Source organism: Pan paniscus, chromosome 21 (assembly GCF_029289425.2).
Source record: "Pan paniscus chromosome 21, NHGRI_mPanPan1-v2.0_pri, whole genome shotgun sequence".
Lineage (NCBI taxonomy): Eukaryota > Metazoa > Chordata > Mammalia > Primates > Hominidae > Pan > Pan paniscus.
This window is the reverse complement of record NC_073270.2, coordinates 29559119-29703297: the sequence shown is the minus strand read 5'-3', so window position 1 is coordinate 29703297 and position 144179 is coordinate 29559119.

The following is a 144179-nucleotide window of genomic DNA, read 5'->3' as shown; positions in this document are numbered from 1 at the left end:
AATGATTCTGTCTAGTTTTCAAACGAAGATATTTCCTTGGCTGCAATTTTCCTCAAATCGCTTGAAATTTCCAGTTGCAAATTCCACAAAAAGAGTGTTTCCAAACTGCTCTGTGTAAAGGAAAGTTTAACTCTGTGAGGTGAATACACACAACACAAAGAAGTTACTGGGAATTCATCTGTCTAGCAGTATACTGAGAAATCCCGTTTCCAACGAAGGCCTCAGAGTGGTCCAAATATCCTGCTGCAAACTTAACAAACAGAGTGTTTCCAAACTGCTCTATGAAAAGAAAGGTGAAACTCTGTGAGTTGAACGCACACATCACAAAGTAGTTTCTGAGAATGATTCTGTCTAGTTTTCAACGAAGATATTTCCTTTACTACAATTCGCCTGAAATCCTATGAAATCTCCACTTGTAAAATCTACAAAAAGAGTGTTTCATATCTGCTCTCTCTAAAGAAAGGTTCAACTCTGTGAGTTGAACAAACACAACACAAAGAAGTTATTGAGAATTCATCTGTCTAGCTGTATATGAAGAAATCCCGTTTCCAACGAAGGCCTCAAAGAGCTCTAAATATCCCCTTGCAGACTTAAGAAACAGAGTGTTTCCAAACTGCTCTATGAAAAGAAAGGTGAAACTCTGTGAGTTGAACGCACACATCATAAAGCAGTTTCTGAGAATGATTCTGTCTAGTTTTTATACAAAGATATTTCGATTTCTAAAATTGGCCTCAAATCGCTTGAAATCTCCACTTGCAAATTCCACAAAAAGAGTGTTTCCAAACTGCTCTGTCTAAAGGAAGGTTCAATTCAGTGAGTTGAATAAACTCAACACAAAGAAGTTACTGGGAATTCATCGGTCTAGCAGTATACTGAGAAATCCCGTTTCCAACGAAGGCCTCAAAGTGGTCCAAAGATCCTGCTGCAAACTTAACAAACAGAGTGTTTCCAAACTGCTCTACGAAAAGAAAGGTTAAACTCCGTGAGTTAAACGCACACATCACAAAGTAGTTTCTGAGAATGATTCTGTATAGTTTTTAAACGAAGATATTTCCTTTACTACAAATGGCCTCAAATGGCTTGAAATCTCCACTTGTAAAATCCACAAAAAGAGTGTTTCAAATCTGTTCTGTCTAAAGAATGGTTCAACTCTGTGAGTTGAATACACACAACACAAAGAAGTTACTGAGAATTCATCTGTCCAGCTTTATATGAAGAAATCCCGTTTCCAACGAAGGCCTCAAAGAGGTCTAAATATCCCCTTGCAGACTTAACAAACAGAGTGTTTCCAAACTGCTCTATGAAAAGAAAGGTTAAACACTGTGATTTGAACGCACAAATCACAAAGTAGTTTCTGAGAATGATTCTGTCTAGTTTTCAAACGAAGATATTTCCTTGACTGCAATTTTCCTCAAATCGCTTGAAATTTCCAGTTGCAAATTCCACAAAAAGAGTGTTTCCAAACTGCTCTGTGTAAAGGAAAGTTTAACTCTGTGAGGTGAATACACACAACACAAAGAAGTTACTGGGAATTCATCTGTCTAGCAGTATACTGAGAAATCCCGTTTCCAACGAAGGCCTCAGAGTGGTCCAAATATCCTGCTGCAAACTTAACAAACAGAGTGTTTCCAAACTGCTCTATGAAAAGAAAGGTGAAACTCTGTGAGTTGAACGCACACATCACAAAGTAGTTTCTGAGAATGATTCTGTCTAGTTTTTAAACGAAGATATTTCCTTTACTACAATTCGCCTGAAATCGTATGAAATCTCCACTTGTAAAATCTACAAAAAGAGTGTTTCATATCTGCTCCCTCTAAAGAATGGTTCAACTCTGTGAGTTGAGCAAACACAACACAAAGAAGTTATTGAGAATTCATCTGTCTAGCTGTATGTGAAGAAATCCCGTTTCCAACGAAGGCCTCAAAGAGCTCTAAATATCCCCTTGCAGACTTAAGAAACAGAGTGTTTCCAAACTGCTTTATGAAAAGAAAGGTGAAACTCTGTGAGTTGAACGCACACATCACAAAGTAGTTTCTGAGAATGATTCTGTCTAGTTTTTATACAAAGATATTTCGATTTCTAAAATTGGCCTCAAATCGCTTGAAATCTCCACTTGCAAATTCCACAAAAAGAGTGTTTCCAAACTGCTCTGTCTAAAGGAAGGTTCAATTCAGTGAGTTGAATAAACTCAACACAAAGAAGTTACTGGGAATTCATCGGTCTAGCAGTATACTGAGAAATCCCGTTTCCAACGAAGGCCTCAAAGTGGTCCAAATATCCTACTGCAAACTTAACAAACAGAGTGTTTCCAAACTGCTCTATGAAAAGAAAGGTTAAACTCTGTGCGTTAAACAAACACATCACAAAGTAGTTTCTGTGAATGATTCTGTATAGTTTTTAAACGAAGATATTTCCTTTACTACAAATGGCCTCAAATGGCTTGAAATCTCCACTTGTAAAATCCACAAAAAGAGTGTTTCAAATCTGCTCTGCCTAAAGAATGGTTCAACTCTGTGAGTTGAATACACACAACACAAAGAAGTTACTGAGAATTCATCTGTCCAGCTTTATATGAAGAAATCCCGTTTCCAACGAAGGCCTCAAAGAGGTCTAAATATCCCCTTGCAGACTTAACAAACAGAGTGTTTCCAAACTGCTCTATGAAAAGAAAGGTTAAACACTGTGATTTGAACGCACAAATCACAAAGTAGTTTCTGAGAATGATTCTGTCTAGTTTTCAAACGAAGATATTTCCTTGACTGCAATTTTCCTCAAATCGCTTGAAATTTCCAGTTGCTAATTCCACAAAAAGAGTGTTTCCAAACTGCTCTGTGTAAAGGAAAGTTTAACTCTGTGAGGTGAATACACACAACACAAAGAAGTTACTGGGAATTCATCTGTCTAGCAGTATACTGAGAAATCCCGTTTCCAACGAAGGCCTCAGAGTGGTCCAAATATCCTGCTGCAAACTTAACAAACAGAGTGTTTCCAAACTGCTCTATGAAAAGAAAGGTGAAACTCTGTGAGTTGAACGCACACATCACAAAGTAGTTTCTGAGAATGATTCTGTCTAGTTTTTAAACGAAGATATTTCCTTTACTACAATTCGCCTGAAATCGTATGAAATCTCCACTTGTAAAATCTACAAAAAGAGTGTTTCATATCTGCTCCCTCTAAAGAATGGTTCAACTCTGTGAGTTGAGCAAACACAACACAAAGAAGTTATTGAGAATTCATCTGTCTAGCTGTATGTGAAGAAATCCCGTTTCCAACGAAGGCCTCAAAGAGCTCTAAATATCCCCTTGCAGACTTAAGAAACAGAGTGTTTCCAAACTGCTTTATGAAAAGAAAGGTGAAACTCTGTGAGTTGAACGCACACATCACAAAGTAGTTTCTGAGAATGATTCTGTCTAGTTTTTATACAAAGATATTTCGATTTCTAAAATTGGCCTCAAATCGCTTGAAATCTCCACTTGCAAATTCCACAAAAAGAGTGTTTCCAAACTGCTCTGTCTAAAGGAAGGTTCAATTCAGTGAGTTGAATAAACTCAACACAAAGAAGTTACTGGGAATTCATCGGTCTAGCAGTATACTGAGAAATCCCGTTTCCAACGAAGGCCTCAAAGTGGTCCAAATATCCTACTGCAAACTTAACAAACAGAGTGTTTCCAAACTGCTCTATGAAAAGAAAGGTTAAACTCTGTGCGTTAAACAAACACATCACAAAGTAGTTTCTGTGAATGATTCTGTATAGTTTTTAAACGAAGATATTTCCTTTACTACAAATGGCCTCAAATGGCTTGAAATCTCCACTTGTAAAATCCACAAAAAGAGTGTTTCAAATCTGCTCTGCCTAAAGAATGGTTCAACTCTGTGAGTTGAATACACACAACACAAAGAAGTTACTGAGAATTCATCTGTCCAGCTTTATATGAAGAAATCCCGTTTCCAACGAAGGCCTCAAAGAGGTCTAAATATCCCCTTGCAGACTTAACAAACAGAGTGTTTCCAAACTGCTCTATGAAAAGAAAGGTTAAACACTGTGATTTGAACGCACAAATCACAAAGTAGTTTCTGAGAATGATTCTGTCTAGTTTTCAAACGAAGATATTTCCTTGACTGCAATTTTCCTCAAATCGCTTGAAATTTCCAGTTGCAAATTCCACAAAAAGAGTGTTTCCAAACTGCTCTGTGTAAAGGAAAGTTTAACTCTGTGAGGTGAATACACACAACACAAAGAAGTTACTGGGAATTCATCTGTCTAGCAGTATACTGAGAAATCCCGTTTCCAACGAAGGCCTCAGAGTGGTCCAAATATCCTGCTGCAAACTTAACAAACAGAGTGTTTCCAAACTGCTCTATGAAAAGAAAGGTGAAACTCTGTGAGTTGAACGCACACATCACAAAGTAGTTTCTGAGAATGATTCTGTCTAGTTTTTAAACGAAGATATTTCCTTTACTACAATTCGCCTGAAATCGTATGAAATCTCCACTTGTAAAATCTACAAAAAGAGTGTTTCATATCTGCTCTCTCTAAAGAAAGGTTCAACTCTGTGAGTTGAGCAAACACAACACAAAGAAGTTATTGAGAATTCATCTGTCTAGCTGTATGTGAAGAAATCCCGTTTCCAACGAAGGCCTCAAAGAGCTCTAAATATCCCCTTGCAGACTTAAGAAACAGAGTGTTTCCAAACTGCTTTATGAAAAGAAAGGTGAAACTCTGTGAGTTTAACGCACACATCACAAAGTAGTTTCTGAGAATGATTCTGTCTAGTTTTTATACAAAGATATTTCGATTTCTAAAATTGGCCTCAAATCGCTTGAAATCTCCACTTGCAAATTCCACAAAAAGAGTGTTTCCAAACTGCTCTGTCTAAAGGAAGGTTCAATTCAGTGAGTTGAATAAACTCAACACAAAGAAGTTACTGGGAATTCATCGGTCTAGCAGTATACTGAGAAATTCCGTTTCCAACGAAGGCCTCAAAGTGGTCCAAATATCCTGCTGCAAACTTAACAAACAGAGTGTTTCCAAACTGCTCTATGAAAAGAAAGGTTAAACTCTGTGCGTTAAACAAACACATCACAAAGTAGTTTCTGTGAATGATTCTGTATAGTTTTTAAACGAAGATATTTCCTTTACTACAAATGGCCTCAAATGGCTTGAAATCTCCACTTTTAAAATCCACAAAAAGAGTGTTTCAAATCTGCTCTGCCTATAGAATGGTTCAACTCTGTGAGTTGAATACACACGACACAAAGAAGTTACTGAGAATTCATCTGTCCAGCTTTATATTAAGAAAACCCGTTTCCAACGAAGGCCTCAAAGAGGTCTAAATATCCCCTTGCAGAGTTAACAAACAGAGTGTTTCCAAACTGCTCTATGAAAAGAAAGGTTAAACTCTGTGAGTTGAACGCACACATCACAAAGTAGTTTCTGAGAATGATTCTGTCTAGTTTTCAAACGAAGATATTTCCTTGGCTGCAATTTTCCTCAAATCGCATGAAATTTCCAGTTGCAAATTCCACAAAAAGAGTGTTTCCAAACTGCTCTGTGTAAAGGAAAGTTTAACTCTGTGAGGTGAATACACACAACACAAAGAAGTTACTGGGAATTCATCTGTCTAGCAGTATACTGAGAAATCCCGTTTCCAACGAAGGCCTCAGAGTGGTCCAAATATCCTGCTGCAAACTTAAAAAACAGAGTGTTTCCAAACTGCTCTATGAAAAGAAAGGTGAAACTCTGTGAGTTGAACGCACACATCACAAAGTAGTTTCTGAGAATGATTCTGTCTAGTTTTTAAACGAAGATATTTCCTTTACTACAAATCGCCTGAAATCGTATGAAATCTCCACTTGTAAAATCTACAAAAAGAGTGTTTCATATCTGCTCTCTCTAAAGAAAGGTTCAACTCTGTGAGTTGAGCAAACACAACACAAAGAAGTTATTGAGAATTCATCTGTCTAGCTGTATGTGAAGAAATCCCGTTTCCAACGAAGGCCTCAAAGAGCTCTAAATATCCCCTTGCAGACTTAAGAAACAGAGTGTTTCCAAACTGCTCTATGAAAAGAAAGGTGAAACTCTGTGAGTTGAACGCACACATCATAAAGTAGTTTCTGAGAATGATTCTGTCTAGTTTTTATACAAAGATATTTCGATTTCTAAAATTGGCCTCAAATCGCTTGAAATCTCCACTTGCAAATTCCACAAAAAGAGTGTTTCCAAACTGCTCTGTCTAAAGGAAGGTTCAATTCAGTGAGTTGAATAAACTCAACACAAAGAAGTTACTGGGAATTCATCGGTCTAGCAGTATACTGAGAAATCCCGTTTCCAACGAAGGCCTCAAAGTGGTCCAAAGATCCTGCTGCAAACTGAACAAACAGAGTGTTTCCAAACTGCTCTATGAAAAGAAAGGTTAAACTCTGTGAGTTAAACGCACACATCACAAAGTAGTTTCTGAGAATGATTCTGTATAGTTTTTAAACGAAGATATTTCCTTTACTACAAATGGCCTCAAATGGCTTGAAATCTCCACTTGTAAAATCCACAAAAAGAGTGTTTCAAATCTGTTCTGTCTAAAGAATGGTTCAACTCTGTGAGTTGAATACACACAACACAAAGAAGTTACTGAGAATTCATCTGTCTAGCTTTATATGAAGAAATCCCGTTTCCAACGCAGGCCTCAAAGAGGTCTAAATATCCCCTTGCAGACTTAACAAACAGAGTGTTTCCAAACTGCTCTATGAAAAGAAAGGTTAAACTCTGTGAGTTGAACGCACACATCACAAAGTAGTTTCTGAGAATGATTCTGTCTAGTTTTCACACGAAGATATTTCCTTGGCTGCAATTTTCCTCAAATCGCTTGAAATTTCCAGTTGCAAATTCCACAAAAAGAGTGTTTCCAAACTGCTCTGTGTAAAGGAAAGTTTAACTCTGTGAGGTGAATACACACAACACAAAGAAGTTACTGGGAATTCATCTGTCTAGCAGTATACTGAGAAATCCCGTTTCCAACGAAGGCCTCAGAGTGGTCCAAATATCCTGCTGCAAACTTAACAAACAGAGTGTTTCCAAACTGCTCTATGAAAAGAAAGGTGAAACTCTGTGAGTTGAACGCACACATCACAAAGTAGTTTCTGAGAATGATTCTGTCTAGTTTTCAACGAAGATATTTCCTTTACTACAATTCGCCTGAAATCGTATGAAATCTCCACTTGTAAAATCTACAAAAAGAGTGTTTCATATCTGCTCTCTCTAAAGAAAAGTTCAACTCTGTGAGTTGAACAAACACAACACAAAGAAGTTATTGAGAATTCATCTGTCTAGCTGTATGTGAAGAAATCCCGTTTCCAACGAAGGCCTCAAAGAGGTCTAAATATCCCCTTGCAGACTTAAGAAACAGAGTGTTTCCAAACTGCTCTATGAAAAGAAAGGTGAAACTCTGTGAGTTGAACGCACACATCATAAAGTAGTTTCTGAGAATGATTCTGTCTAGTTTTTATACAAAGATATTTCGATTTCTAAAATTGGCCTCAAATCGCTTGAAATCTCCACTTGCAAATTCCACAAAAAGAGTGTTTCCAAACTGCTCTGTCTAAAGGAAGGTTCAATTCAGTGAGTTGAATAAACTCAACACAAAGAAGTTACTGGGAATTCATCGGTCTAGCAGTATACTGAGAAATCCCGTTTCCAACGAAGGCCTCAAAGTGGTCCAAAGATCCTGCTGCAAACTTAACAAACAGAGTGTTTCCAAACTGCTCTATGAAGAGAAAGGTTAAACTCTGTGAGTTAAACGCACACATCACAAAGTACTTTCTGAGAATGATTCTGTATAGTTTTTAAACGAAGATATTTCCTTTACTACAAATGGCCTCAAATGGCTTGAAATCTCCACTTGTAAAATCCACAAAAAGAGTGTTTCAAATCTGTTCTGTCTAAAGAATGGTTCAACTCTGTGAGTTGAATACACAACACAAAGAAGTTACTAAGAATTCATCTGTCCAGCTTTATATGAAGAAATCCTGTTTCCAACGAAGGCCTCAAAGAGGTCTAAATATCCCCTTGCAGAGTTAACAAACAGAGTGTTTCCAAACTGCTCTATGAAAAGAAAGGTTAAACTCTGTGAGTTGAACGCACACATCACAAAGTAGTTTCTGAGAATGATTCTGTCTAGTTTTCAAACGAAGATATTTCCTTGGCTGCAATTTTCCTCAAATCGCTTGAAATTTCCAGTTGCAAATTCCACAAAAAGAGTGTTTCCAAACTGCTCTGTGTAAAGGAAAGTTTAACTCTGTGAGGTGAATACACACAACACAAAGAAGTTACTGGGAATTCATCTGTCTAGCAGTATACTGAGAAATCCCGTTTCCAACGAAGGCCTCAGAGTGGTCCAAATATCCTGCTGCAAACTTAACAAACAGAGTGTTTCCAAACTGCTCTATGAAAAGAAAGGTGAAACTCTGTGAGTTGAACGCACACATCACAAAGTAGTTTCTGAGAATGATTCTGTCTAGTTTTCAACGAAGATATTTCCTTTACTACAATTCGCCTGAAATCCTATGAAATCTCCACTTGTAAAATCTACAAAAAGAGTGTTTCATATCTGCTCTCTCTAAAGAAAGGTTCAACTCTGTGAGTTGAACAAACACAACACAAAGAAGTTATTGAGAATTCATCTGTCTAGCTGTATGTGAAGAAATCCCGTTTCCAACGAAGGCCTCAAAGAGCTCTAAATATCCCCTTGCAGACTTAAGAAACAGAGTGTTTCCAAACTGCTCTATGAAAAGAAAGGTGAAACTCTGTGAGTTGAACGCACACATCACAAAGTAGTTTCTGAGAATGATTCTGTCTAGTTTTTATACAAAGATATTTCGATTTCTAAAATTGGCCTCAAATCGCTTGAAATCTCCACTTGCAAATTCCACAAAAAGAGTGTTTCCAAACTGCTCTGTCTAAAGGAAGGTTCAATTCAGTGAGTTGAATAAACTCAACACAAAGAAGTTACTGGGAATTCATCGGTCTAGCAGTATACTGAGAAATCCCGTTTCCAACGAAGGCCTCAAAGTGGTCCAAATATCCTACTGCAAACTTAACAAACAGAGTGTTTCCAAACTGCTCTATGAAAAGAAAGGTTAAACTCTGTGCGTTAAACAAACACATCACAAAGTAGTTTCTGTGAATGATTCTGTATAGTTTTTAAACGAAGATATTTCCTTTACTACAAATGGCCTCAAATGGCTTGAAATCTCCAGTTGTAAAATCCACAAAAAGAGTGTTTCAAATCTGCTCTGCCTAAAGAATGGTTCAACTCTGTGAGTTGAATACACACAACACAAAGAAGTTACTGAGAATTCATCTGTCCAGCTTTATATGAAGAAATCCCGTTTCCAACGAAGGCCTCAAAGAGGTCTAAATATCCCCTTGCAGACTTAACAAACAGAGTGTTTCCAAACTGCTCTATGAAAAGAAAGGTTAAACACTGTGATTTGAACGCACAAATCACAAAGTAGTTTCTGAGAATGATTCTGTCTAGTTTTCAAACGAAGATATTTCCTTGACTGCAATTTTCCTCAAATCGCTTGAAATTTCCAGTTGCTAATTCCACAAAAAGAGTGTTTCCAAACTGCTCTGTGTAAAGGAAAGTTTAACTCTGTGAGGTGAATACACACAACACAAAGAAGTTACTGGGAATTCATCTGTCTAGCAGTATACTGAGAAATCCCGTTTCCAACGAAGGCCTCAGAGTGGTCCAAATATCCTGCTGCAAACTTAACAAACAGAGTGTTTCCAAACTGCTCTATGAAAAGAAAGGTGAAACTCTGTGAGTTGAACGCACACATCACAAAGTAGTTTCTGAGAATGATTCTGTCTAGTTTTTAAACGAAGATATTTCCTTTACTACAATTCGCCTGAAATCGTATGAAATCTCCACTTGTAAAATCTACAAAAAGAGTGTTTCATATCTGCTCCCTCTAAAGAATGGTTCAACTCTGTGAGTTGAGCAAACACAACACAAAGAAGTTATTGAGAATTCATCTGTCTAGCTGTATGTGAAGAAATCCCGTTTCCAACGAAGGCCTCAAAGAGCTCTAAATATCCCCTTGCAGACTTAAGAAACAGAGTGTTTCCAAACTGCTTTATGAAAAGAAAGGTGAAACTCTGTGAGTTGAACGCACACATCACAAAGTAGTTTCTGAGAATGATTCTGTCTAGTTTTTATACAAAGATATTTCGATTTCTAAAATTGGCCTCAAATCGCTTGAAATCTCCACTTGCAAATTCCACAAAAAGAGTGTTTCCAAACTGCTCTGTCTAAAGGAAGGTTCAATTCAGTGAGTTGAATAAACTCAACACAAAGAAGTTACTGGGAATTCATCGGTCTAGCAGTATACTGAGAAATCCCGTTTCCAACGAAGGCCTCAAAGTGGTCCAAATATCCTACTGCAAACTTAACAAACAGAGTGTTTCCAAACTGCTCTATGAAAAGAAAGGTTAAACTCTGTGCGTTAAACAAACACATCACAAAGTAGTTTCTGTGAATGATTCTGTATAGTTTTTAAACGAAGATATTTCCTTTACTACAAATGGCCTCAAATGGCTTGAAATCTCCACTTGTAAAATCCACAAAAAGAGTGTTTCAAATCTGCTCTGCCTAAAGAATGGTTCAACTCTGTGAGTTGAATACACACAACACAAAGAAGTTACTGAGAATTCATCTGTCCAGCTTTATATGAAGAAATCCCGTTTCCAACGAAGGCCTCAAAGAGGTCTAAATATCCCCTTGCAGACTTAACAAACAGAGTGTTTCCAAACTGCTCTATGAAAAGAAAGGTTAAACACTGTGATTTGAACGCACAAATCACAAAGTAGTTTCTGAGAATGATTCTGTCTAGTTTTCAAACGAAGATATTTCCTTGACTGCAATTTTCCTCAAATCGCTTGAAATTTCCAGTTGCAAATTCCACAAAAAGAGTGTTTCCAAACTGCTCTGTGTAAAGGAAAGTTTAACTCTGTGAGGTGAATACACACAACACAAAGAAGTTACTGGGAATTCATCTGTCTAGCAGTATACTGAGAAATCCCGTTTCCAACGAAGGCCTCAGAGTGGTCCAAATATCCTGCTGCAAACTTAACAAACAGAGTGTTTCCAAACTGCTCTATGAAAAGAAAGGTGAAACTCTGTGAGTTGAACGCACACATCACAAAGTAGTTTCTGAGAATGATTCTGTCTAGTTTTTAAACGAAGATATTTCCTTTACTACAATTCGCCTGAAATCGTATGAAATCTCCACTTGTAAAATCTACAAAAAGAGTGTTTCATATCTGCTCTCTCTAAAGAAAGGTTCAACTCTGTGAGTTGAGCAAACACAACACAAAGAAGTTATTGAGAATTCATCTGTCTAGCTGTATGTGAAGAAATCCCGTTTCCAACGAAGGCCTCAAAGAGCTCTAAATATCCCCTTGCAGACTTAAGAAACAGAGTGTTTCCAAACTGCTTTATGAAAAGAAAGGTGAAACTCTGTGAGTTTAACGCACACATCACAAAGTAGTTTCTGAGAATGATTCTGTCTAGTTTTTATACAAAGATATTTCGATTTCTAAAATTGGCCTCAAATCGCTTGAAATCTCCACTTGCAAATTCCACAAAAAGAGTGTTTCCAAACTGCTCTGTCTAAAGGAAGGTTCAATTCAGTGAGTTGAATAAACTCAACACAAAGAAGTTACTGGGAATTCATCGGTCTAGCAGTATACTGAGAAATTCCGTTTCCAACGAAGGCCTCAAAGTGGTCCAAATATCCTGCTGCAAACTTAACAAACAGAGTGTTTCCAAACTGCTCTATGAAAAGAAAGGTTAAACTCTGTGCGTTAAACAAACACATCACAAAGTAGTTTCTGTGAATGATTCTGTATAGTTTTTAAACGAAGATATTTCCTTTACTACAAATGGCCTCAAATGGCTTGAAATCTCCACTTTTAAAATCCACAAAAAGAGTGTTTCAAATCTGCTCTGCCTAAAGAATGGTTCAACTCTGTGAGTTGAATACACACGACACAAAGAAGTTACTGAGAATTCATCTGTCCAGCTTTATATTAAGAAAACCCGTTTCCAACGAAGGCCTCAAAGAGGTCTAAATATCCCCTTGCAGAGTTAACAAACAGAGTGTTTCCAAACTGCTCTATGAAAAGAAAGGTTAAACTCTGTGAGTTGAACGCACACATCACAAAGTAGTTTCTGAGAATGATTCTGTCTAGTTTTCAAACGAAGATATTTCCTTGGCTGCAATTTTCCTCAAATCGCATGAAATTTCCAGTTGCAAATTCCACAAAAAGAGTGTTTCCAAACTGCTCTGTGTAAAGGAAAGTTTAACTCTGTGAGGTGAATACACACAACACAAAGAAGTTACTGGGAATTCATCTGTCTAGCAGTATACTGAGAAATCCCGTTTCCAACGAAGGCCTCAGAGTGGTCCAAATATCCTGCTGCAAACTTAAAAAACAGAGTGTTTCCAAACTGCTCTATGAAAAGAAAGGTGAAACTCTGTGAGTTGAACGCACACATCACAAAGTAGTTTCTGAGAATGATTCTGTCTAGTTTTTAAACGAAGATATTTCCTTTACTACAAATCGCCTGAAATCGTATGAAATCTCCACTTGTAAAATCTACAAAAAGAGTGTTTCATATCTGCTCTCTCTAAAGAAAGGTTCAACTCTGTGAGTTGAGCAAACACAACACAAAGAAGTTATTGAGAATTCATCTGTCTAGCTGTATGTGAAGAAATCCCGTTTCCAACGAAGGCCTCAAAGAGCTCTAAATATCCCCTTGCAGACTTAAGAAACAGAGTGTTTCCAAACTGCTCTATGAAAAGAAAGGTGAAACTCTGTGAGTTGAACGCACACATCATAAAGTAGTTTCTGAGAATGATTCTGTCTAGTTTTTATACAAAGATATTTCGATTTCTAAAATTGGCCTCAAATCGCTTGAAATCTCCACTTGCAAATTCCACAAAAAGAGTGTTTCCAAACTGCTCTGTCTAAAGGAAGGTTCAATTCAGTGAGTTGAATAAACTCAACACAAAGAAGTTACTGGGAATTCATCGGTCTAGCAGTATACTGAGAAATCCCGTTTCCAACGAAGGCCTCAAAGTGGTCCAAAGATCCTGCTGCAAACTGAACAAACAGAGTGTTTCCAAACTGCTCTATGAAAAGAAAGGTTAAACTCTGTGAGTTAAACGCACACATCACAAAGTAGTTTCTGAGAATGATTCTGTATAGTTTTTAAACGAAGATATTTCCTTTACTACAAATGGCCTCAAATGGCTTGAAATCTCCACTTGTAAAATCCACAAAAAGAGTGTTTCAAATCTGTTCTGTCTAAAGAATGGTTCAACTCTGTGAGTTGAATACACACAACACAAAGAAGTTACTGAGAATTCATCTGTCTAGCTTTATATGAAGAAATCCCGTTTCCAACGCAGGCCTCAAAGAGGTCTAAATATCCCCTTGCAGACTTAACAAACAGAGTGTTTCCAAACTGCTCTATGAAAAGAAAGGTTAAACTCTTGAGTTGAACGCACACATCACAAAGTAGTTTCTGAGAATGATTCTGTCTAGTTTTCACACGAAGATATTTCCTTGGCTGCAATTTTCCTCAAATCGCTTGAAATTTCCAGTTGCAAATTCCACAAAAAGAGTGTTTCCAAACTGCTCTGTGTAAAGGAAAGTTTAACTCTGTGAGGTGAATACACACAACACAAAGAAGTTACTGGGAATTCATCTGTCTAGCAGTATACTGAGAAATCCCGTTTCCAACGAAGGCCTCAGAGTGGTCCAAATATCCTGCTGCAAACTTAACAAACAGAGTGTTTCCAAACTGCTCTATGAAAAGAAAGGTGAAACTCTGTGAGTTGAACGCACACATCACAAAGTAGTTTCTGAGAATGATTCTGTCTAGTTTTCAACGAAGATATTTCCTTTACTACAATTCGCCTGAAATCGTATGAAATCTCCACTTGTAAAATCTACAAAAAGAGTGTTTCATATCTGCTCTCTCTAAAGAAAGGTTCAACTCTGTGAGTTGAGCAAACACAACACAAAGAAGTTATTGAGAATTCATCTGTCTAGCTGTATGTGAAGAAATCCCGTTTCCAACGAAGGCCTCAAAGAGCTCTAAATATCCCCTTGCAGACTTAAGAAACAGAGTGTTTCCAAACTGCTCTATGAAAAGAAAGGTGAAACTCTGTGAGTTGAACGCACACATCATAAAGTAGTTTCTGAGAATGATTCTGTCTAGTTTTTATACAAAGATATTTCGATTTCTAAAATTGGCCTCAAATCGCTTGAAATCTCCACTTGCAAATTCCACAAAAAGAGTGTTTCCAAACTGCTCTGTCTAAAGGAAGGTTCAATTCAGTGAGTTGAATAAACTCAACACAAAGAAGTTACTGGGAATTCATCGGTCTAGCAGTATACTGAGAAATCCCGTTTCCAACGAAGGCCTCAAAGTGGTCCAAAGATCCTGCTGCAAACTGAACAAACAGAGTGTTTCCAAACTGCTCTATGAAAAGAAAGGTTAAACTCTGTGAGTTAAACGCACACATCACAAAGTAGTTTCTGAGAATGATTCTGTATAGTTTTTAAACGAAGATATTTCCTTTACTACAAATGGCCTCAAATGGCTTGAAATCTCCACTTGTAAAATCCACAAAAAGAGTGTTTCAAATCTGTTCTGTCTAAAGAATGGTTCAACTCTGTGAGTTGAATACACACAACACAAAGAAGTTACTGAGAATTCATCTGTCTAGCTTTATATGAAGAAATCCCGTTTCCAACGCAGGCCTCAAAGAGGTCTAAATATCCCCTTGCAGACTTAACAAACAGAGTGTTTCCAAACTGCTCTATGAAAAGAAAGGTTAAACTCTGTGAGTTGAACGCACACATCACAAAGTAGTTTCTGAGAATGATTCTGTCTAGTTTTCACACGAAGATATTTCCTTGGCTGCAATTTTCCTCAAATCGCTTGAAATTTCCAGTTGCAAATTCCACAAAAAGAGTGTTTCCAAACTGCTCTGTGTAAAGGAAAGTTTAACTCTGTGAGGTGAATACACACAACACAAAGAAGTTACTGGGAATTCATCTGTCTAGCAGTATACTGAGAAATCCCGTTTCCAACGAAGGCCTCAGAGTGGTCCAAATATCCTGCTGCAAACTTAACAAACAGAGTGTTTCCAAACTGCTCTATGAAAAGAAAGGTGAAACTCTGTGAGTTGAACGCACACATCACAAAGTAGTTTCTGAGAATGATTCTGTCTAGTTTTCAACGAAGATATTTCCTTTACTACAATTCGCCTGAAATCGTATGAAATCTCCACTTGTAAAATCTACAAAAAGAGTGTTTCATATCTGCTCTCTCTAAAGAAAAGTTCAACTCTGTGAGTTGAACAAACACAACACAAAGAAGTTATTGAGAATTCATCTGTCTAGCTGTATGTGAAGAAATCCCGTTTCCAACGAAGGCCTCAAAGAGGTCTAAATATCCCCTTGCAGACTTAAGAAACAGAGTGTTTCCAAACTGCTCTATGAAAAGAAAGGTGAAACTCTGTGAGTTGAACGCACACATCATAAAGTAGTTTCTGAGAATGATTCTGTCTAGTTTTTATACAAAGATATTTCGATTTCTAAAATTGGCCTCAAATCGCTTGAAATCTCCACTTGCAAATTCCACAAAAAGAGTGTTTCCAAACTGCTCTGTCTAAAGGAAGGTTCAATTCAGTGAGTTGAATAAACTCAACACAAAGAAGTTACTGGGAATTCATCGGTCTAGCAGTATACTGAGAAATCCCGTTTCCAACGAAGGCCTCAAAGTGGTCCAAAGATCCTGCTGCAAACTTAACAAACAGAGTGTTTCCAAACTGCTCTATGAAGAGAAAGGTTAAACTCTGTGAGTTAAACGCACACATCACAAAGTACTTTCTGAGAATGATTCTGTATAGTTTTTAAACGAAGATATTTCCTTTACTACAAATGGCCTCAAATGGCTTGAAATCTCCACTTGTAAAATCCACAAAAAGAGTGTTTCAAATCTGTTCTGTCTAAAGAATGATTCAACTCTGTGAGTTGAATACACACAACACAAAGAAGTTACTGAGAATTCATCTGTCCAGCTTTATATGAAGAAATCCCGTTTCCAACGAAGGCCTCAAAGAGGTCTAAATATCCCCTTGCAGACTTAACAAACAGAGTGTTTCCAAACTGCTCTATGAAAAGAAAGGTTAAACACTGTGATTTGAACGCACAAATCACAAAGTAGTTTCTGAGAATGATTCTGTCTAGTTTTCAAACGAAGATATTTCCTTGACTGCAATTTTCCTCAAATCGCTTGAAATTTCCAGTTGCAAATTCCACAAAAAGAGTGTTTCCAAACTGCTCTGTGTAAAGGAAAGTTTAACTCTGTGAGGTGAATACACACAACACAAAGAAGTTACTGGGAATTCATCTGTCTAGCAGTATACTGAGAAATCCCGTTTCCAACGAAGGCCTCAGAGTGGTCCAAATATCCTGCTGCAAACTTAACAAACAGAGTGTTTCCAAACTGCTCTATGAAAAGAAAGGTGAAACTCTGTGAGTTGAACGCACACATCACAAAGTAGTTTCTGAGAATGATTCTGTCTAGTTTTTAAACGAAGATATTTCCTTTACTACAATTCGCCTGAAATCGTATGAAATCTCCACTTGTAAAATCTACAAAAAGAGTGTTTCATATCTGCTCCCTCTAAAGAATGGTTCAACTCTGTGAGTTGAGCAAACACAACACAAAGAAGTTATTGAGAATTCATCTGTCTAGCTGTATGTGAAGAAATCCCGTTTCCAACGAAGGCCTCAAAGAGCTCTAAATATCCCCTTGCAGACTTAAGAAACAGAGTGTTTCCAAACTGCTTTATGAAAAGAAAGGTGAAACTCTGTGAGTTGAACGCACACATCACAAAGTAGTTTCTGAGAATGATTCTGTCTAGTTTTTATACAAAGATATTTCGATTTCTAAAATTGGCCTCAAATCGCTTGAAATCTCCACTTGCAAATTCCACAAAAAGAGTGTTTCCAAACTGCTCTGTCTAAAGGAAGGTTCAATTCAGTGAGTTGAATAAACTCAACACAAAGAAGTTACTGGGAATTCATCGGTCTAGCAGTATACTGAGAAATCCCGTTTCCAACGAAGGCCTCAAAGTGGTCCAAATATCCTACTGCAAACTTAACAAACAGAGTGTTTCCAAACTGCTCTATGAAAAGAAAGGTTAAACTCTGTGCGTTAAACAAACACATCACAAAGTAGTTTCTGTGAATGATTCTGTATAGTTTTTAAACGAAGATATTTCCTTTACTACAAATGGCCTCAAATGGCTTGAAATCTCCACTTGTAAAATCCACAAAAAGAGTGTTTCAAATCTGCTCTGCCTAAAGAATGGTTCAACTCTGTGAGTTGAATACACACAACACAAAGAAGTTACTGAGAATTCATCTGTCCAGCTTTATATGAAGAAATCCCGTTTCCAACGAAGGCCTCAAAGAGGTCTAAATATCCCCTTGCAGACTTAACAAACAGAGTGTTTCCAAACTGCTCTATGAAAAGAAAGGTTAAACACTGTGATTTGAACGCACAAATCACAAAGTAGTTTCTGAGAATGATTCTGTCTAGTTTTCAAACGAAGATATTTCCTTGACTGCAATTTTCCTCAAATCGCTTGAAATTTCCAGTTGCTAATTCCACAAAAAGAGTGTTTCCAAACTGCTCTGTGTAAAGGAAAGTTTAACTCTGTGAGGTGAATACACACAACACAAAGAAGTTACTGGGAATTCATCTGTCTAGCAGTATACTGAGAAATCCCGTTTCCAACGAAGGCCTCAGAGTGGTCCAAATATCCTGCTGCAAACTTAACAAACAGAGTGTTTCCAAACTGCTCTATGAAAAGAAAGGTGAAACTCTGTGAGTTGAACGCACACATCACAAAGTAGTTTCTGAGAATGATTCTGTCTAGTTTTTAAACGAAGATATTTCCTTTACTACAATTCGCCTGAAATCGTATGAAATCTCCACTTGTAAAATCTACAAAAAGAGTGTTTCATATCTGCTCCCTCTAAAGAATGGTTCAACTCTGTGAGTTGAGCAAACACAACACAAAGAAGTTATTGAGAATTCATCTGTCTAGCTGTATGTGAAGAAATCCCGTTTCCAACGAAGGCCTCAAAGAGCTCTAAATATCCCCTTGCAGACTTAAGAAACAGAGTGTTTCCAAACTGCTTTATGAAAAGAAAGGTGAAACTCTGTGAGTTGAACGCACACATCACAAAGTAGTTTCTGAGAATGATTCTGTCTAGTTTTTATACAAAGATATTTCGATTTCTAAAATTGGCCTCAAATCGCTTGAAATCTCCACTTGCAAATTCCACAAAAAGAGTGTTTCCAAACTGCTCTGTCTAAAGGAAGGTTCAATTCAGTGAGTTGAATAAACTCAACACAAAGAAGTTACTGGGAATTCATCGGTCTAGCAGTATACTGAGAAATCCCGTTTCCAACGAAGGCCTCAAAGTGGTCCAAATATCCTACTGCAAACTTAACAAACAGAGTGTTTCCAAACTGCTCTATGAAAAGAAAGGTTAAACTCTGTGCGTTAAACAAACACATCACAAAGTAGTTTCTGTGAATGATTCTGTATAGTTTTTAAACGAAGATATTTCCTTTACTACAAATGGCCTCAAATGGCTTGAAATCTCCACTTGTAAAATCCACAAAAAGAGTGTTTCAAATCTGCTCTGCCTAAAGAATGGTTCAACTCTGTGAGTTGAATACACACAACACAAAGAAGTTACTGAGAATTCATCTGTCCAGCTTTATATGAAGAAATCCCGTTTCCAACGAAGGCCTCAAAGAGGTCTAAATATCCCCTTGCAGACTTAACAAACAGAGTGTTTCCAAACTGCTCTATGAAAAGAAAGGTTAAACACTGTGATTTGAACGCACAAATCACAAAGTAGTTTCTGAGAATGATTCTGTCTAGTTTTCAAACGAAGATATTTCCTTGACTGCAATTTTCCTCAAATCGCTTGAAATTTCCAGTTGCTAATTCCACAAAAAGAGTGTTTCCAAACTGCTCTGTGTAAAGGAAAGTTTAACTCTGTGAGGTGAATACACACAACACAAAGAAGTTACTGGGAATTCATCTGTCTAGCAGTATACTGAGAAATCCCGTTTCCAACGAAGGCCTCAGAGTGGTCCAAATATCCTGCTGCAAACTTAACAAACAGAGTGTTTCCAAACTGCTCTATGAAAAGAAAGGTGAAACTCTGTGAGTTGAACGCACACATCACAAAGTAGTTTCTGAGAATGATTCTGTCTAGTTTTTAAACGAAGATATTTCCTTTACTACAAATCGCCTGAAATCGTATGAAATCTCCACTTGTAAAATCTACAAAAAGAGTGTTTCATATCTGCTCTCTCTAAAGAAAGGTTCAACTCTGTGAGTTGAGCAAACACAACACAAAGAAGTTATTGAGAATTCATCTGTCTACCTGTATGTGAAGAAATCCCATTTCCAACGAAGGCCTCAAAGAGCTCTAAATATCCCCTTGCAGACTTAAGAAACAGAGTGTTTCCAAACTGCTCTATGAAAAGAAAGGTGAAACTCTGTGAGTTTAACGCACACATCACAAAGTAGTTTCTGAGAATGATTCTGTCTTGTTTTTATACAAAGATATTTGGATTTCTAAAATTGGCCTCAAATCGCTGGAAATCTCCACTTGCAAATTCCACAAAAAGAGTGTTTCCAAACTGCTCTGTCTAAAGGAAGGTTCAATTCAGTGAGTTGAATAAACTCAACACAAAGAAGTTACTGGGAATTCATCGGTCTAGCAGTATACTGAGAAATCCCGTTTCCAACGAAGGCCTCAAAGTGGTCCAAATATCCTGCTGCAAACTTAACAAACAGAGTGTTTCCAAACTGCTCTATGAAAAGAAAGGTTAAACTCTGTGAGTTGAACGCACAAATCACAAAGTAGTTTCTGAGAATGATTCTGTCTAGTTTTCAAACGAAGATATTTCCTTGACTGCAATTTTCCTCAAATCGCCTGAAATTTCCAGTTGCAAATTCCACAAAAAGAGTGTTTCCAAACTGCTCTGTCTAAAGGAAGGTTTAAATCTGTGAGTTGAATACACACAACACAAAGAAGTTACTGGGAATTCATCTGTCTAGCAGTATACTGAGAAATCCCGTTTCCAACGAAGGCCCCAAAGTGGTGCAAATATCCTGCTGCAAACTTAACAAACAGAGTGTTTCCAAACTGCTCTATGAAAAGAAAGGTTAAACTCTGAGTTAAACGCACACGTCACAAAGTTGTTTCTGAGAATGATTCTGTATAATTTTTAAACGAAGATATTTCCTTTACTACAAATGGCCCCAAATGGCTTGAAATCTCCACTTGTAAAATCCACAAGAGTGTTTCAAATCTGCTCTGTCTAAAGAATGGTTCAACTCTGTGAGTTGAATACACACAACACAAAGAAGTTACTGAGAATTCATCTGTCCAGCTTTATATGAAGAAATCCCGTTTCCAACGATGTCCTCAAAGAGGTCTAAATATCCCCTTGCAGACTTAACAAACAGAGTGTTTCCAAACTGCTCTATGAAAAGAAAGGTTAAACTCTGTGAGTTGAACGCACAAATCACAACGTAGTTTCTGAGAATGATTCTGTCTAGTTTTCAAACGAAGATATTTCCTTGACTGCAATATTCCTCAAATCGCTTGATATTTCCAGTTGCTAATTCCACAAAAAGAGTGTTTCCAAACTGCTCTGTGTAAAGGAAAGTTTAACTCTGTGAGGTGAATACACACAACACAAAGAAGTTACTGGGAATTCATCTGTCTAGCAGTATACTGAGAAATCCCGTTTCCAACGAAGGCCTCAGAGTGGTCCAAATATCCTGCTGCAAACTTAACAAACAGAGTGTTTCCAAACTGCTCTATGAAAAGAAAGGTGAAACTCTGTGAGTTAAACGCACACATCACAAAGTAGTTTCTGAAAATGATTCTGTCTAGTTTTTAAACGAAGATATTTCCTTTACTACAATTCGCCTGAAATCCTATGAAATCTCCACTTGTAAAATCTACAAAAAGAGTGTTTCATATCTGCTCTCTCTAAAGAAAGGTTCAACTCTGTGAGTTGAGCAAACACAACACAAAGAAGTTATTGAGAATTCATCTGTCTAGCTGTATGTGAAGAAATCCCATTTCCAACGAAGGCCTCAAAGAGCTCTAAATATCGCCTTGCAGACATAAGAAACAGAGTGTTTCCAAACTGCTCTATGTAAAGAAAGGTGAAACTCTGTGAGTTTAACGCACACATCACAAAGTAGTTTCTGAGAATGATTCTGTCTTGTTTTTATACAAAGATATTTCGATTCCTAAATTTGGCCTGAAATCGCTTGAAATCTCCACTTGCAAATTCCACAAAAAGAGTGTTTCCAAACTGCTCTGTCTAAAGGAAGGTTCAATTCAGTGAGTTGAATAAACTCAACACAAAGAAGTTACTGGGAATTCATCGGTCTAGCAGTATACTAAGAAATCCCGTTTCCAACGAAGGCCTCAAAGTGGTCCAAATATCCTGCTGCAAACTTAACAGAGTGTTTCCAAACTGCTCTATGAAAAGAAAGGTTAAACTCTGTGAGTTCAACGCACACATCACAAAGTAGTTTCTGAGAATGATTCTGTCTAGTTTTCAAACGAAGATATTTCCTTGACTGCAATTTTCCTCAAATCGCTTGAAATTTCCAGTTGCAAATTCCACAAAAAGAGTGTTTCCAAACTGCTCTGTGTAAAGGAAAGTTTAACTCTGTGAGGTGAATACACACAACACAAAGAAGTTACTGGGAATTCATCTGTCTAGCAGTATACTGAGAAATCCCGTTTCCAACGAAGGCCTCAGAGTGGTCCAAATATCCTGCTGCAAACTTAACAAAGAGAGTGTTTCCAAACTGCTCTATGAAAAGAAACGTGAAACTCTGTGAGTTGAACGCACACATCACAAAGTAGTTCTGAGAATGATTCTGTCTAGTTTTTAAACGAAGATATTTCCTTTACTACAATTCGCCTGAAATCGTATGAAATCTCCACTTGTAAAATCTACAAAAAGAGTGTTTCATATCTGCTCTCTCTAAAGAAAGGTTCAACTCTGTGAGTTGAGCAAACACAACACAAAGAGGTTATTGAGAATTCATCTGTCTAGCTGTATGTGAAGAAATCCCGTTTCCAACGAAGGCCTCAAAGAGCTCTAAATATCCCCTTGCAGACTTAAGAAACAGAGTGTTTCCAAACTGCTCTATGAAAAGAAAGGTGAAACTCTGTGAGTTTAACGCACACATCACAAAATAGTTTCTGAGAATGATTCTGTCTAGTTTTTATACAAAGATATTTCGATTTCTAAAATTGGCCTCAAATCGCTTGAAATCTCCACTTGCAAATTCCACAAAAAGAGTGTTTCCAAACTGCTCTGTCTAAAGGAAGGTTCAATTCAGTGAGTTGAATAAACTCAACACAAAGAAGTTACTGGGAATTCATCGGTCTAGCAGTATACTGAGAAATCCCGTTTCCAACGAAGGCCTCAAAGTGGTCCAAATATCCTGCTGCAAACTTAACAAACAGAGTGTTTCCAAACTGCTCTATGAAAAGAAAGGTTAAACTCTGTGCGTTAAACACACACATCACAAAGTAGTTTTCAGAATGATTCTGTCTACTTTTTAAACGAGGATATTTCCTTTACTAAAAACGACCTCAAATCGCTTGAAATCTCCACTTGTAAAATCCAAAAAAGAGTGTTTCAAATCTGCTCTGTCTAAAGAATGGTTCAACTCTGTCAGTTGAATACACACAACACAAAGAAGTTACTGAGAATTCATCTGTCTAGCTTTATATGAAGAAAGCCCGTTTCCAACGAAGGCCACAAAGAGGTCTAAATATCACCTTGCAGACTTAACAAACAGAGCGTTTCCAAACTGCTCTATGAAAAGAAACGTTAAACTCTGTGAGTTGAACGCACACATCACAAAGTAGTCTCTCAGAATGATTCTGTCTAGTTTTTAAACGAAGATATTTCCTTGACTACAATTTTCCTCAAATCGATTGAACTGTCCAGTTGCAAATACCACAAAAAGAGTGTTTCCAAACTGCTCTGTCTAAAGGAAAGTTTAACTCTGTGAGGTGAATACACACAATACAAAGAAGTTACTGGGAATTCATCTGTCTAGCAGTATACTGAGAAATCCCGTTTCCAACGAAGGCCTCAGAGTGGTCCAATTATCCTGCTTCAAACTTTACAGAGTGTTTCCAAACTGCTCTATGAAAAGAAAGGTGAAACTCTGTGAGTTTAACACACACATCACAAAGTTGTTTCTGAGAATGATTCTGTCTAGTTTTTAAACGAAGATATTTCCTTTACAACAATTCGCCTGAAATCGTAAGAAATCTCCACTTGTAAAACCTACAAAAAGAGTGTTTCATATCTGCTCTCTCTAAAGAAAGTTTCAACTCTGTGAGTTGAACAAACACAACACAAAGAAGTTATTGAGAATTCATCTGTCTAGCTGAATGTGAAGAAATCCCGTTTCCAACGAAGGCCTCAAAGAGCTCTCAATATCCCCTTGCAAACTTAAGAAACAGAGTGTTTCCAAACTGCTCTATGAAAAGAAAGGTGAAACTCTGTGAGTTGAACGCACACATCACAAAGTAGTTTCTGAGAATGATTCTGTCTTGTTTTTATACAAAGATATTTCGATTTCTAAAATTGGCCTCAAATCGCTTGAAATCTCCACTTGCAAATTCCACAAAAAGAGTTTTTCCAAACTGCTCTGTCTAAAGGAAGGTTCAATTCAGTGAGTTGAATAAACTCAACACAAAGAAGTTACTGGGAATTCAAAGCTCTAGCAGTATACTGAGAAATCCCGTTTCCAACGAAGGCCTCAAAGTGGTCCAAATATCCTGCTGCAAACTTAACAAACAGAGTGTTTCCAAACTGCTCTATGAAAAGAAAGGTTAAACTCTGTGAGTTAAACGCACACATCACAAAGTAGTTTCTGAGAATGATTCTGTATAGTTTTTAAACGAAGATATATCCTTTACTACAAATGGCCTCAAATGGCTTGAAATCTCCACTTGTAAAATCCACTAAAAGAGTGTTTCAAATCTGTTCTGTCTAAAGAATGGTTCAACTCTGTGAGTTGAATACACACAACACAAAGAAGTTACTGAGAATTCATCTGTCCAGCTTTATATGAAGAAATCCCGTTTCCAACGAAGGCCTCAAAGAGGTCTAAATATCCCCTTGCAGACTTAACAAACAGAGTGTTTCCAAACTGCTCTATGAAAAGAAAGGTTAAACTCTGTGAGTTGAACGCACAAATCACAAAGTAGTTTCTGAGAATGATTCTGTATAGTTTTTAAACGAAGATATTTCCTTTACTACAAATGGCCTCAAATGGCTTGAAATCTCCACTTGTAAAATCCACAAAAAGAGTGTTTCAAATCTGCTCTGTCTAAAGAATGGTTCAACTCTGTGAGTTGAATACACACAACACAAAGAAGTTACTGAGAATTCATCTGTCCAGTTTTATATGAAGAAATCCCGTTTCCAACGAAGGCCTCAAAGAGGTCTAAATATCCCCTTGCAGACTTAACAAACAGAGTGTTTCCAAACTGCTCTATGAAAAGAAAGGTTCAACTCTGTGAGTTGAACGCACAAATCACAAAGTAGTTTCTGAGAATGATTCTGTCTAGTTTTCAAACGAAGATATTTCCTTGACTGCAATTTTCCTCAAATCGCTTGAAATTTCCAGTTGCAAATTCCACAAAAAGAGTGTTTCCAAACTGCTCTGTGTAAAGGAAAGTTTAACTCTGTGAGGTGAATACACACAACACAAAGAAGTTACTGGGAATTCATCTGTCTAGCAGTATACTGAGAAATCCCGTTTCCAACGAAGGCCTCAGAGTGGTCCAAATATCCTGCTGCAAACTTAACAAACAGAGTGTTTCCAAACTGCTCTATGAAAAGAAAGGTGAAACTCTGTGAGTTGAACGCACACATCACAAAGTAGTTTCTGAGAATGATTCCGTCTACTTTCTAAACGAAGATATTTCCTTTACTACAAATGGCCTCAAATGGCTTGAAATCTCCACTTGTAAAATCCACAAAAAGAGTGTTTCAAATCTGTTCTGTCTAAAGAATGGTTCAACTCTGTGAGTTGAGCAAACACAACACAAAGAAGTTATTGAGAATTCATCTGTCTAGCTGTATATGAAGAAATCCCGTTTCCAACGAAGGCCTCAAAGAGCTCTAAATATCCCCTTGCAGACTTAAGAAACAGAGTGTTTCCAAACTGCTCTATGAAAAGAAAGGTGAAACTCTGTGAGTTTAACACACACATCACAAAGTAGTTTCTGAGAATGATTCTGTCTAGTTTTTATACAAAGATATTTCGATTTCTAAAATTGGCCTCAAATCGCTTGAAATCTCCACTTGCAAATTCCACAAAAAGAGTGTTTCCAAACTGCTCTGTCTAAAGGAAGGTTCAATTCAGTGAGTTGAATAAACTCAACACAAAGAAGTTACTGGGAATTCATCGGTCTAGCAGTATACTGAGAAATCCCGTTTCCAACGAAGGCCTCAAAGTGGTCCAAATATCCTGCTGCAAACTTAACAAACAGAGTGTTTCCAAACTGCTCTATGAAAAGAAAGGTTAAACTCTGTGAGTTAAACGCACACATCACAAAGTAGTTTCTGAGAATGATTCTGTCTAGTTTTTAAACGAAGATATTTCCTTTACTACAATTCGCCTGAAATCGTATGAAATCTCCACTTGTAAAATCTACAAAAAGAGTGTTTCATATCTGCTGTCTCTAAAGAAAGGTTCAACTCTGTGAGTTGAACAAACACAACACAAAGAAGTTATTGAGAATTCATCTGTCTAGCTGTATATGAAGAAATCCCGTTTCCAACGAAGGCCTCAAAGAGCTCTAAATATCCCCTTGCAGACTTAGGAAACAGAGTGTTTCCAAACTGCTCTATGAAAAGAAAGGTGAAACTCTGTGAGTTGAACGCACACATCATAAAGTAGTTTCTGAGAATGATTCTGTCTAGTTTTTATACAAAGATATTTCGATTTCTAAAATTGGCCTCAAATCGCTTGAAATCTCCACTTGCAAATTCCACAAAAAGAGTGTTTCCAAACTGCTCTGTCTAAAGGAAGGTTCAATTCAGTGAGTTGAATAAACTCAACACAAAGAAGTTACTGGGAATTCATCGGTCTAGCAGTATACTGAGAAATCCCGTTTCCAATGAAGGTCTCAAAGTGGACCAAAGATCCTGCTGCTAACTTAACAAACAGAGTGTTTCCAAACTGCTCTATGAAAAGAAAGGTGAAACTCTGTGAGTTAAACGCACACATCACAAAGTAGTTTCTGAGAATGATTCTGTATAGTTTTTAAACGAAGATATTTCCTTTACTACAAATGGCCTCAAATGGCTTGAAATCTCCAATTGTAAAATCCACTAAAAGAGTTTTTCAAATCTGTTCTGTCTAAAGAATGGTTCAACTCTGTGAGTTGAATACACACAACACAAAGAAGTTACTGAGAATTCATCTGTCCAGCTTTATATGAAGAAATCCCGTTTCCAGCGAAGGCCTCAAAGAGGTCTAAATATCCCCTTGCAGACTTAACAAACAGGGTGTTTCCAAACTGCTCTATGAAAAGAAAGGTTAAACACTGTGATTTGAACGCACAAATCACAAAGTAGTTTCTGAGAATGATTCTGTCTAGTTTTCAAACGAAGATATTTCCTTGACTGCAATTTTCCTCAAATCGCTTGAAATTTCCAGTTGCAAATTCGACAAAAAGAGTGTTTCCAAACTGCTCTGTGTAAAGGAAAGTTTAACTCTGTGAGGTGAATACACACAACACAAAGAAGTTACTGGGAATTCATCTGTCTAGCAGTATACTGAGAAATCCCGTTTCCAACGAAGGCCTCAGAGTGGTCCAAATATCCTGCTGCAAACTTAGCAAACAGAGTGTTTCCAAACTGCTCTATGAAAAGAAAGGTTAAACTCTGTGAGTTGAACTCACACATCACAAAGTAGTTTCTGAGAATGATTCTGTCTAGTTTTTAAACGAAGATCATTTCTTTATTACAATTCGCCTGAAATCGTATGAAATCTCCACTTGTAAAATCTACAAAAAGAGTGTTTCATATCTGCTCTCTCTAAAGAAAGGTTCAACTCTGTGAGTTGAGCAAACACAACACAAACAAGTTATTGAGAATTCATCTGTCTAGCTGTATGTGAAGAAATCCCGTTTCCAACGAAGGCCTCATAGAGCTCTAAATATCCCCTTGCAGACTTAAGAAACAGAGTGTTTCCAAACTACTCTATGAAAAGAAAGGTGAAACTCTGTGAGTTTAACGCACACATCACAAAGTAGTTTCTGAGAATGATTCTGTCTAGTTTTTATACAAAGATATTTCGATTTCTAAAATTGGCCTCAAATCGCTTGAAATCTCCACTTGCAAATTCCACAAAAAGAGTGTTTCCAAACTGCTCTGTCTAAAGGAAGGTTCAATTCAGTGAGTTGAATAAACTCAACACAAAGAAGTTACTGGGAATTCATCGGTCTAGCAGTATACTGAGAAATCCCGTTTCCAACGAAGGCCTCAAAGTGGTCCAAATATCCTGCTGCAAACTTAACAAACAGAGTGTTTCCAAACTGCTCTATGAAAAGAAAGGTTAAACTCTGTGAGTTAAACGCACACATCGCAAAGTAGTTTCTGAGAATGATTCTGTATAGTTTTTAAACGAAGATATTTCCTTTACTACAAATGGCCTCAAATGGCTTGAAATCTCCACTTGTAAAATCCACAAAAAGAGTGTTTCAAATCTGTTCTGTCTAAAGAATGGTTCAACTCTGTGAGTTGGATACACACAACACAAAGAAGTTACTGAGAATTCATCTGTCCAGCTTTATATGAAGAAATCCCGTTTCCAACGAAGGCCTCAAAGAGGTCTAAATATCCCCTTGCAGACTTAACAAACAGAGTGTTTCCAAACTGCTCTATGAAAAGAAAGGTTCAACTCTGTGAGTTGAACGCACAAATCACAAAGTAGTTTCTGAGAATGATTCTGTCTAGTTTTCAAACGAAGATATTTCCTTGACTGCAAATTTCCTGAAATCGCTTGAAATTTCCAGTTGCAAATTTCACAAAAAGAGTGTTTCCAAACTGCTCTGTGTAAAAGAAAGTTTAACTCTGTGAGGTGAATACACACAACACAAAGAAGTTACTGGGAATTCATCTGTCTAGCAGTATACTGAGAAATCCCGTTTCCAACGAAGGCCTCAGAGTGGTCCAAATATCCTGCTGCAAACTTAACAAACAGAGTGTTTCCAAACTGCTCTATGAAAAGAAAGGTTAAACTCTGTGAGTTAAACGCAGACATCACAAAGTAGTTTCTGAGAATGATTCTGTCTACTTTTTAAACGAAGATATTTCCTTTACTACAATTCGCCTGAAATCGTATGAAATCTCCACTTGTAAAATCTACAAAAAGAGTGTTTCATATCTGCTCTCTCTAAAGAAAGGTTCAACTCTGTGAGTTGAGCAAACACAACACAAAGAAGTTATTGAGAATTCATCTGTCTAGCTGTATATTAAGAAATCCCGTTTCCAACGAAGGCCTCAAAGAGCTCTAAATATCCCCTTGCAGACTTAAGAAACAGAGTGTTTCCAAACTGCTCTATGAAAAGAAAGGTGAAACTCTGTGAGTTTAACACACACATCACAAAGTAGTTTCTGAGAATGATTCTGTCTAGTTTTTATACAAAGATATTTCGATTTTTAAAATTGGCCTCAAATCGCTTGAAATCTCCACTTGCAAATTCCACTAAAAGAGTGTTTCCAAACTGCTCTGTCTAAAGGAAGGTTCAATTCAGTGAGTTGAATAAACTCAACACAAAGAAGTTACTGGGAATTCATCGGTCTAGCAGTATACTGAGAAATCCCGTTTCCAACGAAGGCCTCAAAGTGGTCCAAATATCCTGCTGCAAACTGAACAAACAGAGTGTTTCCAAACTGCTCTATGAAAAGAAAGGTTAAACTCTGTGAGTTAAACGCACACATCACAAAGTAGTTTCTGAGAATGATTCTGTCTAGTTTTTAAACGAAGATATTTCCTTTACTACAATTCGCCTGAAATCGTATGAAATCTCCAATTGTAAAATCTACAAAAAGAGTGTTTCATATCTGCTCTCTCTAAAGAAAGGTTCAACTCTGTGAGTTGAACAAACACAACACAAAGAAGTTATTGAGAATTCATCTGTCTAGCTGTATATGAAGAAATCCCGTTTCCAACGAAGGCCACAAAGAGCTCTAAATATCCCCTTGCAGACTTAAGAAACAGAGTGTTTCCAAACTGCTCTATGAAAAGAAAGGTGAAACTCTGTGAGTTGAACGCACACATCATAAAGTAGTTTCTGAGAATGATTCTGTCCAGTTTTTAAACAAAGATATTTCGATTTCTAAAATTGGCCTCAAATCGCTTGAAATCTCCACTTGCAAATTCCACAAAAAGAGTGTTTCCAAACTGCTCTGTCTAAAGGAAGGTTCAATTCAGTGAGTTGAATAAACTCAACACAAAGAAGTTACTGGGAATTCATCGGTCTAGCAGTATACTGAGAAATCCCGTTTCCAACGAAGGCCTCAAAGTGGTCCAAAGATCCTGCTGCAAACTTAACAAACAGAGTGTTTCCAAACTGCTCTATGAAAAGAAAGGTTAAACTCTGTGAGTTAAACGCACACATCACAAAGTAGTTTCTGAGAATGATTCTGTATAGTTTTTAAACGAAGATATTTCCTTTACTACGAATGGCCTCAAATGGCTTGAAATCTCCACTTGTAAAATCCACAAAAAGAGTGTTTCAAATCTGTTCTGTCTAAAGAATGGTTCAACTCTGTGAGTTGAATACACACAACACAAAGAAGTTACTGAGAATTCATCTGTCCAGCTTTATATGAAGAAATCCCGTTTCCAACGAAGGCCTCAAAGAGGTCTAAATATCCCCTTGCAGTTTTAACAAACAGAGTATTTCCAAACTGCTCTATGAAAAGAAAGGTTAAACACTGTGATTTCAACGCACAAATCACAAAGTAGTTTCTGAGAATGATTCTGTCTAGTTTTCAAACGAAGATATTTCCTTGACTGCAATTTTCCTCAAATCGCTTGAAATTTCCAGTTGCAAATTCCACAAAAAGAGTGTTTCCAAACTGCTCTGTGTAAAGGAAAGTTTAACTCTGTGAGGTGAATACACACAACACAAAGAAGTTACTGGGAATTCATCTGTCTAGCAGTATACTGAGAAATCCCGTTTCCAACGAAGGCCTCAGAGTGGTCCAAATATCCTGCTGCAAACTTAACAAACAGAGTGTTTCCAAACTGCTCTAAGAAAAGAGAGGTTAAACTCTGTGAGTTGAACGCACACATCACAAAGTAGTTTCTGAGAATGATTCTGTCTAGTTTTTAAACGAAGATCTTTACTACAATTCGCCTGAAATCGTATGAAATCTCCACTTGTAAAATCTACAAAAAGAGTGTTTCATATCTGCTCTCTCTAAAGAAAGGTTCAACTCTGTGAGTTGAGCAAACACAACACAAAGAAGTTATTGAGAATTCATCTGTCTAGCTGTATGTGAAGAAATCCCGTTTCCAACGAAGGCCTCAAAGAGCTCTAAATATCCCCTTGCAGACTTAAGAAACAGAGTGTTTCCAAACTGCTCTATGAAAAGAAAGGTGAAACTCTGTGAGTTGAACGCACACATCATAAAGTAGTTTCTGAGAATGATTCTGTCTAGTTTTTATACAAAGATATTTCGATTTCTAAAATTGGCCTCAAATCGCTTGAAATCTCCACTTGCAAATTCCAAAAAAAGAGTGTTTCCAAACTGCTCTGTCTAAAGGAAGGTTCAATTCAGTGAGTTGAATAAACTCAACACAAAGAAGTTACTGGGAATTCATCGGTCTAGCAGTATACTGAGAAATCCCGTTTACAATGAAGGCCTCAAAGTGGACCAAAGATCCTGCTGCAAACTTAACAAACAGAGTGTTTCCAAACTGCTCTATGAAAAGAAAGGTGAAACTCTGTGAGTTAAACGCACACATCACAAAGTAGTTTCTGAGAATGATTCTGTATAGTTTTTAAACGAAGATATTTCCTTTACTACAAATGGCCTCAAATGGCTTGAAATCTCCACTTGTAAAATCCACAAAAAGAGTGTTTCAAATCTGTTCTGTCTAAAGAATGGTTCAACTCTGTGAGTTGAATACACACAACACAAAGAAGTTACTGAGAATTCATCTGTCCAGCTTTATATGAAGAAATCCCGTTTCCAACGAAGGCCTCAAAGAAGTCTAAATATCCCCTTGCAGACTTAACAAAAAGAGTGTTTCCAAACTGCTCTATGAAAAGAAAGGTTAAACACTGTGATTTGAACGCACAAATCACAAAGTAGTTTCTGAGAATGATTCTGTCTAGTTTTCAAACGAAGATATTTCCTTGACTGCAATTTTCCTCAAATCGCTTGAAATTTCCAGTTGCAAATTCGACAAAAAGAGTGTTTCCAAACTGCTCTGTGTAAAGGAAAGTTTAACTCTGTGAGGTGAATACACACAACACAAAGAAGTTACTGGGAATTCATCTGTCTAGCAGTATACTGAGAAATCCCGTTTCCAACGAAGGCCTCAGAGTGGTCCAAATATCCTGCTGCAAACATAACAAACAGAGTGTTTCCAAACTGCTCTATGAAAAGAAAGGTGAAACTCTGTGAGTTGAACGCACACATCACAAAGTAGTTTCTGAGAATGATTCTGTCTAGTTTTTAAACGAAGATATTTCCTTTACTACAATTCGCCTGAAATCGTATGAAATCTCCACTTGTAAAATCTACAAAAAGAGTTTTTCATATCTGCTCTCTCTATAGAAAGGTTCAACTCTGTGAGTTGAACAAACACAACACAAAGAAGTTATTGAGAATTCATCTGTCTAGCTGTATATGAAGAAATCCCGTTTCCAACGAAGGCCTCAAAGAGCTCTAAATATCCCCTTGCAGACTTAAGAAACAGAGTGTTTCCAAACTGCTCTATGAAAAGAAAGGTGAAACTCTGTGAGTTTAACGCACAGATCACAAAGTCGTTTCTGAGAATGATTCTGTCTAGTTTATATACAAAGATATTTCGATTTCTAAAATTGGCCTCAAATCGCTTGAAATCTCCACTTGCAAATTCCACAAAAAGAGTGTTTCCAAACTGCTCTGTCTAAAGGAAGGTTCAATTCAGTGAGTTGAATAAACTCAACACAAAGAAGTTACTGGGAATTCATCGGTCTAGCAGTATACTGAGAAATCCCGTTTCCAACGAAGGCCTCAGAGTGGTCCAAATATCCTGCTGCAAACTTAACAAACAGAGTGTTTCCAAACTGCTCTATGAAAAGAAAGGTGAAACTCTGTGAGTTGAACGCACACATCACAAAGTAGTTTCTGACAATGATTCTGTATAGTTTTTAAACGAAGATATTTCCTTTACTACAAATGGCCTCAAATGGCTTGAAATCTCCACTTGTAAAATCCACAAAAAGAGTGTTTCAAATCTGTTCTGTCTAAAGAATGGTTCAACTCTGTGAGTTGAATACACACAACACAAAGAAGTTACTGAGAATTCATCTGTCCAGCTTTATATGAAGAAATCCCGTTTCCAACGAAGGCCTCAAAGAGGTCTAAATATCCCCTTGCAGACTTATCAAACAGAGTGTTTCCAAACTGCTATATGAAAAGAAAGGTGAAACTCGGTGAGTTGAACGCACAAATCACAAAGTAGTTTCTGAGAATGATTCTGTCTAGTTTTCAAACGAAGATATTTCCTTGACTGCAATTTTCCTCAAATCGCTTGAAATTTCCAGTTGCAAATTCCACAAAAAGAGTGTTTCCAAACTGCTCTGTGTAAAGGAAAGTTTAACTCTGTGAGGTGAATACACACAACACAAAGAAGTTACTGGGAATTCATCTGTCTAGCAGTATACTGAGAAATCCCGTTTCCAACGAAGGCCTCAGAGTGGTCCAAATATCCTGCTGCAAACTTAACAAACAGAGTGTTTCCAAACTGCTCTATGAAAAGAAAGGTGAAACTCTGTGAGTTGAACGCACAAATCACAAAGTAGTTTCTGAGAATGATTCTGTCTAGTTTTCAAACGAAGATATTTCCTTGACTGCAATTTTCCTCAAATCGCTTGAAATTTCCAGTTGCAAATTCCACAAAAAGAGTGTTTCCAAACTGCTCTGTGTAAAGGAAAGTTTAACTCTGTGAGGTGAATACACACAACACAAAGAAGTTACTGGGAATTCATCTGTCTAGCAGTATACTGAGAAATCCCGTTTCCAACGAAGGCCTCAGAGTGGTCCAAATATCCTGCTGCAAACTTAACAAACAGAGTGTTTCCAAACTGCTCTATGAAAAGAAAGGTGAAACTCTGCGAGTTGAACGCACACATCACAAAGTAGTTTCTGAGAATGATTCTGTCTAGTTTTTAAGCGAAGATATTTCCTTTACTACAATTCGCCTGAAATCGTATGAAATCTCCACTTGTAAAATCTACAAAAAGAGTGTTTCATATCTGTTCTCTCTAAAGAAAGGTTCAACTCTGTGAGTTGAGCAAACACAACACAAAGAAGTTATTGAGAATTCATCTGTCTAGCTGTATGTGAAGAAATCCCGTTTCCAACGAAGGCCTCAAAGAGCTCTAAATATCCCCTTGCAGACTTAAGAAACAGAGTGTTTCCAAACTGCTCTATGAAAAGAAAGGTGAAACTCTGTTAGTTTAACGCACACATCACAAAGTAGTTTCTGAGAATGATTCTGTCTAGTTTTTATACAAAGATATTTCGATTTCTAAAATTGGCCTCAAATCGCTTGAAATCTCCACTTGCAAATTCCACAAAAAGAGTGTTTCCAAACTGCTCTGTCTAAAGGAAGGTTCAATTCAGTTAGTTGAATAAACTCAACACAAAGAAGTTACTGGGAATTCATCGGTCTAGCAGTATACTGAGAAATCCCGTTTCCAACGAAGGCCTCAAAGTGGTTCAAATATCCTGCTGCAAACTTAACAAACAGAGTGTTTCCAAACTGCTCTATGAAAAGAAAGGTGAAACTCTGTGAGTTAAACGCACACATCACAAAGTAGTTTCTGAGAATGATTCTGTATAGTTTTTAAACGAAGATATTTCCTTTACTACAAATGGCCTCAAATGGCTTGAAATCTCCACTTGTAAAATCCACAAAAAGAGTGTTTCAAATCTGCTCTGTCTAAAGAATGGTTCAACTCTGTGAGTTGAATACACACAACACAAAGAAGTTACTGAGAATTCATCTGTCCAGCTTTATATGAAGAAATCCCGTTTCCAACGAATGCCTCAAAGAGGTCTAAATATCCCCTTGCAGACTTAACAAACAGAGTGTTTCCAAACTGCTCTATGAAAAGAAAGGTTAAACTCTGTGAGTTGAACGCACAAATCACAAAGTAGTTTCTGAGAATGATTCTGTCTAGTTTTCAAACGAAGATATTTCCTTGACTGCAATTTTCCTCAAATCTCTTGAAATTTCCAGTTGCAAATTCCACAAAAAGAGTGTTTCCAAACTGCTCTGTGTAAAGGAAAGTTTAACTCTGTGAGTTGAATACACACAACACAAAGAAGTTACTGGGAATTCATCTGTCTAGCAGTATACTGAGAAATCCCGTTTCCAACGAAGGCCTCAGAGTGGTCCAAATATCCTGCTGCAAACTTAACAAACAGAGTGTTTCCAAACTGCTCTATGAAAAGAAAGGTGAAACTCTGTGAGTTGAACGCACAAATCACAAAGTAGTTTCTGAGAATGATTCTGTCTAGTTTTCAAACGAAGATATTTCCTTGACTGCAATTTTCCTCAAATCGCTTGAAATTTCCAGTTGCAAATTCCACAAAAAGAGTGTTTCCAAACTGCTCTGTGTAAAGGAAAGTTTAACTCTGTGAGGTGAATACACACAACACAAAGAAGTTACTGGGAATTCATCTGTCTAGCAGTATACTGAGAAATCCCGTTTCCAACGAAGGCCTCAGAGTGGTCCAAATATCCTGCTGCAAACTTAACAAACAGAGTGTTTCCAAACTGCTCTATGAAAAGAAAGGTGAAACTCTGTGAGTTGAACGCACAAATCACAAAGTAGTTTCTGAGAATGATTCTGTCTAGTTTTCAAACGAAGATATTTCCTTGACTGCAATTTTCCTCAAATCGCTTGAAATTTCCAGTTGCAAATTCCACAAAAAGAGTGTTTCCAAACTGCTCTGTGTAAAGGAAAGTTTAACTCTGTGAGGTGAATACACACAACACAAAGAAGTTACTGGGAATTCATCTGTCTAGCAGTATACTGAGAAATCCCGTTTCCAACGAAGGCCTCAAAGAGCTCTAAATATCCCCTTGCAGACTTAAGAAACAGAGTGTTTCCAAACTGCTCTATGAAAAGAAAGGTTAAACTCTGTGAGTTTAACGCACACATCACAAAGTAGTTTCTGAGAATGATTCTGTCTAGTTTTTATACAAAGATATTACGATTTCTAAAATTGGCCTCAAATCGCTTGAAATCTCCACTTGCAAATTCCACAAAAAGAGTGTTTCCAAACTGCTCTGTCTAAAGGAAGGTTCAATTCAGTGAGTTGAATACACTCAACACAAAGAAGTTACTGGGAATTCATCGGTCTAGCAGTATACTGAGAAATCCCGTTTCCAACGAAGGCCTCAAAGTGGTCCAAATATCCTGCTGCAAACTTAACAAACAGAGTGTTTCCAAACTGCTCTATGAAAAGAAAGGTGAAACTCTGTGCGTTAAACACACACATCACAAAGTAGTTTCTGAGAATGATTCTGTCTAGTTTTTAAACGAGGATATTTCCTTTACTAAAAACGGCCTCAAATCGCTTGAAATCTCCACTTGTAAAATCCACAAAAAGAGTGTTTCAAATCTGCTCTGTCTAAAGAATGGTTCAACTCTGTGAGTTGAATACACACAACACAAATAAGTTACTGAGAATTCATCTGTCTAGCTTTATATGAAGAAATCCCGTTTCCAACGAAGGCCTCAAAGAGGTCTAAATATCACCTTGCGGACTTAACAAACAGAGTGTTTCCAAACTGCTCTATGAAAAGAAACGTTAAACTCCGTGAGTTGAACGCACACATCACAAAGTAGTCTCTCAGAATGATTCTGTGTAGTTTTTGAACGAAGATATTTCCTTGACTACAATTTTCCTCAAATCGCTTGAAATTTCCAGTTGCAAATTCCACAAAAAGAGTGTTTCCAAACTGCTCTGTGTAAAGGAAAGTTTAACTCTGTGAGGTGAATACACACAACACAAAGAAGTTACTGGGAATTCCTCTGTCTAGCAGTATACTGAGAAATCCCGTTTCCAACGAAGTCCTAAGAGTGGTCCAATTATCCTGCTTCAAACTTTACAAACAGAGTGTTTCCAAACTGCTCTATGAAAAGAAAGGTGAAACTCTGTGAGTTGAACGCACACATCACAAAGTAGCTTGTGAGAATGATTCTGTCTAGTTTTTAAACGAAGATATTTCCTTTACTACAATTCGCCTGAAATCGTATGAAATCTCCACTTGTAAAATCTACAAAAAGAGTGTTTCATATCTGCGCTCTCTAATGAAAGGTTCAACTCTGTGAGTTCAACAAACACAACACAAAGAAGTTATTGAGAATTCATCTGTCTAGCTGTATGTGAAGAAATCCCGTTTCCAACGAAGGCCTCAAAGAGCTCTAAATATCCCCTTGCAGACTTAAGAAACAGAGTGTTTCCAAACTGCTCTATGAAGAGAAAGGTGAAACTCTGTGAGTTTAACGCACACATCACAAAGTAGTTTCTGAGAATGATTCTGTCTAGTTTTTATACAAAGATATTTCGATTTCTAAAATTGGCCTCAAATCGCTTGAAATCTCCACTTGCAAATTCCACAAAAAGAGTGTTTCCAAACTGCTCTGTCTAAAGGAAGGTTCAATTCAGTGAGTTGAATAAACTCAACACAAAGAAGTTACTGGGAATTCATCTGTCTAGCAGTATACTGAGAAATCCCGTTTCCAACGAAGGCCTCAAAGTGGTCCAAATATCCTGCTGCAAACTTAACAAACAGAGTGTTTCCAAACTGCTCTATGAAAAGAAAGGTGAAACTCTGTGAGTTAAACGCACACATCACAAAGTAGTTTCTGAGAATGATTCTGTATAGTTTTTAAACGAAGATATTTCCTTTACTACAAATGGCCTCAAATGGCTTGAAATCTCCACTTGTAAAATCCACAAAAAGAGTGTTTCAAATCTGTTCTGTCTAAAGAATGGTTCAACTCTGTGAGTTGAATACACACAACACAAAGAAGTTACTGAGAATTCATCTGTCCAGCTTTATATGAAGAAATCCCGTTTCCAACGAAGGCCTCAAAGAGGTCTAAATATCCCCTTGCAGACTTAACAAACAGAGTGTTTCCAAACTGCTCTATGAAAAGAAAGGTTAAACTCTGTGAGTTGAACGCACAAATCACAAAGTAGTTTCTGAGAATGATTCTGTATAGTTTTCGAACGAAGATATTTCCTTGACTGCAATTTTCCTCAAATCGCTTGAAATTTCCAGTTGCAAATTCCACAAAAAGAGTGTTTCCAAACTGCTCTGTGTAAAGGAAAGTTTAACTCTGTGAGGTGAATACACACAACACAAAGAAGTTACTGGGAATTCATCTGTCTAGCAGTATACTGAGAAATCCCGTTTCCAACGAAGGCCTCAGAGTGGTCCAAATATCCTGCTGCAAACTTAACAAACAGAGTGTTTCCAAACTGCTCTATGAAAAGAAAGGTGAAACTCTGTGAGTTGAACGCACACATCACAAAGTAGTTTCTGAGAATGATTCTGTCTAGTTTTTAAACGAAGATATTTCCTTTACTACAATTCGCCTGAAATCGTATGAAATCTCCACTTGTAAAATCTACAAAAAGAGTGTTTCATATCTGCTCTCTCTAAAGAAAGGTTCAACTCTGTGAGTTGAGCAAACACAACACAAAGAAGTTATTGAGAATTCATCTGTCTAGCTGTATGTGAAGAAATCCCGTTTCCAACGAAGGCCTCAAAGAGCTCTAAATATCCCCTTGCAGACTTAAGAAACAGAGTGTTTCCAAACTGCTCTATGAAAAGAAAGGTGAAACTCTGTGAGTTTAACGCACACATCACAAAGTAGTTTCTGAGAATGATTCTGTCTTGTTTTTATACAAAGATATTTCGATTTCTAAAATTGGCCTCAAATCGCTTGAAATCTCCACTTGCAAATTCCACAAAAAGAGTGTTTCCAAACTGCTCTGTCTAAAGGAAGGTTCAATTCAGTGAGTTGAATAAACTCAACACAAAGAAGTTACTGGGAATTCATCGGTCTAGCAGTATACTGAGAAATCCCGTTTCCAACGAAGTCCTCAGAGTGGTCCAAATATCCTGCTGCAAACTTAACAGAGTGTTTCCAAACTGCTCTATGAAAAGAAAGGTGAAACTCTGTGAGTTGAACGCACACATCACAAAGTAGTTTCTGAGAATGATTCTGTCTAGTTTTTAAACGAAGATATTTCCTTTACTACAATTCGCCTGAAATCGTATGAAATCTCCACTTGTAAAATCTACAAAAAGAGTTTTTCATATCTGCTCTCTCTATAGAAAGGTTCAACTCTGTGAGTTGAACAAACACAACACAAAGAAGTTATTGAGAATTCATCTGTCTAGCTGTATATGAAGAAATCCCGTTTCCAACGAAGGCCTCAAAGAGCTCTAAATATCCCCTTGCAGACTTAAGAAACAGAGTGTTTCCAAACTGCTCTATGAAAAGAAAGGTGAAACTCTGTGAGTTTAACGCACAGATCACAAAGTCGTTTCTGAGAATGATTCTGTCTAGTTTATATACAAAGATATTTCGATTTCTAAAATTGGCCTCAAATCGCTTGAAATCTCCACTTGCAAATTCCACAAAAAGAGTGTTTCCAAACTGCTCTGTCTAAAGGAAGGTTCAATTCAGTGAGTTGAATAAACTCAACACAAAGAAGTTACTGGGAATTCATCGGTCTAGCAGTATACTGAGAAATCCCGTTTCCAACGAAGGCCTCAGAGTGGTCCAAATATCCTGCTGCAAACTTAACAAACAGAGTGTTTCCAAACTGCTCTATGAAAAGAAAGGTGAAACTCTGTGAGTTGAACGCACACATCACAAAGTAGTTTCTGAGAATGATTCTGTATAGTTTTTAAACGAAGATATTTCCTTTACTACAAATGGCCTCAAATGGCTTGAAATCTCCACTTGTAAAATCCACAAAAAGAGTGTTTCAAATCTGTTCTGTCTAAAGAATGGTTCAACTCTGTGAGTTGAATACACACAACACAAAGAAGTTACTGAGAATTCATCTGTCCAGCTTTATATGAAGAAATCCCGTTTCCAACGAAGGCCTCAAAGAGGTCTAAATATCCCCTTGCAGACTTAACAAACAGAGTGTTTCCAAACTGCTCTATGAAAAGAAAGGTTAAACTCTGTGAGTTGAACGCACAAATCACAAAGTAGTTTCTGAGAATGATTCTGTCTAGTTTTCAAACGAAGATATTTCCTTGACTGCAATTTTCCTCAAATCGCTTGAAATTTCCAGTTGCAAATTCCACAAAAAGAGTGTTTCCAAACTGCTCTGTGTAAAGGAAAGTTTAACTCTGTGAGGTGAATACACACAACACAAAGAAGTTACTGGGAATTCATCTGTCTAGCAGTATACTGAGAAATCCCGTTTCCAACGAAGGCCTCAGAGTGGTCCAAATATCCTGCTGCAAACTTAACAAACAGAGTGTTTCCAAACTGCTCTATGAAAAGAAAGGTGAAACTCTGTGAGTTGAACGCACACATCACAAAGTAGTTTCTGAGAATGATTCTGTCTAGTTTTTAAACGAAGATATTTCCTTTACTACAATTCGCCTGAAATCGTATGAAATCTCCACTTGTAAAATCTACAAAAAGAGTGTTTCATATCTGCTCTCTCTAAAGAAAGGTTCAACTCTGTGAGTTGAGCAAACACAACACAAAGAAGTTATTGAGAATTCATCTGTCTAGCTGTATGTGAAGAAATCCCGTTTCCAACGAAGGCCTCAAAGAGCTCTAAATATCCCCTTGCAGACTTAAGAAACAGAGTGTTTCCAAACTGCTCTATGAAAAGAAAGGTGAAACTCTGTGAGTTTAACGCACAGATCACAAAGTCGTTTCTGAGAATGATTCTGTCTAGTTTATATACAAAGATATTGCGATTTCTAAAATTGGCCTCAAATCGCTTGAAATCTCCACTTGCAAATTCCACAAAAAGAGTGTTTCCAAACTGCTCTGTCTAAAGGAAGGTTCAATTCAGTGAGTTGAATAAACTCAACACAAAGAAGTTACTGGGAATTCATCGGTCTAGCAGTATACTGAGAAATCCCGTTTCCAACGAAGGCCTCAGAGTGGTCCAAATATCCTGCTGCAAACTTAACAAACAGAGTGTTTCCAAACTGCTCTATGAAAAGAAAGGTGAAACTCTGTGAGTTGAACGCACACATCACAAAGTAGTTTCTGAGAATGATTCTGTATATTTTTTAAACGAAGATATTTCCTTTACTACAAATGGCCTCAAATGGCTTGAAATCTCCACTTGTAAAATCCACAAAAAGAGTGTTTCAAATCTGTTCTGTCTAAAGAATGGTTCAACTCTGTGAGTTGAATACACACAACACAAAGAAGTTACTGAGAATTCATCTGTCCAGCTTTATATGAAGAAATCCCGTTTCCAACGAAGGCCTCAAAGAGGTCTAAATATCCCCTTGCAGACTTAACAAACAGAGTGTTTCCAAACTGCTCTATGAAAAGAAAGGTTAAACTCTGTGAGTTGAACGCACAAATCACAAAGTAGTTTCTGAGAATGATTCTGTCTAGTTTTCAAACGAAGATATTTCCTTGACTGCAATTTTCCTCAAATCGCTTGAAATTTCCAGTTGCAAATTCCACAAAAAGAGTGTTTCCAAACTGCTCTGTGTAAAGGAAAGTTTAAATCTGTGAGGTGAATACACACAACACAAAGAAGTTACTGGGAATTCATCTGTCTAGCAGTATACTGAGAAATCCCGTTTCCAACGAAGGCCTCAGAGTGGTCCAAATATCCTGCTGCAAACTTAACAAACAGAGTGTTTCCAAACTGCTCTATGAAAAGAAAGGTGAAACTCTGTGAGTTGAACGCACACATCACAAAGTAGTTTCTGAGAATGATTCTGTCTAGTTTTTAAACGAAGATATTTCCTTTACTACAATTCGCCTGAAATCGTATGAAATCTCCACTTGTAAAATCTACAAAAAGAGTGTTTCATATCTGCTCTCTCTAAAGAAAGGTTCAACTCTGTGAGTTGAGCAAACACAACACAAAGAAGTTATTGAGAATTCATCTGTCTAGCTGTATGTGAAGAAATCCCGTTTCCAACGAAGGCCTCAAAGAGCTCTAAATATCCCCTTGCAGACTTAAGAAACAGAGTATTTCCAAACTGCTCCATGAAAAGAAAGGTGAAACTCTGTGAGTTTAACGCACACATCACAAAGTAGTTTCTGAGAATGATTCTGTCTTGTTTTTATACAAAGATATTTCGATTTCTAAAATTGGCCTCAAATCGCTTGAAATCTCCACTTGCAAATTCCACAAAAAGAGTGTTTCCAAACTGCTCTATGAAAAGAAAGGTTAAACTCTGTGCGTTAAACACACACATCACAAAGTAGTTTCTGAGAATGATTCTGTCTAGTTTTTAAACGAGGATATTTCCTTTACTAAAAACGGCCTCAAATCGCTTGAAATCTCCACTTGTAAAATCCACAAAAAGAGTGTTTCAAATCTGCTCTGTCTAAAGAATGGTTCAACTCTGTGAGTTGAATACACACAACACAAATAAGTTACTGAGAATTCATCTGTCTAGCTTTATATGAATAAATCCCGTTTCCAACGAAGGCCTCAAAGAGGTCTAAATATCACCTTGCGGACTTAACAAACAGAGTGTTTCCAAACTGCTCTATGAAAAGAAACGTTAAACTCCGTGAGTTGAACGCACACATCACAAAGTAGTCTCTCAGAATGATTCTGTGTAGTTTTTGAACGAAGATATTTCCTTGACTACAATTTTCCTCAAATCGCTTGAAATTTCCAGTTGCAAATTCCACAAAAAGAGTGTTTCCAAACTGCTCTGTGTAAAGGAAAGTTTAACTCTGTGAGGTGAATACACACAACACAAAGAAGTTACTGGGAATTCCTCTGTCTAGCAGTATACTGAGAAATCCCGTTTCCAACGAAGTCCTAAGAGTGGTCCAATTATCCTGCTTCAAACTTTACAAACAGAGTGTTTCCAAACTGCTCTATGAAAAGAAAGGTGAAACTCTGTGAGTTGAACGCACACATCACAAAGTAGTTTGTGAGAATGATTCTGTCTAGTTTTTAAACGAAGATATTTCCTTTACTACAATTCGCCTGAAATCGTATGAAATCTCCACTTGTAAAATCTACAAAAAGAGTGTTTCATATCTGCTCTCTCTAAAGAAAGGTTCAACTCTGTGAGTTCAACAAACACAACACAAAGAAGTTATTGAGAATTCATCTGTCTAGCTGTATGTGAAGAAATCCCGTTTCCAACGAAGGCCTCAAAGAGCTCTAAATATCCCCTTGCAGACTTAAGAAACAGAGTGTTTCCAAACTGCTCTATGAAGAGAAAGGTGAAACTCTGTGAGTTTAACGCACACATCACAAAGTATTTTCTGAGAATGATTCTGTCTAGTTTTTATACAAAGATATTTCGATTTCTAAAATTGGCCTCAAATCGCTTGAAATCTCCACTTGCAAATTCCACAAAAAGAGTGTTTCCAAACTGCTCTGTCTAAAGGAAGGTTCAATTCAGTGAGTTGAATAAACTCAACACAAAGAAGTTACTGGGAATTCATCTGTCTAGCAGTATACTGAGAAATCCCGTTTCCAACGAAGGCCTCAAAGTGGTCCAAATATCCTGCTGCAAACTTAACAAACAGAGTGTTTCCAAACTGCTCTATGAAAAGAAAGGTGAAACTCTGTGAGTTAAACGCACACATCACAAAGTAGTTTCTGAGAATGATTCTGTATATTTTTTAAACGAAGATATTTCCTTTACTACAAATGGCCTCAAATGGCTTGAAATCTCCACTTGTAAAATCCACAAAAAGAGTGTTTCAAATCTGTTCTGTCTAAAGAATGGTTCAACTCTGTGAGTTGAATACACACAACACAAAGAAGTTACTGAGAATTCATCTGTCCAGCTTTATATGAAGAAATCCCGTTTCCAACGAAGGCCTCAAAGAGGTCTAAATATCCCCTTGCAGACTTAACAAACAGAGTGTTTCCAAACTGCTCTATGAAAAGAAAGGTTAAACTCTGTGAGTTGAACGCACAAATCACAAAGTAGTTTCTGAGAATGATTCTGTCTAGTTTTCAAACGAAGATATTTCCTTGACTGCAATTTTCCTCAAATCGCTTGAAATTTCCAGTTGCAAATTCCACAAAAAGAGTGTTTCCAAACTGCTCTGTGTAAAGGAAAGTTTAACTCTGTGAGGTGAATACACACAACACAAAGAAGTTACTGGGAATTCATCTGTCTAGCAGTATACTGAGAAATCCCGTTTCCAACGAAGGCCTCAGAGTGGTCCAAATATCCTGCTGCAAACTTAACAAACAGAGTGTTTCCAAACTGCTCTATGAAAAGAAAGGTGAAACTCTGTGAGTTGAACGCACACATCACAAAGTAGTTTCTGAGAATGATTCTGTCTAGTTTTTAAACGAAGATATTTCCTTTACTACAATTCGCCTGAAATCGTATGAAATCTCCACTTGTAAAATCTACAAAAAGAGTGTTTCATATCTGCTCTCTCTAAAGAAAGGTTCAACTCTGTGAGTTGAGCAAACACAACACAAAGAAGTTATTGAGAATTCATCTGTCTAGCTGTATGTGAAGAAATCCCGTTTCCAACGAAGGCCTCAAAGAGCTCTAAATATCCCCTTGCAGACTTAAGAAACAGAGTGTTTCCAAACTGCTCTATGAAAAGAAAGGTGAAACTCTGTGAGTTTAACGCACACATCACAAAGTAGTTTCTGAGAATGATTCTGTCTTGTTTTTATACAAAGATATTTCGATTTCTAAAATTGGCCTCAAATCGCTTGAAATCTCCACTTGCAAATTCCACAAAAAGAGTGTTTCCAAACTGCTCTGTCTAAAGGAAGGTTCAATTCAGTGAGTTGAATAAACTCAACACAAAGAAGTTACTGGGAATTCATCGGTCTAGCAGTATACTGAGAAATCCCGTTTCCAACGAAGGCCTCAAAGTGGTCCAAATATCCTGCTGCAAACTTAACAAACAGAGTGTTTCCAAACTGCTCTATGAAAAGAAAGGTTAAACTCTGTGCGTTAGACGCACACATCACAAAGTAGTTTCTGAGAATGATTCTGTATAGTTTTTAAACGAAGATATTTCCTTTACTACAAATGGCCTCAAATGGCTTGAAATCTCCACTTGTAAAATCCACAAAAAGGGTGTTTCAAATCTGCTCTGTCTAAAGAATGGTTCAACTCTGTGAGTTGAATACACACAACACAAAGAAGTTACTGAGAATTCATCTGTCCAGCTTTATATGAAGAAATCCCGTTTCCAACGAAGGCCTCAAAGAGGTCTAAATATCCCCTTGCAGACTTAACAAACAGAGTGTTTCCAAACTGCTCTATGAAAAGAAAGGTTAAACTCTGTGAGTTGAACGCACAAATCACAAAGTAGTTTCTGAGAATGATTCTGTCTAGTTTTCAAACGAAGATATTTCCTTGACTGCAATTTTCCTCAAATCGCTTGAAATTTCCAGGTGCAAATTCCACAAAAAGAGTGTTTCCAAACTGCTCTGTGTAAAAGAAAGTTTAACTCTGTGAGTTGAATACACACAACACAAAGAAGTTACTGGGAATTCATCTGTCTAGCAGTATACTGAGAAATCCCGTTTCCAACGAAGGCCTCAGAGTGGTCCAAATATCCTGCTGCAAACTTAACAGAGTGTTTCCAAACTGCTCTATGAAAAGAAAGGTGAAACTCTGTGAGTTGAACGCACACATCACAAAGTAGTTTCTGAGAATGATTCTGTCTAGTTTTTAAACGAAGATATTTCCTTTACTACAATTCGCCTGAAATCGTATGAAATCTCCACTTGTAAAATCTACAAAAAGAGTTTTTCATATCTGCTCTCTCTATAGAAAGGTTCAACTCTGTGAGTTGAGCAAACACAACACAAAGAAGTTATTGAGAATTCATCTGTCTAGCTGTATGTGAAGAAATCCCGTTTCCAACGAAGGCCTCAAAGAGCTCTAAATATCCCCTTGCAGACTTAAGAAACAGAGTGTTTCCAAACTGCTCTATGAAAAGAAAGGTGAAACTCTGTGAGTTTAACGCACAGATCACAAAGTCGTTTCTGAGAATGATTCTGTCTAGTTTATATACAAAGATATTTCGATTTCTAAAATTGGCCTCAAATCGCTTGAAATCTCCACTTGCAAATTCCACAAAAAGAGTGTTTCCAAACTGCTCTGTCTAAAGGAAGGTTCAATTCAGTGAGTTGAATAAACTCAACACAAAGAAGTTACTGGGAATTCATCGGTCTAGCAGTATACTGAGAAATCCCGTTTCCAACGAAGGCCTCAGAGTGGTCCAAATATCCTGCTGCAAACTTAACAAACAGAGTGTTTCCAAACTGCTCTATGAAAAGAAAGGTGAAACTCTGTGAGTTGAACGCACACATCACAAAGTAGTTTCTGAGAATGATTCTGTCTACTTTTTAAACGAAGATATTTCCTTTACTACAAATGGCCTCAAATGGCTTGAAATCTCCACTTGTAAAATCCACAAAAAGAGTGTTTCAAATCTGTTCAGTCTAAAGAATGGTTCAACTCTGTGAGTTGAATACACACAACACAAAGAAGTTACTGAGAATTCATCTGTCCAGCTTTATATGATGAAATCCCGTTTCCAACGAAGGCCTCAAAGAGGTCTAAATATCCCCTTGCAGACTTAACAAACAGAGTGTTTCCAAACTGCTCTATGAAAAGAAAGGTTAAACTCTGTGAGTTGAACGCACAAATCACAAAGTAGTTTCTGAGAATGATTCTGTCTAGTTTTCAAACGAAGATATTTCCTTGACTGCAATTTTCCTCAAATCGCTTGAAATTTCCAGTTGCAAATTCCACAAAAAGAGTGTTTCCAAACTGCTCTGTGTAAAGGAAAGTCTAAATCTGTGAGGTGAATACACACAACACAAAGAAGTTACTGGGAATTCATCTGTCTAGCAGTATACTGAGAAATCCCGTTTCCAACGAAGGCCTCAGAGTGGTCCAAATATCCTGCTGCAATCTTAACAAACAGAGTGTTTCCAAACTGCTCTATGAAAAGAAACGTGAAACTCTGTGAGTTGAACGCACACATCACAAAGTAGTTTCTGAGAATGATTCTGTCTAGTTTTTAAACGAAGATATTTCCTTTACTACAATTCGCCTGAAATCGTATGAAATCTCCACTTGTAAAATCTACAAAAAGAGTGTTTCATATCTGCTCTCTCTAAAGAAAGGTTCAACTCTGTGAGTTGAGCAAACACAACACAAAGAAGTTATTGAGAATTCATCTGTCTAGCTGTATGTGAAGAAATCCCGTTTCCAACGAAGGCCTCAAAGATCTCTAAATATCCCCTTGCAGACTTAAGAAACAGAGTGTTTCCAAACTGCTCTATGAAAAGAAAGGTGAAACTCTGTGAGTTTAACGCACACATCACAAAGTAGTTTCTGAGAATGATTCTGTCTAGTTTTTATACAAAGATATTTCGATTTCTAAAATTGGCCTCAAATCGCTTGAAATCTCCACTTGCAAATTCCACAAAAAGAGTGTTTCCAAACTGCTCTGTCTAAAGGAAGGTTCAATTCAGTGAGTTGCATAAACTCAACACAAAGAAGTTACTGGGAATTCATCGGTCTAGCAGTATACTGAGAAATCCCGTTTCCAACGAAGGCCTCAAAGTGGTCCAAATATCCTGCTGCAAACTTAACAAACAGAGTGTTTCCAAACTGCTCTATGAAAAGAAAGGTTAAACTCTGTGCGTTAGACGCACACATCACAAAGTAGTTTCTGAGAATGATTCTGTATATTTTTTAAACGAAGATATTTCCTTTACTACAAATGGCCTCAAATGGCTTGAAATCTCCACTTGTAAAATCCACAAAAAGAGTGTTTCAAATCTGTTCTGTCTAAAGAATGGTTCAACTCTGTGAGTTGAATACACACAACACAAAGAAGTTACTGAGAATTCATCTGTCCAGCTTTATATGAAGAAATCCCGTTTCCAACGAAGGCCTCAAAGAGGTCTAAATATCCCCTTGCAGACTTAACAAACAGAGTGTTTCCAAACTGCTCTATGAAAAGAAAGGTTAAACTCTGTGAGTTGAACGCACAAATCACAAAGTAGTTTCTGAGAATGATTCTGTCTAGTTTTCAAACGAAGATATTTCCTTGACTGCAATTTTCCTCAAATCGCTTGAAATTTCCAGTTGCAAATTCCACAAAAAGAGTGTTTCCAAACTGCTCTGTGTAAAGGAAAGTTTAAATCTGTGAGGTGAATACACACAACACAAAGAAGTTACTGGGAATTCATCTGTCTAGCAGTATACTGAGAAATCCCGTTTCCAACGAAGGCCTCAGAGTGGTCCAAATATCCTGCTGCAAACTTAACAAACAGAGTGTTTCCAAACTGCTCTATGAAAAGAAAGGTGAAACTCTGTGAGTTGAACGCACACATCACAAAGTAGTTTCTGAGAATGATTCTGTCTAGTTTTTAAACGAAGATATTTCCTTTACTACAATTCGCCTGAAATCGTATGAAATCTCCACTTGTAAAATCTACAAAAAGAGTGTTTCATATCTGCTCTCTCTAAAGAAAGGTTCAACTCTGTGAGTTGAGCAAACACAACACAAAGAAGTTATTGAGAATTCATCTGTCTAGCTGTATGTGAAGAAATCCCGTTTCCAACGAAGGCCTCAAAGAGCTCTAAATATCCCCTTGCAGACTTAAGAAACAGAGTATTTCCAAACTGCTCCATGAAAAGAAAGGTGAAACTCTGTGAGTTTAACGCACACATCACAAAGTAGTTTCTGAGAATGATTCTGTCTTGTTTTTATACAAAGATATTTCGATTTCTAAAATTGGCCTCAAATCGCTTGAAATCTCCACTTGCAAATTCCACAAAAAGAGTGTTTCCAAACTGCTCTATGAAAAGAAAGGTTAAACTCTGTGCGTTAAACACACACATCACAAAGTAGTTTCTGAGAATGATTCTGTCTAGTTTTTAAACGAGGATATTTCCTTTACTAAAAACGGCCTCAAATCGCTTGAAATCTCCACTTGTAAAATCCACAAAAAGAGTGTTTCAAATCTGCTCTGTCTAAAGAATGGTTCAACTCTGTGAGTTGAATACACACAACACAAATAAGTTACTGAGAATTCATCTGTCTAGCTTTATATGAAGAAATCCCGTTTCCAACGAAGGCCTCAAAGAGGTCTAAATATCACCTTGCGGACTTAACAAACAGAGTGTTTCCAAACTGCTCTATGAAAAGAAACGTTAAACTCCGTGAGTTGAACGCACACATCACAAAGTAGTCTCTCAGAATGATTCTGTGTAGTTTTTGAACGAAGATATTTCCTTGACTACAATTTTCCTCAAATCGCTTGAAATTTCCAGTTGCAAATTCCACAAAAAGAGTGTTTCCAAACTGCTCTGTGTAAAGGAAAGTTTAACTCTGTGAGGTGAATACACACAACACAAAGAAGTTACTGGGAATTCCTCTGTCTAGCAGTATACTGAGAAATCCCGTTTCCAACGAAGTCCTAAGAGTGGTCCAATTATCCTGCTTCAAACTTTACAAACAGAGTGTTTCCAAACTGCTCTATGAAAAGAAAGGTGAAACTCTGTGAGTTGAACGCACACATCACAAAGTAGTTTGTGAGAATGATTCTGTCTAGTTTTTAAACGAAGATATTTCCTTTACTACAATTCGCCTGAAATCGTATGAAATCTCCACTTGTAAAATCTACAAAAAGAGTGTTTCATATCTGCTCTCTCTAAAGAAAGGTTCAACTCTGTGAGTTCAACAAACACAACACAAAGAAGTTATTGAGAATTCATCTGTCTAGCTGTATGTGAAGAAATCCCGTTTCCAACGAAGGCCTCAAAGAGCTCTAAATATCCCCTTGCAGACTTAAGAAACAGAGTGTTTCCAAACTGCTCTATGAAGAGAAAGGTGAAACTCTGTGAGTTTAACGCACACATCACAAAGTATTTTCTGAGAATGATTCTGTCTAGTTTTTATACAAAGATATTTCGATTTCTAAAATTGGCCTCAAATCGCTTGAAATCTCCACTTGCAAATTCCACAAAAAGAGTGTTTCCAAACTGCTCTGTCTAAAGGAAGGTTCAATTCAGTGAGTTGCATAAACTCAACACAAAGAAGTTACTGGGAATTCATCGGTCTAGCAGTATACTGAGAAATCCCGTTTCCAACGAAGGCCTCAAAGTGGTCCAAATATCCTGCTGCAAACTTAACAAACAGAGTGTTTCCAAACTGCTCTATGAAAAGAAAGGTTAAACTCTGTGCGTTAGACGCACACATCACAAAGTAGTTTCTGAGAATGATTCTGTATATTTTTTAAACGAAGATATTTCCTTTACTACAAATGGCCTCAAATGGCTTGAAATCTCCACTTGTAAAATCCACAAAAAGAGTGTTTCAAATCTGTTCTGTCTAAAGAATGGTTCAACTCTGTGAGTTGAATACACACAACACAAAGAAGTTACTGAGAATTCATCTGTCCAGCTTTATATGAAGAAATCCCGTTTCCAACGAAGGCCTCAAAGAGGTCTAAATATCCCCTTGCAGACTTAACAAACAGAGTGTTTCCAAACTGCTCTATGAAAAGAAAGGTTAAACTCTGTGAGTTGAACGCACAAATCACAAAGTAGTTTCTGAGAATGATTCTGTCTAGTTTTCAAACGAAGATATTTCCTTGACTGCAATTTTCCTCAAATCGCTTGAAATTTCCAGTTGCAAATTCCACAAAAAGAGTGTTTCCAAACTGCTCTGTGTAAAGGAAAGTTTAAATCTGTGAGGTGAATACACACAACACAAAGAAGTTACTGGGAATTCATCTGTCTAGCAGTATACTGAGAAATCCCGTTTCCAACGAAGGCCTCAGAGTGGTCCAAATATCCTGCTGCAAACTTAACAAACAGAGTGTTTCCAAACTGCTCTATGAAAAGAAAGGTGAAACTCTGTGAGTTGAACGCACACATCACAAAGTAGTTTCTGAGAATGATTCTGTCTAGTTTTTAAACGAAGATATTTCCTTTACTACAATTCGCCTGAAATCGTATGAAATCTCCACTTGTAAAATCTACAAAAAGAGTGTTTCATATCTGCTCTCTCTAAAGAAAGGTTCAACTCTGTGAGTTGAGCAAACACAACACAAAGAAGTTATTGAGAATTCATCTGTCTAGCTGTATGTGAAGAAATCCCGTTTCCAACGAAGGCCTCAAAGAGCTCTAAATATCCCCTTGCAGACTTAAGAAACAGAGTATTTCCAAACTGCTCCATGAAAAGAAAGGTGAAACTCTGTGAGTTTAACGCACACATCACAAAGTAGTTTCTGAGAATGATTCTGTCTTGTTTTTATACAAAGATATTTCGATTTCTAAAATTGGCCTCAAATCGCTTGAAATCTCCACTTGCAAATTCCACAAAAAGAGTGTTTCCAAACTGCTCTATGAAAAGAAAGGTTAAACTCTGTGCGTTAAACACACACATCACAAAGTAGTTTCTGAGAATGATTCTGTCTAGTTTTTAAACGAGGATATTTCCTTTACTAAAAACGGCCTCAAATCGCTTGAAATCTCCACTTGTAAAATCCACAAAAAGAGTGTTTCAAATCTGCTCTGTCTAAAGAATGGTTCAACTCTGTGAGTTGAATACACACAACACAAATAAGTTACTGAGAATTCATCTGTCTAGCTTTATATGAAGAAATCCCGTTTCCAACGAAGGCCTCAAAGAGGTCTAAATATCACCTTGCGGACTTAACAAACAGAGTGTTTCCAAACTGCTCTATGAAAAGAAACGTTAAACTCCGTGAGTTGAACGCACACATCACAAAGTAGTCTCTCAGAATGATTCTGTGTAGTTTTTGAACGAAGATATTTCCTTGACTACAATTTTCCTCAAATCGCTTGAAATTTCCAGTTGCAAATTCCACAAAAAGAGTGTTTCCAAACTGCTCTGTGTAAAGGAAAGTTTAACTCTGTGAGGTGAATACACACAACACAAAGAAGTTACTGGGAATTCCTCTGTCTAGCAGTATACTGAGAAATCCCGTTTCCAACGAAGTCCTAAGAGTGGTCCAATTATCCTGCTTCAAACTTTACAAACAGAGTGTTTCCAAACTGCTCTATGAAAAGAAAGGTGAAACTCTGTGAGTTGAACGCACACATCACAAAGTAGTTTGTGAGAATGATTCTGTCTAGTTTTTAAACGAAGATATTTCCTTTACTACAATTCGCCTGAAATCGTATGAAATCTCCACTTGTAAAATCTACAAAAAGAGTGTTTCATATCTGCTCTCTCTAAAGAAAGGTTCAACTCTGTGAGTTCAACAAACACAACACAAAGAAGTTATTGAGAATTCATCTGTCTAGCTGTATGTGAAGAAATCCCGTTTCCAACGAAGGCCTCAAAGAGCTCTAAATATCCCCTTGCAGACTTAAGAAACAGAGTGTTTCCAAACTGCTCTATGAAGAGAAAGGTGAAACTCTGTGAGTTTAACGCACACATCACAAAGTATTTTCTGAGAATGATTCTGTCTAGTTTTTATACAAAGATATTTCGATTTCTAAAATTGGCCTCAAATCGCTTGAAATCTCCACTTGCAAATTCCACAAAAAGAGTGTTTCCAAACTGCTCTGTCTAAAGGAAGGTTCAATTCAGTGAGTTGAATAAACTCAACACAAAGAAGTTACTGGGAATTCATCTGTCTAGCAGTATACTGAGAAATCCCGTTTCCAACGAAGGCCTCAAAGTGGTCCAAATATCCTGCTGCAAACTTAACAAACAGAGTGTTTCCAAACTGCTCTATGAAAAGAAAGGTGAAACTCTGTGAGTTAAACGCATACATCACAAAGTAGTTTCTGAGAATGATTCTGTATAGTTTTTAAACGAAGATATTTCCTTTACTACAAATGGCCTCAAATGGCTTGAAATCTCCACTTGTAAAATCCACAAAAAGAGTGTTTCAAATCTGTTCTGTCTAAAGAATGGTTCAACTCTGTGAGTTGAATACACACAACACAAAGAAGTTACTGAGAATTCATCTGTCCAGCTTTATATGAAGAAATCCCGTTTCCAACGAAGGCCTCAAAGAGGTCTAAATATCCCCTTGCAGACTTAACAAACAGAGTGTTTCCAAACTGCTCTATGAAAAGAAAGGTTAAACTCTGTGAGTTGAACGCACAAATCACAAAGTAGTTTCTGAGAATGATTCTGTCTAGTTTTCAAACGAAGATATTTCCTTGACTGCAATTTTCCTCAAATCGCTTGAAATTTCCAGTTGCAAATTCCACAAAAAGAGTGTTTCCAAACTGCTCTGTGTAAAGGAAAGTTTAACTCTGTGAGGTGAATACACACAACACAAAGAAGTTACTGGGAATTCATCTGTCTAGCAGTATACTGAGAAATCCCGTTTCCAACGAAGGCCTCAGAGTGGTCCAAATATCCTGCTGCAAACTTAACAAACAGAGTGTTTCCAAACTGCTCTATGAAAAGAAAGGTGAAACTCTGTGAGTTGAACGCACACATCACAAAGTAGTTTCTGAGAATGATTCTGTCTAGTTTTTAAACGAAGATATTTCCTTTACTACAATTCGCCTGAAATCGTATGAAATCTCCACTTGTAAAATCTACAAAAAGAGTGTTTCATATCTGCTCTCTCTAAAGAAAGGTTCAACTCTGTGAGTTGAGCAAACACAACACAAAGAAGTTATTGAGAATTCATCTGTCTAGCTGTATGTGAAGAAATCCCGTTTCCAACGAAGGCCTCAAAGAGCTCTAAATATCCCCTTGCAGACTTAAGAAACAGAGTGTTTCCAAACTGCTCTATGAAAAGAAAGGTGAAACTCTGTGAGTTTAACGCACTCATCACAAAGTAGTTTCTGAGAATGATTCTGTCTTGTTTTTATACAAAGATATTTCGATTTCTAAAATTGGCCTCAAATCGCTTGAAATCTCCACTTGCAAATTCCACAAAAAGAGTGTTTCCAAACTGCTCTGTCTAAAGGAAGGTTCAATTCAGTGAGTTGAATAAACTCAACACAAAGAAGTTACTGGGAATTCATCGGTCTAGCAGTATACTGAGAAATCCCGTTTCCAACGAAGGCCTCAAAGTGGTCCAAATATCCTGCTGCAAACTTAACAAACAGAGTGTTTCCAAACTGCTCTATGAAAAGAAAGGTTAAACTCTGTGCGTTAGACGCACACATCACAAAGTAGTTTCTGAGAATGATTCTGTATAGTTTTTAAACGAAGATATTTCCTTTACTACAAATGGCCTCAAATGGCTTGAAATCTCCACTTGTAAAATCCACAAAAAGGGTGTTTCAAATCTGCTCTGTCTAAAGAATGGTTCAACTCTGTGAGTTGAATACACACAACACAAAGAAGTTACTGAGAATTCATCTGTCCAGCTTTATATGAAGAAATCCCGTTTCCAACGAAGGCCTCAAAGAGGTCTAAATATCCCCTTGCAGACTTAACAAACAGAGTGTTTCCAAACTGCTCTATGAAAAGAAAGGTTAAACTCTGTGAGTTGAACGCACAAATCACAAAGTAGTTTCTGAGAATGATTCTGTCTAGTTTTCAAACGAAGATATTTCCTTGACTGCAATTTTCCTCAAATCGCTTGAAATTTCCAGGTGCAAATTCCACAAAAAGAGTGTTTCCAAACTGCTCTGTGTAAAAGAAAGTTTAACTCTGTGAGTTGAATACACACAACACAAAGAAGTTACTGGGAATTCATCTGTCTAGCAGTATACTGAGAAATCCCGTTTCCAACGAAGGCCTCAGAGTGGTCCAAATATCCTGCTGCAAACTTAACAGAGTGTTTCCAAACTGCTCTATGAAAAGAAAGGTGAAACTCTGTGAGTTGAACGCACACATCACAAAGTAGTTTCTGAGAATGATTCTGTCTAGTTTTTAAACGAAGATATTTCCTTTACTACAATTCGCCTGAAATCGTATGAAATCTCCACTTGTAAAATCTACAAAAAGAGTTTTTCATATCTGCTCTCTCTATAGAAAGGTTCAACTCTGTGAGTTGAGCAAACACAACACAAAGAAGTTATTGAGAATTCATCTGTCTAGCTGTATGTGAAGAAATCCCGTTTCCAACGAAGGCCTCAAAGAGCTCTAAATATCCCCTTGCAGACTTAAGAAACAGAGTATTTCCAAACTGCTCTATGAAAAGAAAGGTGAAACTCTGTGAGTTTAACGCACAGATCACAAAGTCGTTTCTGAGAATGATTCTGTCTAGTTTATATACAAAGATATTTCGATTTCTAAAATTGGCCTCAAATCGCTTGAAATCTCCACTTGCAAATTCCACAAAAAGAGTGTTTCCAAACTGCTCTGTCTAAAGGAAGGTTCAATTCAGTGAGTTGAATAAACTCAACACAAAGAAGTTACTGGGAATTCATCGGTCTAGCAGTATACTGAGAAATCCCGTTTCCAACGAAGGCCTCAGAGTGGTCCAAATATCCTGCTGCAAACTTAACAAACAGAGTGTTTCCAAACTGCTCTATGAAAAGAAAGGTGAAACTCTGTGAGTTGAACGCACACATCACAAAGTAGTTTCTGAGAATGATTCTGTCTACTTTTTAAACGAAGATATTTCCTTTACTACAAATGGCCTCAAATGGCTTGAAATCTCCACTTGTAAAATCCACAAAAAGAGTGTTTCAAATCTGTTCAGTCTAAAGAATGGTTCAACTCTGTGAGTTGAATACACACAACACAAAGAAGTTACTGAGAATTCATCTGTCCAGCTTTATATGATGAAATCCCGTTTCCAACGAAGGCCTCAAAGAGGTCTAAATATCCCCTTGCAGACTTAACAAACAGAGTGTTTCCAAACTGCTCTATGAAAAGAAAGGTTAAACTCTGTGAGTTGAACGCACAAATCACAAAGTAGTTTCTGAGAATGATTCTGTCTAGTTTTCAAACGAAGATATTTCCTTGACTGCAATTTTCCTCAAATCGCTTGAAATTTCCAGTTGCAAATTCCACAAAAAGAGTGTTTCCAAACTGCTCTGTGTAAAGGAAAGTCTAAATCTGTGAGGTGAATACACACAACACAAAGAAGTTACTGGGAATTCATCTGTCTAGCAGTATACTGAGAAATCCCGTTTCCAACGAAGGCCTCAGAGTGGTCCAAATATCCTGCTGCAATCTTAACAAACAGAGTGTTTCCAAACTGCTCTATGAAAAGAAACGTGAAACTCTGTGAGTTGAACGCACACATCACAAAGTAGTTTCTGAGAATGATTCTGTCTAGTTTTTAAACGAAGATATTTCCTTTACTACAATTCGCCTGAAATCGTATGAAATCTCCACTTGTAAAATCTACAAAAAGAGTGTTTCATATCTGCTCTCTCTAAAGAAAGGTTCAACTCTGTGAGTTGAGCAAACACAACACAAAGAAGTTATTGAGAATTCATCTGTCTAGCTGTATGTGAAGAAATCCCGTTTCCAACGAAGGCCTCAAAGAGCTCTAAATATCCCCTTGCAGACTTAAGAAACAGAGTGTTTCCAAACTGCTCTATGAAAAGAAAGGTGAAACTCTGTGAGTTTAACGCACACATCACAAAGTAGTTTCTGAGAATGATTCTGTCTAGTTTTTATACAAAGATATTTCGATTTCTAAAATTGGCCTCAAATCGCTTGAAATCTCCACTTGCAAATTCCACAAAAAGAGTGTTTCCAAACTGCTCTGTCTAAAGGAAGGTTCAATTCAGTGAGTTGCATAAACTCAACACAAAGAAGTTACTGGGAATTCATCGGTCTAGCAGTATACTGAGAAATCCCGTTTCCAACGAAGGCCTCAAAGTGGTCCAAATATCCTGCTGCAAACTTAACAAACAGAGTGTTTCCAAACTGCTCTATGAAAAGAAAGGTTAAACTCTGTGCGTTAGACGCACACATCACAAAGTAGTTTCTGAGAATGATTCTGTATAGTTTTTAAACGAAGATATTTCCTTTACTACAAATGGCCTCAAATGGCTTGAAATCTCCACTTGTAAAATCCACAAAAAGGGTGTTTCAAATCTGCTCTGTCTAAAGAATGGTTCAACTCTGTGAGTTGAATACACACAACACAAAGAAGTTACTGAGAATTCATCTGTCCAGCTTTATATGAAGAAATCCCGTTTCCAACGAAGGCCTCAAAGAGGTCTAAATATCCCCTTGCAGACTTAACAAACAGAGTGTTTCCAAACTGCTCTATGAAAAGAAAGGTTAAACTCTGTGAGTTGAACGCACAAATCACAAATTAGTTTCTGAGAATGATTCTGTCTAGTTTTCAAACGAAGATATTTCCTTGACTGCAATTTTCCTCAAATCGCTTGAAATTTCCAGTTGCAAATTCCACAAAAAGAGTGTTTCCAAACTGCTCTGTGTAAAGGAAAGTTTAAATCTGTGAGGTGAATACACACAACACAAAGAAGTTACTGGGAATTCATCTGTCTAGCAGTATACTGAGAAATCCCGTTTCCAACGAAGGCCTCAGAGTGGTCCAAATATCCTGCTGCAAACTTAACATACAGAGTGTTTCCAAACTGCTCTATGAAAAGAAAGGTGAAACTCTGTGAGTTGAACGCACACATCACAAAGTAGTTTCTGAGAATGATTCTGTCTAGTTTTTAAACGAAGATATTTCCTTTACTACAATTCGCCTGAAATCGTATGAAATCTCCACTTGTAAAATCTACAAAAAGAGTTTTTCATATCTGCTCTCTCTATAGAAAGGTTCAACTCTGTGAGTTGAACAAACACAACACAAAGAAGTTATTGAGAATTCATCTGTCTAGCTATATATGAAGAAATCCCGTTTCCAACGAAGGCCTCAAAGAGCTCTAAATATCCCCTTGCAGACTTAAGAAACAGAGTGTTTCCAAACTGCTCTATGAAAAGAAAGGTGAAACTCTGTGAGTTTAACGCACAGATCACAAAGTCGTTTCTGAGAATGATTCTGTCTAGTTTATATACAAAGATATTTCGATTTCTAAAATTGGCCTCAAATCGCTTGAAATCTCCACTTGCAAATTCCACAAAAAGAGTGTTTCCAAACTGCTCTGTCTAAAGGAAGGTTCAATTCAGTGAGTTGAATAAACTCAACACAAAGAAGTTACTGGGAATTCATCGGTATAGCAGTATACTGAGAAATCCCGTTTCCAACGAAGGCCTCAAAGTGGTCCAAATATCCTGCTGCAAACTTAACAAACAGAGTGTTTCCAAACTGCTCTATGAAAAGAAAGGTGAAACTCTGTGAGTTGAACGCACACATCACAAAGTAGTTTCTGAGAATGATTCTGTATAGTTTTTAAACGAAGATATTTCCTTTACTACAAATGGCCTCAAATGGCTTCAAATCTCCACTTGTAAAATCCACAAAAAGAGTGTTTCAAATCTGTTCTGTCTAAAGAATGGTTCAACTCTGTGAGTTGAATACACACAACACAAAGAAGTTACTGAGAATTCATCTGTCCAGCTTTATATGGAGAAATCCCGTTTCCAACGAAGGCCTCAAAGAGGACTAAATATCCCCTTGCAGACTTAACAAACAGAGTGTTTCCAAACTGCTCTATGAAAATAAAGGTGAAACTCTGTGAGTTCAACGCACAAATCACAAAGTAGTTTCTGAGAATGATTCTGTCTAGTTTTCAAACGAAGATATTTCCTTGACTGCAATTTTCCTCAAATCGCTTGAAATTTCCAGTTGCAAATTCCACAAAAAGAGTGTTTCCAAACTGCTCTGTGTAAAGGAAAGTTTAACTCTGTGAGGTGAATACACACAACACAAAGAAGTTACTGGGAATTCATCTGTCTGACAGTATACTGAGAAATCCCGTTTCCAACGAAGGCCTCAGAGTGGTCCAAATATCCTGCTGCAAACTTAACAAACAGAGTGTTTCCAAACTGCTCTATGAAAAGAAAGGTGAAACTCTGTGAGTTGAACGCACAAATCACAAAGTAGTTTCTGAGAATGATTCTGTCTAGTTTTCAAACGAAGATATTTCCTTGACTGCAATTTTCCTCAAATCGCTTGAAATTTCCAGTTGCAAATTCCACAAAAAGAGTGTTTCCAAACTGCTCTGTGTAAAGGAAAGTTTAACTCTGTGAGGTGAATACACACAACACAAAGAAGTTACTGGGAATTCATCTGTCTAGCAGTATACTGAGAAATCCCGTTTCCAACGAAGGCCTCAGAGTGGTCCAAATATCCTGCTGCAAACTTAACAAACAGAGTGTTTCCAAACTGCTCTATGAAAAGAAAGGTGAAACTCTGTGAGTTGAACGCACACATCACAAAGTAGTTTCTGAGAATGATTCTGTCTAGTTTTTAAACGAAGATATTTCCTTTACTACAATTCGCCTGAAATCGTATGAAATCTGAACTTGTAAAATCTACAAAAAGAGTGTTTCATATCTGTTCTCTCTAAAGAAAGGTTCAACTCTGTGAGTTTAGCAAACACAACACAAAGAAGTTATTGAGAATTCATCTGTCTAGCTGTATGTGAAGAAATCCCGTTTCCAACGAAGGCCTCAAAGAGCTCTAAATATCCCCTTGCAGACTTAAGAAACAGAGTGTTTCCAAACTGCTCTATGAATAGAAAGGTTAAACTCTGTGCGTTAAACACACACATCACAAAGTAGTTTCTGAGAATGATTCTCTCTAGTTTTTAAACGAGGATATTTCCTTTACTAAAAACGGCCTCAAATCGCTTGAAATCTCCACTTGTAAAATCCACAAAAAGAGTGTTTCAAATCTGCTCTGTCTAAGGAATGGTTAAAATCTGTGAGTTGAATACACACAACACAAATAAGTTACTGAGAATTCATCTGTCTAGGTTTATATGAAGAAATCCCGTTTCCAACGAAGGCCTCAAAGAGGTCTAAATATCACCTTGCGGACTTAACAAACAGAGTGTTTCCAAACTGCTCTATGAAAAGAAACGTTAAACTCCGTGAGTTGAAGGCACACATCACAAAGTAGTCTCTCAGAATGATTCTGTGTAGTTTTTGAACGAAGATATTTCCTTGACTAGAATTTTCCTCAAATCGCTTGAAATTTCCAGTTGCAAATTCCACAAAAAGAGTGTTTCCAAACTGCTCTGTGTAAAGGAAAGTTTAACTCTGTGAGGTGAATACACACAACACAAAGAAGTTACTGGGAATTCCTCTGTCTAGCAGTATACTGAGAAATCCCGTTTCCAACGAAGTCCTCAGAGTGGTCCAATTATCCTGCTTCAAACTTTACAAACAGAGTGTTTCCAAACTGCTCTATGAAAAGAAAGGTTAAACTCTGTGAGTTGAACGCACACATCACAAAGTAGTTTCTGAGAATGATTCTGTCTAGTTTTTAAACGAAGATATTTCCTTTACTACAATTCGCCTGAAATCGTATGAAATCTCCACTTGTAAAATCTACAAAAAGAGTGTTTCATATCTGCTCTCTCTAAAGAAAGGTTCAACTCTGTGAGTTGAGCAAACACAACACAAAGAAGTTATTGAGAATTCATCTGTCTAGCTGTATGTGAAGAAATCCCGTTTCCAACGAAGGCCTCAAAGAGCTCTAAATATCCCCTTGCAGACTTAAGAAACAGAGTGTTTCCAAACTGCTCTATGAAAAGAAAGGTGAAACTCTGTGAGTTTAACGCACAGATCACAAAGTCGTTTCTGAGAATGATTCTGTCTAGTTTATATACAAAGATATTTCGATTTCTAAAATTGGCCTCAAATCGCTTGAAATCTCCACTTGCAAATTCCACAAAAAGAGTGTTTCCAAACTGCTCTGTCTAAAGGAAGGTTCAATTCAGTGAGTTGAATAAACTCAACACAAAGAAGTTACTGGGAATTCATCGGTCTAGCAGTATACTGAGAAATCCCGTTTCCAACGAAGGCCTCAGAGTGGTCCAAATATCCTGCTGCAAACTTAACAAACAGAGTGTTTCCAAACTGCTCTATGAAAAGAAAGGTGAAACTCTGTGAGTTGAACGCACACATCACAAAGTAGTTTCTGAGAATGATTCTGTATAGTTTTTAAACGAAGATATTTCCTTTACTACAAATGGCCTCAAATGGCTTGAAATCTCCACTTGTAAAATCCACAAAAAGAGTGTTTCAAATCTGTTCTGTCTAAACAATGGTTCAACTCTGAGAGTTGAATACACACAACACAAAGAAGTTACTGAGAATTCATCTGTCCAGCTTTATATGAAGAAATCCCGTTTCCAACGAAGGCCTCAAAGAGGTCTAAATATCCCCTTGCAGACTTAACAAACAGAGTGTTTCCAAACTGCTCTATGAAAAGAAAGGTGAAACTCTGTGAGTTGAACGCACAAATCACAAAGTAGTTTCTGAGAATGATTCTGTCTAGTTTTCAAACGAAGATATTTCCTTGACTGCAATTTTCCTCAAATCGCTTGAAATTTCCAGTTGCAAATTCCACAAAAAGAGTGTTTCCAAACTGCTCTGTCTAAAGGAAGGTTCAATTCAGTGAGTTGAATACACTCAACACAAAGAAGTTACTGGGAATTCATCGGTCTAGCAGTGTACTGAGAAATCCCGTTTCCAACGAAGGCCTCAGAGTGGTCCAAATATCCTGCTGCAAACTTAACAAACAGAGTGTTTCCAAACTGCTCTATGAAAAGAAAGGTTAAACTCTGTGCGTTAAACACACACATCAAAAAGTAGTTTCTGAGAATGATTCTGTCTAGTTTTTAAACGAGGATATTTCCTTTACTAAAAACGGCCTCAAATCGCTTGAAATCTCCACTTGTAAAATCCACAAAAAGAGTGTTTCAAATCTGCTCTGTCTAAAGAATGGTTCAACTCTGTGAGTTGAATACACACAACACAAATAAGTTACTGAGAATTCATCTGTCTAGCTTTATATGAAGAAATCCCGTTTCCAACGAAGGCCTCAAAGAGGTCTAAATATCACCTTGCCGACTTAACAAACAGAGTGTTTCCAAACTGCTCTATGAAAAGAAACGTTAAACTCCGTGAGTTGAACGCACACATCACAAAGTAGTCTCTCAGAATGATTCTGTGTAGTTTTTGAACGAAGATATTTCCTTGACTACAATTTTCCTCAAATCGCTTGAAATTTCCAGTTGCAAATTCCACAAAAAGAGTGTTTCCAAACTGCTCTGTGTAAAGGAAAGTTTAACCCTGTGAGGTGAATACACACAACACAAAGAAGTTACTGGGAATTCCTCTGTCTAGCAGTATACTGAGAAATCCCGTTTCCAACGAAGTCCTCATAGTGGTCCAATTATCCTGCTTCAAACTTTACAAACAGAGTGTTTCCAAACTGCTCTATGAAAAGAAAGGTGAAACTCTGTGAGTTGAACGCACACATCACAAAGTAGTTTGTGAGAATGATTCTGTCTAGTTTTTAAACGAAGATATTTCCTTTACTACAATTCGCCTGAAATCGTATGAAATCTCCACTTGTAAAATCTACAAAAAGAGTGTTTCATATCTGCTCTCTCTAAAGAAAGGTTCAACTCTGTGAGTTCAACAAACACAACACAAAGAAGTTATTGAGAATTCATCTGTCTAGCTGTATGTGAAGAAATCCCGTTTCCAACGAAGGCCTCAAAGAGCTCTAAATATCCCCTTGCAGACTTAAGAAACAGAGTGTTTCCAAACTGCTCTATGAAGAGAAAGGTGAAACTCTGTGAGTTTAACGCACACATCACAAAGTAGTTTCTGAGAATGATTCTGTCTAGTTTTTATACAAAGATATTTCGATTTCTAAAATTGGCCTCAAATCGCTTGAAATCTCCACTTGCAAATTCCACAAAAAGAGTGTTTCCAAACTGCTCTGTCTAAAGGAAGGTTCAATTCAGTGAGTTGAATAAACTCAACACAAAGAAGTTACTGGGAATTCATCTGTCTAGCAGTATACTGAGAAATCCCGTTTCCAACGAAGGCCTCAAAGTGGTCCAAATATCCTGCTGCAAACTTAACAAACAGAGTGTTTCCAAACTGCTCTATGAAAAGAAAGGTGAAACTCTGTGAGTTAAACGCACACATCACAAAGTAGTTTCTGAGAATGATTCTGTATAGTTTTTAAACGAAGATATTTCCTTTACTACAAATGGCCTCAAATGGCTTGAAATCTCCACTTGTAAAATCCACAAAAAGAGTGTTTCAAATCTGTTCTGTCTAAAGAATGGTTCAACTCTGTGAGTTGAATACACACAACACAAAGAAGTTACTGAGAATTCATCTGTCCAGCTTTATATGAAGAAATCCCGTTTCCAACGAAGGCCTCAAAGAGGTCTAAATATCCCCTTGCAGACTTAACAAACAGAGTGTTTCCAAACTGCTCTATGAAAAGAAAGGTGAAACTCTGTGAGTTGAACGCACAAATCACAAAGTAGTTTCTGAGAATGATTCTGTCTAGTTTTCAAACGAAGATATTTCCTTGACTGCAATTTTCCTCAAATCGCTTGAAATTTCCAGTTGCAAATTCCACAAAAAGAGTGTTTCCAAACTGCTCTGTGTAAAGGAAAGTTTAACTCTGTGAGGTGAATACACACAACACAAAGAAGTTACTGGGAATTCATCTGTCTAGCAGTATACTGAGAAATCCCGTTTCCAACGAAGGCCTCAGAGTGGTCCAAATATCCTGCTGCAAACTTAACAAACAGAGTGTTTCCAAACTGCTCTATGAAAAGAAAGGTGAAACTCTGTGAGTTGAACGCACACATCACAAAGTAGTTTCTGAGAATGATTCTGTCTAGTTTTTAAACGAAGATATTTCCTTTACTACAATTCGCCTGAAATCGTATGAAATCTCCACTTGTAAAATCTACAAAAAGAGTGTTTCATATCTGCTCTCTCTAAAGAAAGGTTCAACTCTGTGAGTTGAGCAAACACAACACAAAGAAGTTATTGAGAATTCATCTGTCTAGCTGTATGTGAAGAAATCCCGTTTCCAACGAAGGCCTCAAAGAGCTCTAAATATCCCCTTGCAGACTTAAGAAACAGAGTGTTTCCAAACTGCTCTATGAAAAGAAAGGTGAAACTCTGTGAGTTTAACGCACACATCACAAAGTAGTTTCTGAGAATGATTCTGTCTTGTTTTTATACAAAGATATTTCGATTTCTAAAATTGGCCTCAAATCGCTTGAAATCTCCACTTGCAAATTCCACAAAAAGAGTGTTTCCAAACTGCTCTGTCTAAAGGAAGGTTCAATTCAGTGAGTTGAATAAACTCAACACAAAGAAGTTACTGGGAATTCATCGGTCTAGCAGTATACTGAGAAATCCCGTTTCCAACGAAGGCCTCAAAGTGGTCCAAATATCCTGCTGCAAACTTAACAAACAGAGTGTTTCCAAACTGCTCTATGAAAAGAAAGGTTAAACTCTGTGCGTTAGACGCACACATCACAAAGTAGTTTCTGAGAATGATTCTGTATAGTTTTTAAACGAAGATATTTCCTTTACTACAAATGGCCTCAAATGGCTTGAAATCTCCACTTGTAAAATCCACAAAAAGGGTGTTTCAAATCTGCTCTGTCTAAAGAATGGTTCAACTCTGTGAGTTGAATACACACAACACAAAGAAGTTACTGAGAATTCATCTGTCCAGCTTTATATGAAGAAATCCCGTTTCCAACGAAGGCCTCAAAGAGGTCTAAATATCCCCTTGCAGACTTAACAAACAGAGTGTTTCCAAACTGCTCTATGAAAAGAAAGGTTAAACTCTGTGAGTTGAACGCACAAATCACAAAGTAGTTTCTGAGAATGATTCTGTCTAGTTTTCAAACGAAGATATTTCCTTGACTGCAATTTTCCTCAAATCGCTTGAAATTTCCAGGTGCAAATTCCACAAAAAGAGTGTTTCCAAACTGCTCTGTGTAAAAGAAAGTTTAACTCTGTGAGTTGAATACACACAACACAAAGAAGTTACTGGGAATTCATCTGTCTAGCAGTATACTGAGAAATCCCGTTTCCAACGAAGGCCTCAGAGTGGTCCAAATATCCTGCTGCAAACTTAACAGAGTGTTTCCAAACTGCTCTATGAAAAGAAAGGTGAAACTCTGTGAGTTGAACCCACACATCACAAAGTAGTTTCTGAGAATGATTCTGTCTAGTTTTCAAACGAAGATATTTCCTTGACTGCAATTTTCCTCAAATCGCTTGAAATTTCCAGTTGCAAATTCCACAAAAAGAGTGTTTCCAAACTGCTCTGTCTAAAGGAAGGTTCAATTCAGTGAGTTGAATACACTCAACACAAAGAAGTTACTGGGAATTCATCGGTCTAGCAGTGTACTGAGAAATCCCGTTTCCAACGAAGGCCTCAGAGTGGTCCAAATATCCTGCTGCAAACTTAACAAACAGAGTGTTTCCAAACTGCTCTATGAAAAGAAAGGTTAAACTCTGTGCGTTAAACACACACATCAAAAAGTAGTTTCTGAGAATGATTCTGTCTAGTTTTTAAACGAGGATATTTCCTTTACTAAAAACGGCCTCAAATCGCTTGAAATCTCCACTTGTAAAATCCACAAAAAGAGTGTTTCAAATCTGCTCTGTCTAAAGAATGGTTCAACTCTGTGAGTTGAATACACACAACACAAATAAGTTACTGAGAATTCATCTGTCTAGCTTTATATGAAGAAATCCCGTTTCCAACGAAGGCCTCAAAGAGGTCTAAATATCACCTTGCCGACTTAACAAACAGAGTGTTTCCAAACTGCTCTATGAAAAGAAACGTTAAACTCCGTGAGTTGAACGCACACATCACAAAGTAGTCTCTCAGAATGATTCTGTGTAGTTTTTGAACGAAGATATTTCCTTGACTACAATTTTCCTCAAATCGCTTGAAATTTCCAGTTGCAAATTCCACAAAAAGAGTGTTTCCAAACTGCTCTGTGTAAAGGAAAGTTTAACCCTGTGAGGTGAATACACACAACACAAAGAAGTTACTGGGAATTCCTCTGTCTAGCAGTATACTGAGAAATCCCGTTTCCAACGAAGTCCTCATAGTGGTCCAATTATCCTGCTTCAAACTTTACAAACAGAGTGTTTCCAAACTGCTCTATGAAAAGAAAGGTGAAACTCTGTGAGTTGAACGCACACATCACAAAGTAGTTTGTGAGAATGATTCTGTCTAGTTTTTAAACGAAGATATTTCCTTTACTACAATTCGCCTGAAATCGTATGAAATCTCCACTTGTAAAATCTACAAAAAGAGTGTTTCATATCTGCTCTCTCTAAAGAAAGGTTCAACTCTGTGAGTTCAACAAACACAACACAAAGAAGTTATTGAGAATTCATCTGTCTAGCTGTATGTGAAGAAATCCCGTTTCCAACGAAGGCCTCAAAGAGCTCTAAATATCCCCTTGCAGACTTAAGAAACAGAGTGTTTCCAAACTGCTCTATGAAGAGAAAGGTGAAACTCTGTGAGTTTAACGCACACATCACAAAGTAGTTTCTGAGAATGATTCTGTCTAGTTTTTATACAAAGATATTTCGATTTCTAAAATTGGCCTCAAATCGCTTGAAATCTCCACTTGCAAATTCCACAAAAAGAGTGTTTCCAAACTGCTCTGTCTAAAGGAAGGTTCAATTCAGTGAGTTGAATAAACTCAACACAAAGAAGTTACTGGGAATTCATCTGTCTAGCAGTATACTGAGAAATCCCGTTTCCAACGAAGGCCTCAAAGTGGTCCAAATATCCTGCTGCAAACTTAACAAACAGAGTGTTTCCAAACTGCTCTATGAAAAGAAAGGTGAAACTCTGTGAGTTAAACGCACACATCACAAAGTAGTTTCTGAGAATGATTCTGTATAGTTTTTAAACGAAGATATTTCCTTTACTACAAATGGCCTCAAATGGCTTGAAATCTCCACTTGTAAAATCCACAAAAAGAGTGTTTCAAATCTGTTCTGTCTAAAGAATGGTTCAACTCTGTGAGTTGAATACACACAACACAAAGAAGTTACTGAGAATTCATCTGTCCAGCTTTATATGAAGAAATCCCGTTTCCAACGAAGGCCTCAAAGAGGTCTAAATATCCCCTTGCAGACTTAACAAACAGAGTGTTTCCAAACTGCTCTATGAAAAGAAAGGTGAAACTCTGTGAGTTGAACGCACAAATCACAAAGTAGTTTCTGAGAATGATTCTGTCTAGTTTTCAAACGAAGATATTTCCTTGACTGCAATTTTCCTCAAATCGCTTGAAATTTCCAGTTGCAAATTCCACAAAAAGAGTGTTTCCAAACTGCTCTGTGTAAAGGAAAGTTTAACTCTGTGAGGTGAATACACACAACACAAAGAAGTTACTGGGAATTCATCTGTCTAGCAGTATACTGAGAAATCCCGTTTCCAACGAAGGCCTCAGAGTGGTCCAAATATCCTGCTGCAAACTTAACAAACAGAGTGTTTCCAAACTGCTCTATGAAAAGAAAGGTGAAACTCTGTGAGTTGAACGCACACATCACAAAGTAGTTTCTGAGAATGATTCTGTCTAGTTTTTAAACGAAGATATTTCCTTTACTACAATTCGCCTGAAATCGTATGAAATCTCCACTTGTAAAATCTACAAAAAGAGTGTTTCATATCTGCTCTCTCTAAAGAAAGGTTCAACTCTGTGAGTTGAGCAAACACAACACAAAGAAGTTATTGAGAATTCATCTGTCTAGCTGTATGTGAAGAAATCCCGTTTCCAACGAAGGCCTCAAAGAGCTCTAAATATCCCCTTGCAGACTTAAGAAACAGAGTGTTTCCAAACTGCTCTATGAAAAGAAAGGTGAAACTCTGTGAGTTTAACGCACACATCACAAAGTAGTTTCTGAGAATGATTCTGTCTTGTTTTTATACAAAGATATTTCGATTTCTAAAATTGGCCTCAAATCGCTTGAAATCTCCACTTGCAAATTCCACAAAAAGAGTGTTTCCAAACTGCTCTGTCTAAAGGAAGGTTCAATTCAGTGAGTTGAATAAACTCAACACAAAGAAGTTACTGGGAATTCATCGGTCTAGCAGTATACTGAGAAATCCCGTTTCCAACGAAGGCCTCAAAGTGGTCCAAATATCCTGCTGCAAACTTAACAAACAGAGTGTTTCCAAACTGCTCTATGAAAAGAAAGGTTAAACTCTGTGCGTTAGACGCACACATCACAAAGTAGTTTCTGAGAATGATTCTGTATAGTTTTTAAACGAAGATATTTCCTTTACTACAAATGGCCTCAAATGGCTTGAAATCTCCACTTGTAAAATCCACAAAAAGGGTGTTTCAAATCTGCTCTGTCTAAAGAATGGTTCAACTCTGTGAGTTGAATACACACAACACAAAGAAGTTACTGAGAATTCATCTGTCCAGCTTTATATGAAGAAATCCCGTTTCCAACGAAGGCCTCAAAGAGGTCTAAATATCCCCTTGCAGACTTAACAAACAGAGTGTTTCCAAACTGCTCTATGAAAAGAAAGGTTAAACTCTGTGAGTTGAACGCACAAATCACAAAGTAGTTTCTGAGAATGATTCTGTCTAGTTTTCAAACGAAGATATTTCCTTGACTGCAATTTTCCTCAAATCGCTTGAAATTTCCAGGTGCAAATTCCACAAAAAGAGTGTTTCCAAACTGCTCTGTGTAAAAGAAAGTTTAACTCTGTGAGTTGAATACACACAACACAAAGAAGTTACTGGGAATTCATCTGTCTAGCAGTATACTGAGAAATCCCGTTTCCAACGAAGGCCTCAGAGTGGTCCAAATATCCTGCTGCAAACTTAACAGAGTGTTTCCAAACTGCTCTATGAAAAGAAAGGTGAAACTCTGTGAGTTGAACCCACACATCACAAAGTAGTTTCTGAGAATGATTCTGTCTAGTTTTTAAACGAAGATATTTCCTTTACTACAATTCGCCTGAAATCGTATGAAATCTCCACTTGTAAAATCTACAAAAAGAGTTTTTCATATCTGCTCTCTCTATAGAAAGGTTCAACTCTGTGAGTTGAACAAACACAACACAAAGAAGTTATTGAGAATTCATCTGTCTAGCTGTATATGAAGAAATCCCGTTTCCAACGAAGGCCTCAAAGAGCTCTAAATATCCCCTTGCAGACTTAAGAAACAGAGTGTTTCCAAACTGCTCTATGAAAAGAAAGGTGAAACTCTGTGAGTTTAACGCACAGATCACAAAGTCGTTTCTGAGAATGATTCTGTCTAGTTTATATACAAAGATATTTCGATTTCTAAAATTGGCCTCAAATCGCTTGAAATCTCCACTTGCAAATTCCACAAAAAGAGAGTTTCCAAACTGCTCTGTCTAAAGGAAGGTTCAATTCAGTGAGTTGAATAAACTCAACACAAAGAAGTTACTGGGAATTCATCGGTCTAGCAGTACACTGAGAAATCCCGTTTCCAACGAAGGCCTCAGAGTGGTCCAAATATCCTGCTGCAAACTTAACAAACAGAGTGTTTCCAAACTGCTCTATGAAAAGAAAGGTGAAACTCTGTGAGTTGAACGCACACATCACAAAATAGTTTCTGAGAATGATTCTGTATAGTTTTTAAACGAAGATATTTCCTTTACTACAAATGGCCTCAAATGGCTTGAAATCTCCACTTGTAAAATCCACAAAAAGAGTGTTTCAAATCTGCTCTGTCTAAAGAATGGTTCAACTCTGTGAGTTGAATACACACAACACAAAGAAGTTACTGAGAATTCATCTGTCCAGCTTCATATGAAGAAATCCCGTTTCCAACGAAGGCCTCAAAGAGGTCTAAATATCCCCTTGCAGACTTAACAAACAGAGTGTTTCCAAACTGCCCTATGAAAAGAAAGGTTAAACTCTGTGAGTTGAACGCACAAATCACAAAGTAGTTTCTGAGAATGATTCTGTCTAGTTTTCAAACGAAGATATTTCCTTGACTGCAATTTTCCTCAAATCGCTTGAAATTTCCAGTTGCAAATTCCACAAAAAGAGTGTTTCCAAACTGCTCTGTGTAAAGGAAAGTTTAACTCTGTGAGGTGAATACACACAACACAAAGAAGTTACTGGGAATTCATCTGTCTAGCAGTATACTGAGAAATCCCGTTTCCAACGAAGGCCTCAGAGAGGTCCAAATATCCTGCTGCAAACTTAACAAACAGAGTGTTTCCAAACTGCTCTATGAAAAGAAAGGTGAAACTCTGTGAGTTGAACGCCCAAATCACAAAGTAGTTTCTGAGAATGATTCTGTCTAGTTTTCAAACGAAGATATTTCCTTGACTGCAATTTTCCTCAAATCGCTTGAAATTTCCAGTTGCAAATTCCACAAAAAGAGTGTTTCCAAACTGCTCTGTGTAAAGGAAAGTTTAACTCTGTGAGGTGAATACACACAACACAAAGAAGTTACTGGGAATTCCTCTGTCTAGCAGTATACTGAGAAATCCCGTTTCCAACGAAGTCCTCAGAGTGGTCCAATTATCCTGCTTCAAACTTTACAAACAGAGTGTTTCCAAACTGCTCTATGAAAAGAAAGGTGAAACTCTGTGAGTTGAACGCACACATCACAAAGTAGTTTCTGAGAATGATTCTGTATAGTTTTTAAACGAAGATATTTCCTTTACTACAAATGGCCTCAAATGGCTTGAAATCTCCACTTGTAAAATCCACAAAAAGAGTGTTTCAAATCTGTTCAGTCTAAAGAATGATTCAACTCTGTGAGTTGAATACACACAACACAAAGAAGTTACTGAGAATTCATCTGTCCAGCTTTATATGAAGAAATCCCGTTTCCAACGAAGGCCTCAAAGAGGTCTAAATATCCCCTTGCAGACTTAACAAACAGAGTGTTTCCAAACTGCTCTATGAAAAGAAAGGTTAAACTCTGTGAGTTGAACGCACAAATCACAAAGTAGTTTCTGAGAATGATTCTGTCTAGTTTTCAAACGAAGATATTTCCTTGACTGCAATTTTCCTCAAATCGCTTGAAATTTCCAGTTGCAAATTCCACAAAAAGAGTGTTTCCAAACTGCTCTGTGTAAAGGAAAGTTTAACTCTGTGAGGTGAATACACACAACACAAAGAAGTTACTGGGAATTCATCTGTCTAGCAGTATACTGAGAAATCCCGTTTCCAACGAAGGCCTCAGAGTGGTCCAAATATCCTGCTGCAAACTTAACAAACAGAGTGTTTCCAAACTGCTCTATGAAAAGAAAGGTGAAACTCTGTGAGTTGAACGCACACATCACAAAGTAGTTTCTGAGAATGATTCTGTCTAGTTTTTAAACGAAGATATTTCCTTTACTACAATTCGCCTGAAATCGTATGAAATCTCCACTTGTAAAATCTACAAAAAGAGTGTTTCATATCTGCTCTCTCTAAAGAAAGGTTCAACTCTGTGAGTTGAGCAAACACAACACAAAGAAGTTATTGAGAATTCATCTGTCTAGCTGTATGTGAAGAAATCCCGTTTCCAACGAAGGCCTCAAAGAGCTCTAAATATCCCCTTGCAGACTTAAGAAACAGAGTGTTTCCAAACTGCTCTATGAAAAGAAAGGTGAAACTCTGTGAGTTTAACGCACACATCACAAAGTAGTTTCTGAGAATGATTCTGTCTTGTTTTTATACAAAGATATTTCGATTTCTAAAATTGGCCTCAAATCGCTTGAAATCTCCACTTGCAAATTCCACAAAAAGAGTGTTTCCAAACTGCTCTGTCTAAAGGAAGGTTCAATTCAGTGAGTTGAATAAACTCAACACAAAGAAGTTACTGGGAATTCATCGGTCTAGCAGTATACTGAGAAATCCCGTTTCCAACGAAGGCCTCAAAGTGGTCCAAATATCCTGCTGCAAACTTAACAAACAGAGTGTTTCCAAACTGCTCTATGAAAAGAAAGGTTAAACTCTGTGCGTTAGACGCACACATCACAAAGTAGTTTCTGAGAATGATTCTGTATAGTTTTTAAACGAAGATATTTCCTTTACTACAAATGGCCTCAAATGGCTTGAAATCTCCACTTGTAAAATCCACAAAAAGAGTGTTTCAAATCTGTTCTGTCTAAAGAATGGTTCAACTCTGTGAGTTGAATACACACAACACAAAGAAGTTACTGAGAATTCATCTGTCCAGCTTTATATGAAGAAATCCCGTTTCCACCGAAGGCCTCAAAGAGGTCTAAATATCCCCTTGCAGACTTAACAAACAGAGTGTTTCCAAACTGCTCTGTGAAAAGAAAGGTTAAACTCTGTGAGTTGAACGCACAAATCACAAAGTAGTTTCTGAGAATGATTCTGTCTAGTTTTCAAACGAAGATATTTCCTTGACTGCAATTTTCCTCAAATCGCTTGAAATTTCCAGTTGCAAATTCCACAAAAAGAGTGTTTCCAAACTGCTCTGTCTAAAGGAAGGTTCAATTCAGTGAGTTGAATACACTCAACACAAAGAAGTTACTGGGAATTCATCGGTCTAGCAGTATACTGAGAAATCCCGTTTCCAACGAAGGCCTCAGAGTGGTCCAAATATCCTGCTGCAAACTTAACAAACAGAGTGTTTCCAAACTGCTCTATGAAAAGAAAGGTTAAACTCTGTGCGTTAAACACACACATCACAAAGTAGTTTCTGAGAATGATTCTGTCTAGTTTTTAAACGAGGATATTTCCTTTACTACAAACGGCCTCAAATCGCTTGAAATCTCCACTTGTAAAATCCACAAAAAGAGTGTTTCAAATCTGCTCTGTCTAAAGAATGGTTCAACTCTGTGAGTTGAATACACACAACACAAATAAGTTACTGAGAATTCATCTGTCTAGCTTTATATGAAGAAATCCCGTTTCCAACGAAGGCCTCAAAGAGGTCTAAAGATCACCTTGCCGACTTAACAAACAGAGTGTTTCCAAACTGCTCTATGAAAAGAAACGTTAAACTCCGTGAGTTGAACGCACACATCACAAAGTAGTCTCTCAGAATGATTCTGTGTAGTTTTTGAACGAAGATATTTCCTTGACTACAATTTTCCTCAAATCGCTTGAAATTTCCAGTTGCAAATTCCACAAAAAGAGTGTTTCCAAACTGCTCTGTGTAAAGGAAAGTTTAACCCTGTGAGGTGAATACACACAACACAAAGAAGTTACTGGGAATTCCTCTGTCTAGCAGTATACTGAGAAATCCCGTTTCCAACGAAGTCCTCATAGTGGTCCAATTATCCTGCTTCAAACTTTACAAACAGAGTGTTTCCAAACTGCTCTATGAAAAGAAAGGTGAAACTCTGTGAGTTGAACGCACACATCACAAAGTAGTTTGTGAGAATGATTCTGTCTAGTTTTTAAACGAAGATATTTCCTTTACTACAATTCGCCTGAAATCGTATGAAATCTCCACTTGTAAAATCTACAAAAAGAGTGTTTCATATCTGCTCTCTCTAAAGAAAGGTTCAACTCTGTGAGTTCAACAAACACAACACAAAGAAGTTATTGAGAATTCATCTGTCTAGCTGTATGTGAAGAAATCCCGTTTCCAACGAAGGCCTCAAAGAGCTCTAAATATCCCCTTGCAGACTTAAGAAACAGAGTGTTTCCAAACTGCTCTATGAAGAGAAAGGTGAAACTCTGTGAGTTTAACGCACACATCACAAAGTAGTTTCTGAGAATGATTCTGTCTAGTTTTTATACAAAGATATTTCGATTTCTAAAATTGGCCTCAAATCGCTTGAAATCTCCACTTGCAAATTCCACAAAAAGAGTGTTTCCAAACTGCTCTGTCTAAAGGAAGGTTCAATTCAGTGAGTTGAATAAACTCAACACAAAGAAGTTACTGGGAATTCATCGGTCTAGCAGTATACTGAGAAATCCCGTTTCCAACGAAGGCCTCAAAGTGGTCCAAATATCCTGCTGCAAACTTAACAAACAGAGTGTTTCCAAACTGCTCTATGAAAAGAAAGGTGAAACTCTGTGAGTTAAACGCACACATCACAAAGTAGTTTCTGAGAATGATTCTGTATAGTTTTTAAACGAAGATATTTCCTTTACTACAAATGGCCTCAAATGGCTTGAAATCTCCACTTGTAAAATCCACAAAAAGAGTGTTTCAAATCTGTTCTGTCTAAAGAATGGTTCAACTCTGTGAGTTGAATACACACAACACAAAGAAGTTACTGAGAATTCATCTGTCCAGCTTTATATGAAGAAATCCCGTTTCCAACGAAGGCCTCAAAGAGGTCTAAATATCCCCTTGCAGACTTAACAAACAGAGTGTTTCCAAACTGCTCTATGAAAAGAAAGGTGAAACTCTGTGAGTTGAACGCACAAATCACAAAGTAGTTTCTGAGAATGATTCTGTCTAGTTTTCAAACGAAGATATTTCCTTGACTGCAATTTTCCTCAAATCGCTTGAAATTTCCAGTTGCAAATTCCACAAAAAGAGTGTTTCCAAACTGCTCTGTGTAAAGGAAAGTTTAACTCTGTGAGGTGAATACACACAACACAAAGAAGTTACTGGGAATTCATCTGTCTAGCAGTATACTGAGAAATCCCGTTTCCAACGAAGGCCTCAGAGTGGTCCAAATATCCTGCTGCAAACTTAACAAACAGAGTGTTTCCAAACTGCTCTATGAAAAGAAAGGTGAAACTCTGTGAGTTGAACGCACACATCACAAAGTAGTTTCTGAGAATGATTCTGTCTAGTTTTTAAACGAAGATATTTCCTTTACTACAATTCGCCTGAAATCGTATGAAATCTCCACTTGTAAAATCTACAAAAAGAGTGTTTCATATCTGCTCTCTCTAAAGAAAGGTTCAACTCTGTGAGTTGAGCAAACACAACACAAAGAAGTTATTGAGAATTCATCTGTCTAGCTGTATGTGAAGAAATCCCGTTTCCAACGAAGGCCTCAAAGAGCTCTAAATATCCCCTTGCAGACTTAAGAAACAGAGTGTTTCCAAACTGCTCTATGAAAAGAAAGGTGAAACTCTGTGAGTTTAACGCACACATCACAAAGTAGTTTCTGAGAATGATTCTGTCTTGTTTTTATACAAAGATATTTCGATTTCTAAAATTGGCCTCAAATCGCTTGAAATCTCCACTTGCAAATTCCACAAAAAGAGTGTTTCCAAACTGCTCTGTCTAAAGGAAGGTTCAATTCAGTGAGTTGAATAAACTCAACACAAAGAAGTTACTGGGAATTCATCGGTCTAGCAGTATACTGAGAAATCCCGTTTCCAACGAAGGCCTCAAAGTGGTCCAAATATCCTGCTGCAAACTTAACAAACAGAGTGTTTCCAAACTGCTCTATGAAAAGAAAGGTTAAACTCTGTGCGTTAGACGCACACATCACAAAGTAGTTTCTGAGAATGATTCTGTATAGTTTTTAAACGAAGATATTTCCTTTACTACAAATGGCCTCAAATGGCTTGAAATCTCCACTTGTAAAATCCACAAAAAGGGTGTTTCAAATCTGCTCTGTCTAAAGAATGGTTCAACTCTGTGAGTTGAATACACACAACACAAAGAAGTTACTGAGAATTCATCTGTCCAGCTTTATATGAAGAAATCCCGTTTCCAACGAAGGCCTCAAAGAGGTCTAAATATCCCCTTGCAGACTTAACAAACAGAGTGTTTCCAAACTGCTCTATGAAAAGAAAGGTTAAACTCTGTGAGTTGAACGCACAAATCACAAAGTAGTTTCTGAGAATGATTCTGTCTAGTTTTCAAACGAAGATATTTCCTTGACTGCAATTTTCCTCAAATCGCTTGAAATTTCCAGGTGCAAATTCCACAAAAAGAGTGTTTCCAAACTGCTCTGTGTAAAAGAAAGTTTAACTCTGTGAGTTGAATACACACAACACAAAGAAGTTACTGGGAATTCATCTGTCTAGCAGTATACTGAGAAATCCCGTTTCCAACGAAGGCCTCAGAGTGGTCCAAATATCCTGCTGCAAACTTAACAGAGTGTTTCCAAACTGCTCTATGAAAAGAAAGGTGAAACTCTGTGAGTTGAACCCACACATCACAAAGTAGTTTCTGAGAATGATTCTGTCTAGTTTTTAAACGAAGATATTTCCTTTACTACAATTCGCCTGAAATCGTATGAAATCTCCACTTGTAAAATCTACAAAAAGAGTTTTTCATATCTGCTCTCTCTATAGAAAGGTTCAACTCTGTGAGTTGAACAAACACAACACAAAGAAGTTATTGAGAATTCATCTGTCTAGCTGTATATGAAGAAATCCCGTTTCCAACGAAGGCCTCAAAGAGCTCTAAATATCCCCTTGCAGACTTAAGAAACAGAGTGTTTCCAAACTGCTCTATGAAAAGAAAGGTGAAACTCTGTGAGTTTAACGCACAGATCACAAAGTCGTTTCTGAGAATGATTCTGTCTAGTTTATATACAAAGATATTTCGATTTCTAAAATTGGCCTCAAATCGCTTGAAATCTCCACTTGCAAATTCCACAAAAAGAGAGTTTCCAAACTGCTCTGTCTAAAGGAAGGTTCAATTCAGTGAGTTGAATAAACTCAACACAAAGAAGTTACTGGGAATTCATCGGTCTAGCAGTATACTGAGAAATCCCGTTTCCAACGAAGGCCTCAGAGTGGTCCAAATATCCTGCTGCAAACTTAACAAACAGAGTGTTTCCAAACTGCTCTATGAAAAGAAAGGTGAAACTCTGTGAGTTGAACGCACACATCACAAAATAGTTTCTGAGAATGATTCTGTATAGTTTTTAAACGAAGATATTTCCTTTACTACAAATGGCCTCAAATGGCTTGAAATCTCCACTTGTAAAATCCACAAAAAGAGTGTTTCAAATCTGCTCTGTCTAAAGAATGGTTCAACTCTGTGAGTTGAATACACACAACACAAAGAAGTTACTGAGAATTCATCTGTCCAGCTTCATATGAAGAAATCCCGTTTCCAACGAAGGCCTCAAAGAGGTCTAAATATCCCCTTGCAGACTTAACAAACAGAGTGTTTCCAAACTGCCCTATGAAAAGAAAGGTTAAACTCTGTGAGTTGAACGCACAAATCACAAAGTAGTTTCTGAGAATGATTCTGTCTAGTTTTCAAACGAAGATATTTCCTTGACTGCAATTTTCCTCAAATCGCTTGAAATTTCCAGTTGCAAATTCCACAAAAAGAGTGTTTCCAAACTGCTCTGTGTAAAGGAAAGTTTAACTCTGTGAGGTGAATACACACAACACAAAGAAGTTACTGGGAATTCATCTGTCTAGCAGTATACTGAGAAATCCCGTTTCCAACGAAGGCCTCAGAGAGGTCCAAATATCCTGCTGCAAACTTAACAAACAGAGTGTTTCCAAACTGCTCTATGAAAAGAAAGGTGAAACTCTGTGAGTTGAACGCCCAAATCACAAAGTAGTTTCTGAGAATGATTCTGTCTAGTTTTCAAACGAAGATATTTCCTTGACTGCAATTTTCCTCAAATCGCTTGAAATTTCCAGTTGCAAATTCCACAAAAAGAGTGTTTCCAAACTGCTCTGTGTAAAGGAAAGTTTAACTCTGTGAGGTGAATACACACAACACAAAGAAGTTACTGGGAATTCCTCTGTCTAGCAGTATACTGAGAAATCCCGTTTCCAACGAAGTCCTCAGAGTGGTCCAATTATCCTGCTTCAAACTTTACAAACAGAGTGTTTCCAAACTGCTCTATGAAAAGAAAGGTGAAACTCTGTGAGTTGAACGCACACATCACAAAGTAGTTTCTGAGAATGATTCTGTATAGTTTTTAAACGAAGATATTTCCTTTACTACAAATGGCCTCAAATGGCTTGAAATCTCCACTTGTAAAATCCACAAAAAGAGTGTTTCAAATCTGTTCAGTCTAAAGAATGATTCAACTCTGTGAGTTGAATACACACAACACAAAGAAGTTACTGAGAATTCATCTGTCCAGCTTTATATGAAGAAATCCCGTTTCCAACGAAGGCCTCAAAGAGGTCTAAATATCCCCTTGCAGACTTAACAAACAGAGTGTTTCCAAACTGCTCTATGAAAAGAAAGGTTAAACTCTGTGAGTTGAACGCACAAATCACAAAGTAGTTTCTGAGAATGATTCTGTCTAGTTTTCAAACGAAGATATTTCCTTGACTGCAATTTTCCTCAAATCGCTTGAAATTTCCAGTTGCAAATTCCACAAAAAGAGTGTTTCCAAACTGCTCTGTGTAAAGGAAAGTTTAACTCTGTGAGGTGAATACACACAACACAAAGAAGTTACTGGGAATTCATCTGTCTAGCAGTATACTGAGAAATCCCGTTTCCAACGAAGGCCTCAGAGTGGTCCAAATATCCTGCTGCAAACTTAACAAACAGAGTGTTTCCAAACTGCTCTATGAAAAGAAAGGTGAAACTCTGTGAGTTGAACGCACACATCACAAAGTAGTTTCTGAGAATGATTCTGTCTAGTTTTTAAACGAAGATATTTCCTTTACTACAATTCGCCTGAAATCGTATGAAATCTCCACTTGTAAAATCTACAAAAAGAGTGTTTCATATCTGCTCTCTCTAAAGAAAGGTTCAACTCTGTGAGTTGAGCAAACACAACACAAAGAAGTTATTGAGAATTCATCTGTCTAGCTGTATGTGAAGAAATCCCGTTTCCAACGAAGGCCTCAAAGAGCTCTAAATATCCCCTTGCAGACTTAAGAAACAGAGTGTTTCCAAACTGCTCTATGAAAAGAAAGGTGAAACTCTGTGAGTTTAACGCACACATCACAAAGTAGTTTCTGAGAATGATTCTGTCTTGTTTTTATACAAAGATATTTCGATTTCTAAAATTGGCCTCAAATCGCTTGAAATCTCCACTTGCAAATTCCACAAAAAGAGTGTTTCCAAACTGCTCTGTCTAAAGGAAGGTTCAATTCAGTGAGTTGAATAAACTCAACACAAAGAAGTTACTGGGAATTCATCGGTCTAGCAGTATACTGAGAAATCCCGTTTCCAACGAAGGCCTCAAAGTGGTCCAAATATCCTGCTGCAAACTTAACAAACAGAGTGTTTCCAAACTGCTCTATGAAAAGAAAGGTTAAACTCTGTGCGTTAGACGCACACATCACAAAGTAGTTTCTGAGAATGATTCTGTATAGTTTTTAAACGAAGATATTTCCTTTACTACAAATGGCCTCAAATGGCTTGAAATCTCCACTTGTAAAATCCACAAAAAGAGTGTTTCAAATCTGTTCTGTCTAAAGAATGGTTCAACTCTGTGAGTTGAATACACACAACACAAAGAAGTTACTGAGAATTCATCTGTCCAGCTTTATATGAAGAAATCCCGTTTCCACCGAAGGCCTCAAAGAGGTCTAAATATCCCCTTGCAGACTTAACAAACAGAGTGTTTCCAAACTGCTCTGTGAAAAGAAAGGTTAAACTCTGTGAGTTGAACGCACAAATCACAAAGTAGTTTCTGAGAATGATTCTGTCTAGTTTTCAAACGAAGATATTTCCTTGACTGCAATTTTCCTCAAATCGCTTGAAATTTCCAGTTGCAAATTCCACAAAAAGAGTGTTTCCAAACTGCTCTGTCTAAAGGAAGGTTCAATTCAGTGAGTTGAATACACTCAACACAAAGAAGTTACTGGGAATTCATCGGTCTAGCAGTATACTGAGAAATCCCGTTTCCAACGAAGGCCTCAAAGTGGTCCAAATATCCTGCTGCAAACTTAACAAACAGAGTGTTTCCAAACTGCTCTATGAAAAGAAAGGTTAAACTCTGTGCGTTAAACACACACATCACAAAGTAGTTTCTGAGAATGATTCTGTCTAGTTTTTAAACGAGGATATTTCCTTTACTAAAAACGGCCTCAAATCGCTTGAAATCTCCACTTGTAAAATCCACAAAAAGAGTGTTTCAAATCTGCTCTGTCTAAAGAATGGTTCAACTCTGTGAGTTGAATACACACAACACAAATAAGTTACTGAGAATTCATCTGTCTAGCTTTATATGAAGAAATCCCGTTTCCAACGAAGGCCTCAAAGAGGTCTAAATATCACCTTGCCGACTTAACAAACAGAGTGTTTCCAAACTGCTCTATGAAAAGAAACGTTAAACTCCGTGAGTTGAACGCACACATCACAAAGTAGTCTCTCAGAATGATTCTGTGTAGTTTTTGAACGAAGATATTTCCTTGACTACAATTATCCTCAAATCGCTTGAAATTTCCAGTTGCAAATTCCACAAAAAGAGTGTTTCCAAACTGCTCTGTGTAAAGGAAAGTTTAACCCTGTGAGGTGAATACACACAACACAAAGAAGTTACTGGGAATTCCTCTGTCTAGCAGTATACTGAGAAATCCCGTTTCCAACGAAGTCCTCAGAGTGGTCCAATTATCCTGCTTCAAACTTTACAAACAGAGTGTTTCCAAACTGCTCTATGAAAAGAAAGGTGAAACTCTGTGAGTTGAACGCACACATCACAAAGTAGTTTGTGAGAATGATTCTGTCTAGTTTTTAAACGAAGATATTTCCTTTACTACAATTCGCCTGAAATCGTATGAAATCTCCACTTGTAAAATCTACAAAAAGAGTGTTTCATATCTGCTCTCTCTAAAGAAAGGTTCAACTCTGTGAGTTCAACAAACACAACACAAAGAAGTTATTGAGAATTCATCTGTCTAGCTGTATGTGAAGAAATCCCGTTTCCAACGAAGGCCTCAAAGAGCTCTAAATATCCCCTTGCAGACTTAAGAAACAGAGTGTTTCCAAACTGCTCTATGAAGAGAAAGGTGAAACTCTGTGAGTTTAACGCACACATCACAAAGTACTTTCTGAGAATGATTCTCTCTAGTTTTTATACAAAGATATTTCGATTTCTAAAATTGGCCTCAAATCGCTTGAAATCTCCACTTGCAAATTCCACAAAAAGAGTGTTTCCAAACTGCTCTGCCTAAAGGAAGGTTCAATTCAGTGAGTTGAATAAACTCAACACAAAGAAGTTACTGGGAATTCATCTGTCTAGCAGTATACTGAGAAATCCCGTTTCCAACGAAGGCCTCAAAGTGGTCCAAATATCCTGCTGCAAACTTAACAAACAGAGTGTTTCCAAACTGCTCTATGAAAAGAAAGGTGAAACTCTGTGAGTTAAACGCACACATCACAAAGTAGTTTCTGAGAATGATTCTGTATAGTTTTTAAACGAAGATATTTCCTTTACTACAAATGGCCTCAAATGGCTTGAAATCTCCACTTGTAAAATCCACAAAAAGAGTGTTTCAAATCTGTTCTGTCTAAAGAATGGTTCAACTCTGTGAGTTGAATACACACAACACAAAGAAGTTACTGAGAATTCATCTGTCCAGCTTTATATGAAGAAATCCCGTTTCCAACGAAGGCCTCAAAGAGGTCTAAATATCCCCTTGCAGACTTAACAAACAGAGTGTTTCCAAACTGCTCTATGAAAAGAAAGGTGAAACTCTGTGAGTTGAACGCACAAATCACAAAGTAGTTTCTGAGAATGATTCTGTCTAGTTTTCAAACGAAGATATTTCCTTGACTGCAATTTTCCTCAAATCGCTTGAAATTTCCAGTTGCAAATTCCACAAAAAGAGTGTTTCCAAACTGCTCTGTGTAAAGGAAAGTTTAACTCTGTGAGGTGAATACACACAACACAAAGAAGTTACTGGGAATTCATCTGTCTAGCAGTATACTGAGAAATCCCGTTTCCAACGAAGGCCTCAGAGTGGTCCAAATATCCTGCTGCAAACTTAACAAACAGAGTGTTTCCAAACTGCTCTATGAAAAGAAAGGTGAAACTCTGTGAGTTGAACGCACACATCACAAAGTAGTTTCTGAGAATGATTCTGTCTAGTTTTTAAACGAAGATATTTCCTTTACTAAAATTCGCCTGAAATCGTATGAAATCTCCACTTGTAAAATCTACAAAAAGAGTGTTTCATATCTGCTCTCTCTAAAGAAAGGTTCAACTCTGTGAGTTGAGCAAACACAACACAAAGAAGTTATTGAGAATTCATCTGTCTAGCTGTATGTGAAGAAATCCCGTTTCCAACGAAGGCCTCAAAGAGCTCTAAATATCCCCTTGCAGACTTAAGAAACAGAGTGTTTCCAAACTGCTCTATGAAAAGAAAGGTGAAACTCTGTGAGTTTAACGCACACATCACAAAGTAGTTTCTGAGAATGATTCTGTCTTGTTTTTATACAAAGATATTTCGATTTCTAAAATTGGCCTCAAATCGCTTGAAATCTCCACTTGCAAATTCCACAAAAAGAGTGTTTCCAAACTGCTCTGTCTAAAGGAAGGTTCAATTCAGTGAGTTGAATAAACTCAACACAAAGAAGTTACTGGGAATTCATCGGTCTAGCAGTATACTGAGAAATCCCGTTTCCAACGAAGGCCTCAAAGTGGTCCAAATATCCTGCTGCAAACTTAACAAACAGAGTGTTTCCAAACTGCTCTATGAAAAGAAAGGTTAAACTCTGTGCGTTAGACGCACACATCACAAAGTAGTTTCTGAGAATGATTCTGTATAGTTTTTAAACGAAGATATTTCCTTTACTACAAATGGCCTCAAATGGCTTGAAATCTCCACTTGTAAAATCCACAAAAAGGGTGTTTCAAATCTGCTCTGTCTAAAGAATGGTTCAACTCTGTGAGTTGAATACACACAACACAAAGAAGTTACTGAGAATTCATCTGTCCAGCTTTATATGAAGAAATCCCGTTTCCAACGAAGGCCTCAAAGAGGTCTAAATATCCCCTTGCAGACTTAACAAACAGAGTGTTTCCAAACTGCTCTATGAAAAGAAAGGTTAAACTCTGTGAGTTGAACGCACAAATCACAAAGTAGTTTCTGAGAATGATTCTGTCTAGTTTTCAAACGAAGATATTTCCTTGACTGCAATTTTCCTCAAATCGCTTGAAATTTCCAGGTGCAAATTCCACAAAAAGAGTGTTTCCAAACTGCTCTGTGTAAAAGAAAGTTTAACTCTGTGAGTTGAATACACACAACACAAAGAAGTTACTGGGAATTCATCTGTCTAGCAGTATACTGAGAAATCCCGTTTCCAACGAAGGCCTCAGAGTGGTCCAAATATCCTGCTGCAAACTTAACAGAGTGTTTCCAAACTGCTCTATGAAAAGAAAGGTGAAACTCTGTGAGTTGAACCCACACATCACAAAGTAGTTTCTGAGAATGATTCTGTCTAGTTTTTAAACGAAGATATTTCCTTTACTACAATTCGCCTGAAATCGTATGAAATCTCCACTTGTAAAGTCTACAAAAAGAGTTTTTCATATCTGCTCTCTCTATAGAAAGGTTCAACTCTGTGAGTTGAACAAACACAACACAAAGAAGTTATTGAGAATTCATCTGTCTAGCTGTATATGAAGAAATCCCGTTTCCAACGAAGGCCTCAAAGAGCTCTAAATATCCCCTTGCAGACTTAAGAAACAGAGTGTTTCCAAACTGCTCTATGAAAAGAAAGGTGAAACTCTGTGAGTTTAACGCACAGATCACAAAGTCGTTTCTGAGAATGATTCTGTCTTGTTTTTATACAAAGATATTTCGATTTCTAAAATTGGCCTCAAATCGCTTGAAATCTCCACTTGCAAATTCCACAAAAAGAGTGTTTCCAAACTGCTCTGTCTAAAGGAAGGTTCAATTCAGTGAGTTGAATAAACTCAACACAAAGAAGTTACTGGGAATTCATCGGTCTAGCAGTATACTGAGAAATCCCGTTTCCAACGAAGGCCTCAGAGTGGTCCAAATATCCTGCTGCAAACTTAACAAACAGAGTGTTTCCAAACTGCTCTATGAAAAGAAAGGTGAAACTCTGTGAGTTGAACGCACACATCACAAAATAGTTTCTGAGAATGATTCTGTATAGTTTTTAAACGAAGATATTTCCTTTACTACAAATGGCCTCAAATGGCTTGAAATCTCCACTTGTAAAATCCACAAAAACAGTGTTTCAAATCTGCTCTGTCTAAAGAATGGTTCAACTCTGTGAGTTGAATACACACAACACAAAGAAGTTACTGAGAATTCATCTGTCCAGCTTCATATGAAGAAATCCCGTTTCCAACGAAGGCCTCAAAGAGGTCTAAATATCCCCTTGCAGACTTAACAAACAGAGTGTTTCCAAACTGCCCTATGAAAAGAAAGGTTAAACTCTGTGAGTTGAACGCACAAATCACAAAGTAGTTTCTGAGAATGATTCTGTCTAGTTTTCAAACGAAGATATTTCCTTGACTGCAATTTTCCTCAAATCGCTTGAAATTTCCAGTTGCAAACTCCACAAAAAGAGTGTTTCCAAACTGCTCTGTGTAAAGGAAAGTTTAACTCTGTGAGGTGAATACACACAACACAAAGAAGTTACTGGGAATTCATCTGTCTAGTAGTATACTGAGAAATCCCGTTTCCAACGAAGGCCTCAGAGAGGTCCAAATATCCTGCTGCAAACTTAACAAACAGAGTGTTTCCAAACTGCTCTATGAAAAGAAAGGTGAAACTCTGTGAGTTGAACGCACAAATCACAAAGTAGTTTCTGAGAATGATTCTGTCTAGTTTTCAAACGAAGATATTTCCTTGACTGCAATTTTCCTCAAATCGCTTGAAATTTCCAGTTGCAAATTCCACAAAAAGAGTGTTTCCAAACTGCTCTGTGTAAAGGAAAGTTTAACTCTGTGAGGTGAATACACACAACACAAAGAAGTTATTGGGAATTCCTCTGTCTAGCAGTATACTGAGAAATCCCGTTTCCAACGAAGTCCTCAGAGTGGTCCAATTATCCTGCTTCAAACTTTACAAACAGAGTGTTTCCAAACTGCTCTATGAAAAGAAAGGTGAAACTCTGTGAGTTGAACGCACACATCACAAAGTAGTTTGTGAGAATGATTCTGTCTAGTTTTTAAACGAAGATATTTCCTTTACTACAATTCGCCTGAAATCGTATGAAATCTCCACTTGTAAAATCTACAAAAAGAGTGTTTCATATCTGCTCTCTCTAAAGAAAGGTTCAACTCTGTGAGTTCAACAAACACAACACAAAGAAGTTATTGAGAATTCATCTGTCTAGCTGTATGTGAAGAAATCCCGTTTCCAACGAAGGCCTCAAAGAGCTCTAAATATCCCCTTGCAGACTTAAGAAACAGAGTGTTTCCAAACTGCTCTATGAAGAGAAAGGTGAAACTCTGTGAGTTTAACGCACACATCACAAAGTAGTTTCTGAGAATGATTCTGTCTAGTTTTTATACAAAGATATTTCGATTTCTAAAATTGGCCTCAAATCGCTTGAAATCTCCACTTGCAAATTCCACAAAAAGAGTGTTTCCAAACTGCTCTGTCTAAAGGAAGGTTCAATTCAGTGAGTTGAATAAACTCAACACAAAGAAGTTACTGGGAATTCATCTGTCTAGCAGTATACTGAGAAATCCCGTTTCCAACGAAGGCCTCAAAGTGGTCCAAATATCCTGCTGCAAACTTAACAAACAGAGTGTTTCCAAACTGCTCTATGAAAAGAAAGGTGAAACTCTGTGAGTTAAACGCACACATCACAAAGTAGTTTCTGAGAATGATTCTGTATAGTTTTTAAACGAAGATATTTCCTTTACTACAAATGGCCTCAAATGGCTTGAAATCTCCACTTGTAAAATCCACAAAAAGAGTGTTTCAAATCTGTTCTGACTAAAGAATGGTTCAACTCTGTGAGTTGAATACACACAACACAAAGAAGTTACTGAGAATTCATCTGTCCAGCTTTATATGAAGAAATCCCGTTTCCAACGAAGGCCTCAAAGAGGTCTAAATATCCCCTTGCAGACTTAACAAACAGAGTGTTTCCAAACTGCTCTATGAAAAGAAAGGTGAAACTCTGTGAGTTGAACGCACAAATCACAAAGTAGTTTCTGAGAATGATTCTGTCTAGTTTTCAAACGAAGATATTTCCTTGACTGCAATTTTCCTCAAATCGCTTGAAATTTCCAGTTGCAAATTCCACAAAAAGAGTGTTTCCAAACTGCTCTGTGTAAAGGAAAGTTTAACTCTGTGAGTTGAATACACACAACACAAAGAAGTTACTGGGAATTCATCGGTCTAGCAGTATACTGAGAAATCCCGTTTCCAACGAAGGCCTCAGAGTGGTCCAAATATCCTGCTGCAAACTTAACAAACAGAGTGTTTCCAAACTGCTCTATGAAAAGAAAGGTTAAACTCCGTGCGTTAAACACACACATCACAAAGTAGTTTCTGAGAATGATTCTGTCTAGTTTTTAAACGAGGATATTTCCTTTACTACAAACGGCCTCAAATCGCTTGAAATCTCCACTTGTAAAATCCACAAAAAGAGTGTTTCAAATCTGCTCTGTCTAAAGAATGGTTCAACTCTGTGAGTTGAATACACACAACACAAATAAGTTACTGAGAATTCATCTGTCTAGCTTTATATGAAGAAATCCCGTTTCCAACGAAGGCCTCAAAGAGGTCTAAATATCACCTTGCCGACTTAACAAACAGAGTGTTTCCAAACTGCTCTATGAAAAGAAACGTTAAACTCCGTGAGTTGAACGCACACATCACAAAGTAGTCTCTCAGAATGATTCTGTGTAGTTTTTGAACGAAGATATTTCCTTGACTACAATTTTCCTCAAATCGCTTGAAATTTCCAGTTGCAAATTCCACAAAAAGAGTGTTTCCAAACTGCTCTGTGTAAAGGAAAGTTTAACCCTGTGAGGTGAATACACACAACACAAAGAAGTTACTGGGAATTCCTCTGTCTAGCAGTATACTGAGAAATCCCGTTTCCAACGAAGTCCTCATAGTGGTCCAATTATCCTGCTTCAAACTTTACAAACAGAGTGTTTCCAAACTGCTCTATGAAAAGAAAGGTGAAACTCTGTGAGTTGAACGCACACATCACAAAGTAGTTTGTGAGAATGATTCTGTCTAGTTTTTAAACGAAGATATTTCCTTTACTACAATTCGCCTGAAATCGTATGAAATCTCCACTTGTAAAATCTACAAAAAGAGTGTTTCATATCTGCTCTCTCTAAAGAAAGGTTCAACTCTGTGAGTTCAACAAACACAACACAAAGAAGTTATTGAGAATTCATCTGTCTAGCTGTATGTGAAGAAATCCCGTTTCCAACGAAGGCCTCAAAGAGCTCTAAATATCCCCTTGCAGACTTAAGAAACAGAGTGTTTCCAAACTGCTCTATGAAGAGAAAGGTGAAACTCTGTGAGTTTAACGCACACATCACAAAGTAGTTTCTGAGAATGATTCTGTCTAGTTTTTATACAAAGATATTTCGATTTCTAAAATTGGCCTCAAATCGCTTGAAATCTCCACTTGCAAATTCCACAAAAAGAGTGTTTCCAAACTGCTCTGTCTAAAGGAAGGTTCAATTCAGTGAGTTGAATAAACTCAACACAAAGAAGTTACTGGGAATTCATCTGTCTAGCAGTATACTGAGAAATCCCGTTTCCAACGAAGGCCTCAAAGTGGTCCAAATATCCTGCTGCAAACTTAACAAACAGAGTGTTTCCAAACTGCTCTATGAAAAGAAAGGTTAAACTCTGTGCGTTAGACGCACACATCACAAAGTAGTTTCTGAGAATGATTCTGTATAGTTTTTAAACGAAGATATTTCCTTTACTACAAATGGCCTCAAATGGCTTGAAATCTCCACTTGTAAAATCCACAAAAAGGGTGTTTCAAATCTGCTCTGTCTAAAGAATGGTTCAACTCTGTGAGTTGAATACACACAACACAAAGAAGTTACTGAGAATTCATCTGTCCAGCTTTATATGAAGAAATCCCGTTTCCAACGAAGGCCTCAAAGAGGTCTAAATATCCCCTTGCAGACTTAACAAACAGAGTGTTTCCAAACTGCTCTATGAAAAGAAAGGTTAAACTCTGTGAGTTGAACGCACAAATCACAAAGTAGTTTCTGAGAATGATTCTGTCTAGTTTTCAAACGAAGATATTTCCTTGACTGCAATTTTCCTCAAATCGCTTGAAATTTCCAGGTGCAAATTCCACAAAAAGAGTGTTTCCAAACTGCTCTGTGTAAAAGAAAGTTTAACTCTGTGAGTTGAATACACACAACACAAAGAAGTTACTGGGAATTCATCTGTCTAGCAGTATACTGAGAAATCCCGTTTCCAACGAAGGCCTCAGAGTGGTCCAAATATCCTGCTGCAAACTTAACAGAGTGTTTCCAAACTGCTCTATGAAAAGAAAGGTGAAACTCTGTGAGTTGAACCCACACATCACAAAGTAGTTTCTGAGAATGATTCTGTCTAGTTTTTAAACGAAGATATTTCCTTTACTACAATTCGCCTGAAATCGTATGAAATCTCCACTTGTAAAATCTACAAAAAGAGTTTTTCATATCTGCTCTCTCTATAGAAAGGTTCAACTCTGTGAGTTGAACAAACACAACACAAAGAAGTTATTGAGAATTCATCTGTCTAGCTGTATATGAAGAAATCCCGTTTCCAACGAAGGCCTCAAAGAGCTCTAAATATCCCCTTGCAGACTTAAGAAACAGAGTGTTTCCAAACTGCTCTATGAAAAGAAAGGTGAAACTCTGTGAGTTTAACGCACAGATCACAAAGTCGTTTCTGAGAATGATTCTGTCTAGTTTATATACAAAGATATTTCGATTTCTAAAATTGGCCTCAAATCGCTTGAAATCTCCACTTGCAAATTCCACAAAAAGAGAGTTTCCAAACTGCTCTGTCTAAAGGAAGGTTCAATTCAGTGAGTTGAATAAACTCAACACAAAGAAGTTACTGGGAATTCATCGGTCTAGCAGTATACTGAGAAATCCCGTTTCCAACGAAGGCCTCAGAGTGGTCCAAATATCCTGCTGCAAACTTAACAAACAGAGTGTTTCCAAACTGCTCTATGAAAAGAAAGGTGAAACTCTGTGAGTTGAACGCACACATCACAAAATAGTTTCTGAGAATGATTCTGTATAGTTTTTAAACGAAGATATTTCCTTTACTACAAATGGCCTCAAATGGCTTGAAATCTCCACTTGTAAAATCCACAAAAAGAGTGTTTCAAATCTGCTCTGTCTAAAGAATGGTTCAACTCTGTGAGTTGAATACACACAACACAAAGAAGTTACTGAGAATTCATCTGTCCAGCTTCATATGAAGAAATCCCGTTTCCAACGAAGGCCTCAAAGAGGTCTAAATATCCCCTTGCAGACTTAACAAACAGAGTGTTTCCAAACTGCCCTATGAAAAGAAAGGTTAAACTCTGTGAGTTGAACGCACAAATCACAAAGTAGTTTCTGAGAATGATTCTGTCTAGTTTTCAAACGAAGATATTTCCTTGACTGCAATTTTCCTCAAATCGCTTGAAATTTCCAGTTGCAAATTCCACAAAAAGAGTGTTTCCAAACTGCTCTGTGTAAAGGAAAGTTTAACTCTGTGAGGTGAATACACACAACACAAAGAAGTTACTGGGAATTCATCTGTCTAGCAGTATACTGAGAAATCCCGTTTCCAACGAAGGCCTCAGAGAGGTCCAAATATCCTGCTGCAAACTTAACAAACAGAGTGTTTCCAAACTGCTCTATGAAAAGAAAGGTGAAACTCTGTGAGTTGAACGCCCAAATCACAAAGTAGTTTCTGAGAATGATTCTGTCTAGTTTTCAAACGAAGATATTTCCTTGACTGCAATTTTCCTCAAATCGCTTGAAATTTCCAGTTGCAAATTCCACAAAAAGAGTGTTTCCAAACTGCTCTGTGTAAAGGAAAGTTTAACTCTGTGAGGTGAATACACACAACACAAAGAAGTTACTGGGAATTCCTCTGTCTAGCAGTATACTGAGAAATCCCGTTTCCAACGAAGTCCTCAGAGTGGTCCAATTATCCTGCTTCAAACTTTACAAACAGAGTGTTTCCAAACTGCTCTATGAAAAGAAAGGTGAAACTCTGTGAGTTGAACGCACACATCACAAAGTAGTTTCTGAGAATGATTCTGTATAGTTTTTAAACGAAGATATTTCCTTTACTACAAATGGCCTCAAATGGCTTGAAATCTCCACTTGTAAAATCCACAAAAAGAGTGTTTCAAATCTGTTCAGTCTAAAGAATGATTCAACTCTGTGAGTTGAATACACACAACACAAAGAAGTTACTGAGAATTCATCTGTCCAGCTTTATATGAAGAAATCCCGTTTCCAACGAAGGCCTCAAAGAGGTCTAAATATCCCCTTGCAGACTTAACAAACAGAGTGTTTCCAAACTGCTCTATGAAAAGAAAGGTTAAACTCTGTGAGTTGAACGCACAAATCACAAAGTAGTTTCTGAGAATGATTCTGTCTAGTTTTCAAACGAAGATATTTCCTTGACTGCAATTTTCCTCAAATCGCTTGAAATTTCCAGTTGCAAATTCCACAAAAAGAGTGTTTCCAAACTGCTCTGTGTAAAGGAAAGTTTAACTCTGTGAGGTGAATACACACAACACAAAGAAGTTACTGGGAATTCATCTGTCTAGCAGTATACTGAGAAATCCCGTTTCCAACGAAGGCCTCAGAGTGGTCCAAATATCCTGCTGCAAACTTAACAAACAGAGTGTTTCCAAACTGCTCTATGAAAAGAAAGGTGAAACTCTGTGAGTTGAACGCACACATCACAAAGTAGTTTCTGAGAATGATTCTGTCTAGTTTTTAAACGAAGATATTTCCTTTACTACAATTCGCCTGAAATCGTATGAAATCTCCACTTGTAAAATCTACAAAAAGAGTGTTTCATATCTGCTCTCTCTAAAGAAAGGTTCAACTCTGTGAGTTGAGCAAACACAACACAAAGAAGTTATTGAGAATTCATCTGTCTAGCTGTATGTGAAGAAATCCCGTTTCCAACGAAGGCCTCAAAGAGCTCTAAATATCCCCTTGCAGACTTAAGAAACAGAGTGTTTCCAAACTGCTCTATGAAAAGAAAGGTGAAACTCTGTGAGTTTAACGCACACATCACAAAGTAGTTTCTGAGAATGATTCTGTCTTGTTTTTATACAAAGATATTTCGATTTCTAAAATTGGCCTCAAATCGCTTGAAATCTCCACTTGCAAATTCCACAAAAAGAGTGTTTCCAAACTGCTCTGTCTAAAGGAAGGTTCAATTCAGTGAGTTGAATAAACTCAACACAAAGAAGTTACTGGGAATTCATCGGTCTAGCAGTATACTGAGAAATCCCGTTTCCAACGAAGGCCTCAAAGTGGTCCAAATATCCTGCTGCAAACTTAACAAACAGAGTGTTTCCAAACTGCTCTATGAAAAGAAAGGTTAAACTCTGTGCGTTAGACGCACACATCACAAAGTAGTTTCTGAGAATGATTCTGTATAGTTTTTAAACGAAGATATTTCCTTTACTACAAATGGCCTCAAATGGCTTGAAATCTCCACTTGTAAAATCCACAAAAAGAGTGTTTCAAATCTGTTCTGTCTAAAGAATGGTTCAACTCTGTGAGTTGAATACACACAACACAAAGAAGTTACTGAGAATTCATCTGTCCAGCTTTATATGAAGAAATCCCGTTTCCACCGAAGGCCTCAAAGAGGTCTAAATATCCCCTTGCAGACTTAACAAACAGAGTGTTTCCAAACTGCTCTGTGAAAAGAAAGGTTAAACTCTGTGAGTTGAACGCACAAATCACAAAGTAGTTTCTGAGAATGATTCTGTCTAGTTTTCAAACGAAGATATTTCCTTGACTGCAATTTTCCTCAAATCGCTTGAAATTTCCAGTTGCAAATTCCACAAAAAGAGTGTTTCCAAACTGCTCTGTCTAAAGGAAGGTTCAATTCAGTGAGTTGAATACACTCAACACAAAGAAGTTACTGGGAATTCATCGGTCTAGCAGTATACTGAGAAATCCCGTTTCCAACGAAGGCCTCAAAGTGGTCCAAATATCCTGCTGCAAACTTAACAAACAGAGTGTTTCCAAACTGCTCTATGAAAAGAAAGGTTAAACTCTGTGCGTTAAACACACACATCACAAAGTAGTTTCTGAGAATGATTCTGTCTAGTTTTTAAACGAGGATATTTCCTTTACTAAAAACGGCCTCAAATCGCTTGAAATCTCCACTTGTAAAATCCACAAAAAGAGTGTTTCAAATCTGCTCTGTCTAAAGAATGGTTCAACTCTGTGAGTTGAATACACACAACACAAATAAGTTACTGAGAATTCATCTGTCTAGCTTTATATGAAGAAATCCCGTTTCCAACGAAGGCCTCAAAGAGGTCTAAATATCACCTTGCCGACTTAACAAACAGAGTGTTTCCAAACTGCTCTATGAAAAGAAACGTTAAACTCCGTGAGTTGAACGCACACATCACAAAGTAGTCTCTCAGAATGATTCTGTGTAGTTTTTGAACGAAGATATTTCCTTGACTACAATTTTCCTCAAATCGCTTGAAATTTCCAGTTGCAAATTCCACAAAAAGAGTGTTTCCAAACTGCTCTGTGTAAAGGAAAGTTTAACCCTGTGAGGTGAATACACACAACACAAAGAAGTTACTGGGAATTCCTCTGTCTAGCAGTATACTGAGAAATCCCGTTTCCAACGAAGTCCTCAGAGTGGTCCAATTATCCTGCTTCAAACTTTACAAACAGAGTGTTTCCAAACTGCTCTATGAAAAGAAAGGTGAAACTCTGTGAGTTGAACGCACACATCACAAAGTAGTTTCTGAGAATGATTCTGTCTAGTTTTTAAACGAAGATATTTCCTTTACTACAATTCGCCTGAAATCGTATGAAATCTCCACTTGTAAAATCTACAAAAAGAGTGTTTCATATCTGCTCTCTCTAAAGAAAGGTTCAACTCTGTGAGTTCAACAAACACAACACAAAGAAGTTATTGAGAATTCATCTGTCTAGCTGTATGTGAAGAAATCCCGTTTCCAACGAAGGCCTCAAAGAGCTCTAAATATCCCCTTGCAGACTTAAGAAACAGAGTGTTTCCAAACTGCTCTATGAAGAGAAAGGTGAAACTCTGTGAGTTTAACGCACACATCACAAAGTAGTTTCTGAGAATGATTCTGTCTAGTTTTTATACAAAGATATTTCGATTTCTAAAATTGGCCTCAAATCGCTTGAAATCTCCACTTGCAAATTCCACAAAAAGAGTGTTTCCAAACTGCTCTGTCTAAAGGAAGGTTCAATTCAGTGAGTTGAATAAACTCAACACAAAGAAGTTACTGGGAATTCATCTGTCTAGCAGTATACTGAGAAATCCCGTTTCCAACGAAGGCCTCAAAGTGGTCCAAATATCCTGCTGCAAACTTAACAAACAGAGTGTTTCCAAACTGCTCTATGAAAAGAAAGGTGAAACTCTGTGAGTTAAACGCACACATCACAAAGTAGTTTCTGAGAATGATTCTGTATAGTTTTTAAACGAAGATATTTCCTTTACTACAAATGGCCTCAAATGGCTTGAAATCTCCACTTGTAAAATCCACAAAAAGAGTGTTTCAAATCTGTTCTGTCTAAAGAATGGTTCAACTCTGTGAGTTGAATACACACAACACAAAGAAGTTACTGAGAATTCATCTGTCCAGCTTTATATGAAGAAATCCCGTTTCCAACGAAGGCCTCAAAGAGGTCTAAATATCCCCTTGCAGACTTAACAAACAGAGTGTTTCCAAACTGCTCTATGAAAAGAAAGGTGAAACTCTGTGAGTTGAACGCACAAATCACAAAGTAGTTTCTGAGAATGATTCTGTCTAGTTTTCAAACGAAGATATTTCCTTGACTGCAATTTTCCTCAAATCGCTTGAAATTTCCAGTTGCAAATTCCACAAAAAGAGTGTTTCCAAACTGCTCTGTGTAAAGGAAAGTTTAACTCTGTGAGGTGAATACACACAACACAAAGAAGTTACTGGGAATTCATCTGTCTAGCAGTATACTGAGAAATCCCGTTTCCAACGAAGGCCTCAGAGTGGTCCAAATATCCTGCTGCAAACTTAACAAACAGAGTGTTTCCAAACTGCTCTATGAAAAGAAAGGTGAAACTCTGTGAGTTGAACGCACACATCACAAAGTAGTTTCTGAGAATGATTCTGTCTAGTTTTTAAACGAAGATATTTCCTTTACTAAAATTCGCCTGAAATCGTATGAAATCTCCACTTGTAAAATCTACAAAAAGAGTGTTTCATATCTGCTCTCTCTAAAGAAAGGTTCAACTCTGTGAGTTGAGCAAACACAACACAAAGAAGTTATTGAGAATTCATCTGTCTAGCTGTATGTGAAGAAATCCCGTTTCCAACGAAGGCCTCAAAGAGCTCTAAATATCCCCTTGCAGACTTAAGAAACAGAGTGTTTCCAAACTGCTCTATGAAAAGAAAGGTGAAACTCTGTGAGTTTAACGCACACATCACAAAGTAGTTTCTGAGAATGATTCTGTCTTGTTTTTATACAAAGATATTTCGATTTCTAAAATTGGCCTCAAATCGCTTGAAATCTCCACTTGCAAATTCCACAAAAAGAGTGTTTCCAAACTGCTCTGTCTAAAGGAAGGTTCAATTCAGTGAGTTGAATAAACTCAACACAAAGAAGTTACTGGGAATTCATCGGTCTAGCAGTATACTGAGAAATCCCGTTTCCAACGAAGGCCTCAAAGTGGTCCAAATATCCTGCTGCAAACTTAACAAACAGAGTGTTTCCAAACTGCTCTATGAAAAGAAAGGTTAAACTCTGTGCGTTAGACGCACACATCACAAAGTAGTTTCTGAGAATGATTCTGTATAGTTTTTAAACGAAGATATTTCCTTTACTACAAATGGCCTCAAATGGCTTGAAATCTCCACTTGTAAAATCCACAAAAAGGGTGTTTCAAATCTGCTCTGTCTAAAGAATGGTTCAACTCTGTGAGTTGAATACACACAACACAAAGAAGTTACTGAGAATTCATCTGTCCAGCTTTATATGAAGAAATCCCGTTTCCAACGAAGGCCTCAAAGAGGTCTAAATATCCCCTTGCAGACTTAACAAACAGAGTGTTTCCAAACTGCTCTATGAAAAGAAAGGTTAAACTCTGTGAGTTGAACGCACAAATCACAAAGTAGTTTCTGAGAATGATTCTGTCTAGTTTTCAAACGAAGATATTTCCTTGACTGCAATTTTCCTCAAATCGCTTGAAATTTCCAGGTGCAAATTCCACAAAAAGAGTGTTTCCAAACTGCTCTGTGTAAAAGAAAGTTTAACTCTGTGAGTTGAATACACACAACACAAAGAAGTTACTGGGAATTCATCTGTCTAGCAGTATACTGAGAAATCCCGTTTCCAACGAAGGCCTCAGAGTGGTCCAAATATCCTGCTGCAAACTTAACAGAGTGTTTCCAAACTGCTCTATGAAAAGAAAGGTGAAACTCTGTGAGTTGAACCCACACATCACAAAGTAGTTTCTGAGAATGATTCTGTCTAGTTTTTAAACGAAGATATTTCCTTTACTACAATTCGCCTGAAATCGTATGAAATCTCCACTTGTAAAATCTACAAAAAGAGTTTTTCATATCTGCTCTCTCTATAGAAAGGTTCAACTCTGTGAGTTGAACAAACACAACACAAAGAAGTTATTGAGAATTCATCTGTCTAGCTGTATATGAAGAAATCCCGTTTCCAACGAAGGCCTCAAAGAGCTCTAAATATCCCCTTGCAGACTTAAGAAACAGAGTGTTTCCAAACTGCTCTATGAAAAGAAAGGTGAAACTCTGTGAGTTTAACGCACAGATCACAAAGTCGTTTCTGAGAATGATTCTGTCTAGTTTATATACAAAGATATTTCGATTTCTAAAATTGGCCTCAAATCGCTTGAAATCTCCACTTGCAAATTCCACAAAAAGAGTGTTTCCAAACTGCTCTGTCTAAAGGAAGGTTCAATTCAGTGAGTTGAATAAACTCAACACAAAGAAGTTACTGGGAATTCATCGGTCTAGCAGTATACTGAGAAATCCCGTTTCCAACGAAGGCCTCAGAGTGGTCCAAATATCCTGCTGCAAACTTAACAAACAGAGTGTTTCCAAACTGCTCTATGAAAAGAAAGGTGAAACTCTGTGAGTTGAACGCACACATCACAAAATAGTTTCTGAGAATGATTCTGTATAGTTTTTAAACGAAGATATTTCCTTTACTACAAATGGCCTCAAATGGCTTGAAATCTCCACTTGTAAAATCCACAAAAAGAGTGTTTCAAATCTGCTCTGTCTAAAGAATGGTTCAACTCTGTGAGTTGAATACACACAACACAAAGAAGTTACTGAGAATTCATCTGTCCAGCTTCATATGAAGAAATCCCGTTTCCAACGAAGGCCTCAAAGAGGTCTAAATATCCCCTTGCAGACTTAACAAACAGAGTGTTTCCAAACTGCCCTATGAAAAGAAAGGTTAAACTCTGTGAGTTGAACGCACAAATCACAAAGTAGTTTCTGAGAATGATTCTGTCTAGTTTTCAAACGAAGATATTTCCTTGACTGCAATTTTCCTCAAATCGCTTGAAATTTCCAGTTGCAAACTCCACAAAAAGAGTGTTTCCAAACTGCTCTGTGTAAAGGAAAGTTTAACTCTGTGAGGTGAATACACACAACACAAAGAAGTTACTGGGAATTCATCTGTCTAGCAGTATACTGAGAAATCCCGTTTCCAACGAAGGCCTCAGAGAGGTCCAAATATCCTGCTGCAAACTTAACAAACAGAGTGTTTCCAAACTGCTCTATGAAAAGAAAGGTGAAACTCTGTGAGTTGAACGCACAAATCACAAAGTAGTTTCTGAGAATGATTCTGTCTAGTTTTCAAACGAAGATATTTCCTTGACTGCAATTTTCCTCAAATCGCTTGAAATTTCCAGTTGCAAATTCCACAAAAAGAGTGTTTCCAAACTGCTCTGTGTAAAGGAAAGTTTAACTCTGTGAGGTGAATACACACAACACAAAGAAGTTATTGGGAATTCCTCTGTCTAGCAGTATACTGAGAAATCCCGTTTCCAACGAAGTCCTCAGAGTGGTCCAATTATCCTGCTTCAAACTTTACAAACAGAGTGTTTCCAAACTGCTCTATGAAAAGAAAGGTGAAACTCTGTGAGTTGAACGCACACATCACAAAGTAGTTTGTGAGAATGATTCTGTCTAGTTTTTAAACGAAGATATTTCCTTTACTACAATTCGCCTGAAATCGTATGAAATCTCCACTTGTAAAATCTACAAAAAGAGTGTTTCATATCTGCTCTCTCTAAAGAAAGGTTCAACTCTGTGAGTTCAACAAACACAACACAAAGAAGTTATTGAGAATTCATCTGTCTAGCTGTATGTGAAGAAATCCCGTTTCCAACGAAGGCCTCAAAGAGCTCTAAATATCCCCTTGCAGACTTAAGAAACAGAGTGTTTCCAAACTGCTCTATGAAGAGAAAGGTGAAACTCTGTGAGTTTAACGCACACATCACAAAGTAGTTTCTGAGAATGATTCTGTCTAGTTTTTATACAAAGATATTTCGATTTCTAAAATTGGCCTCAAATCGCTTGAAATCTCCACTTGCAAATTCCACAAAAAGAGTGTTTCCAAACTGCTCTGTCTAAAGGAAGGTTCAATTCAGTGAGTTGAATAAACTCAACACAAAGAAGTTACTGGGAATTCATCTGTCTAGCAGTATACTGAGAAATCCCGTTTCCAACGAAGGCCTCAAAGTGGTCCAAATATCCTGCTGCAAACTTAACAAACAGAGTGTTTCCAAACTGCTCTATGAAAAGAAAGGTGAAACTCTGTGAGTTAAACGCACACATCACAAAGTAGTTTCTGAGAATGATTCTGTATAGTTTTTAAACGAAGATATTTCCTTTACTACAAATGGCCTCAAATGGCTTGAAATCTCCACTTGTAAAATCCACAAAAAGAGTGTTTCAAATCTGTTCTGACTAAAGAATGGTTCAACTCTGTGAGTTGAATACACACAACACAAAGAAGTTACTGAGAATTCATCTGTCCAGCTTTATATGAAGAAATCCCGTTTCCAACGAAGGCCTCAAAGAGGTCTAAATATCCCCTTGCAGACTTAACAAACAGAGTGTTTCCAAACTGCTCTATGAAAAGAAAGGTGAAACTCTGTGAGTTGAACGCACAAATCACAAAGTAGTTTCTGAGAATGATTCTGTCTAGTTTTCAAACGAAGATATTTCCTTGACTGCAATTTTCCTCAAATCGCTTGAAATTTCCAGTTGCAAATTCCACAAAAAGAGTGATTCCAAACTGCTCTGTGTAAAGGAAAGTTTAACTCTGTGAGGTGAATACACACAACACAAAGAAGTTACTGGGAATTCATCTGTCTAGCAGTATACTGAGAAATCCCGTTTCCAACGAAGGCCTCAGAGTGGTCCAAATATCCTGCTGCAAACTTAACAAACAGAGTGTTTCCAAACTGCTCTATGAAAAGAAAGGTGAAACTCTGTGAGTTGAACGCACACATCACAAAGTAGTTTCTGAGAATGATTCTGTCTAGTTTTTAAACGAAGATATTTCCTTTACTACAATTCGCCTGAAATCGTATGAAATCTCCACTTGTAAAATCTACAAAAAGAGTTTTTCATATCTGCTCTCTCTATAGAAAGGTTCAACTCTGTGAGTTGAACAAACACAACACAAAGAAGTTATTGAGAATTCATCTGTCTAGCTGTATATGAAGAAATCCCGTTTCCAACGAAGGCCTCAAAGAGCTCTAAATATCCCCTTGCAGACTTAAGAAACAGAGTGTTTCCAAACTGCTCTATGAAAAGAAAGGTGAAACTCTGTGAGTTTAACGCACAGATCACAAAGTCGTTTCTGAGAATGATTCTGTCTAGTTTATATACAAAGATATTTCGATTTCTAAAATTGGCCTCAAATCGCTTGAAATCTCCACTTGCAAATTCCACAAAAAGAGTGTTTCCAAACTGCTCTGTCTAAAGGAAGGTTCAATTCAGTGAGTTGAATAAACTCAACACAAAGAAGTTACTGGGAATTCATCGGTCTAGCAGTATACTGAGAAATCCCGTTTCCAACGAAGGCCTCAGAGTGGTCCAAATATCCTGCTGCAAACTTAACAAACAGAGTGTTTCCAAACTGCTCTATGAAAAGAAAGGTGAAACTCTGTGAGTTGAACGCACACATCACAAAGTAGTTTCTGAGAATGATTCTGTATAGTTTTTAAACGAAGATATTTCCTTTACTACAAATGGCCTCAAATGGCTTGAAATCTCCACTTGTAAAATCCACAAAAAGAGTGTTTCAAATCTGCTCTGTCTAAAGAATGGTTCAACTCTGTGAGTTGAATACACACAACACAAAGAAGTTACTGAGAATTCATCTGTCCAGCTTTATATGAAGAAATCCCGTTTCCAACGAAGGCCTCAAAGAGGTCTAAATATCCCCTTGCAGACTTAACAAACAGAGTGTTTCCAAACTGCTCTATGAAAAGAAAGGTTAAACTCTGTGAGTTGAACACACAAATCACAAAGTAGTTTCTGAGAATGATTCTGTCTAGTTTTCAAACCAAGATATTTCCTTGACTGCAATTTTCCTCAAATCGCTTGAAATTTCCAGTTGCAAATTCCACAAAAAGAGTGTTTCCAAACTGCTCTGTGTAAAGGAAAGTTTAACTCTGTGAGGTGAATACACACAACACAAAGAAGTTACTGGGAATTCATCTGTCTAGCAGTATACTGAGAAATCCCGTTTCCAACGAAGGCCTCAGAGTGGTCCAAATATCCTGCTGCAAACTTAACAAACAGAGTGTTTCCAAACTGCTCTATGAAAAGAAAGGTGAAACTCTGTGAGTTGAACGCACACATCACAAAGTAGTTTCTGAGAATGATTCTGTCTAGTTTTTAAACGAAGATATTTCCTTTACTACAATTCGCCTGAAATCATATGAAATCTCCACTTGTAAAATCTACAAAAAGAGTGTTTCATATCTGCTCTCTCTAAAGAAAGGTTCAACTCTGTGAGTTGAGCAAACACAACACAAAGAAGTTATTGAGAATTCATCTGTCTAGCTGTATGTGAAGAAATCCCGTTTCCAATGAAGGCCTCAAAGAGCTCTAAATATCCCCTTGCAGACTTAAGAAACAGAGTGTTTCCAAACTGCTCTATGAAAAGAAAGGTGAAACTCTGTGAGTTTAACGCACAGATCACAAAGTCGTTTCTGAGAATGATTCTGTCTAGTTTATATACAAAGATATTTCGATTTCTAAAATTGGCCTCAAATCGCTTGAAATCTCCACTTGCAAATTCCACAAAAAGAGTGTTTCCAAACTGCTCTGTCAAAAGGAAGGTTCAATTCAGTGAGTTGAATAAACTCAACACAAAGAAGTTACTGGGAATTCATCTGTCTAGCAGTATACTGAGAAATCCCGTTTCCAACGAAGGCCTCAAAGTGGTCCAAATATCCTGCTGCAAACTTAACAAACAGAGTGTTTCCAAACTGCTCTATGAAAAGAAAGGTGAAACTCTGTGAGTTAAACGCACACATCACAAAGTAGTTTCTGAGAATGATTCTGTATAGTTTTTAAACGAAGATATTTCCTTTACTACAAATGGCCTCAAATGGCTTGAAATCTCCACTTGTAAAATCCACAAAAAGAGTGTTTCAAATCTGTTCTGTCTAAAGAATGGTTCAACTCTGTGAGTTGAATACACACAACACAAAGAAGTTACTGAGAATTCATCTGTCCAGCTTTATATGAAGAAATCCCGTTTCCAACGAAGGCCTCAAAGAGGTCTAAATATCCCCTTGCAGACTTAACAAACAGAGTGTTTCCAAACTGCTCTATGAAAAGAAAGGTTAAACTCTGTGAGTTGAACGCACAAATCACAAAGTAGTTTCTGAGAATGATTCTGTCTAGTTTTCAAACGAAGATATTTCCTTGACTGCAATTTTCCTCAAATCGCTTGAAATTTCCAGTTGCAAATTCCACAAAAAGAGTGTTTCCAAACTGCTCTGTGTAAAGGAAAGTTTAACTCTGTGAGGTGAATACACACAACACAAAGAAGTTACTGGGAATTCATCTGTCTAGCAGTATACTGAGAAATCCCGTTTCCAACGAAGGCCTCAGAGTGGTCCAAATATCCTGCTGCAAACTTAACAAACAGAGTGTTTCCAAACTGCTCTATGAAAAGAAAGGTGAAACTCTGTGAGTTGAACGCACACATCACAAAGTAGTTTCTGAGAATGATTCTGTCTAGTTTTTAAACGAAGATATTTCCTTTACTACAATTCGCCTGAAATCGTATGAAATCTCCACTTGTAAAATCTACAAAAAGAGTGTTTCATATCTGCTCTCTCTAAAGAAAGGTTCAACTCTGTGAGTTGAGCAAACACAACACAAAGAAGTTATTGAGAATTCATCTGTCTAGCTGTATGTGAAGAAATCCCGTTTCCAACGAAGGCCTCAAAGAGCTCTAAATATCCCCTTGCAGACTTAAGAAACAGAGTGTTTCCAAACTGCTCTATGAAAAGAAAGGTGAAACTCTGTGAGTTTAACGCACACATCACAAAGTAGTTTCTGAGAATGATTCTGTCTTGTTTTTATACAAAGATATTTCGATTTCTAAAATTGGCCTCAAATCGCTTGAAATCTCCACTTGCAAATTCCACAAAAAGAGTGTTTCCAAACTGCTCTGTCTAAAGGAAGGTTCAATTCAGTGAGTTGAATAAACTCAACACAAAGAAGTTACTGGGAATTCATCGGTCTAGCAGTATACTGAGAAATCCCGTTTCCAACGAAGGCCTCAAAGTGGTCCAAATATCCTGCTGCAAACTTAACAAACAGAGTGTTTCCAAACTGCTCTATGAAAAGAAAGGTTAAACTCTGTGCGTTAGACGCACACATCACAAAGTAGTTTCTGAGAATGATTCTGTATAGTTTTTAAACGAAGATATTTCCTTTACTACAAATGGCCTCAAATGGCTTGAAATCTCCACTTGTAAAATCCACAAAAAGGGTGTTTCAAATCTGCTCTGTCTAAAGAATGGTTCAACTCTGTGAGTTGAATACACACAACACAAAGAAGTTACTGAGAATTCATCTGTCCAGCTTTATATGAAGAAATCCCGTTTCCAACGAAGGCCTCAAAGAGGTCTAAATATCCCCTTGCAGACTTAACAAACAGAGTGTTTCCAAACTGCTCTATGAAAAGAAAGGTTAAACTCTGTGAGTTGAACGCACAAATCACAAAGTAGTTTCTGAGAATGATTCTGTCTAGTTTTCAAACGAAGATATTTCCTTGACTGCAATTTTCCTCAAATCGCTTGAAATTTCCAGGTGCAAATTCCACAAAAAGAGTGTTTCCAAACTGCTCTGTGTAAAAGAAAGTTTAACTCTGTGAGTTGAATACACACAACACAAAGAAGTTACTGGGAATTCATCTGTCTAGCAGTATACTGAGAAATCCCGTTTCCAACGAAGGCCTCAGAGTGGTCCAAATATCCTGCTGCAAACTTAACAGAGTGTTTCCAAACTGCTCTATGAAAAGAAAGGTGAAACTCTGTGAGTTGAACCCACACATCACAAAGTAGTTTCTGAGAATGATTCTGTCTAGTTTTTAAACGAAGATATTTCCTTTACTACAATTCGCCTGAAATCGTATGAAATCTCCACTTGTAAAATCTACAAAAAGAGTTTTTCATATCTGCTCTCTCTATAGAAAGGTTCAACTCTGTGAGTTGAACAAACACAACACAAAGAAGTTATTGAGAATTCATCTGTCTAGCTGTATATGAAGAAATCCCGTTTCCAACGAAGGCCTCAAAGAGCTCTAAATATCCCCTTGCAGACTTAAGAAACAGAGTGTTTCCAAACTGCTCTATGAAAAGAAAGGTGAAACTCTGTGAGTTTAACGCACAGATCACAAAGTCGTTTCTGAGAATGATTCTGTCTAGTTTATATACAAAGATATTTCGATTTCTAAAATTGGCCTCAAATCGCTTGAAATCTCCACTTGCAAATTCCACAAAAAGAGTGTTTCCAAACTGCTCTGTCTAAAGGAAGGTTCAATTCAGTGAGTTGAATAAACTCAACACAAAGAAGTTACTGGGAATTCATCGGTCTAGCAGTATACTGAGAAATCCCGTTTCCAACGAAGGCCTCAGAGTGGTCCAAATATCCTGCTGCAAACTTAACAAACAGAGTGTTTCCAAACTGCTCTATGAAAAGAAAGGTGAAACTCTGTGAGTTGAACGCACACATCACAAAGTAGTTTCTGAGAATGATTCTGTATAGTTTTTAAACGAAGATATTTCCTTTACTACAAATGGCCTCAAATGGCTTGAAATCTCCACTTGTAAAATCCACAAAAAGGGTGTTTCAAATCTGCTCTGTCTAAAGAATGGTTCAACTCTGTGAGTTGAATACACACAACACAAAGAAGTTACTGAGAATTCATCTGTCCAGCTTTATATGAAGAAATCCCGTTTCCAACGAAGGCCTCAAAGAGGTCTAAATATCCCCTTGCAGACTTAACAAACAGAGTGTTTCCAAACTGCTCTATGAAAAGAAAGGTTAAACTCTGTGAGTTGAACGCACAAATCACAAAGTAGTTTCTGAGAATGATTCTGTCTAGTTTTCAAACGAAGATATTTCCTTGACTGCAATTTTCCTCAAATCGCTTGAAATTTCCAGGTGCAAATTCCACAAAAAGAGTGTTTCCAAACTGCTCTGTGTAAAAGAAAGTTTAACTCTGTGAGTTGAATACACACAACACAAAGAAGTTACTGGGAATTCATCTGTCTAGCAGTATACTGAGAAATCCCGTTTCCAACGAAGGCCTCAGAGTGGTCCAAATATCCTGCTGCAAACTTAACAGAGTGTTTCCAAACTGCTCTATGAAAAGAAAGGTGAAACTCTGTGAGTTGAACCCACACATCACAAAGTAGTTTCTGAGAATGATTCTGTCTAGTTTTTAAACGAAGATATTTCCTTTACTACAATTCGCCTGAAATCGTATGAAATCTCCACTTGTAAAATCTACAAAAAGAGTTTTTCATATCTGCTCTCTCTATAGAAAGGTTCAACTCTGTGAGTTGAACAAACACAACACAAAGAAGTTATTGAGAATTGATCTGTCTAGCTGTATATGAAGAAATCCCGTTTCCAACGAAGGCCTCAAAGAGCTCTAAATATCCCCTTGCAGACTTAAGAAACAGAGTGTTTCCAAACTGCTCTATGAAAAGAAAGGTGAAACTCTGTGAGTTTAACGCACAGATCACAAAGTCGTTTCTGAGAATGATTCTGTCTAGTTTATATACAAAGATATTTCGATTTCTAAAATTGGCCTCAAATCGCTTGAAATCTCCACTTGCAAATTCCACAAAAAGAGAGTTTCCAAACTGCTCTGTCTAAAGGAAGGTTCAATTCAGTGAGTTGAATAAACTCAACACAAAGAAGTTACTGGGAATTCATCGGTCTAGCAGTATACTGAGAAATCCCGTTTCCAACGAAGGCCTCAGAGTGGTCCAAATATCCTGCTGCAAACTTAACAAACAGAGTGTTTCCAAACTGCTCTATGAAAAGAAAGGTGAAACTCTGTGAGTTGAACGCACACATCACAAAATAGTTTCTGAGAATGATTCTGTATAGTTTTTAAACGAAGATATTTCCTTTACTACAAATGGCCTCAAATGGCTTGAAATCTCCACTTGTAAAATCCACAAAAAGAGTGTTTCAAATCTGCTCTGTCTAAAGAATGGTTCAACTCTGTGAGTTGAATACACACAACACAAAGAAGTTACTGAGAATTCATCTGTCCAGCTTCATATGAAGAAATCCCGTTTCCAACGAAGGCCTCAAAGAGGTCTAAATATCCCCTTGCAGACTTAACAAACAGAGTGTTTCCAAACTGCCCTATGAAAAGAAAGGTTAAACTCTGTGAGTTGAACGCACAAATCACAAAGTAGTTTCTGAGAATGTTTCTGTCTAGTTTTCAAACGAAGATATTTCCTTGACTGCAATTTTCCTCAAATCGCTTGAAATTTCCAGTTGCAAATTCCACAAAAAGAGTGTTTCCAAACTGCTCTGTGTAAAGGAAAGTTTAACTCTGTGAGGTGAATACACACAACACAAAGAAGTTACTGGGAATTCATCTGTCTAGCAGTATACTGAGAAATCCCGTTTCCAACGAAGGCCTCAGAGAGGTCCAAATATCCTGCTGCAAACTTAACAAACAGAGTGTTTCCAAACTGCTCTATGAAAAGAAAGGTGAAACTCTGTGAGTTGAACGCCCAAATCACAAAGTAGTTTCTGAGAATGATTCTGTCTAGTTTTCAAACGAAGATATTTCCTTGACTGCAATTTTCCTCAAATCGCTTGAAATTTCCAGTTGCAAATTCCACAAAAAGAGTGTTTCCAAACTGCTCTGTGTAAAGGAAAGTTTAACTCTGTGAGGTGAATACACACAACACAAAGAAGTTACTGGGAATTCCTCTGTCTAGCAGTATACTGAGAAATCCCGTTTCCAACGAAGTCCTCAGAGTGGTCCAATTATCCTGCTTCAAACTTTACAAACAGAGTGTTTCCAAACTGCTCTATGAAAAGAAAGGTGAAACTCTGTGAGTTGAACGCACACATCACAAAGTAGTTTCTGAGAATGATTCTGTATAGTTTTTAAACGAAGATATTTCCTTTACTACAAATGGCCTCAAATGGCTTGAAATCTCCACTTGTAAAATCCACAAAAAGAGTGTTTCAAATCTGTTCAGTCTAAAGAATGATTCAACTCTGTGAGTTGAATACACACAACACAAAGAAGTTACTGAGAATTCATCTGTCCAGCTTTATATGAAGAAATCCCGTTTCCAACGAAGGCCTCAAAGAGGTCTAAATATCCCCTTGCAGACTTAACAAACAGAGTGTTTCCAAACTGCTCTATGAAAAGAAAGTTTAAACTCTGTGAGTTGAACGCACAAATCACAAAGTAGTTTCTGAGAATGATTCTGTCTAGTTTTCAAACGAAGATATTTCCTTGACTGCAATTTTCCTCAAATCGCTTGAAATTTCCAGTTGCAAATTCCACAAAAAGAGTGTTTCCAAACTGCTCTGTGTAAAGGAAAGTTTAACTCTGTGAGGTGAATACACACAACACAAAGAAGTTACTGGGAATTCATCTGTCTAGCAGTATACTGAGAAATCCCGTTTCCAACGAAGGCCTCAGAGTGGTCCAAATATCCTGCTGCAAACTTAACAAACAGAGTGTTTCCAAACTGCTCTATGAAAAGAAAGGTGAAACTCTGTGAGTTGAACGCACACATCACAAAGTAGTTTCTGAGAATGATTCTGTCTAGTTTTTAAACGAAGATATTTCCTTTACTACAATTCGCCTGAAATCGTATGAAATCTCCACTTGTAAAATCTACAAAAAGAGTGTTTCATATCTGCTCTCTCTAAAGAAAGGTTCAACTCTGTGAGTTGAGCAAACACAACACAAAGAATTTATTGAGAATTCATCTGTCTAGCTGTATGTGAAGAAATCCCGTTTCCAACGAAGGCCTCAAAGAGCTCTAAATATCCCCTTGCAGACTTAAGAAACAGAGTGTTTCCAAACTGCTCTATGAAAAGAAAGGTGAAACTCTGTGAGTTTAACGCACACATCACAAAGTAGTTTCTGAGAATGATTCTGTCTTGTTTTTATACAAAGATATTTCGATTTCTAAAATTGGCCTCAAATCGCTTGAAATCTCCACTTGCAAATTCCACAAAAAGAGTGTTTCCAAACTGCTCTGTCTAAAGGAAGGTTCAATTCAGTGAGTTGAATAAACTCAACACAAAGAAGTTACTGGGAATTCATCGGTCTAGCAGTATACTGAGAAATCCCGTTTCCAACGAAGGCCTCAAAGTGGTCCAAATATCCTGCTGCAAACTTAACAAACAGAGTGTTTCCAAACTGCTCTATGAAAAGAAAGGTTAAACTCTGTGCGTTAGACGCACACATCACAAAGTAGTTTCTGAGAATGATTCTGTATAGTTTTTAAACGAAGATATTTCCTTTACTACAAATGGCCTCAAATGGCTTGAAATCTCCACTTGTAAAATCCACAAAAAGAGTGTTTCAAATCTGTTCTGTCTAAAGAATGGTTCAACTCTGTGAGTTGAATACACACAACACAAAGAAGTTACTGAGAATTCATCTGTCCAGCTTTATATGAAGAAATCCCGTTTCCACCGAAGGCCTCAAAGAGGTCTAAATATCCCCTTGCAGACTTAACAAACAGAGTGTTTCCAAACTGCTCTGTGAAAAGAAAGGTTAAACTCTGTGAGTTGAACGCACAAATCACAAAGTAGTTTCTGAGAATGATTCTGTCTAGTTTTCAAACGAAGATATTTCCTTGACTGCAATTTTCCTCAAATCGCTTGAAATTTCCAGTTGCAAATTCCACAAAAAGAGTGTTTCCAAACTGCTCTGTCTAAAGGAAGGTTCAATTCAGTGAGTTGAATACACTCAACACAAAGAAGTTACTGGGAATTCATCGGTCTAGCAGTATACTGAGAAATCCCGTTTCCAACGAAGGCCTCAAAGTGGTCCAAATATCCTGCTGCAAACTTAACAAACAGAGTGTTTCCAAACTGCTCTATGAAAAGAAAGGTTAAACTCTGTGCGTTAAACACACACATCACAAAGTAGTTTCTGAGAATGATTCTGTCTAGTTTTTAAACGAGGATATTTCCTTTACTAAAAACGGCCTCAAATCGCTTGAAATCTCCACTTGTAAAATCCACAAAAAGAGTGTTTTAAATCTGCTCTGTCTAAAGAATGGTTCAACTCTGTGAGTTGAATACACACAACACAAATAAGTTACTGAGAATTCATCTGTCTAGCTTTATATGAAGAAATCCCGTTTCCAACGAAGGCCTCAAAGAGGTCTAAATATCACCTTGCCGACTTAACAAACAGAGTGTTTCCAAACTGCTCTATGAAAAGAAACGTTAAACTCCGTGAGTTGAACGCACACATCACAAAGTAGTCTCTCAGAATGATTCTGTGTAGTTTTTGAACGAAGATATTTCCTTGACTACAATTTTCCTCAAATCGCTTGAAATTTCCAGTTGCAAATTCCACAAAAAGAGTGTTTCCAAACTGCTCTGTGTAAAGGAAAGTTTAACCCTGTGAGGTGAATACACACAACACAAAGAAGTTACTGGGAATTCCTCTGTCTAGCAGTATACTGAGAAATCCCGTTTCCAACGAAGTCCTCAGAGTGGTCCAATTATCCTGCTTCAAACTTTACAAACAGAGTGTTTCCAAACTGCTCTATGAAAAGAAAGGTGAAACTCTGTGAGTTGAACGCACACATCACAAAGTAGTTTGTGAGAATGATTCTGTCTAGTTTTTAAACGAAGATATTTCCTTTACTACAATTCGCCTGAAATCGTATGAAATCTCCACTTGTAAAATCTACAAAAAGAGTGTTTCATATCTGCTCTCTCTAAAGAAAGGTTCAACTCTGTGAGTTCAACAAACACAACACAAAGAAGTTATTGAGAATTCATCTGTCTAGCTGTATGTGAAGAAATCCCGTTTCCAACGAAGGCCTCAAAGAGCTCTAAATATCCCCTTGCAGACTTAAGAAACAGAGTGTTTCCAAACTGCTCTATGAAGAGAAAGGTGAAACTCTGTGAGTTTAACGCACACATCACAAAGTAGTTTCTGAGAATGATTCTGTCTAGTTTTTATACAAAGATATTTCGATTTCTAAAATTGGCCTCAAATCGCTTGAAATCTCCACTTGCAAATTCCACAAAAAGAGTGTTTCCAAACTGCTCTGTCTAAAGGAAGGTTCAATTCAGTGAGTTGAATAAACTCAACACAAAGAAGTTACTGGGAATTCATCTGTCTAGCAGTATACTGAGAAATCCCGTTTCCAACGAAGGCCTCAAAGTGGTCCAAATATCCTGCTGCAAACTTAACAAACAGAGTGTTTCCAAACTGCTCTATGAAAAGAAAGGTGAAACTCTGTGAGTTAAACGCACACATCACAAAGTAGTTTCTGAGAATGATTCTGTATAGTTTTTAAACGAAGATATTTCCTTTACTACAAATGGCCTCAAATGGCTTGAAATCTCCACTTGTAAAATCCACAAAAAGAGTGTTTCAAATCTGTTCTGTCTAAAGAATGGTTCAACTCTGTGAGTTGAATACACACAACACAAAGAAGTTACTGAGAATTCATCTGTCCAGCTTTATATGAAGAAATCCCGTTTCCAACGAAGGCCTCAAAGAGGTCTAAATATCCCCTTGCAGACTTAACAAACAGAGTGTTTCCAAACTGCTCTATGAAAAGAAAGGTGAAACTCTGTGAGTTGAACGCACAAATCACAAAGTAGTTTCTGAGAATGATTCTGTCTAGTTTTCAAACGAAGATATTTCCTTGACTGCAATTTTCCTCAAATCGCTTGAAATTTCCAGTTGCAAATTCCACAAAAAGAGTGTTTCCAAACTGCTCTGTGTAAAGGAAAGTTTAACTCTGTGAGGTGAATACACACAACACAAAGAAGTTACTGGGAATTCATCTGTCTAGCAGTATACTGAGAAATCCCGTTTCCAACGAAGGCCTCAGAGTGGTCCAAATATCCTGCTGCAAACTTAACAAACAGAGTGTTTCCAAACTGCTCTATGAAAAGAAAGGTGAAACTCTGTGAGTTGAACGCACACATCACAAAGTAGTTTCTGAGAATGATTCTGTCTAGTTTTTAAACGAAGATATTTCCTTTACTAAAATTCGCCTGAAATCGTATGAAATCTCCACTTGTAAAATCTACAAAAAGAGTGTTTCATATCTGCTCTCTCTAAAGAAAGGTTCAACTCTGTGAGTTGAGCAAACACAACACAAAGAAGTTATTGAGAATTCATCTGTCTAGCTGTATGTGAAGAAATCCCGTTTCCAACGAAGGCCTCAAAGAGCTCTAAATATCCCCTTGCAGACTTAAGAAACAGAGTGTTTCCAAACTGCTCTATGAAAAGAAAGGTGAAACTCTGTGAGTTTAACGCACACATCACAAAGTAGTTTCTGAGAATGATTCTGTCTTGTTTTTATACAAAGATATTTCGATTTCTAAAATTGGCCTCAAATCGCTTGAAATCTCCACTTGCAAATTCCACAAAAAGAGTGTTTCCAAACTGCTCTGTCTAAAGGAAGGTTCAATTCAGTGAGTTGAATAAACTCAACACAAAGAAGTTACTGGGAATTCATCGGTCTAGCAGTATACTGAGAAATCCCGTTTCCAACGAAGGCCTCAAAGTGGTCCAAATATCCTGCTGCAAACTTAACAAACAGAGTGTTTCCAAACTGCTCTATGAAAAGAAAGGTTAAACTCTGTGCGTTAGACGCACACATCACAAAGTAGTTTCTGAGAATGATTCTGTATAGTTTTTAAACGAAGATATTTCCTTTACTACAAATGGCCTCAAATGGCTTGAAATCTCCACTTGTAAAATCCACAAAAAGGGTGTTTCAAATCTGCTCTGTCTAAAGAATGGTTCAACTCTGTGAGTTGAATACACACAACACAAAGAAGTTACTGAGAATTCATCTGTCCAGCTTTATATGAAGAAATCCCGTTTCCAACGAAGGCCTCAAAGAGGTCTAAATATCCCCTTGCAGACTTAACAAACAGAGTGTTTCCAAACTGCTCTATGAAAAGAAAGGTTAAACTCTGTGAGTTGAACGCACAAATCACAAAGTAGTTTCTGAGAATGATTCTGTCTAGTTTTCAAACGAAGATATTTCCTTGACTGCAATTTTCCTCAAATCGCTTGAAATTTCCAGGTGCAAATTCCACAAAAAGAGTGTTTCCAAACTGCTCTGTGTAAAAGAAAGTTTAACTCTGTGAGTTGAATACACACAACACAAAGAAGTTACTGGGAATTCATCTGTCTAGCAGTATACTGAGAAATCCCGTTTCCAACGAAGGCCTCAGAGTGGTCCAAATATCCTGCTGCAAACTTAACAGAGTGTTTCCAAACTGCTCTATGAAAAGAAAGGTGAAACTCTGTGAGTTGAACCCACACATCACAAAGTAGTTTCTGAGAATGATTCTGTCTAGTTTTTAAACGAAGATATTTCCTTTACTACAATTCGCCTGAAATCGTATGAAATCTCCACTTGTAAAATCTACAAAAAGAGTTTTTCATATCTGCTCTCTCTATAGAAAGGTTCAACTCTGTGAGTTGAACAAACACAACACAAAGAAGTTATTGAGAATTGATCTGTCTAGCTGTATATGAAGAAATCCCGTTTCCAACGAAGGCCTCAAAGAGCTCTAAATATCCCCTTGCAGACTTAAGAAACAGAGTGTTTCCAAACTGCTCTATGAAAAGAAAGGTGAAACTCTGTGAGTTTAACGCACAGATCACAAAGTCGTTTCTGAGAATGATTCTGTCTAGTTTATATACAAAGATATTTCGATTTCTAAAATTGGCCTCAAATCGCTTGAAATCTCCACTTGCAAATTCCACAAAAAGAGTGTTTCCAAACTGCTCTGTCTAAAGGAAGGTTCAATTCAGTGAGTTGAATAAACTCAACACAAAGAAGTTACTGGGAATTCATCGGTCTAGCAGTATACTGAGAAATCCCGTTTCCAACGAAGGCCTCAGAGTGGTCCAAATATCCTGCTGCAAACTTAACAAACAGAGTGTTTCCAAACTGCTCTATGAAAAGAAAGGTGAAACTCTGTGAGTTGAACGCACACATCACAAAATAGTTTCTGAGAATGATTCTGTATAGTTTTTAAACGAAGATATTTCCTTTACTACAAATGGCCTCAAATGGCTTGAAATCTCCACTTGTAAAATCCACAAAAACAGTGTTTCAAATCAGCTCTGTCTAAAGAATGGTTCAACTCTGTGAGTTGAATACACACAACACAAAGAAGTTACTGAGAATTCATCTGTCCAGCTTCATATGAAGAAATCCCGTTTCCAACGAAGGCCTCAAAGAGGTCTAAATATCCCCTTGCAGACTTAACAAACAGAGTGTTTCCAAACTGCCCTATGAAAAGAAAGGTTAAACTCTGTGAGTTGAACGCACAAATCACAAAGTAGTTTCTGAGAATGATTCTGTCTAGTTTTCAAACGAAGATATTTCCTTGACTGCAATTTTCCTCAAATCGCTTGAAATTTCCAGTTGCAAACTCCACAAAAAGAGTGTTTCCAAACTGCTCTGTGTAAAGGAAAGTTTAACTCTGTGAGGTGAATACACACAACACAAAGAAGTTACTGGGAATTCATCTGTCTAGCAGTATACTGAGAAATCCCGTTTCCAACGAAGGCCTCAGAGAGGTCCAAATATCCTGCTGCAAACTTAACAAACAGAGTGTTTCCAAACTGCTCTATGAAAAGAAAGGTGAAACTCTGTGAGTTGAACGCACAAATCACAAAGTAGTTTCTGAGAATGATTCTGTCTAGTTTTCAAACGAAGATATTTCCTTGACTGCAATTTTCCTCAAATCGCTTGAAATTTCCAGTTGCAAATTCCACAAAAAGAGTGTTTCCAAACTGCTCTGTGTAAAGGAAAGTTTAACTCTGTGAGGTGAATACACACAACACAAAGAAGTTATTGGGAATTCCTCTGTCTAGCAGTATACTGAGAAATCCCGTTTCCAACGAAGTCCTCAGAGTGGTCCAATTATCCTGCTTCAAACTTTACAAACAGAGTGTTTCCAAACTGCTCTATGAAAAGAAAGGTGAAACTCTGTGAGTTGAACGCACACATCACAAAGTAGTTTGTGAGAATGATTCTGTCTAGTTTTTAAACGAAGATATTTCCTTTACTACAATTCGCCTGAAATCGTATGAAATCTCCACTTGTAAAATCTACAAAAAGAGTGTTTCATATCTGCTCTCTCTAAAGAAAGGTTCAACTCTGTGAGTTCAACAAACACAACACAAAGAAGTTATTGAGAATTCATCTGTCTAGCTGTATGTGAAGAAATCCCGTTTCCAACGAAGGCCTCAAAGAGCTCTAAATATCCCCTTGCAGACTTAAGAAACAGAGTGTTTCCAAACTGCTCTATGAAGAGAAAGGTGAAACTCTGTGAGTTTAACGCACACATCACAAAGTAGTTTCTGAGAATGATTCTGTCTAGTTTTTATACAAAGATATTTCGATTTCTAAAATTGGCCTCAAATCGCTTGAAATCTCCACTTGCAAATTCCACAAAAAGAGTGTTTCCAAACTGCTCTGTCTAAAGGAAGGTTCAATTCAGTGAGTTGAATAAACTCAACACAAAGAAGTTACTGGGAATTCATCTGTCTAGCAGTATACTGAGAAATCCCGTTTCCAACGAAGGCCTCAAAGTGGTCCAAATATCCTGCTGCAAACTTAACAAACAGAGTGTTTCCAAACTGCTCTATGAAAAGAAAGGTGAAACTCTGTGAGTTAAACGCACACATCACAAAGTAGTTTCTGAGAATGATTCTGTATAGTTTTTAAACGAAGATATTTCCTTTACTACAAATGGCCTCAAATGGCTTGAAATCTCCACTTGTAAAATCCACAAAAAGAGTGTTTCAAATCTGTTCTGACTAAAGAATGGTTCAACTCTGTGAGTTGAATACACACAACACAAAGAAGTTACTGAGAATTCATCTGTCCAGCTTTATATGAAGAAATCCCGTTTCCAACGAAGGCCTCAAAGAGGTCTAAATATCCCCTTGCAGACTTAACAAACAGAGTGTTTCCAAACTGCTCTATGAAAAGAAAGGTGAAACTCTGTGAGTTGAACGCACAAATCACAAAGTAGTTTCTGAGAATGATTCTGTCTAGTTTTCAAACGAAGATATTTCCTTGACTGCAATTTTCCTCAAATCGCTTGAAATTTCCAGTTGCAAATTCCACAAAAAGAGTGTTTCCAAACTGCTCTGTGTAAAGGAAAGTTTAACTCTGTGAGTTGAATACACACAACACAAAGAAGTTACTGGGAATTCATCGGTCTAGCAGTATACTGAGAAATCCCGTTTCCAACGAAGGCCTCAAAGTGGTCCAAATATCCTGCTGCAAACTTAACAAACAGAGTGTTTCCAAACTGCTCTATGAAAAGAAAGGTTAAACTCTGTGCGTTAAACACACACATCACAAAGTAGTTTCTGAGAATGATTCTGTCTAGTTTTTAAACGAGGATATTTCCTTTACTAAAAACGGCCTCAAATCGCTTGAAATCTCCACTTGTAAAATCCACAAAAAGAGTGTTTCAAATCTGCTCTGTCTAAAGAATGGTTCAACTCTGTGAGTTGAATACACACAACACAAATAAGTTACTGAGAATTCATCTGTCTAGCTTTATATGAAGAAATCCCGTTTCCAACGAAGGCCTCAAAGAGGTCTAAATATCACCTTGCCGACTTAACAAACAGAGTGTTTCCAAACTGCTCTATGAAAAGAAACGTTAAACTCCGTGAGTTGAACGCACACATCACAAAGTAGTCTCTCAGAATGATTCTGTGTAGTTTTTGAACGAAGATATTTCCTTGACTACAATTTTCCTCAAATCGCTTGAAATTTCCAGTTGCAAATTCCACAAAAAGAGTGTTTCCAAACTGCTCTGTGTAAAGGAAAGTTTAACCCTGTGAGGTGAATACACACAACACAAAGAAGTTACTGGGAATTCCTCTGTCTAGCAGTATACTGAGAAATCCCGTTTCCAACGAAGTCCTCAGAGTGGTCCAATTATCCTGCTTCAAACTTTACAAACAGAGTGTTTCCAAACTGCTCTATGAAAAGAAAGGTGAAACTCTGTGAGTTGAACGCACACATCACAAAGTAGTTTCTGAGAATGATTCTGTCTAGTTTTTAAACGAAGATATTTCCTTTACTACAATTCGCCTGAAATCGTATGAAATCTCCACTTGTAAAATCTACAAAAAGAGTGTTTCATATCTGCTCTCTCTAAAGAAAGGTTCAACTCTGTGAGTTCAACAAACACAACACAAAGAAGTTATTGAGAATTCATCTGTCTAGCTGTATGTGAAGAAATCCCGTTTCCAACGAAGGCCTCAAAGAGCTCTAAATATCCCCTTGCAGACTTAAGAAACAGAGTGTTTCCAAACTGCTCTATGAAGAGAAAGGTGAAACTCTGTGAGTTTAACGCACACATCACAAAGTAGTTTCTGAGAATGATTCTGTCTAGTTTTTATACAAAGATATTTCGATTTCTAAAATTGGCCTCAAATCGCTTGAAATCTCCACTTGCAAATTCCACAAAAAGAGTGTTTCCAAACTGCTCTGTCTAAAGGAAGGTTCAATTCAGTGAGTTGAATAAACTCAACACAAAGAAGTTACTGGGAATTCATCTGTCTAGCAGTATACTGAGAAATCCCGTTTCCAACGAAGGCCTCAAAGTGGTCCAAATATCCTGCTGCAAACTTAACAAACAGAGTGTTTCCAAACTGCTCTATGAAAAGAAAGGTGAAACTCTGTGAGTTAAACGCACACATCACAAAGTAGTTTCTGAGAATGATTCTGTATAGTTTTTAAACGAAGATATTTCCTTTACTACAAATGGCCTCAAATGGCTTGAAATCTCCACTTGTAAAATCCACAAAAAGAGTGTTTCAAATCTGTTCTGTCTAAAGAATGGTTCAACTCTGTGAGTTGAATACACACAACACAAAGAAGTTACTGAGAATTCATCTGTCCAGCTTTATATGAAGAAATCCCGTTTCCAACGAAGGCCTCAAAGAGGTCTAAATATCCCCTTGCAGACTTAACAAACAGAGTGTTTCCAAACTGCTCTATGAAAAGAAAGGTGAAACTCTGTGAGTTGAACGCACAAATCACAAAGTAGTTTCTGAGAATGATTCTGTCTAGTTTTCAAACGAAGATATTTCCTTGACTGCAATTTTCCTCAAATCGCTTGAAATTTCCAGTTGCAAATTCCACAAAAAGAGTGTTTCCAAACTGCTCTGTGTAAAGGAAAGTTTAACTCTGTGAGGTGAATACACACAACACAAAGAAGTTACTGGGAATTCATCTGTCTAGCAGTATACTGAGAAATCCCGTTTCCAACGAAGGCCTCAGAGTGGTCCAAATATCCTGCTGCAAACTTAACAAACAGAGTGTTTCCAAACTGCTCTATGAAAAGAAAGGTGAAACTCTGTGAGTTGAACGCACACATCACAAAGTAGTTTCTGAGAATGATTCTGTCTAGTTTTTAAACGAAGATATTTCCTTTACTAAAATTCGCCTGAAATCGTATGAAATCTCCACTTGTAAAATCTACAAAAAGAGTGTTTCATATCTGCTCTCTCTAAAGAAAGGTTCAACTCTGTGAGTTGAGCAAACACAACACAAAGAAGTTATTGAGAATTCATCTGTCTAGCTGTATGTGAAGAAATCCCGTTTCCAACGAAGGCCTCAAAGAGCTCTAAATATCCCCTTGCAGACTTAAGAAACAGAGTGTTTCCAAACTGCTCTATGAAAAGAAAGGTGAAACTCTGTGAGTTTAACGCACACATCACAAAGTAGTTTCTGAGAATGATTCTGTCTTGTTTTTATACAAAGATATTTCGATTTCTAAAATTGGCCTCAAATCGCTTGAAATCTCCACTTGCAAATTCCACAAAAAGAGTGTTTCCAAACTGCTCTGTCTAAAGGAAGGTTCAATTCAGTGAGTTGAATAAACTCAACACAAAGAAGTTACTGGGAATTCATCGGTCTAGCAGTATACTGAGAAATCCCGTTTCCAACGAAGGCCTCAAAGTGGTCCAAATATCCTGCTGCAAACTTAACAAACAGAGTGTTTCCAAACTGCTCTATGAAAAGAAAGGTTAAACTCTGTGCGTTAGACGCACACATCACAAAGTAGTTTCTGAGAATGATTCTGTATAGTTTTTAAACGAAGATATTTCCTTTACTACAAATGGCCTCAAATGGCTTGAAATCTCCACTTGTAAAATCCACAAAAAGGGTGTTTCAAATCTGCTCTGTCTAAAGAATGGTTCAACTCTGTGAGTTGAATACACACAACACAAAGAAGTTACTGAGAATTCATCTGTCCAGCTTTATATGAAGAAATCCCGTTTCCAACGAAGGCCTCAAAGAGGTCTAAATATCCCCTTGCAGACTTAACAAACAGAGTGTTTCCAAACTGCTCTATGAAAAGAAAGGTTAAACTCTGTGAGTTGAACGCACAAATCACAAAGTAGTTTCTGAGAATGATTCTGTCTAGTTTTCAAACGAAGATATTTCCTTGACTGCAATTTTCCTCAAATCGCTTGAAATTTCCAGGTGCAAATTCCACAAAAAGAGTGTTTCCAAACTGCTCTGTGTAAAAGAAAGTTTAACTCTGTGAGTTGAATACACACAACACAAAGAAGTTACTGGGAATTCATCTGTCTAGCAGTATACTGAGAAATCCCGTTTCCAACGAAGGCCTCAGAGTGGTCCAAATATCCTGCTGCAAACTTAACAGAGTGTTTCCAAACTGCTCTATGAAAAGAAAGGTGAAACTCTGTGAGTTGAACCCACACATCACAAAGTAGTTTCTGAGAATGATTCTGTCTAGTTTTTAAACGAAGATATTTCCTTTACTACAATTCGCCTGAAATCGTATGAAATCTCCACTTGTAAAATCTACAAAAAGAGTTTTTCATATCTGCTCTCTCTATAGAAAGGTTCAACTCTGTGAGTTGAACAAACACAACACAAAGAAGTTATTGAGAATTCATCTGTCTAGCTGTATATGAAGAAATCCCGTTTCCAACGAAGGCCTCAAAGAGCTCTAAATATCCCCTTGCAGACTTAAGAAACAGAGTGTTTCCAAACTGCTCTATGAAAAGAAAGGTGAAACTCTGTGAGTTTAACGCACAGATCACAAAGTCGTTTCTGAGAATGATTCTGTCTAGTTTATATACAAAGATATTTCGATTTCTAAAATTGGCCTCAAATCGCTTGAAATCTCCACTTGCAAATTCCACAAAAAGAGTGTTTCCAAACTGCTCTGTCTAAAGGAAGGTTCAATTCAGTGAGTTGAATAAACTCAACACAAAGAAGTTACTGGGAATTCATCGGTCTAGCAGTATACTGAGAAATCCCGTTTCCAACGAAGGCCTCAGAGTGGTCCAAATATCCTGCTGCAAACTTAACAAACAGAGTGTTTCCAAACTGCTCTATGAAAAGAAAGGTGAAACTCTGTGAGTTGAACGCACACATCACAAAATAGTTTCTGAGAATGATTCTGTATAGTTTTTAAACGAAGATATTTCCTTTACTACAAATGGCCTCAAATGGCTTGAAATCTCCACTTGTAAAATCCACAAAAAGAGTGTTTCAAATCTGCTCTGTCTAAAGAATGGTTCAACTCTGTGAGTTGAATACACACAACACAAAGAAGATACTGAGAATTCATCTGTCCAGCTTCATATGAAGAAATCCCGTTTCCAACGAAGGCCTCAAAGAGGTCTAAATATCCCCTTGCAGACTTAACAAACAGAGTGTTTCCAAACTGCCCTATGAAAAGAAAGGTTAAACTCTGTGAGTTGAACGCACAAATCACAAAGTAGTTTCTGAGAATGATTCTGTCTAGTTTTCAAACGAAGATATTTCCTTGACTGCAATTTTCCTCAAATCGCTTGAAATTTCCAGTTGCAAACTCCACAAAAAGAGTGTTTCCAAACTGCTCTGTGTAAAGGAAAGTTTAACTCTGTGAGGTGAATACACACAACACAAAGAAGTTACTGGGAATTCATCTGTCTAGCAGTATACTGAGAAATCCCGTTTCCAACGAAGGCCTCAGAGAGGTCCAAATATCCTGCTGCAAACTTAACAAACAGAGTGTTTCCAAACTGCTCTATGAAAAGAAAGGTGAAACTCTGTGAGTTGAACGCACAAATCACAAAGTAGTTTCTGAGAATGATTCTGTCTAGTTTTCAAACGAAGATATTTCCTTGACTGCAATTTTCCTCAAATCGCTTGAAATTTCCAGTTGCAAATTCCACAAAAAGAGTGTTTCCAAACTGCTCTGTGTAAAGGAAAGTTTAACTCTGTGAGGTGAATACACACAACACAAAGAAGTTATTGGGAATTCCTCTGTCTAGCAGTATACTGAGAAATCCCGTTTCCAACGAAGTCCTCAGAGTGGTCCAATTATCCTGCTTCAAACTTTACAAACAGAGTGTTTCCAAACTGCTCTATGAAAAGAAAGGTGAAACTCTGTGAGTTGAACGCACACATCACAAAGTAGTTTGTGAGAATGATTCTGTCTAGTTTTTAAACGAAGATATTTCCTTTACTACAATTCGCCTGAAATCGTATGAAATCTCCACTTGTAAAATCTACAAAAAGAGTGTTTCATATCTGCTCTCTCTAAAGAAAGGTTCAACTCTGTGAGTTCAACAAACACAACACAAAGAAGTTATTGAGAATTCATCTGTCTAGCTGTATGTGAAGAAATCCCGTTTCCAACGAAGGCCTCAAAGAGCTCTAAATATCCCCTTGCAGACTTAAGAAACAGAGTGTTTCCAAACTGCTCTATGAAGAGAAAGGTGAAACTCTGTGAGTTTAACGCACACATCACAAAGTAGTTTCTGAGAATGATTCTGTCTAGTTTTTATACAAAGATATTTCGATTTCTAAAATTGGCCTCAAATCGCTTGAAATCTCCACTTGCAAATTCCACAAAAAGAGTGTTTCCAAACTGCTCTGTCTAAAGGAAGGTTCAATTCAGTGAGTTGAATAAACTCAACACAAAGAAGTTACTGGGAATTCATCTGTCTAGCAGTATACTGAGAAATCCCGTTTCCAACGAAGGCCTCAAAGTGGTCCAAATATCCTGCTGCAAACTTAACAAACAGAGTGTTTCCAAACTGCTCTATGAAAAGAAAGGTGAAACTCTGTGAGTTAAACGCACACATCACAAAGTAGTTTCTGAGAATGATTCTGTATAGTTTTTAAACGAAGATATTTCCTTTACTACAAATGGCCTCAAATGGCTTGAAATCTCCACTTGTAAAATCCACAAAAAGAGTGTTTCAAATCTGTTCTGACTAAAGAATGGTTCAACTCTGTGAGTTGAATACACACAACACAAAGAAGTTACTGAGAATTCATCTGTCCAGCTTTATATGAAGAAATCCCGTTTCCAACGAAGGCCTCAAAGAGGTCTAAATATCCCCTTGCAGACTTAACAAACAGAGTGTTTCCAAACTGCTCTATGAAAAGAAAGGTGAAACTCTGTGAGTTGAACGCACAAATCACAAAGTAGTTTCTGAGAATGATTCTGTCTAGTTTTCAAACGAAGATATTTCCTTGACTGCAATTTTCCTCAAATCGCTTGAAATTTCCAGTTGCAAATTCCACAAAAAGAGTGATTCCAAACTGCTCTGTGTAAAGGAAAGTTTAACTCTGTGAGGTGAATACACACAACACAAAGAAGTTACTGGGAATTCATCTGTCTAGCAGTATACTGAGAAATCCCGTTTCCAACGAAGGCCTCAGAGTGGTCCAAATATCCTGCTGCAAACTTAACAAACAGAGTGTTTCCAAACTGCTCTATGAAAAGAAAGGTGAAACTCTGTGAGTTGAACGCACACATCACAAAGTAGTTTCTGAGAATGATTCTGTCTAGTTTTTAAACGAAGATATTTCCTTTACTACAATTCGCCTGAAATCGTATGAAATCTCCACTTGTAAAATCTACAAAAAGAGTTTTTCATATCTGCTCTCTCTATAGAAAGGTTCAACTCTGTGAGTTGAACAAACACAACACAAAGAAGTTATTGAGAATTCATCTGTCTAGCTGTATATGAAGAAATCCCGTTTCCAACGAAGGCCTCAAAGAGCTCTAAATATCCCCTTGCAGACTTAAGAAACAGAGTGTTTCCAAACTGCTCTATGAAAAGAAAGGTGAAACTCTGTGAGTTTAACGCACAGATCACAAAGTCGTTTCTGAGAATGATTCTGTCTAGTTTATATACAAAGATATTTCGATTTCTAAAATTGGCCTCAAATCGCTTGAAATCTCCACTTGCAAATTCCACAAAAAGAGTGTTTCCAAACTGCTCTGTCTAAAGGAAGGTTCAATTCAGTGAGTTGAATAAACTCAACACAAAGAAGTTACTGGGAATTCATCGGTCTAGCAGTATACTGAGAAATCCCGTTTCCAACGAAGGCCTCAGAGTGGTCCAAATATCCTGCTGCAAACTTAACAAACAGAGTGTTTCCAAACTGCTCTATGAAAAGAAAGGTGAAACTCTGTGAGTTGAACGCACACATCACAAAGTAGTTTCTGAGAATGATTCTGTATAGTTTTTAAACGAAGATATTTCCTTTACTACAAATGGCCTCAAATGGCTTGAAATCTCCACTTGTAAAATCCACAAAAAGAGTGTTTCAAATCTGCTCTGTCTAAAGAATGGTTCAACTCTGTGAGTTGAATACACACAACACAAAGAAGTTACTGAGAATTCATCTGTCCAGCTTTATATGAAGAAATCCCGTTTCCAACGAAGGCCTCAAAGAGGTCTAAATATCCCCTTGCAGACTTAACAAACAGAGTGTTTCCAAACTGCTCTATGAAAAGAAAGGTTAAACTCTGTGAGTTGAACACACAAATCACAAAGTAGTTTCTGAGAATGATTCTGTCTAGTTTTCAAACCAAGATATTTCCTTGACTGCAATTTTCCTCAAATCGCTTGAAATTTCCAGTTGCAAATTCCACAAAAAGAGTGTTTCCAAACTGCTCTGTGTAAAGGAAAGTTTAACTCTGTGAGGTGAATACACACAACACAAAGAAGTTACTGGGAATTCATCTGTCTAGCAGTATACTGAGAAATCCCGTTTCCAACGAAGGCCTCAGAGTGGTCCAAATATCCTGCTGCAAACTTAACAAACAGAGTGTTTCCAAACTGCTCTATGAAAAGAAAGGTGAAACTCTGTGAGTTGAACGCACACATCACAAAGTAGTTTCTGAGAATGATTCTGTCTAGTTTTTAAACGAAGATATTTCCTTTACTACAATTCGCCTGAAATCATATGAAATCTCCACTTGTAAAATCTACAAAAAGAGTGTTTCATATCTGCTCTCTCTAAAGAAAGGTTCAACTCTGTGAGTTGAGCAAACACAACACAAAGAAGTTATTGAGAATTCATCTGTCTAGCTGTATGTGAAGAAATCCCGTTTCCAATGAAGGCCTCAAAGAGCTCTAAATATCCCCTTGCAGACTTAAGAAACAGAGTGTTTCCAAACTGCTCTATGAAAAGAAAGGTGAAACTCTGTGAGTTTAACGCACAGATCACAAAGTCGTTTCTGAGAATGATTCTGTCTAGTTTATATACAAAGATATTTCGATTTCTAAAATTGGCCTCAAATCGCTTGAAATCTCCACTTGCAAATTCCACAAAAAGAGTGTTTCCAAACTGCTCTGTCAAAAGGAAGGTTCAATTCAGTGAGTTGAATAAACTCAACACAAAGAAGTTACTGGGAATTCATCTGTCTAGCAGTATACTGAGAAATCCCGTTTCCAACGAAGGCCTCAAAGTGGTCCAAATATCCTGCTGCAAACTTAACAAACAGAGTGTTTCCAAACTGCTCTATGAAAAGAAAGGTGAAACTCTGTGAGTTAAACGCACACATCACAAAGTAGTTTCTGAGAATGATTCTGTATAGTTTTTAAACGAAGATATTTCCTTTACTACAAATGGCCTCAAATGGCTTGAAATCTCCACTTGTAAAATCCACAAAAAGAGTGTTTCAAATCTGTTCTGTCTAAAGAATGGTTCAACTCTGTGAGTTGAATACACACAACACAAAGAAGTTACTGAGAATTCATCTGTCCAGCTTTATATGAAGAAATCCCGTTTCCAACGAAGGCCTCAAAGAGGTCTAAATATCCCCTTGCAGACTTAACAAACAGAGTGTTTCCAAACTGCTCTATGAAAAGAAAGGTTAAACTCTGTGAGTTGAACGCACAAATCACAAAGTAGTTTCTGAGAATGATTCTGTCTAGTTTTCAAACGAAGATATTTCCTTGACTGCAATTTTCCTCAAATCGCTTGAAATTTCCAGTTGCAAATTCCACAAAAAGAGTGTTTCCAAACTGCTCTGTGTAAAGGAAAGTTTAACTCTGTGAGGTGAATACACACAACACAAAGAAGTTACTGGGAATTCATCTGTCTAGCAGTATACTGAGAAATCCCGTTTCCAACGAAGGCCTCAGAGTGGTCCAAATATCCTGCTGCAAACTTAACAAACAGAGTGTTTCCAAACTGCTCTATGAAAAGAAAGGTGAAACTCTGTGAGTTGAACGCACACATCACAAAGTAGTTTCTGAGAATGATTCTGTCTAGTTTTTAAACGAAGATATTTCCTTTACTACAATTCGCCTGAAATCGTATGAAATCTCCACTTGTAAAATCTACAAAAAGAGTGTTTCATATCTGCTCTCTCTAAAGAAAGGTTCAACTCTGTGAGTTGAGCAAACACAACACAAAGAAGTTATTGAGAATTCATCTGTCTAGCTGTATGTGAAGAAATCCCGTTTCCAACGAAGGCCTCAAAGAGCTCTAAATATCCCCTTGCAGACTTAAGAAACAGAGTGTTTCCAAACTGCTCTATGAAAAGAAAGGTGAAACTCTGTGAGTTTAACGCACACATCACAAAGTAGTTTCTGAGAATGATTCTGTCTTGTTTTTATACAAAGATATTTCGATTTCTAAAATTGGCCTCAAATCGCTTGAAATCTCCACTTGCAAATTCCACAAAAAGAGTGTTTCCAAACTGCTCTGTCTAAAGGAAGGTTCAATTCAGTGAGTTGAATAAACTCAACACAAAGAAGTTACTGGGAATTCATCGGTCTAGCAGTATACTGAGAAATCCCGTTTCCAACGAAGGCCTCAAAGTGGTCCAAATATCCTGCTGCAAACTTAACAAACAGAGTGTTTCCAAACTGCTCTATGAAAAGAAAGGTTAAACTCTGTGCGTTAGACGCACACATCACAAAGTAGTTTCTGAGAATGATTCTGTATAGTTTTTAAACGAAGATATTTCCTTTACTACAAATGGCCTCAAATGGCTTGAAATCTCCACTTGTAAAATCCACAAAAAGGGTGTTTCAAATCTGCTCTGTCTAAAGAATGGTTCAACTCTGTGAGTTGAATACACACAACACAAAGAAGTTACTGAGAATTCATCTGTCCAGCTTTATATGAAGAAATCCCGTTTCCAACGAAGGCCTCAAAGAGGTCTAAATATCCCCTTGCAGACTTAACAAACAGAGTGTTTCCAAACTGCTCTATGAAAAGAAAGGTTAAACTCTGTGAGTTGAACGCACAAATCACAAAGTAGTTTCTGAGAATGATTCTGTCTAGTTTTCAAACGAAGATATTTCCTTGACTGCAATTTTCCTCAAATCGCTTGAAATTTCCAGGTGCAAATTCCACAAAAAGAGTGTTTCCAAACTGCTCTGTGTAAAAGAAAGTTTAACTCTGTGAGTTGAATACACACAACACAAAGAAGTTACTGGGAATTCATCTGTCTAGCAGTATACTGAGAAATCCCGTTTCCAACGAAGGCCTCAGAGTGGTCCAAATATCCTGCTGCAAACTTAACAGAGTGTTTCCAAACTGCTCTATGAAAAGAAAGGTGAAACTCTGTGAGTTGAACCCACACATCACAAAGTAGTTTCTGAGAATGATTCTGTCTAGTTTTTAAACGAAGATATTTCCTTTACTACAATTCGCCTGAAATCGTATGAAATCTCCACTTGTAAAATCTACAAAAAGAGTTTTTCATATCTGCTCTCTCTATAGAAAGGTTCAACTCTGTGAGTTGAACAAACACAACACAAAGAAGTTATTGAGAATTCATCTGTCTAGCTGTATATGAAGAAATCCCGTTTCCAACGAAGGCCTCAAAGAGCTCTAAATATCCCCTTGCAGACTTAAGAAACAGAGTGTTTCCAAACTGCTCTATGAAAAGAAAGGTGAAACTCTGTGAGTTTAACGCACAGATCACAAAGTCGTTTCTGAGAATGATTCTGTCTAGTTTATATACAAAGATATTTCGATTTCTAAAATTGGCCTCAAATCGCTTGAAATCTCCACTTGCAAATTCCACAAAAAGAGTGTTTCCAAACTGCTCTGTCTAAAGGAAGGTTCAATTCAGTGAGTTGAATAAACTCAACACAAAGAAGTTACTGGGAATTCATCGGTCTAGCAGTATACTGAGAAATCCCGTTTCCAACGAAGGCCTCAGAGTGGTCCAAATATCCTGCTGCAAACTTAACAAACAGAGTGTTTCCAAACTGCTCTATGAAAAGAAAGGTGAAACTCTGTGAGTTGAACGCACACATCACAAAGTAGTTTCTGAGAATGATTCTGTATAGTTTTTAAACGAAGATATTTCCTTTACTACAAATGGCCTCAAATGGCTTGAAATCTCCACTTGTAAAATCCACAAAAAGAGTGTTTCAAATCTGCTCTGTCTAAAGAATGGTTCAACTCTGTGAGTTGAATACACACAACACAAAGAAGTTACTGAGAATTCATCTGTCCAGCTTTATATGAAGAAATCCCGTTTCCAACGAAGGCCTCAAAGAGGTCTAAATATCCCCTTGCAGACTTAACAAACAGAGTGTTTCCAAACTGCTCTATGAAAAGAAAGGTGAAACTCTGTGAGTTGAACGCACAAATCACAAAGTAGTTTCTGAGAATGATTCTGTCTAGTTTTCAAACGAAGATATTTCCTTGACTGCAATTTTCCTCAAATCGCTTGAAATTTCCAGTTGCAAATTCCACAAAAAGAGTGTTTCCAAACTGCTCTGTGTAAAGGAAAGTTTAACTCTGTGAGGTGAATACACACAACACAAAGAAGTTACTGGGAATTCATCTGTCTAGCAGTATACTGAGAAATCCCGTTTCCAACGAAGGCCTCAGAGTGGTCCAAATATCCTGCTGCAAACTTAACAAACAGAGTGTTTCCAAACTGCTCTATGAAAAGAAAGGTGAAACTCTGTGAGTTGAACGCACACATCACAAAGTAGTTTCTGAGAATGATTCTGTCTAGTTTTTAAACGAAGATATTTCCTTTACTACAATTCGCCTGAAATCGTATGAAATCTCCACTTGTAAAATCTACAAAAAGAGTGTTTCATATCTGCTCTCTCTAAAGAAAGGTTCAACTCTGTGAGTTGAGCAAACACAACACAAAGAAGTTATTGAGAATTCATCTGTCTAGCTGTATGTGAAGAAATCCCGTTTCCAACGAAGGCCTCAAAGAGCTCTAAATATCCCCTTGCAGACTTAAGAAACAGAGTGTTTCCAAACTGCTCTATGAAAAGAAAGGTGAAACTCTGTGAGTTTAACGCACACATCACAAAGTAGTTTCTGAGAATGATTCTGTCTTGTTTTTATACAAAGATATTTCGATTTCTAAAATTGGCCTCAAATCGCTTGAAATCTCCACTTGCAAATTCCACAAAAAGAGTGTTTCCAAACTGCTCTGTCTAAAGGAAGGTTCAATTCAGTGAGTTGAATAAACTCAACACAAAGAAGTTACTGGGAATTCATCGGTCTAGCAGTATACTGAGAAATCCCGTTTCCAACGAAGGCCTCAAAGTGGTCCAAATATCCTGCTGCAAACTTAACAAACAGAGTGTTTCCAAACTGCTCTATGAAAAGAAAGGTTAAACTCTGTGCGTTAGACGCACACATCACAAAGTAGTTTCTGAGAATGATTCTGTATAGTTTTTAAACGAAGATATTTCCTTTACTACAAATGGCCTCAAATGGCTTGAAATCTCCACTTGTAAAATCCACAAAAAGGGTGTTTCAAATCTGCTCTGTCTAAAGAATGGTTCAACTCTGTGAGTTGAATACACACAACACAAAGAAGTTACTGAGAATTCATCTGTCCAGCTTTATATGAAGAAATCCCGTTTCCAACGAAGGCCTCAAAGAGGTCTAAATATCCCCTTGCAGACTTAACAAACAGAGTGTTTCCAAACTGCTCTATGAAAAGAAAGGTTAAACTCTGTGAGTTGAACGCACAAATCACAAAGTAGTTTCTGAGAATGATTCTGTCTAGTTTTCAAACGAAGATATTTCCTTGACTGCAATTTTCCTCAAATCGCTTGAAATTTCCAGGTGCAAATTCCACAAAAAGAGTGTTTCCAAACTGCTCTGTGTAAAAGAAAGTTTAACTCTGTGAGTTGAATACACACAACACAAAGAAGTTACTGGGAATTCATCTGTCTAGCAGTATACTGAGAAATCCCGTTTCCAACGAAGGCCTCAGAGTGGTCCAAATATCCTGCTGCAAACTTAACAGAGTGTTTCCAAACTGCTCTATGAAAAGAAAGGTGAAACTCTGTGAGTTGAACCCACACATCACAAAGTAGTTTCTGAGAATGATTCTGTCTAGTTTTTAAACGAAGATATTTCCTTTACTACAATTCGCCTGAAATCGTATGAAATCTCCACTTGTAAAATCTACAAAAAGAGTTTTTCATATCTGCTCTCTCTATAGAAAGGTTCAACTCTGTGAGTTGAACAAACACAACACAAAGAAGTTATTGAGAATTCATCTGTCTAGCTGTATATGAAGAAATCCCGTTTCCAACGAAGGCCTCAAAGAGCTCTAAATATCCCCTTGCAGACTTAAGAAACAGAGTGTTTCCAAACTGCTCTATGAAAAGAAAGGTGAAACTCTGTGAGTTTAACGCACAGATCACAAAGTCGTTTCTGAGAATGATTCTGTCTAGTTTATATACAAAGATATTTCGATTTCTAAAATTGGCCTCAAATCGCTTGAAATCTCCACTTGCAAATTCCACAAAAAGAGTGTTTCCAAACTGCTCTGTCTAAAGGAAGGTTCAATTCAGTGAGTTGAATAAACTCAACACAAAGAAGTTACTGGGAATTCATCGGTCTAGCAGTATACTGAGAAATCCCGTTTCCAACGAAGGCCTCAGAGTGGTCCAAATATCCTGCTGCAAACTTAACAAACAGAGTGTTTCCAAACTGCTCTATGAAAAGAAAGGTGAAACTCTGTGAGTTGAACGCACACATCACAAAGTAGTTTCTGAGAATGATTCTGTCTAGTTTTTAAACGAAGATATTTCCTTTACTACAATTCGCCTGAAATCGTATGAAATCTCCACTTGTAAAATCTACAAAAAGAGTGTTTCATATCTGCTCTCTCTAAAGAAAGGTTCAACTCTGTGAGTTGAGCAAACACAACACAAAGAAGTTATTGAGAATTCATCTGTCTAGCTGTATGTGAAGAAATCCCGTTTCCAACGAAGGCCTCAAAGATCTCTAAATATCCCCTTGCAGACTTAAGAAACAGAGTGTTTCCAAACTGCTCTATGAAAAGAAAGGTGAAACTCTGTGAGTTTAACGCACACATCACAAAGTAGTTTCTGAGAATGATTCTGTCTTGTTTTTATACAAAGATATTTCGATTTCTAAAATTGGCCTCAAATCGCTTGAAATCTCCACTTGCAAATTCCACAAAAAGAGTGTTTCCAAACTGCTCTGTCTAAAGGAAGGTTCAATTCAGTGAGTTGAATAAACTCAACACAAAGAAGTTACTGGGAATTCATCGGTCTAGCAGTATACTGAGAAATCCCGTTTCCAACGAAGGCCTCAAAGTGGTCCAAATATCCTGCTGCAAACTTAACAAACAGAGTGTTTCCAAACTGCTCTATGAAAAGAAAGGTTAAACTCTGTGCGTTAGACGCACACATCACAAAGTAGTTTCTGAGAATGATTCTGTATAGTTTTTAAACGAAGATATTTCCTTTACTACAAATGGCCTCAAATGGCTTGAAATCTCCACTTGTAAAATCCACAAAAAGGGTGTTTCAAATCTGCTCTGTCTAAAGAATGGTTCAACTCTGTGAGTTGAATACACACAACACAAAGAAGTTACTGAGAATTCATCTGTCCAGCTTTATATGAAGAAATCCCGTTTCCAACGAAGGCCTCAAAGAGGTCTAAATATCCCCTTGCAGACTTAACAAACAGAGTGTTTCCAAACTGCTCTATGAAAAGAAAGGTTAAACTCTGTGAGTTGAACGCACAAATCACAAAGTAGTTTCTGAGAATGATTCTGTCTAGTTTTCAAACGAAGATATTTCCTTGACTGCAATTTTCCTCAAATCGCTTGAAATTTCCAGGTGAAAATTCCACAAAAAGAGTGTTTCCAAACTGCTCTGTGTAAAAGAAAGTTTAACTCTGTGAGTTGAATACACACAACACAAAGAAGTTACTGGGAATTCATCTGTCTAGCAGTATACTGAGAAATCCCGTTTCCAACGAAGGCCTCAGAGTGGTCCAAATATCCTGCTGCAAACTTAACAGAGTGTTTCCAAACTGCTCTATGAAAAGAAAGGTGAAACTCTGTGAGTTGAACCCACACATCACAAAGTAGTTTCTGAGAATGATTCTGTCTAGTTTTTAAACGAAGATATTTCCTTTACTACAATTCGCCTGAAATCGTATGAAATCTCCACTTGTAAAATCTACAAAAAGAGTTTTTCATATCTGTTCTCTCTATAGAAAGGTTCAACTCTGTGAGTTGAACAAACACAACACAAAGAAGTTATTGAGAATTCATCTGTCTAGCTGTATATGAAGAAATCCCGTTTCCAACGAAGGCCTCAAAGAGCTCTAAATATCCCCTTGCAGACTTAAGAAACAGAGTGTTTCCAAACTGCTCTATGAAAAGAAAGGTGAAACTCTGTGAGTTTAACGCACAGATCACAAAGTCGTTTCTGAGAATGATTCTGTCTAGTTTATATACAAAGATATTTCGATTTCTAAAATTGGCCTCAAATCGCTTGAAATCTCCACTTGCAAATTCCACAAAAAGAGTGTTTCCAAACTGCTCTGTCTAAAGGAAGGTTCAATTCAGTGAGTTGAATAAACTCAACACAAAGAAGTTACTGGGAATTCATCGGTCTAGCAGTATACTGAGAAATCCCGTTTCCAACGAAGGCCTCAGAGTGGTCCAAATATCCTGCTGCAAACTTAACAAACAGAGTGTTTCCAAACTGCTCTATGAAAAGAAAGGTGAAACTCTGTGAGTTGAACGCACACATCACAAAGTAGTTTCTGAGAATGATTCTGTATAGTTTTTAAACGAAGATATTTCCTTTACTACAAATGGCCTCAAATGGCTTGAAATCTCCACTTGTAAAATCCACAAAAAGAGTGTTTCAAATCTGCTCTGTCTAAAGAATGGTTCAACTCTGTGAGTTGAATACACACAACACAAAGAAGTTACTGAGAATTCATCTGTCCAGCTTTATATGAAGAAATCCCGTTTCCAACGAAGGCCTCAAAGAGGTCTAAATATCCCCTTGCAGACTTAACAAACAGAGTGTTTCCAAACTGCTCTATGAAAAGAAAGGTTAAACTCTGTGAGTTGAACGCACAAATCACAAAGTAGTTTCTGAGAATGATTCTGTCTAGTTTTCAAACGAAGATATTTCCTTGACTGCAATTTTCCTCAAATCGCTTGAAATTTCCAGTTGCAAATTCCACAAAAAGAGTGTTTCCAAACTGCTCTGTGTAAAGGAAAGTTTAACTCTGTGAGGTGAATACACACAACACAAAGAAGTTACTGGGAATTCATCTGTCTAGCAGTATACTGAGAAATCCCGTTTCCAACGAAGGCCTCAGAGTGGTCCAAATATCCTGCTGCAAACTTAACAAACAGAGTGTTTCCAAACTGCTCTATGAAAAGAAAGGTGAAACTCTGTGAGTTGAACGCACACATCACAAAGTAGTTTCTGAGAATGATTCTGTCTAGTTTTTAAACGAAGATATTTCCTTTACTACAATTCGCCTGAAATCGTATGAAATCTCCACTTGTAAAATCTACAAAAAGAGTTTTTCATATCTGCTCTCTCTATAGAAAGGTTCAACTCTGTGAGTTGAACAAACACAACACAAAGAAGTTATTGAGAATTCATCTGTCTAGCTGTATATGAAGAAATCCCGTTTCCAACGAAGGCCTCAAAGAGCTCTAAATATCCCCTTGCAGACTTAAGAAACAGAGTGTTTCCAAACTGCTCTATGAAAAGAAAGGTGAAACTCTGTGAGTTTAACGCACAGATCACAAAGTCGTTTCTGAGAATGATTCTGTCTAGTTTATATACAAAGATATTTCGATTTCTAAAATTGGCCTCAAATCGCTTGAAATCTCCACTTGCAAATTCCACAAAAAGAGTGTTTCCAAACTGCTCTGTCTAAAGGAAGGTTCAATTCAGTGAGTTGAATAAACTCAACACAAAGAAGTTACTGGGAATTCATCGGTCTAGCAGTATACTGAGAAATCCCGTTTCCAACGAAGGCCTCAGAGTGGTCCAAATATCCTGCTGCAAACTTAACAAACAGAGTGTTTCCAAACTGCTCTATGAAAAGAAAGGTGAAACTCTGTGAGTTGAACGCACACATCACAAAGTAGTTTCTGAGAATGATTCTGTATAGTTTTTAAACGAAGATATTTCCTTTACTACAAATGGCCTCAAATGGCTTGAAATCTCCACTTGTAAAATCCACAAAAAGAGTGTTTCAAATCTGCTCTGTCTAAAGAATGGTTCAACTCTGTGAGTTGAATACACACAACACAAAGAAGTTACTGAGAATTCATCTGTCCAGCTTTATATGAAGAAATCCCGTTTCCAACGAAGGCCTCAAAGAGGTCTAAATATCCCCTTGCAGACTTAACAAACAGAGTGTTTCCAAACTGCTCTATGAAAAGAAAGGTTAAACTCTGTGAGTTGAACGCACAAATCACAAAGTAGTTTCTGAGAATGATTCTGTCTAGTTTTCAAACGAAGATATTTCCTTGACTGCAATTTTCCTCAAATCGCTTGAAATTTCCAGTTGCAAATTCCACAAAAAGAGTGTTTCCAAACTGCTCTGTGTAAAGGAAAGTTTAACTCTGTGAGGTGAATACACACAACACAAAGAAGTTACTGGGAATTCATCTGTCTAGCAGTATACTGAGAAATCCCGTTTCCAACGAAGGCCTCAGAGTGGTCCAAATATCCTGCTGCAAACTTAACAAACAGAGTGTTTCCAAACTGCTCTATGAAAAGAAAGGTGAAACTCTGTGAGTTGAACGCACACATCACAAAGTAGTTTCTGAGAATGATTCTGTCTAGTTTTTAAACGAAGATATTTCCTTTACTACAATTCGCCTGAAATCGTATGAAATCTCCACTTGTAAAATCTACAAAAAGAGTGTTTCATATCTGCTCTCTCTAAAGAAAGGTTCAACTCTGTGAGTTGAGCAAACACAACACAAAGAAGTTATTGAGAATTCATCTGTCTAGCTGTATGTGAAGAAATCCCGTTTCCAACGAAGGCCTCAAAGAGCTCTAAATATCCCCTTGCAGACTTAAGAAACAGAGTGTTTCCAAACTGCTCTATGAAAAGAAAGGTGAAACTCTGTGAGTTTAACGCACACATCACAAAGTAGTTTCTGAGAATGATTCTGTCTTGTTTTTATACAAAGATATTTCGATTTCTAAAATTGGCCTCAAATCGCTTGAAATCTCCACTTGCAAATTCCACAAAAAGAGTGTTTCCAAACTGCTCTGTCTAAAGGAAGGTTCAATTCAGTGAGTTGAATAAACTCAACACAAAGAAGTTACTGGGAATTCATCGGTCTAGCAGTATACTGAGAAATCCCGTTTCCAACGAAGGCCTCAAAGTGGTCCAAATATCCTGCTGCAAACTTAACAAACAGAGTGTTTCCAAACTGCTCTATGAAAAGAAAGGTTAAACTCTGTGCGTTAGACGCACACATCACAAAGTAGTTTCTGAGAATGATTCTGTATAGTTTTTAAACGAAGATATTTCCTTTACTACAAATGGCCTCAAATGGCTTGAAATCTCCACTTGTAAAATCCACAAAAAGGGTGTTTCAAATCTGCTCTGTCTAAAGAATGGTTCAACTCTGTGAGTTGAATACACACAACACAAAGAAGTTACTGAGAATTCATCTGTCCAGCTTTATATGAAGAAATCCCGTTTCCAACGAAGGCCTCAAAGAGGTCTAAATATCCCCTTGCAGACTTAACAAACAGAGTGTTTCCAAACTGCTCTATGAAAAGAAAGGTTAAACTCTGTGAGTTGAACGCACAAATCACAAAGTAGTTTCTGAGAATGATTCTGTCTAGTTTTCAAACGAAGATATTTCCTTGACTGCAATTTTCCTCAAATCGCTTGAAATTTCCAGGTGCAAATTCCACAAAAAGAGTGTTTCCAAACTGCTCTGTGTAAAAGAAAGTTTAACTCTGTGAGTTGAATACACACAACACAAAGAAGTTACTGGGAATTCATCTGTCTAGCAGTATACTGAGAAATCCCGTTTCCAACGAAGGCCTCAGAGTGGTCCAAATATCCTGCTGCAAACTTAACAGAGTGTTTCCAAACTGCTCTATGAAAAGAAAGGTGAAACTCTGTGAGTTGAACCCACACATCACAAAGTAGTTTCTGAGAATGATTCTGTCTAGTTTTTAAATGAAGATATTTCCTTTACTACAATTCGCCTGAAATCGTATGAAATCTCCACTTGTAAAATCTACAAAAAGAGTTTTTCATATCTGCTCTCTCTATAGAAAGGTTCAACTCTGTGAGTTGAACAAACACAACACAAAGAAGTTATTGAGAATTCATCTGTCTAGCTGTATATGAAGAAATCCCGTTTCCAACGAAGGCCTCAAAGAGCTCTAAATATCCCCTTGCAGACTTAAGAAACAGAGTGTTTCCAAACTGCTCTATGAAAAGAAAGGTGAAACTCTGTGAGTTTAACGCACAGATCACAAAGTCGTTTCTGAGAATGATTCTGTCTAGTTTATATACAAAGATATTTCGATTTCTAAAATTGGCCTCAAATCGCTTGAAATCTCCACTTGCAAATTCCACAAAAAGAGTGTTTCCAAACTGCTCTGTCTAAAGGAAGGTTCAATTCAGTGAGTTGAATAAACTCAACACAAAGAAGTTACTGGGAATTCATCGGTCTAGCAGTATACTGAGAAATCCCGTTTCCAACGAAGGCCTCAGAGTGGTCCAAATATCCTGCTGCAAACTTAACAAACAGAGTGTTTCCAAACTGCTCTATGAAAAGAAAGGTGAAACTCTGTGAGTTGAACCCACACATCACAAAGTAGTTTCTGAGAATGATTCTGTATAGTTTTTAAACGAAGATATTTCCTTTACTACAAATGGCCTCAAATGGCTTGAAATCTCCACTTGTAAAATCCACAAAAAGAGTGTTTCAAATCTGCTCTGTCTAAAGAATGGTTCAACTCTGTGAGTTGAATACACACAACACAAAGAAGTTACTGAGAATTCATCTGTCCAGCTTTATATGAAGAAATCCCGTTTCCAACGAAGGCCTCAAAGAGGTCTAAATATCCCCTTGCAGACTTAACAAACAGAGTGTTTCCAAACTGCTCTATGAAAAGAAAGGTTAAACTCTGTGAGTTGAACGCACAAATCACAAAGTAGTTTCTGAGAATGATTCTGTCTAGTTTTCAAACGAAGATATTTCCTTGACTGCAATTTTCCTCAAATCGCTTGAAATTTCCAGTTGCAAATTCCACAAAAAGAGTGTTTCCAAACTGCTCTGTGTAAAGGAAAGTTTAACTCTGTGAGGTGAATACACACAACACAAAGAAGTTACTGGGAATTCATCTGTCTAGCAGTATACTGAGAAATCCCGTTTCCAACGAAGGCCTCAGAGTGGTCCAAATATCCTGCTGCAAACTTAACAAACAGAGTGTTTCCAAACTGCTCTATGAAAAGAAAGGTGAAACTCTGTGAGTTGAACGCACACATCACAAAGTAGTTTCTGAGAATGATTCTGTCTAGTTTTTAAACGAAGATATTTCCTTTACTACAATTCGCCTGAAATCGTATGAAATCTCCACTTGTAAAATCTACAAAAAGAGTGTTTCATATCTGCTCTCTCTAAAGAAAGGTTCAACTCTGTGAGTTGAGCAAACACAACACAAAGAAGTTATTGAGAATTCATCTGTCTAGCTGTATGTGAAGAAATCCCGTTTCCAACGAAGGCCTCAAAGAGCTCTAAATATCCCCTTGCAGACTTAAGAAACAGAGTGTTTCCAAACTGCTCTATGAAAAGAAAGGTGAAACTCTGTGAGTTTAACGCACAGATCACAAAGTCGTTTCTGAGAATGATTCTGTCTAGTTTATATACAAAGATATTTCGATTTCTAAAATTGGCCTCAAATCGCTTGAAATCTCCACTTGCAAATTCCACAAAAAGAGTGTTTCCAAACTGCTCTGTCTAAAGGAAGGTTCAATTCAGTGAGTTGAATAAACTCAACACAAAGAAGTTACTGGGAATTCATCGGTCTAGCAGTATACTGAGAAATCCCGTTTCCAACGAAGGCCTCAGAGTGGTCCAAATATCCTGCTGCAAACTTAACAAACAGAGTGTTTCCAAACTGCTCTATGAAAAGAAAGGTGAAACTCTGTGAGTTGAACGCACACATCACAAAGTAGTTTCTGAGAATGATTCTGTCTAGTTTTTAAACGAAGATATTTCCTTTACTACAAATGGCCTCAAATGGCTTGAAATCTCCACTTGTAAAATCCACAAAAAGAGTGTTTCAAATCTGTTCTGTCTAAAGAATGGTTCAACTCTGTGAGTTGAATACACACAACACAAAGAAGTTACTGAGAATTCATCTGTCCAGCTTTATATGAAGAAATCCCGTTTCCAACGAAGGCCTCAAAGAGGTCTAAATATCCCCTTGCAGACTTAACAAACAGAGTGTTTCCAAACTGCTCTATGAAAAGAAAGGTGAAACTCTGTGAGTTGAACGCACAAATCACAAAGAAGTTTCTGAGAATGATTCTGTCTAGTTTTCAAACGAAGATATTTCCTTGACTGCAATTTTCCTCAAATCGCTTGAAATTTCCAGTTGCAAATTCCACAAAAAGAGTGTTTCCAAACTGCTCTGTGTAAAGGAAAGTTTAACTCTGTGAGGTGAATACACACAACACAAAGAAGTTACTGGGAATTCATCTGTCTAGCAGTATACTGAGAAATCCCGTTTCCAACGAAGGCCTCAGAGAGGTCCAAATATCCTGCTGCAAACTTAACAAACAGAGTGTTTCCAAACTGCTCTATGAAAAGAAAGGTGAAACTCTGTGAGTTGAACGCACAAATCACAAAGTAGTTTCTGAGAATGATTCTGTCTAGTTTTCAAACGAAGATATTTCCTTGACTGCAATTTTCCTCAAATCGCTTGAAATTTCCAGTTGCAAATTCCACAAAAAGAGTGTTTCCAAACTGCTCTGTGTAAAGGAAAGTTTAACTCTGTGAGGTGAATACACACAACACAAAGAAGTTACTGGGAATTCATCTGTCTAGCAGTATACTGAGAAATCCCGTTTCCAACGATGGCCTCAGAGTGGTCCAAATATCCTGCTGCAAACTTAACAAACAGAGTGTTTCCAAACTGCTCTATGAAAAGAAAGGTGAAACTCTGTGAGTTGAACGCACACATCACAAAGTAGTTTCTGAGAATGATTCTGTCTAGTTTTTAAACGAAGATATTTCCTTTACTACAATTCGCCTGAAATCGTATGAAATCTCCACTTGTAAAATCTACAAAAAGAGTTTTTCATATCTGCTCTCTCTATAGAAAGGTTCAACTCTGTGAGTTGAACAAACACAACACAAAGAAGTTATTGAGAATTCATCTGTCTAGCTGTATATGAAGAAATCCCGTTTCCAACGAAGGCCTCAAAGAGCTCTAAATATCCCCTTGCAGACTTAAGAAACAGAGTGTTTCCAAACTGCTCTATGAAAAGAAAGGTGAAACTCTGTGAGTTTAACGCACAGATCACAAAGTCGTTTCTGAGAATGATTCTGTCTAGTTTATATACAAAGATATTTCGATTTCTAAAATTGGCCTCAAATCGCTTGAAATCTCCACTTGCAAATTCCACAAAAAGAGTGTTTCCAAACTGCTCTGTCTAAAGGAAGGTTCAATTCAGTGAGTTGAATAAACTCAACACAAAGAAGTTACTGGGAATTCATCGGTCTAGCAGTATACTGAGAAATCCCGTTTCCAACGAAGGCCTCAGAGTGGTCCAAATATCCTGCTGCAAACTTAACAAACAGAGTGTTTCCAAACTGCTCTATGAAAAGAAAGGTGAAACTCTGTGAGTTGAACGCACACATCACAAAGTAGTTTCTGAGAATGATTCTGTATAGTTTTTAAACGAAGATATTTCCTTTACTACAAATGGCCTCAAATGGCTTGAAATCTCCACTTGTAAAATCCACAAAAAGAGTGTTTCAAATCTGCTCTGTCTAAAGAATGGTTCAACTCTGTGAGTTGAATACACACAACACAAAGAAGTTACTGAGAATTCATCTGTCCAGCTTTATATGAAGAAATCCCGTTTCCAACGAAGGCCTCAAAGAGGTCTAAATATCCCCTTGCAGACTTAACAAACAGAGTGTTTCCAAACTGCTCTATGAAAAGAAAGGTTAAACTCTGTGAGTTGAACACACAAATCACAAAGTAGTTTCTGAGAATGATTCTGTCTAGTTTTCAAACCAAGATATTTCCTTGACTGCAATTTTCCTCAAATCGCTTGAAATTTCCAGTTGCAAATTCCACAAAAAGAGTGTTTCCAAACTGCTCTGTGTAAAGGAAAGTTTAACTCTGTGAGGTGAATACACACAACACAAAGAAGTTACTGGGAATTCATCTGTCTAGCAGTATACTGAGAAATCCCGTTTCCAACGAAGGCCTCAGAGTGGTCCAAATATCCTGCTGCAAACTTAACAAACAGAGTGTTTCCAAACTGCTCTATGAAAAGAAAGGTGAAACTCTGTGAGTTGAACGCACACATCACAAAGTAGTTTCTGAGAATGATTCTGTCTAGTTTTTAAACGAAGATATTTCCTTTACTACAATTCGCCTGAAATCATATGAAATCTCCACTTGTAAAATCTACAAAAAGAGTGTTTCATATCTGCTCTCTCTAAAGAAAGGTTCAACTCTGTGAGTTGAGCAAACACAACACAAAGAAGTTATTGAGAATTCATCTGTCTAGCTGTATGTGAAGAAATCCCGTTTCCAATGAAGGCCTCAAAGAGCTCTAAATATCCCCTTGCAGACTTAAGAAACAGAGTGTTTCCAAACTGCTCTATGAAAAGAAAGGTGAAACTCTGTGAGTTTAACGCACAGATCACAAAGTCGTTTCTGAGAATGATTCTGTCTAGTTTATATACAAAGATATTTCGATTTCTAAAATTGGCCTCAAATCGCTTGAAATCTCCACTTGCAAATTCCACAAAAAGAGTGTTTCCAAACTGCTCTGTCAAAAGGAAGGTTCAATTCAGTGAGTTGAATAAACTCAACACAAAGAAGTTACTGGGAATTCATCTGTCTAGCAGTATACTGAGAAATCCCGTTTCCAACGAAGGCCTCAAAGTGGTCCAAATATCCTGCTGCAAACTTAACAAACAGAGTGTTTCCAAACTGCTCTATGAAAAGAAAGGTGAAACTCTGTGAGTTAAACGCACACATCACAAAGTAGTTTCTGAGAATGATTCTGTATAGTTTTTAAACGAAGATATTTCCTTTACTACAAATGGCCTCAAATGGCTTGAAATCTCCACTTGTAAAATCCACAAAAAGAGTGTTTCAAATCTGTTCTGTCTAAAGAATGGTTCAACTCTGTGAGTTGAATACACACAACACAAAGAAGTTACTGAGAATTCATCTGTCCAGCTTTATATGAAGAAATCCCGTTTCCAACGAAGGCCTCAAAGAGGTCTAAATATCCCCTTGCAGACTTAACAAACAGAGTGTTTCCAAACTGCTCTATGAAAAGAAAGGTTAAACTCTGTGAGTTGAACGCACAAATCACAAAGTAGTTTCTGAGAATGATTCTGTCTAGTTTTCAAACGAAGATATTTCCTTGACTGCAATTTTCCTCAAATCGCTTGAAATTTCCAGTTGCAAATTCCACAAAAAGAGTGTTTCCAAACTGCTCTGTGTAAAGGAAAGTTTAACTCTGTGAGGTGAATACACACAACACAAAGAAGTTACTGGGAATTCATCTGTCTAGCAGTATACTGAGAAATCCCGTTTCCAACGAAGGCCTCAGAGTGGTCCAAATATCCTGCTGCAAACTTAACAAACAGAGTGTTTCCAAACTGCTCTATGAAAAGAAAGGTGAAACTCTGTGAGTTGAACGCACACATCACAAAGTAGTTTCTGAGAATGATTCTGTCTAGTTTTTAAACGAAGATATTTCCTTTACTACAATTCGCCTGAAATCGTATGAAATCTCCACTTGTAAAATCTACAAAAAGAGTGTTTCATATCTGCTCTCTCTAAAGAAAGGTTCAACTCTGTGAGTTGAGCAAACACAACACAAAGAAGTTATTGAGAATTCATCTGTCTAGCTGTATGTGAAGAAATCCCGTTTCCAACGAAGGCCTCAAAGAGCTCTAAATATCCCCTTGCAGACTTAAGAAACAGAGTGTTTCCAAACTGCTCTATGAAAAGAAAGGTGAAACTCTGTGAGTTTAACGCACACATCACAAAGTAGTTTCTGAGAATGATTCTGTCTTGTTTTTATACAAAGATATTTCGATTTCTAAAATTGGCCTCAAATCGCTTGAAATCTCCACTTGCAAATTCCACAAAAAGAGTGTTTCCAAACTGCTCTGTCTAAAGGAAGGTTCAATTCAGTGAGTTGAATAAACTCAACACAAAGAAGTTACTGGGAATTCATCGGTCTAGCAGTATACTGAGAAATCCCGTTTCCAACGAAGGCCTCAAAGTGGTCCAAATATCCTGCTGCAAACTTAACAAACAGAGTGTTTCCAAACTGCTCTATGAAAAGAAAGGTTAAACTCTGTGCGTTAGACGCACACATCACAAAGTAGTTTCTGAGAATGATTCTGTATAGTTTTTAAACGAAGATATTTCCTTTACTACAAATGGCCTCAAATGGCTTGAAATCTCCACTTGTAAAATCCACAAAAAGGGTGTTTCAAATCTGCTCTGTCTAAAGAATGGTTCAACTCTGTGAGTTGAATACACACAACACAAAGAAGTTACTGAGAATTCATCTGTCCAGCTTTATATGAAGAAATCCCGTTTCCAACGAAGGCCTCAAAGAGGTCTAAATATCCCCTTGCAGACTTAACAAACAGAGTGTTTCCAAACTGCTCTATGAAAAGAAAGGTTAAACTCTGTGAGTTGAACGCACAAATCACAAAGTAGTTTCTGAGAATGATTCTGTCTAGTTTTCAAACGAAGATATTTCCTTGACTGCAATTTTCCTCAAATCGCTTGAAATTTCCAGGTGCAAATTCCACAAAAAGAGTGTTTCCAAACTGCTCTGTGTAAAAGAAAGTTTAACTCTGTGAGTTGAATACACACAACACAAAGAAGTTACTGGGAATTCATCTGTCTAGCAGTATACTGAGAAATCCCGTTTCCAACGAAGGCCTCAGAGTGGTCCAAATATCCTGCTGCAAACTTAACAGAGTGTTTCCAAACTGCTCTATGAAAAGAAAGGTGAAACTCTGTGAGTTGAACCCACACATCACAAAGTAGTTTCTGAGAATGATTCTGTCTAGTTTTTAAACGAAGATATTTCCTTTACTACAATTCGCCTGAAATCGTATGAAATCTCCACTTGTAAAATCTACAAAAAGAGTTTTTCATATCTGCTCTCTCTATAGAAAGGTTCAACTCTGTGAGTTGAACAAACACAACACAAAGAAGTTATTGAGAATTCATCTGTCTAGCTGTATATGAAGAAATCCCGTTTCCAACGAAGGCCTCAAAGAGCTCTAAATATCCCCTTGCAGACTTAAGAAACAGAGTGTTTCCAAACTGCTCTATGAAAAGAAAGGTGAAACTCTGTGAGTTTAACGCACAGATCACAAAGTCGTTTCTGAGAATGATTCTGTCTAGTTTATATACAAAGATATTTCGATTTCTAAAATTGGCCTCAAATCGCTTGAAATCTCCACTTGCAAATTCCACAAAAAGAGTGTTTCCAAACTGCTCTGTCTAAAGGAAGGTTCAATTCAGTGAGTTGAATAAACTCAACACAAAGAAGTTACTGGGAATTCATCGGTCTAGCAGTATACTGAGAAATCCCGTTTCCAACGAAGGCCTCAGAGTGGTCCAAATATCCTGCTGCAAACTTAACAAACAGAGTGTTTCCAAACTGCTCTATGAAAAGAAAGGTGAAACTCTGTGAGTTGAACGCACACATCACAAAGTAGTTTCTGAGAATGATTCTGTATAGTTTTTAAACGAAGATATTTCCTTTACTACAAATGGCCTCAAATGGCTTGAAATCTCCACTTGTAAAATCCACAAAAAGAGTGTTTCAAATCTGCTCTGTCTAAAGAATGGTTCAACTCTGTGAGTTGAATACACACAACACATAGAAGTTACTGAGAATTCATCTGTCCAGCTTTATATGAAGAAATCCCGTTTCCAACGAAGGCCTCAAAGAGGTCTAAATATCCCCTTGCAGACTTAACAAACAGAGTGTTTCCAAACTGCTCTATGAAAAGAAAGGTTAAACTCTGTGAGTTGAATGCACAAATCACAAAGTAGTTTCTGAGAATGATTCTGTCTAGTTTTCAAACGAAGATATTTCCTTGACTGCAATTTTCCTCAAATCGCTTGAAATTTCCAGTTGCAAATTCCACAAAAAGAGTGTTTCCAAACTGCTCTGTGTAAAGGAAAGTTTAACTCTGTGAGGTGAATACACACAACACAAAGAAGTTACTGGGAATTCATCTGTCTAGCAGTATACTGAGAAATCCCGTTTCCAACGAAGGCCTCAGAGTGGTCCAAATATCCTGCTGCAAACTTAACAAACAGAGTGTTTCCAAACTGCTCTATGAAAAGAAAGGTGAAACTCTGTGAGTTGAACGCACACATCACAAAGTAGTTTCTGAGAATGATTCTGTCTAGTTTTTAAACGAAGATATTTCCTTTACTACAATTCGCCTGAAATCGTATGAAATCTCCACTTGTAAAATCTACAAAAAGAGTGTTTCATATCTGCTCTCTCTAAAGAAAGGTTCAACTCTGTGAGTTGAGCAAACACAACACAAAGAAGTTATTGAGAATTCATCTGTCTAGCTGTATGTGAAGAAATCCCGTTTCCAACGAAGGCCTCAAAGAGCTCTAAATATCCCCTTGCAGACTTAAGAAACAGAGTGTTTCCAAACTGCTCTATGAAAAGAAAGGTGAAACTCTGTGAGTTTAACGCACACATCACAAAGTAGTTTCTGAGAATGATTCTGTCTTGTTTTTATACAAAGATATTTCGATTTCTAAAATTGGCCTCAAATCGCTTGAAATCTCCACTTGCAAATTCCACAAAAAGAGTGTTTCCAAACTGCTCTGTCTAAAGGAAGGTTCAATTCAGTGAGTTGAATAAACTCAACACAAAGAAGTTACTGGGAATTCATCGGTCTAGCAGTATACTGAGAAATCCCGTTTCCAACGAAGGCCTCAAAGTGGTCCAAATATCCTGCTGCAAACTTAACAAACAGAGTGTTTCCAAACTGCTCTATGAAAAGAAAGGTTAAACTCTGTGCGTTAGACGCACACATCACAAAGTAGTTTCTGAGAATGATTCTGTATAGTTTTTAAACGAAGATATTTCCTTTACTACAAATGGCCTCAAATGGCTTGAAATCTCCACTTGTAAAATCCACAAAAAGGGTGTTTCAAATCTGCTCTGTCTAAAGAATGGTTCAACTCTGTGAGTTGAATACACACAACACAAAGAAGTTACTGAGAATTCATCTGTCCAGCTTTATATGAAGAAATCCCGTTTCCAACGAAGGCCTCAAAGAGGTCTAAATATCCCCTTGCAGACTTAACAAACAGAGTGTTTCCAAACTGCTCTATGAAAAGAAAGGTTAAACTCTGTGAGTTGAACGCACAAATCACAAAGTAGTTTCTGAGAATGATTCTGTCTAGTTTTCAAACGAAGATATTTCCTTGACTGCAATTTTCCTCAAATCGCTTGAAATTTCCAGGTGCAAATTCCACAAAAAGAGTGTTTCCAAACTGCTCTGTGTAAAAGAAAGTTTAACTCTGTGAGTTGAATACACACAACACAAAGAAGTTACTGGGAATTCATCTGTCTAGCAGTATACTGAGAAATCCCGTTTCCAACGAAGGCCTCAGAGTGGTCCAAATATCCTGCTGCAAACTTAACAGAGTGTTTCCAAACTGCTCTATGAAAAGAAAGGTGAAACTCTGTGAGTTGAACCCACACATCACAAAGTAGTTTCTGAGAATGATTCTGTCTAGTTTTTAAACGAAGATATTTCCTTTACTACAATTCGCCTGAAATCGTATGAAATCTCCACTTGTAAAATCTACAAAAAGAGTTTTTCATATCTGCTCTCTCTATAGAAAGGTTCAACTCTGTGAGTTGAACAAACACAACACAAAGAAGTTATTGAGAATTCATCTGTCTAGCTGTATATGAAGAAATCCCGTTTCCAACGAAGGCCTCAAAGAGCTCTAAATATCCCCTTGCAGACTTAAGAAACAGAGTGTTTCCAAACTGCTCTATGAAAAGAAAGGTGAAACTCTGTGAGTTTAACGCACAGATCACAAAGTCGTTTCTGAGAATGATTCTGTCTAGTTTATATACAAAGATATTTCGATTTCTAAAATTGGCCTCAAATCGCTTGAAATCTCCACTTGCAAATTCCACAAAAAGAGTGTTTCCAAACTGCTCTGTCTAAAGGAAGGTTCAATTCAGTGAGTTGAATAAACTCAACACAAAGAAGTTACTGGGAATTCATCGGTCTAGCAGTATACTGAGAAATCCCGTTTCCAACGAAGGCCTCAGAGTGGTCCAAATATCCTGCTGCAAACTTAACAAACAGAGTGTTTCCAAACTGCTCTATGAAAAGAAAGGTGAAACTCTGTGAGTTGAACGCACACATCACAAAGTAGTTTCTGAGAATGATTCTGTCTAGTTTTTAAACGAAGATATTTCCTTTACTACAATTCGCCTGAAATCGTATGAAATCTCCACTTGTAAAATCTACAAAAAGAGTGTTTCATATCTGCTCTCTCTAAAGAAAGGTTCAACTCTGTGAGTTGAGCAAACACAACACAAAGAAGTTATTGAGAATTCATCTGTCTAGCTGTATGTGAAGAAATCCCGTTTCCAACGAAGGCCTCAAAGAGCTCTAAATATCCCCTTGCAGACTTAAGAAACAGAGTGTTTCCAAACTGCTCTATGAAAAGAAAGGTGAAACTCTGTGAGTTTAACGCACACATCACAAAGTAGTTTCTGAGAATGATTCTGTCTTGTTTTTATACAAAGATATTTCGATTTCTAAAATTGGCCTCAAATCGCTTGAAATCTCCACTTGCAAATTCCACAAAAAGAGTGTTTCCAAACTGCTCTGTCTAAAGGAAGGTTCAATTCAGTGAGTTGAATAAACTCAACACAAAGAAGTTACTGGGAATTCATCGGTCTAGCAGTATACTGAGAAATCCCGTTTCCAACGAAGGCCTCAAAGTGGTCCAAATATCCTGCTGCAAACTTAACAAACAGAGTGTTTCCAAACTGCTCTATGAAAAGAA